At 42.5% G+C, this 144,179-nt stretch overlaps 1 protein-coding gene and 1 pseudogene across 9 annotated transcripts in view; both read left to right on the top strand.

Moving 5' to 3' along the window:
• The first annotated feature begins 3,103 nt into the window (after window positions 1–3,103).
• Window positions 3,104–66,254, top strand: LOC135545002 (glycine receptor subunit beta-like; annotated as a pseudogene).
• A 19,689-nt stretch (window positions 66,255–85,943) lies between these two features.
• LOC135545981 (glutamate receptor 2-like) overlaps window positions 85,944–144,179 on the top strand; it is a 71,461-nt gene continuing 13,225 nt past the window's right edge. For 7 of the 9 annotated variants that reach the window (XM_064974011.1, XM_064974007.1, XM_064974004.1 and 4 more), the window contains exons 1-11: window positions 85,944–86,336; window positions 86,532–86,672; window positions 112,309–112,548; window positions 134,160–134,356; window positions 135,189–135,242; window positions 135,505–135,663; window positions 135,956–136,123; window positions 136,414–136,518; window positions 140,697–140,804; window positions 141,119–141,325; window positions 141,497–141,864. In XM_064974011.1, coding sequence (XP_064830083.1) covers window positions 86,204–86,336; window positions 86,532–86,672; window positions 112,309–112,548; window positions 134,160–134,356; window positions 135,189–135,242; window positions 135,505–135,663; window positions 135,956–136,123; window positions 136,414–136,518; window positions 140,697–140,804; window positions 141,119–141,325; window positions 141,497–141,864 — 1,880 coding nt within the window. In that variant the 5' untranslated portion in view covers window positions 85,944–86,203. Of the gene's footprint in view, window positions 86,348–86,531; window positions 86,673–112,308; window positions 112,549–134,159; window positions 134,357–135,188; window positions 135,243–135,504; window positions 135,664–135,955; window positions 136,124–136,413; window positions 136,519–140,696; window positions 140,805–141,118; window positions 141,326–141,496; window positions 141,865–144,179 lie in introns of all 9 variants that reach the window. The other 2 variants (XM_064974013.1, XM_064974012.1) reach the window with 1 other exon arrangement.

Below are 144,179 nucleotides of genomic sequence, written 5' to 3' on the forward strand. Positions count from 1 at the left end.
CAGGCACACACATGTTTCATGCACATGCACACAAACACACACGCATATACACACCTACCTTAGAATTTCAACTGAACAAGCTGTGAATCACCTATTGAAAACCAAATCCTTAGGGCTAAATGAAGGCCTCTCAAACCAGCAAAGTGGTATACTTCTACCTCTGTCAAGGGCTTGATTTTCATTATTTCACAGAACGTGTCCACACAAAGTCCTTACTTACTGAGAGCAGAGTATGGCCTGCATGCCAGATATCATACCACAAAAGATTTGCTAAACCCTACTGACAATTTTTGGAATGGCACGCCGTTGAACATTGAACACTTTCTCAAACACAAAAGTAGCTTTGTACTCAAGTAATTTCATTGATCATAACATTAGAACCATGCAATCGGATATTAATCATAATTCAGCTAATGTGAATTATTTTCTATATGCAAATGACATGGCCTGTCAATCCCAGTCAATCCCACCAATATTACAGGGACTAAAGTGGGGAACCTGTCCAATCCGCCCCAGAATCATTGAATAAAAAAGTAACTGCAGCCCTCCCAGCAAACCAAAATTGATTCTGTGAAAGTTCCCAGAACATTTGTTATGTCGTGGCAAATGTTCTCATACCATAAAACTGTTTGGTCACGCTGATGATTACAGACTGTTTGTATAAAATATCTATCTGATGTTGCAAGAATGTTCCTAGAACACAATTAATCAGTTCTTTCAAGGTTCCCAGAATGTTTCATTAGGTTGTGCGAACAGTCTGGACATCACAAAAGATATTTTCCCAAAACACAAAACGTCCAGTTGTGAAGATGACTCTACAATATTTCATTTAGAGTGCAAACATTCACCTGATGTTACAAGGATGTTTGCAGAAGACAGTTTGTCTGTTCTTTTAAAGGTTTGCAGAATGTTTATTTAGGTTTTGCTAACATTGTGGGAATATGACATCAGATACAGTAGGTTCCCAATACACTAAAACTGTCCAGTTGTGCTGACATTCAGATAATGTTAGTTTCAGGGTGCACAAACATTTCTTTGATGTTGCAAGAATGATGACAGAATGGCCTTCCTGAGTTCTTTAAAGGTTCCCAGAACATTTAATTAGGGTTGTGGGAACAGTATCGGTACATTACAAGAAATAAGTTCCCAAAACACAAAATATTCTCAGTTGTGATGACATTCATACAATGTTTAAGTTAGGTTGCACAGGACAATCCTATAATGTAAGATTGTTGACAAAACACCTGGTCTAAATTATTTAAAGGTTCCCAGAACATTTCAAGTTGCAAGAGTATTCTTGTGATATTCACATAGTTGCCCAGAACATTCCCATAAATGTAAATTTTTATGACGTTCATAGCAGATATTGTTTTTAAAGATTTGACATAATATTCCATTCATATTCACAAAATATACAATTAACCTTGTCTTGCAGGTCCTCAGAACATTTCAATAATATTTAGAAAATGTTAGATATAAGTTTTATCTAGCATTACCACAACATTCTCAGCATGCACATTTGTAGCTCATTAAAGAAAAAGAAAGTAGATGGTAAAACATCCCCATTATGTTTCTCTCCAGATTTAATGTCAATTAGCATTTGAGGACTGTATTGCTGGCCCACTACAGGGTGATCTACGCACATGGTTTAATTTAACTAATTGGACAAAGAAAATAATTATCTGGACAGTTTTTTGTTTTGTTTTGGGAAGTATCACGTTTCAGGAGAAGACCCAGATGCAGACAGTGTCGAAGTAAGAACTTTATTAGTAGAACAGGGGACAGGAAAAAGTACAAGTCAATGGCAGGCACAGGTCAGTAAATCCAGATCAGAGTCCAAAAAGTACAGAACGGCAGGCAGTCTCGGGGTCAGGCCAGGCAGAGGTTAATAATCCAGGGTGGTGTGAGAAGAAACAGAATGGCAGGCAGTCTCAAGGCAGGCAGAATGGTCAAAACCGGGAAAACTAGAAAAAGACAGGCGCAAGGGGAAAACCACAGGTAGACTTGACAAACAAACTGGCAACAGACAAACAGCGAAATACATTGGGGGTAATGGGGAAGATGGGCGACACCTGAAGGGGGGTGGAGACAAGCACAACGACAGGTGAAACAGGTCATGGTGTGACAGAAACATATTTTGTGACGTCCTCAAAATATTCCAACTAGACTGTTTCTACAACCTAATGAAACATTCTGGCAACGTTTAATGGACAGATGAAATGTGTTCTCGGAGCGTTCTTGTAATATCATGTGAATGGTTTATAAAAACTTGGTATATTCACCAGCACAACTGGACAGTTTTTGTGTTTTGAGACCATTTGCTGTAACCTAACAAATTTTATGTTAACTTTCACAGAACCAATTTTGGTTTGCTTGGAAAACATTACTGATACATTGTGTTATTACTTTACCTTGAAACCTAATAATAACTTTTAGGGAATGTTCTGTGGTGGTTTTCAGATGTTGTGCACAACATTTTAGCGATTGTTAGGAGAGCATTTCAAATACATTTAATTATAAAAAGGTTTAATTGTCAAAAACATTATTTGAATGTTTTTGGGATGTTACCATCCTAATAATAGATAATGCCAGAACTTAATGGGAATCTTAGCTAATGTTCTGGGAATGTTCCCGGTTGGCTGGGCTGGGTTATATCTAAAATGGGATTTGGAATAGAGTCCAGTTTTCACAGCCTGATCTGTTTCACCTGTCTTTGTGATTGTCTCCACTACCTTGAGGTGTCACCCATCTTCCCCATTATCCCCTGTGTATTTATACCGGTGTTCTCTGTTTGTCTGTTGCCAGTTCCTTTTGTTCGTAGAACCGACCAGCGTTTTGTGTCCCTGTTTTCTAGTTTCCAGGTTCTGACCGTTCTGCCTGCCCTGAGCCTACCTGTCGTCCTGTACCTTTGCCCCACTACGCTGGATCATCAACCTCTGCCTGACCTGAGCCTGCCTGCTGTCCTGTACCTTTACACCCTCTCTGGATTATTGACCCCTGCATGCCTTGGCCTGTCATTTGCATGCCTCTGTTGTGAAAAACTTTTACTTCGACACAGTCTGCATCTGGGTCTTACCTTAAAATGTGATAGTATGAACTGGCCATGACTGACCCAGCAGACTCGGACCAGATCCACAACTCCCTCGCCTTCCAAGAAGCCATCATTGGAAGGCACAAGGTGTTGTTTCGTGGTCTGATAGAAAGGTTCCAGGCCGTGGCCGAACCTCATGACCAAGTATTGGACACATTGAGGGAGCAATTCCGTGGGTTGTCTACTAGGCAGCCAACCACGACGTTAACCTCCCAGCCCCTCAGTAACCCAGCTGGTAACAGCGCCGTCACCACGGTTTCCCAGGAACCCAGCCCTCCCTCCCCTCAGACTGCTCTAAGATAGCGTACCTCATCACGCTGATGTCCAGGAGGGCCCTCGCCTGGGTTCCAATTCACCTCTTCTCGAGCCGATGCAGCTCGGCATGGCTGGGCTGTCTCCAGCCGAACACGTACGCAGACTTGACACCCAGTGATGTCTGTATTGGAGGTACTGCCGGTCATTGTGTGTCTACCTGTCCCTTCAAGAGACCTAAGCTCATTCTTTGGAGTAAGTACTCTGGTGGGTCAAAAAATATAATTTTTATTGTCCCATTACTCGCCACACTCTCCATGCCATCTTGCTGTGGGGCGATCAGTCCAAGTCTCTCCAGAGGTACTCATCGACTCTGGTGGCCGATGTGAGTCTTATAGACATTACCCTGGCATCCGAGCTGGGAATCCCCACTCAACCCCTCTCCATTCCCATGGATGTTAGAGCACTGGACAGGTGCTCTATAGGCTGGGTCACCCACCATGCCACCCCCATCAACCTACGAGTGTCAGGGAACAAGACAATCCAATTCCTGCCAGTTGAGTCTCCGCAGGTTCCCGTGGTATTGGGAGTCTCTTGGCTCCAGCGACACAATCTCTATATTGACTGGGCTACTGGTGCCATCGTGGGCTGGAGCCTGCCTTGCCACACTCATGGCCTGAAGTCAGCTCTGCCTGCCCTGGGACATCTTCTTGGAAATTGCACCGGACCTCTCTGCCAGCCCCGCAGAGTACCAGGACCTCCGGGAGGGGTTCAGCCACTTCCCTTCTGCAGCACCGACTGGTATCCAAGAAGGTCAAGCCAGATGCGCTGGCACACCACTATAGCCCCGCGGCTACACCCCCAGAAGCACAGACCTTTCTCCCCCACTCCAAGATCATTAGCCCCTTTGCTGTTCGTCCTCTGTTGCCCCATACCCTTTGTATACATCCTGCCTTTCATGTGTCCAGATTTAAACCCATGTCTCACAGCCCTTTCTCTCCTGGTTCCTGGCCCACCCCTCTCCCCCGGATCACCAAACTATGCCTGACCTGACCCCTGCCTGACCTGTCGTTTGCCTGCCCCTGTTGTAATACATTTTGTTACTTCGACACAATCTGCATCTGGGTCTTACCTTAAAACGTGATACCAGTAATACCTCTTGGCTAGACATACAAAGGCACGGATCAGAAACCACATACTGTAGTTTGCTTTTCTTGATATCAGACCGTGTGTGAAAGAAAGGAGTGGCTCCACATCAAAGGTCAGCTTTGATTCTCTGTTGGTGTGGCTATAATAATGTGGAAGTACAGTATACACACACACCATAGATGGTAGAGAACCTCCACTCCCAATTTCCTGATGGGCTTAAGAGGCTAGAATGCAGTCCTGCACACACACAAACACAAACACTGACACTGTGTTGTTGGCAGACAATAGTGATGCATGGGTTGACTCATAACCTGCCGTTCCTGCGGATATCCGCAGGTGGGGTCAGATTTAGGGTCATTAATATTGTGTGGATAAAGGGCGGGTGAGTGGCGGGCTGGTTAAATAACGAGAAAACATTACCTTTATAATATAATTCTTGTGCGATTTATATCTATCTATATGCTCCATTTAGGTTTTTCTTTCATTATTTTAGGCATATGCATTGGTGCATAAGTATGGTTGGGGAGTAACAGATTACAATGTACATGTAAGGGTTTACATAAAACGTTAACTGTAATCCATTACGTTAACAACAACATATGGTAATAACATTACAGATACTTTTGAAAAACTAGATGATTAGTTCAAGGATTACTTTTAAATTCAGAAAGGATAATTGCGAGGGAAAAAAATATTTGACACTTCTCTGTTTTCTCAATGACATTCAAATCAGCATTGAAAAAAGGCGCAAGCTTAAGTTTGTTCCACCTGAGCGAGTCTGATTACAAGTCAGAGACCACTGTGAAGACAGTGGTCATCTGGTGTTTTGTGGGTACTATTTAATGAAGCTGCCAGTTGAGGCAGCTCTTGCTAAGTTGTGCACGGGGGCATCGCACTCCTCTTTCTATTCTGGGTAGAGAATGTCTGCGCTGTTCTGTGAAGGGAGTAGTACACAGCATTGTACAAGATTGGCATTTTCTCGCAAGGAATAGCCTTCATTTCTCAGAACAAGAATATACTGACGTTGTTCAGAATAAAGTTATTTGTTTCTAGCCATTTGGAGCCTGTAATCGAACCCACAAATGCTGATGCTCCAGATACTCAACTAGTCTAAGGAAGGCCAGTTGTATTGCTTCTTTAATTAGGCACAACAGTTTTCAGCTGTGCTAACATAATTGCAAAAGTGTTTTCTAATGATCAATTAGCCTTTTAAATGATAAACTTGGAGTAGCAAACACAATGTGCTATTGGAACACAAGAGTGATGGTTGCTGATAATGGGCCTCTGTATGTCTATGTAGATATTCCATTACAAATCAGCCATTTCCATCTACAATATTAATTTACAACATTAACAGTCTATCTGATCAATTTTATGTTATTTTAATGGACAAAAAAGGGCTTTACTTTAAAAAACAAGGACATTTCTAAGTGACCCCAAACGTTTGAACGGTAGTGTATACGTGTATATACTGTATATATATATATATATATATATATATATATATATATTGTGTGGCAAACCTCTTCAAGGTTAGGAGCGTTTGTTACAAACTAAGTGGTAAACTGTCACCAAATCACCCAAGAATGAGAGTTCTTTCGAACAGGACAGTACCTGTGTGTTTGTTTCTTCGTCCTGGTCCACCCAGGCCGTAGGCGAGGACAAGGATAGCAGGGTTCGGTACACGAATCGGGTTCTCGGGAGGTCCAGGTCCAAACGCCAACAGGTAAGTCCAAAACAGTCCAGCTCATACACGGTAAATCCAGCCAATCTCTATTGTCTCTTTCTCTATTGTTCATAGATCCTTCCAGCACTCTCTTCTTCTCTTCCTGGTTTTTCTTGACCCTTTATCTGTGGGTTGGCTCCACCTTCTGAGGGTTCCCCTTGCTTCTGGGACTTGTAGTTTTGGTGGTCGGCCATTTTGTGATCTGTAGTTCTGACAGGGGTAGCCATTTTAGTGATCGGGCAGAGCCCGTTTATTAGTTCTGCTCTCACATATCTGCCATTTACCACTCGACCCCCTTCTTTGCCACAATATATATATATATATATATATATATATATATATATATATATATATATAACTCAGCAAAAAAAGAAATGTCCCTTTTTCAAGGCCCTGTCTTTCAATGATTATTCGTAAAAATAACTTCATTGTAAAGGGATTAATAGACTGTTTCCCATGCTTGTTCAATGAACCATAAACAGTTAATGAACATGCACCTGTGGAACGGTCGTTAAGACACTAATAGCTTACAGACGGTAGGCAATTAAAGTCACAGTTATGAAAAACTTAGGACACTAAAGAGGCCTTTCTGCTGTCTATGAAAAACACCAAAAGAAAGATGCCCAGGGTCCCTGCTCATCTGCGTGAACATGCCTTAGGCATGCTGTAAGGAGGAATGAGTACTGCAGATATGGCCAGGCCAATAAATAGCAATGTCCGTACTGTGAGATGCCTAAGACAAACCCACTGTCGCTGGACCAGACAGGACTGGCAAAAAAATGCTCTTAATCATCGAAGGAATGAGCATTACACAAAGGCCTGTATTCTGCAGCGGGATCGATTTGGAGGTGGCGGTTCCGTCATCGTCTGGGGCGGTGTGTCACAGCATCATCGTACTGAGCTTGTTGTCATTGAAGGCAATCTCAACGCTGTGCGTTACAGGGAAGACATCATCCTCCCTCATGTGTGACCCTTCCTGCAGTCTCATCCTGACATAACCCTCCAGCATGACAATGCCACCAGCCATACTGCTCTTTCTGTGCGAAATTTCCTGCAAGACAGGAATGTCAGTGTTCTGCCATGGCCAGCGAAGAGCCTGGATCTCAATCCCATTGAGCACATCTGGGACCTGTTGGATCAGAGGTTGAGGGCTAGGGCCATTTCCCCCAGAAATATCTGGGAATTTGCAGGTGCCTTGGTGGAAGAGTGGGGTAATATCTCACAGCAAGAACTGGCAAATCTGGTGCAGTCCATGATGAGATGCATTGCAGTACTTAACTTCTTGAAACTCCCCATCCCGGATCCGGGTTTATGACTAAAGCCTCAGGCTCATTAGCATAACGCAACGTTAACGATTTCTGAAAATCGCAAATAAAATGAAAATAATGCGTCTGCTCTCAAGCTTAGCCTTTTCTTAACAACACTGTCATCTCAGATTTTCAAAATATGCTTTTGAACCATAGAAATTGACTAATTTGTGTAAGAGTATGCAAAGCTAGCATAGCATTTTGAGTAGCATTTAGCACGCAACATTTTCACAAAAACCAGATAACCAAATAAATAAAATCATTTACCTTTGAAGAGCTTCTGATGTTTTCAATGAGGAGACTCTCAGTTACATACCAAATGCGCAGTTTTTCCTGAAAGCGTCTGTGTGTAGGAGAAATCGTTCCGTTTTCTACATTGCGTCTGGCTACCGAAACGAACCGAAAATTCAGTCACCTCCAACGTAAAACTTTTTCTGGATTAACTACATAATATCGACCGAAACATGGCAAACGTTGTTTGGAATCAATCCTCAAGGTGTTTTTTCACATATCTCTTCATTGATATGCAGTTCGTGGAAGCTTGCTTTCCTCTCTGTATCGCATGTAAAAATACTGGCAGGTGACTTTTGCGCACCTATTTTGGCGCAGGACACCGGGCGGACACCTGGTAAATGTGGTCTCTTATGGTCAATCTTCCAATGATCTGCCTACAAATACGTCACAATGCTGCAGACACCTTGGGGAAACGACAGAAAGGGCAGGCTCATTCCTCTCGCATTCACAGCCATATAAGGAGACAATGGAAAACAGAGCCTCAAAAATCCTTGTCATTTCCTGGATGCCATCTCATCTTGGTTTTGCCTGAAGCTCACGTTCTAGGGCACGCACAGAGAATATCTTGGTATTTCTGGACACGTCAGAGTGTTTTCTTTCGAATGCTATCAATTATATGCATAGTCGAGCATCTTTTTGTGACAAAATATCTTGTTTAAAACGGGAACGTTTTTCATCCAAAAATGAAATAGCGCCCCCATAGATGTAAGAGGTTAATGCAGCTGGTGGGCACACCAGATACTGACTGTTACTTTTGATTTTGACCCCTACTTTGTTCATACAAGTATTTACACATGTTAAGTTTGCTGAAAATAAATGCAGTTGACAGTGAGAGGATGTTTATTTTTTTGCTGAGTATATATTCATTTATTCTTGAAGAATATAACTTAGAAATGCCTCAGGAGCTTAGTTCAACTGTCACACTCCATGAGAACTCACAGTATAAGCTTGTTTTTCTCCAATGTCTGTAAATATTGTAAATGGTAACACACACTGTATAGCCTCATAACATGGTTAAAACAATCATTTTGATAGCATGGTCCTTGCATTTATAGCTCTGTCTATTAATCTGAGAGTGATTACGTTTCTCCAGACACATCCCTTAGCAGAGGCAGGGCGACCATTTTGTTATTGTTTCATTTGTGGATTTGCCCTTTAAACTGCTGCATATTATCAAGATATCAAAGTGTCACTAACAAAAAGGTAAACAATAGGCCTATAGCAAATGCAACATATGGCATTCATTTTTTATATGTAAATAGCAATTTTCAGTAGTGCTCAAAGCATGACATTCCATGAGCGCCTCATTTATTTTTCAACTGGAATCAATGAGCCCAATCAGTCCTCCATGACATCGAAATCATAAACAACAGAGTAGTGCTGGCTAATAAGTCCTTAGTTTTGGGGTTATGCTCAGGTAAAACAATATGGCTTATCTATACTTCCATATTTCTAAGTCCTATTCTTGAAGATCAAGGGGTGAAAACATTTATTGGAATGACTGGAATTCTAATAGACTGGTTTTTAATGTAAAGATATAATTTAATCGTATTGTTATATGTAGTAGAAAGTGATGGGTTAGAAGAAACCTACATAACCAACCCATAAAGTAAAATTTAACATCCACATATGGTCAGCTATGTAAACTTTAAGATTGATTTATCCTGCAGTAGATGTCGTTCAATTGGTAACATATATTTTTGTCTTCTTCTAATGCCTCTTAAGGGGAAAGTAATCTAAAAGTAACTGGATGTAATCAAATTACGTTACTGAGTTTGGGTAATACATACATTACGTTACTGATTACAATTTTGGACAGTAACTGTGACGGATTACATTTAGGAAGTAATCTACCCAACCCTATGCATAAGCATTAACTTTTGGGCCCAACTGAATAATTTCCAATAGCCGATATGCCAATCACCAAATGCATTTGGGAACAAGCAGGAAAAGTTCAAATCAATATGCCGGGGCAAAAAGAACAATTTGAAGTTCATCCAATAAGAGAAAAGCTGTGAAATGGAGAGTTGAAAATAAAGAGAAGGGAGGACCAGAAAAGTCATGTTTGGGAAAGAGTTGGTGAAGTGGTAAAAGAGGATGAAACAGTACGGAGGAGATTGGTGGCATCTTAATGGCCAGGAGGGAATGCAAACTTGTCTGCTAGTGGTGCCTGGGTCAGTGTTTGTTCACACGCACCCGCCCGCAATTGCTAATAAGCCATCCGCAACCACCTGACTATATATGATAAAGTGAAAATCTGAGACCCGCACCTGACCCTAAATCACTAATATAGAAAATTATATGTAGGCTACAGTCAGAGACCTCGGAATTACTTTTTGACAGCAGTTGCAGGATTTTTTTGTTGTTTCCTGATTTAGATATGTTTCTGCTTATAATTTCTGACATTTTGGCAGGCTTTTGTATCGTCAACCTGTCTATAATTAGATACAGTACATGCAGCTTTATTCTGTCATTGTGCTGTATGTTGTCCTAGAAGACTAAATAAACACTTGCTCACCAGAATAATAATGTCTAGATGACATCGGTAAAGTTCTCTGTCACGTCTGCTTCTTTCGCGGAGGAAATATGCTTAGGGATCTGGGTGAAAATGTAATAACACATTTTTGTGTTAAATGTCATATGACATCAGTTTGACCTGCTGTAAGGAAATAGAAAGCTATGAAAACGACCCAACATGTTTCTGATAAGATTTGAGTTCGGCTTGGATGCATAGCCCTAATTTACCTGGTTGAAATGCTATCATCTTTTTATGATGCTGATAAAGATAGCACCTCTACCGAAGTTATCTAACTGCGCATTCGCGTTCTCTCAAGATGCCTCAAGAAATTGTAAAAAATTCTCCACCCCTTTTCCCAAGTAAAATTTTGCCTGCATTTGGTGTATGATTTTACTGCAAAAAAAGTATTCATTCTACAGGAGTTAATATTACTGCTATGTGAAAGGTTATAGACCTACAGTTAGTGTCCAGATTTCAGTTTCCATTTAAATCAAATCAAATGTATTTATATAGCCCTTCGTACATCAGCTGATATCTCAAAGTGCTGTACAGAAACCCAGCCTGAAACCCCAAACAGCAAGCAATGCAGGTGTAGAAACACGGTGGCTAGGAAAAACTCCCTAGAATGGCCAAAACCTAGGAAGAAACATAGAGAGGAACCAGGCTATGTGGGGTGGCCAGTCCTCTTCTGGCTGTGCCGGGTGGAGATTATAACAGAACATGGCCAAGATGTTCAAATGTTCATAAATGACCACCATGGTCAAATAATAATAATCACAGGCAGAATAGTTGAAACTGGAGCAGCAGCACGGCCCGGTGGACTGGGGAGAGCAAGGAGTAATCATGTCAGGTAGTCCTGAGGCATGGTCCTAGGGCTCAGGTCCTCCGAGAGAGAGAAAGAAAGAGAGAAAGAGAGAATTAGAGAGAGCATACTTAAATTCACACAGGACACCGGATAGGACAGGAGAAGTACTCAAGATATAACAAACTGACCCTAGCCCCCGACACATAAACTACTGCAGCATAAATACTGGAGGCTGAGACAGGAGGGGTCAGGAGACACCGTGGCCCCATCCGATGACACCCCCGGACAGGGCCAAACAGGAAGGTCTGAACAGTAGGCTACAGTTACCTTGACATGCCTCATAGGCCTAAGTCCCCTTCTTGTGAATGTCGAATAGCGCTTCACAACCATTACACATGACATAGCCAGCACTGCTACTGTATCACTGGAGGCTTCTAAGGGGAGGACCACAAATAATAATGGCTGGAACGGAGCAAATGGAATGCCTCCTTGAGTGGAATAAGTTGAATGGTATCAAACACATGGTCCATGTGTGTTATACCATTCAACTTATTCCACTCGAGGAGGCATTTCCACGAGCCTGTCCTCCCAATGTAAGGTCAGCAAACAGTACTGAAACCTTTGTCAACAAAAAGGTGAGCAAGTAAGTTTTTTGCTATTATCGGTGGATCAGGCCTTAGTGTACAAACACGGATATAGACATTTGAGAAATGGAGAGAAAATAAATAGATAATATTTGCCAGGTATGTTGTGTTATAGATGTTACAGTATGTTAGGTTATGGATAGGCTGTGAGTTGACAAAAAATGATACAATAAATATTTTCTCATTTTAATGTAGATTGTTACATACCAGCCTACTTTATTGTCAATGTTGGGTGTATTTTTTTTAATATATATTTTTTATCATGCCCGACTAGCATCACTACTCTGGACGGTTCTGACCTAGAATATGTGGACAACTACAAATAGCTAGGTGTCAGGTTAGACTTTAAACTCTCCTTCCATACTCATTAAGCATTAAGAATCTCCATTCCAAATTTAAATATAGAATCGGCTACCTATTTTGCAACAAAGGTCCTTCACTCATGTCGCCAAACATACCCTCGTAAAACTGACTATTCTACTGATCAGTGTCTTCAGCGATTTAATTTACAAAATAGCCCCCAACACTCGACTCAGCAAACTGGATGTAGTCTATCACAGTGCCATCTGTTTTATTCCAAAGCCCCATATACAGTACTACCCACCACTGCGACCTGTATGCTCTTGTTGGCTGGCACTCACTACATATTCTTCACCAAACCCACTGGCTCCAGGTCATCTATAAGTCTTTGCTAGGTATACACCCGCCTTATCTCAGCTCACTGGTCACCATAGCAACGCCCAACCGTAGCACACGCTCCAGCAGCTATATTTCACTGGTCATCCCCAAAGCCAACACTTCCTTTGGCTGCCTTTCCTGCCAGTTCTCTGCTGCCAATGACTGGAACGAATTGCAAAAATCTCTGAAGCTGGTGCCTTATATCTCCCTCACTAACATTAAGCATCAGCTGTCAGAGCAGCTTACTGATCACTGTACCTGTACACAGCCAATCTGTAAACAGCACACCCAACAACCACATCCCCATATTATTACTTACCCTCTTGCTCTTTTGCACTCCAGTATCTCTACTTGCACATCATCATTTGCATATCCATCACTCCAGTATTAATGCTAAACTGTAATTATTTTCTATTTATTGCCTACCTCCCTACTCTTCTACATTTGCACATAGATTTTTCTATTTTTATTTTCTTTTGTGTTATTGTGTTATTGACAGTACGTTTGTTATTGTGTTTATGTGTAACTCTGTGTTGTTTTTGTCGCACTGCTTTGCTTTATCATGGCCAGGCCTCAGTTGTAAATGAGAACTTGTTCTCAACTGGCCTTCCTGGTTAAATAAAGGTGAAAAAAATTAAATAAATCATCCCATAAACCCTTGGCAGGAGCTAATGGGGATCTTAATAAAATACTAAATGCATTCAGCAATGGTGGAAAAAGTACCTAATTGTCATATTTGAGTAAAAATAAAGATACCTCATTAGAAAATTACTCAAGTAAAAGTGAGTCATCCAGTAAATTACCACTTAAGTAAAAGGCTAAAAGTATTTGGGTTTAAATATCCCATACTTAAGTATCAAAAGTACACGTAATTGCTAAAAATATACTTATGTATCAAAAGTAAAGGTATAAATAATTGAGCAAACCAGACTGCATCATTTTCTTGATTTCTATTCATTTACAGGCAGCCGGGGCACTCTCCAACAATCAGACATAATATACAAACGATCCATTTGTGTTTAGTGAATCTGCCAGATCAGAGACACAGTGAGAAGTGTGTGAATTGGACCATTTCAAATCAAATCAAAGTTTATTTGTCACATGCGCCGAATACAACAGGTGTCGACCTTACAGTGAAATGCTTACATACAAGCTCTAACCAAAAGTGCAAAAAATGTGTTAGGTGAACAATAGGTAATGTGGAAGGACCACCAGAGGGCAGGCTGGGCTCATGGATAGTAGCCCAACAAGGCATGGGAGACAAGGTAACCAGAGGCAATTAAGCACAGCTGACGGTACGAATGACATACTCTCCTTCCCCTATAAGAGAGAGAATGGAACCAGCAGAGAGAGGGGGGAAAACTATCTCTGGAAGATGGCCACCGAGAGAGAGGAGCTATCCAGGAAGAACCACTAAGACGGTGACAATCCCGTGACTTTTGTTGTAGTTTAAAGATAAGCCTATTGTGTCCCTGTTTCATCTGGAGAAGAAGATGTATGTTTTTCCTTGGAAGATTTTCCTTGATTATGTTGGAGTGTTTTTGTTGACTAAATGCCCTCAATAGAGAACTGTGTTCAATCAAGAAAACCTACTCCTGACTCGTTTATTCCACCTTCCCACTTTAGAGTGACGCCCAATTACTTGGTCCACTCACAGTAAGTAAAGAAAGAAAACAGCAGTAAAAAGACAGGCTATATAATTTTTTTTAAATTGTTTTATTTCAGGCAAGTTGAGAACAAGTTCTCATTTACAATTGCGACCTGGCCAAGATAAAGCAAAGCATTTTGACACATACAACAACACAGAGTTACACATGGAGTAAAACAAACATACAGTCAATAATACAGTAGAAAAATAAGTCTATATACAATGTGAGCAAATGAGGTGGGATAAGGGAGGTAAAGGCAAAAAAAGGCCATGGTGGCGAAGTAAATACAATACAGCAAGTAAAACACTGGCATGGTAGATTTGCAGTAGAAAAGTAGAAATAGAAATAATGGGGTGCAAAGGAGCAAAAATAAATAAATACAGTATGGGAAGAGGTAGTTGTTTGGGCTAAATTACAGATGGGCTATGTACAGGTGCAGTAATCTGTGAGCTGCTCTGACAGCTGGTGCTTAAAGCTAGTGAGGGAGGAAAGTGTTTCCAGTTTCAGAGGTGTTTGTAGTTTGTTCCAGGCATTGGTAGCCGAGAACTGGAAGGTCAGGCGGCAGAAGAAGGAATTGGCTTTGGGGGGGACCAGAGAGATATACCTGCTGGAGCGCCTGCTACAGGTGGGTGCTGCTATGGTGACCAGCGAGCTGAGATAAGGGGGTACTTTACTTAGCAGGGTCTTGTAGATGACCTCGAGCCAGTGGGTTTGGTGACGAGTATGAAGCGAAGGTCAGCCAACGAGATCGTACAGGTCGCAGTGGTGGGTAGTATATGGGGCTTTGGTGATAGACTGCCTCCAATTTATTGAGTATGGTATTGGAGATTATAATGTAAAGTCGAGGATCGTTATGATGGTCAGTTTTACGAGGGTATGTTTGGCAGCATGTGTGAAGGATGCTTTGTTGCGAAATAGAAAGCCAATTCTAGATTTAACTTTGGATTGGAGATTATTGATGTGAGTCTGGAAGGAGAGTTTACAGTCTAACCAGACACCTAGGTATTTGTAGTTGTCCAAATATTCTAAGTCAGAACCGTCCAGAGTAGTGATGCTGGACGGGGGGGGCAGGTGCAGGCAGCAATCGGTTGAAGAGCCTGCATTTAGTTTTACTTGTATTTAAGAGCAGTTGGAGGCCACGGAAGGAGAGTTGTATGGCATTGAAGCTCGTCTGGAGGGTTGTTAACACAGTGTCCAGAAGTATACAGAATGGTGTCGTCTGCGTAGAGGTGGATCAGAGACTCACCAGCAGCAAGAGCAACATCATTGATGTATACAGAGAAGAGAGTCAGCCTAAGAATTGAACCCTGTGGCATTCCCATTCCCACAGAGTCGAAAGCCTTGGCCAGGTCAATGAATACGGCTGCACAGTATTGTGCAGTAGCAAGGCCATAAAAGTAGTAGTACATACAGACACCGGTTAGTCAGGTTGATTTGAGGTAGTATGTACATGAATGTATAGTTAAAGTGACTATGCATGTATGATAAACAGAGAGTAGCAGCAGCATAAAAAGAGGGGTTGGGGGGGGGGGGGGTTGACGACGACGACACAATGCAAATAGTCCAGGTAGCCATTTGATTACCTGTTCAGGAGTCTTATGACTTGGGGGTAAAAACTGTTGTGAAGCCTTTTTGTCCTAGACTTGGCACTCTGGTACCACTTGCCATGCGGTAGTAGAGAGAACAGTCTATGACTGGGGTGGCTGGGGTCTTTGACAATTTTCAGGGCCTTCCTCTGACACTGCTTGGTGTAGATGTCCTGGATGGCAGGTAGCTTAGCCCCAGTAATGTACTGGGCCATACGCACTACCCTCTGTAGTGCCTTGCGGTCAGAGGCCGAGCAATTGCCGTACCAGAGAGTGATGCAACCAGTCAGGATGCTCTCGATGTTGCAGCTGTAGAACCTTTTGAGGACCTCAGGACCCATGCCAAATCTTTTTAGTTTCCTGAGGGGGAATAGGCTTCGTCGTGCCCTCTTCATGATTTTCTTGGTGTGTTTGGACCATTCTAGTTTGTTGTTGATACTGGACCCCGAGGAACTTGAAGCTCTCAACCTGCTCCACTACAGCCCCGTCGATGAGAATGGGGGCGTGCTCGATCCTCATTTTCCTGTCATCCACAATTATCTCCGTAGTCTTGGCTACGTTGAGGGATAGGTTGTTATTCTGGCACCACACGGCCAGGTCTCTGACCTCCTCCCTATAGGCTGTCTCGTCATTGTCTGTGATCAGACCTACCACTGTTGTGTCGTCTGCAAACTTAATGATGGTGTTGGAGTCGTGCCTGTCCATGCAGTCGTGTGTGAACAGGGAGTACATGAGGGGACTTGTTGAAAGTGCAATTTGTCTATTTTAAAAGGAATTGCATCACTTGATTTAACGACCCAAATTTGTAGGTGCACAATAATAGGCACGACAGACACAATGATGAAAATTAAAGGAAATGTAGTCATGCTAAATGTTTCTCCTCATTTGTATCTATACTAACAATGTCATTTATTTATTTGTATTCTTTGTAAACTAGCACCCCCCCCATTTTGCCCTCAGAACAGCCTCCATTCGTCAGGGGAATGGACTCCACAACAAAAGCCTTCCACAGGGATGCTGGCCCATGTTGACTCCAATACTTCACCCAGTTGTGTCAAGTTGGCTGGATGTCCTTTGGGTTGTGGACCATTCTTGATACACATGTGAAACTGTTGACCGTGAAAAACCCAGCAGTGTTGCTTGGCACCTACTACCATACCCCATTTAAAGGCACCTAAATATTTTGTCTTGCCCGTTAACAATCTGAATAGCACACATACACAATCCATGTCCCAAAGCTTAAACATCCGTCTTTATTAACCTGTCTCCTCTCCTCCATCTACAATGATTGATGTGGATTTAACAAGTGACATCAATAAGGTATCATATCTTTCACCTGGTCAGTTTATATCATGGAAAGAGCAGGTGTTCTTAATGTTTTTTTTATACTCAACGTATGTAACAAGCAATAAGATCCAATTAATATGCCTCCATGGTCAGAAATCCAATAGTGCAATTAAAGGACTATTGGAGGAGATTGTGTTGGTTGAACAGAATTCCTATTGACCTTACTGACACACCTTATAAGCATTCTATGTGGGTGCTTGTGCCACTGCCTTTACACTTGAATTAAACTCTTCATGAAAAGACAGACTCTTACACTAAAAATGTATCAGTAAAAATGGAGTAACAGCGGTGAACTCTTACAACAGGGCTTTATGAGGTTACTTGCAATGTTTTCCCAAACATTACATTTATATTAGTTACAGTATATTAGGAGAGCAGAAATGATTGTCTCCTCAGTCCTCTCTTAGTGAGAAGGGAAATTACACAAGCCTGGGTGTCATGCATAGGTGTAATAGGTGGCAGGGAAGTCAGGCGCAGGAGAGTCAAACTGAGTGTAAAATGGAGTCTTTTAATAAAGTTCCAAGAGTATGCTCCATAACACTAAATGTACAAACAAACCAAACATGGGTACAAAGACCCGACGCGCACCTAATACAACAATCACACTATATAGACAATAAAACAATCTCTGACAAAGACATGAGGGGAAACAGAGGGTTAAATACACAACAGGCAATGAATGGGATTGAAAACAGGTGTGTGGGAAGACAAGACAAAACCAATGGAAAATGAAAAAAGGATCAATGATGGCTAGAAGACCGGTGACGTCGAACGCCGAGCACCGCCCGAACAAGGAAAGGCAACGACTTCGGCAGAAGTCGTGACACTGGGATGGCATATGTTTCTGCTCTGACATGCACTGTCAACTGTGGAACCTTATATAGAGATGTTTGCCTTTCCAAATCATGTCCAATCAATTGAATTTACCACAGGTGGACGCCAATCACGCACTAGAAACATCTCAAGTGCAATCAATGAAAACCAGATGCACCTGAGGTCAATTTCGAGTTTGAATACTTATGTGAATAAGGTATTTCTGGTTTTTGTTTTTACTACATTTGCAAATATGTTTTTGCTTTGTCATTATGGTGTATTGTGTGTAGATTGATGAGTAAATAAAAAACAACAACATATATTTTAGAATAAGGCTGTAATGTAACAAAGTGGAAAAAGTCAAGGGGTCTGAATACTTTCCGAAGGCAGGAGAGATGATTCCAAAGCGGCGAGGGCAGGTGTTCGGCAGATGGGAGCGATGGACACCCTATGTTAGCTTAGCCTGCTAGTCTTAAGGTGGACTCCGGTACACAGCAGGAGGGGGCTACACTGTACTCTACCTACCTACCTAGCAAGCTAGCTAGCATACTGCATCACCCTAGCCTCCCATGCTAGCGGAATGTGGGGATCACCGGTAGACAATTTCCTTCGCCTCTGTCTGTTGGGCACTGTTTTCTCCGGTACACAGCATGCCGGAGGCGGAGGCGACAACGTGTGCTAGCTAGCTAACTAGCAAGCTAGCACATGGTAACGCTAACTAGCAAACCAACTAGTTAGCTAGTACACGTGTGACCCTAGCCTCCCATCTGCTGTGCTAGTGGGAGGTGAAGACGACCGGTAGACAGTGTCCTTTGCCCGCGCCTGTCGGGCACTGTTTCCTCGCAGTTCTGTTAATGACAGTGAGTGCAGGTGTTCGGCAGGTGATAGCGAAGGACACTATCTACTCAGGTAATACTGTTATTTCCCTTTTGACCCACATTATAAAGTGTCACACAAACATTAGGATGTCATGCTGGAGGAGGGCATTCATGCAGGAATCAATGGAGATGGATACTGGAGGGTAGGGCATTCCTGCAGATGCCTCGAATTGTGGGCTGGTGTTGCACATTATTGGCTGGTGTTTAGGCAATTATATGTCTGTGTGCAGCCTACTCTGTGCATGTTGTATGACATAGGCACAAGTAATCCTCCATTTTGGGAATCCCGAACGGAGGCAAGAGGGCATCAACCATATACATTACATCTAAATAAAAACAGACCGTGCAAAACTAAAAATCGCCGATATGTAAATTATAGAGAAAAAAAATCCAACTGCTCCTTCGGATGAATGACAGACGAGACAAACCATAATAAAAAATATGGACTGCATAAGGGGCGGCAGGGTAGCCTTGTGGTTAGAGCGTTGGACTTGTAGCCGGAAGGTTGCAAGTTCAATCCCCCGAGCTGACAAGGTACAAATTTGTAGTTCTGCGCCTGAACAGGCAGTTAACCCACTGTTCCTAGGCCATCATTGAAAATAAGAATTTGTTCTTAACTGACTTGCCTAGTTAAATAAAGGAAAAATAAAAAATAAATAAACATGGTCATGAATGAAGATGAAAACCTGCACTATCAGGTTTACCGAGTCTAGTAACAAATCACTCTTTGCGATTGGTACTGATGCGAGGTGCAGGTAGTGATTGTTGAAAGTGCAATTTGTCTATTTTAAAAGGAATTGCATCACTTGATTTAACGACCCAAATTTGTAGGTGCACAATAATAGGCACGACAGACACAATGATGAAAATTAAAGGAAATTTTTCTCCTCATTTGTATCTATACTAACAATGTCATTTATTTATTTGTATTCTTTGTAAACTAGCACCCCCCCATTTTGCCCTCAGAACAGCCTCCATTCTTCAGGGGAATGGACTCCACAACGAAAGCCTTCCACAGGGATGCTGGCCCATGTTGACTCCATTACTTCACCCAGTTGTGTCAAGTTGGCTGGATGTTCTTTGGGTTGTGGACCATTCTTGATACACATGTGAAACTGTTGACCGTGAAAAACCCAGCAGTGTTGCTTGGCACCTACTACCATACCCCATTTAAAGGCACCTAAATATTTTGTCTTGCCGGTTCACAATCTGAATAGCACACATACACAATCCATGTCCCAAAGCTTAAACATCCGTCTTTATTAACCTGTCTCCTCTCCTCCATCTACAATGATTGATGTGGATTTAACAAGTGACATCAATAAGGTATTATATCTTTCACCTGGTCAGTTTATATCATGGAAAGAGCAGGTGTTCTTAATGGTTTTTTTTATACTCAACGTATGTAACAAGCAATAAGATCCAATTAATATGCCTCCATGGTCAGAAATCCAATAGTGCAATTAAAGGACTATTGGAGGAGATTGTGTTGGTTGAACAGAATTCCTATTGACCTTACTGACACACCTTATAAGCATTCTATGTGGGTGCTTGTGCCACTGCCTTTACACTTGAATTAAACTCTATGAAAAGACAGACTCTTACACTAAAAATGTATCAGTAAAAATGGAGTAACAGCAGTGAACTCTTACAACAGGGCTTTATGAGGTAACTTGTAATGTTTTCCCAAACATTACATTTATATTAGTTACAGTATATTAGGAGAGCAGCAATGATTGTCTCCTCAGTCCTCTCTCAGTGAGAAGGGAAATTACACAAGCCTGGGTGTTATGCATAGGTGTAATAGGTGGCAGGGAAGTCAGGCGCAGGAGAGTCAAACTGAGTGTAAAATGGAGTCTTTTAATAAAGTTCCAAGAGTATGCTCCATAACACTAAATGTACAAACAAACCAAACATGGGTACAAAGACCCGACGCGCACCTAATACAACAATCACACTATATAGACAATAAAACAATCTCTGACAAAGACATGAGGGGAACCAGAGGGTTAAATACACAACAGGTAATGAATGGGATTGAAAACAGGTGTGTGGGAAGACAAGACAAAACCAATGGAAAATGAAAAAAGGATCAATGATGGCTAGAAGACCGGTGACGTCGAACGCCGAGCACCGCCCGAACAAGGAGAGGCAACGACTTCGGTAGAAGTCGTGACACTAGGAGGGCATATGTTTCTGCTCTGACATGCACTGTCAACTGTGGAACCTTATATAGAGATGTTTGCCTTTCCAAATCATGTCCAATCAATTGAATTTACCACAGGTGGACGCCAATCACGCACTAGAAACATCTCAAGTGCGATCAATGAAATGCACCGGATGCACCTGAGGTCAATTTCGAGTTTGAATACTTATGTGAATAAGGTATTTCTGGTTTTTGTTCTTAATACATTTGCAAATATGTTTTTGCTTTGTCATTATGGTGTATTGTGTGTAGATTGATGAGTAAATAAAAAACAACAACATATATTTTAGAATAAGGCTGTAATGTAACAAAGTGGAAAAAGTCAAGGGGTCTGAATACTTTCCGAAGGCAGGAGAGATGATTCCAAAGCAAAGTGACTAAAAGCTCAGGAAATATGCAGGGCATACTAGCTAAAGCACAATTTGGTCATAGCACAACTTTGAGAGCGAGAGAGTCAAGGTTATATGTCACTTGAAGATAATGATTAGGGGTAATTCAAGGGAATCAGACACATCAGACACAAATAAGTACATGGGATAGGTACTTACGTCCTTAGACAAACATTTTTTTTACATTTAAACTGACGCTCTGACGACGTGTTAAATTTAGGCCCAGCAGAAAGAACTCTATGGTTAAGTTTATGTGTAATTTCGGCTGGGTTAGGTTAAGGTACGGGATAGTGGGGAGATTTGCCCCTGTTGGCAGGTTTTGACAGCGTCTCCCAACGTTTGCAGTGATCCCTCTGGTGTGTGTGTGCGTGTAATATGTGTGCGTGCGTGCATGCATGGTGTGTGTAGGTGTAAACGTGCATATGTGTGTGGAATCAATGATCATGTGTGAGATAAGCTAGCAGAGTTTTTAGTTCTGAGGTACAGAGTGATCTGATGTCAGGCACAGTTCTGCTGGAACTGATGATGATGATCAATGTTGAGGCAAAGAGCAGACCGGGATTTCCTTGTGCAGCAGCAGCAGCAGGGAGCAGTGTCTAGACTAGAAAATGAACTGGAATACCTTCATTCTGGCAGAGGAACTGTCTGAAGATCGGGTTGCAATATCTTAAAGTAATAATGGGTCTAAATTGTGTCGGTGGCATCAATAAATACAATTGTAGATTTTCTTTTGACTAGTGCTTTAAATATAGTAAAAGTACTTTCAAACCAACAATTTCAGCAAGAGTAAGATGTTGATATTATACTATAAGAATGCTGTGATATGGGTATTTAGCAGAAACTCGTATATGAAATGACAGCATAACAAATTTGAATACATATGCAGTAGGTGGCCTATGTTGGAATCAAACACACAACTCTTCTCCAACCAACTGAGCCATAAGATTAATAATACACTCAAATGTATGAATCGAATCAGAATATATTGGTTACAGAGTCTGTCATATCCATGAGGTACCAGTCTGCTGACAGAAACATTTATTTATTTTCTACAGGAAAGGGATTTAAACCGGATCATGCAAATATGTGCCTACTGTGATTGCAATGGGTTAGGAGAATGGGCTTTAGTCTTATATAACTAACCAATGTGGTAGCCTTGCTCCATATGTGTGAATCATCTTCAAGGTTCATTGGATGGGGAAAAGACAACATTTGTAGAGCGATCACGAATGTCAATGCGTTAAGCATGAGTCCGTTGAAGAGATGTCATTTTTCTTTTCTCTCGACTCTTTTCAGGCTCAGGAGTTGACCAAGATGCGTGTCAAGAAGCTGGCCATCTTTCTCCTTGTCCTCTTTGTTTGGATAGATGGAGGTTCCACCAAAGAAAAAGGGACAAAGAAGGGGAAGAAAGTCTACTGTCCTTCGTAAGTGCAGAATTTCACCCCACCTCCGGAGATTCCCGGCAGCATTACCTATATTGGCCAAACTCAAATATACGAGTTACTCGGATCATTTGCAAATGCTCAGTCTTTGAGAATGTAGTCCAAGTAGAGACAAGTTTGGTGCATTAGAAATCAGGGAGTGGACAGCTGGCCTAAAAAAAATTAAGAGAGTGAGATTTGTCATCCATATCCCCGCTTTAGCTTCAAAGCCTAATTTGTCATGCAATGTTTGATGTCTTACTCTATTAATTCTTAAAATGGATCAGACATACAAAGATGATTGAATTTGAAGGGAAACGTTTAATTTCATTACAATATTCACTACATTCTGTACATTATATATGATGTTCTTGGAATAGGCCCCAGTGTGCTTTTGTGGACCCAGAGATCCAGTTGGTTCCAGTTTAGCTTTGGCCCTCTAGGTTGTCAGTGTACTTCAACACAATGGTGGAGCAGAGAGGATACATTTTGATCAAGGGAACTGCAAACACACGCACACAAATTCCTGCTGAGCACTTTTACTCATCCTTAGTGCCTGATAACCTTTACAGGATTGTATGTAAAGTGCTTTTCGAGTTGAATTCCTTGGTAGAGTTCAGTTGCCACCCACGTGGAGCAGATTATCCCTCTCCTCTGCCAAGTTCTGCTCGCTCCATCCATCTTTCCTCGGGTCATTGTTCTTTCAGCAAATCAGTCTCAGAAAGCAGAAGACATTCCTTGAACATTATAGGTGTTCCCTAGAAAATTCTTGAAAGGTCACAACTGATGTGGATCTTCCACAAATACACTAAGAACCTTTGCAATTTGACAGAAATGCAAATGCTTCTCACACTGTTCCAATAATGTCATGCAATGGAGGCAAGGAATGTTATGCAAATGTAATATTCAGCAACATTGGGGATGTTGCCATTTATTTTTTTATTTTTTTTACCTTTATTTAACCAGGCAAGTCAGTTAAGAACATATTCTTATGACGGCCTGGGAACAGTGGGTTAACTGCCTGTTCAGGGGCAGAACGACAGATTTGTACCTTGTCAGCTCGGGGGTTTGAACTCGCAACTTTCCAGTTACTAGCCCAACGCTCTAGCCACTAGGCTACCCTGCCGCCCCATTTAGTTGCTGACATTAGAGCAACCAAGCATTGTTTGCTGGAGAGGTCCTATTACCAAAGCTAATTAAATCCCCAATAGGTAGTTCTCAGGTTATGGTTCAATCAAACTGTACTGTTTCATAGAAACGCATACTTCCATCTGCTGTTTATCCAGGAGAATTTGATGTGCTACGTAATGTGGTTTAGTGTTTCCTTTTTTCTTCTTTGCAGACAGCTGACACCTGAGGATCTTGCACGAGTCCCTGAGAATACAACCAGTAACATCTTGAACAGATTACTGATCACCTATGATCCCCGAATCAGGCCCAACTTCAAAGGTTAGCCCTCTTTGTTTCCACTCCATGTTGAGGAAGCTACTTTAAAGGCGGTTAATGGATTAGACCTTTACAGTAATTCACATTTTGATTCAAAACAATCTATACACACTGTCGAAAAAAACAACCCCCGCTCCCCTCCCCCACGACTTTTAAGATGTTTTGTGCCCCAATAGAAAACCCACCTTATGATGTTATGGGTCCAGGTTGTTCGTCTTTAGATCATCGCAGGCTCATCCTCATCTCCCAGACTTGAATGTTCGATGTACAGAATGACCCATATGGATTTTTCTTTAGGGTTGATACAGATTTTTGCGGGTCAAGAAGGCCGATGGATGATATTTGATCATTACATTTGTTATTGACAACAGCCAAACAATGAATTTGACTTTGTTTTGACCAATCTAACCACATAACATAATGGTAATACTTTTATAAACTGGGTAAATTAAAATGGCATAGGCCTTATCACCTTATAGGTGAATGCATATTCAATAGGAGTGTGTGCATGCATTGAGTTATTGAGCTTGTTTTGACTGATCAGTGGAGTCTATGGTCCTACAGTTGGCCTTCCATTTGGGACTTATATTATCCTACTGATCAACAACATTTACATAGACGATTCACTCCAGCATGTCACGCCTGTATTGAAGGACATCATATCTGAACTATTGTTCGTTTGAGACTATAAAATAACATTATTTAATTCAAATGGACCCAACGTAATGTCATGATTTGTGATCACTGATCACAGATGTTTACGAAACTAGTATTTGTAGCAATTATTTGTGATGGATTTTTTATTTATTTCATTTTTTTTGTACCCCCTATTTCTCCCCAATTTCGATCTTGTCTTATCACTGCAACTCCCCAACGGGCTTGGGAGGCAAAGGTCAAGTCATGCGTCCTCCGAAACATGACCCGCAAAACCGCGCTTCTTAACATCCGCCCCCTTAACCCGGAAGCCAGCCGCACCAATATGTTGGACGAAAAAATGTTCAACTGACAACAAGGTCTGCCTGCAGGCGCCCAGCCCGCCACAGGGAGTTGCTCGAGCGCGATGAGTCATTTAAAGACCCTCCCATCCAAACCCTGCCCTAACCCTTGACGATGCTGGGCCAATTGTGCGCCACCCTATGGGACTCCCGTTCACAGCCGGTTATGACACAGCCTGGGATTGAACCTGGGTCTGTAGTGACACCTCTAGCACTGCATTGCAGTGCCTTAGATTGCTGCGTCACTCGGGAGGGCCCTGGGAAACTTTTTCATTTTCAGTCAGTATGTAAGGACGAAATTCTAAACATCTAAATTGTTGAACTAGCCAATCTGTCACAAAATGGGCGGATTGTAACTTGATCCTACTTCTACGATTGGATAGAGCAAAGCTTTCAAATTATCTCCCTTTCACATCTCCTCACATCTCTCTTCATCGTTCAAATCAATTGCTGCTGTTTACTGCTACTATGAGAACTAGCTCATTGGCGATGCTATTTGCTGCCAAGTCATAAATGTGCATGATATCTAACAAAGAGAGTGACTGTAGAACCTGCATTGTTGTTTCATTTTTTTTGTCTCAATATCTCAAACATGCCCATTGTTTGAGAAGTGAGGGTGCACACACATGCACGCTGATCTACAGCTTTCTTGGTCTGTACACATGCAGGAAGATTCTTAGGTAGCTAAACCTATTGCCAACCTTTCTATTTAGGCATTTTAAAACACTTCCTCCTTTCCCTATTACGACAATCATCTAATCCGACAATCAACATTCAATTTACTGATACGATTGCGGCTGGTCAGGTCAACACACCAGTAAATTGAAAACGTTACAATACAAGTCAGATGGCCTGTTGCCGAAAATGGTGCATGTTTAAGATGATAAACAGCAAACGTTAGCTAGCTACGTTGGCTATTCGCTTCTATCTATCTGATATCTTAGCACGTTTATCTAGCCAGCTTGCTAGCAGAGTAGCTAATATAGCTAGCCAGCTAACACCACAGAGTTCGATTTGGGTCACTGTGTCATCCATTTCTTAACATCGAACCTTTCTGTTGCAGAATGAGCTAGCTTGCTGCTGCTGCTGATTTTGCCAGCTAGACATTCTCGGCATTATACCATGCTCGTGGCTCAGGTGGTGACTAGTAGCTGGCTTAGCAGCAGTTTTGCAATGTAGAGGGACTATTGGCAAAGCCGATGGAGAAGGACCGATAGACTCAAAGGCCAATATCGTTCTCTAGTTTGATGTGGTTCGTGCCATGTGAACTCTCTCTATGACTGCTTGCTTATTCCTCCCACTTATCCTATATCTGGATTTCATATCAAAGTGAGATGAAAGCAAGATCTTATATTAAAGTCAGCGTTTTAATCTCAGAAATTTGATTTGAAGCTGTTTCTTTGGCATCCCTTCGCCCAGGTCCATGAAATAACGACCAGTTTTATATTATATTTATATTTTATCGTGACACGTTAAGGTTTTCTGAATATCAGCTTAGTTGGCTACAGTCACAGCTGTAGGCTGAAATTCTGGAATCTCTGTATACATAATTCCATGAATAGATACGTATCCTGTCGAATGCCATAGTTGCCCTTAGTTGGAATGCCATGGTTGCCCATCTCCTTAGCTATTATACTCAAATTCCACTGATTTCAAAACTTGGTCTTCCAGAAAGTGGAGAGCAACACTTATGCAGTTTTACTTACACAAAACAAAAAAAGCAGAGTTATATTGGATTACCTAGACATACTGACCAGCTCAAATAGACAGAAGCGTGCTATATGGCAGACCAATCCAAACTCATCTTTTGGCATGTCCAGCCCACTCATTATCTCAGCCAATCATGGCTAGCGGGAAGGCTGCTGACTTTTTATGTGTCTTAACCAACTAGGTTCATAATTTAACAATTTAATTTGTATTTACAGATGGCATACAAGTTTGTTTTTAAGGCACATGAAAGTTCACATGTTAGAGAAGGCATTTCTGCCAAAAGTGCAATTTGGAAAAACATTGTTTACTTTCAAACAGCTCTCCTGGAAAGCAGTGACCTGCGACATGCGCCTCGTTTCCTGAAATGGAAACAATTGGAGCGAAATACATATGGTGAACTGGCGATACTTAATGTTTGAATTGATTATTGTGTGATGGAGAGGATGGCTGCCATTTTATTGGCTCTTAACCAACCGTGCATTTTTGTTTATATTTTGTTCCAGATTTTTTGTAACTAATTTTATACATAATGTTGCTGCTAACATTTCTTATAACCTGAAAGAGCTTCTGGACATCAGAACAGACAAACAATTGTTCCTTAATGAGTTGGACGGGAGGGATTTACTCTAAACACCTGAACAGACCCTCATCCCAGTCATTCACAGGAGAAAGAAACTGGGATTTTGCGGAAGGAGATCGGGGTGCCTTGTGAGGATCATGCGACGAATGGCTAATCAGCCTTTGCCATCCGTACTGTTAGCCAACATTCAATTCCTGGAAAATAAATGGGATGATCTAAGAGCATGTATATCCTACCAACGGGACATTAAAAACTGTAATATCTTATGTTTTACTGAGTTGTGGCTGAATGAAGACATTAACATACAACTGGCGGGTTATACACTCTATCGGCAGGATAGAACAGCAGCCTCTGGTAAGAGACGGGGTGGCGGCCTATGTATATTTGTAAACAACAGCTGGTGCATGATATCTAAGGAAGTCTTGAGGTTTTGCTCGCCTGAGGTATAATATCTCATGATAAGCTGTAGACCACACTATCAACCTAGAGAGTTTTCATCTGTATTTTCCGTAGCTGTCTACATACCACCACAGACCAAAGTTGGCACTAGGACCGCACTCAATGAGCTGTAAACCACCATAAGCAAACAGGAAAACGCTCATCCAGAAGCGGTGCTCCTAGTGGCCAGGGACTGTAATGCAGGCAAACTTAAATCAGTTTTACCTCATTTCTATCAGAATGTTAAATATGCAACCAGAGGGGGAAAAAACTCTAGACCACCTTTACTCTACACACAGAGACGTGTACAAAGCTCTCCCGCGCCTTGCATTTGGCAAATCTGACCATAATTATATCCTCCTGATTCCTGCTTACAAGCTCAAATTTAAGCTGGAAGCACCAGTGACTCGGCCTATTAAAAAAAGTGGTCAGATGAAGCAGATGCTAAACTACAGGACTGTTTTGCTAGCACAGACTGGAATATGTTCTGGGATTCCTCCAATGACATTGAGGAGTACACTACATCAGTCATTTGCTTCATCAATAAGTGCATCGAGGATGTCGTCTCCACAGTGACTGTACGTACATACCCCCACGATAAACCATGGATTACAGGCAACATTCTCACTGAGCTAAAAGGTAGAGCTGCCGCTTTCAAGGAGCGTGACTCTAACACGGAAGCTTATAAGGAATCCCGCTATGCCCTCCGACGAACTATCAAACAGGAAAAGGGTCCATACAGGACAAAGATCGAATCGTACTACACCGGCTCAAACGCTCGTTGGATGTGGCAGAGCTTCCAAACTATTACACATGACAAAGGGACGCACAGCCGAGAGCTGCCCAGTGACACGAGCCTACCAGATGAGCTAATTCACTTCTATGCTCGCTTCTAGGCAAGTAACACTGAAACATTCATGAGAACTTCAGCTTTTCCGGATGTGATCACGCTCTCCGCAGCCAATGTGAGTAAGACCTTTAAACAGGTCAACATTCACAAGGGACAGACGGATTACCAGGATGTGTTCTCCGAGTATGCGCTGACCAACTGGCAAGTGACTTCACTGACATTTTCAACCTCTCCCTGACTGAGTCTATAATACCAAAATGTTTCAAGCAGACCACCACAGTCCCTGTGCCCAAGAACACTAAGGTAAACTGCCTAAATGACTACCGACCTGTAGTACTCACGTCCGTAGCCATGAAGTGCTTAGAAAGGCTGGTCATGGCTCACATCAACAGTATTTATCCCTGAAACCCTAAACCCACCCAAATTTGCACACTGCACAAACAGATCCACAGATGATGCAATCTCTATTGCACTCCGTACTGCCCTTTCACACCTGGACAAAAGGAACCCCTATGTGAGAATGCTATTCATAGACTATAGCTGAGCTTTCAACACCATAGTGCCCTCAAAGCTCATCACTAAGCTAAGGACCCTGGGACTAAACACCTTTGCATCAGGGGTGCGTGCCCAGCCCCCTCTTGTACTCTCTGTTCACTCATGACTGCACAGCCAGGCATGACTCCAACACCATCATTAAGTTTGCCAATGACACAACAGTGGTAGGCATGATCACTGACAACGATGAGACAGCCTATAGGGAGGTCAGTGTACTGATTGTATGGTGCAAGGACAAAAACCTCTCCCTCAACATGATCAAGACAAAATTAGATGATTGTGGACTACAGGAAAAGGAGGACCGAGCTATCCCTCATTCTCATCGATGAGGCTGTAGTGGATTACGTTGAGAGCTTCATGCTCCTTGGCGTCTACATCCCCAACAACTGACATGGTCCAAGCACACCAAGACAGTCGTGAAGAGGGCACGACAAAACCTATTCCCCCTCAGGGGGAAAAGATTTGACATGGGTTCTCAGATCCTCAAAAGATTTTACATCTGCACCATCAAGAGCATCCTGATGGGTTGCATCACTGCCTGGTATGGCAACTTCTCGGCCTTCGACCGCAAGGCACTACAAAGGGTAGTGCGTACGGACCGGATAGTATATAGGTCCTGGATGTCAGGAAGCTTGGCCCCAGTGATGTACTGGGCTGTACGCATTGCCCTCTGTAGGGCCTTACTGTCAGATGCCGAGCAGTTGCCATACCAGGCGGTGATGCAACCGGTCACGATGCTCTCGATGGTGCAGCTGTATAACTTTTTGAGGATCCTGGGACCCATGCCATATCTTTTCATTCTCCTGAGGGGAACAAGTTGTTGTCGTGCCCTCTTCACAACTGTCTTGGTGTTTTTGGACCACGATAGTAAATTGGTGACACCAAGGAACTTGAACCTCTCGACCCACTCCACTTCAGTCCCGTCAATGTTAATTAATAAATGACCTAGACTAAGCTGTACCCCTGGACATTTGACTCAGTACTTCTTGGATATAGCCTCATTATTGTCATGTACATTCTTTTTCTTAAAAAAACTTGTTGAGATAATAAAATATTTTACTAACTATTTCTTGAACTGCATTGTTGGTTAAGGGCTTGTAACTAAACATTTCACGGTAAGGTCTACACTTGTTGTTTTCAGCGCATGTGAGAAGTATGATTTGATTTAATGGGGGCCCATTCGGCCCGCTTTTTCCTATAGTCCATGATGAGCTCCTTTGTGTTGCTCACATTGAGGGGGAGGTTGTTGTTACACTAGACTGCCAGGTCTCTGACCTCCCTATAGGCTGCCTCGTCGTTGTCTGTGATCAGTGATTGTGTTGGAGTCGTGCTTGGCCACACAGTCGTGGGTGAACATGGAGTACAGGAGGGGACTAAGCACGCACCCCTGAGGGGCCCCAGTATTGAGGATCAGCGTGGCAACTGTGTTGTTGCCTACCCTTACAACCTGGGGGTGGCCCGTCAGGAAGTCCAGGCTCCAGGTGCAGAGAGAATTGTTTAGTCCCAGAGTCCTTAGCTTGGTGATGAGCTTTGAGGGCACTATGATGTTGAACACTGAGCTGTAGTCAATGAACAGCATTCTCACATAGCTGTTCCTTTTGTCCAGGTGGGAAAGGGCAGTGTATGATTGAGATTGTGTCATCTGTTGGGGTCGTATACGAATTGGAGTGGGTCTTGGGTTTCTGGCATGATGGTGTTGTGAGCCATGATCAGCCTTTCAAAGCACTTCATGACTACAGACTACAGACGACAGACTACAGATGCGAGTGCTACGGGGCAGGAATAATTTAGGCAGGATTATCTTTGCTATCAACCCAACGAGCGATGGAGAGGAACCACTATCACTGCCTGGCCATCATGAGTTCATCGGGCCAGTCAGTTTCGCATTTCTACAGGATTTTTGAGCATGTCAAATTCGTGATGGTAAATGCCCATTGAAACATATTGGAAATGGACAGCCGTGCTCCTGGTGATCGGAACAGGTTACCAGAAGCCCATTTAAAACATTTTTTTTATGCCTTTAGGGGGATTAAAGGGGTCCCCCCCCCCCACCTGTGCACATCCAGTAGGGCCCCTGTGTAACGGTTCTCGTCTGGTGAAGGAGAAGCGGACCCAAATGCAGGTATTTTTGAGACGTGTTTAATGACAATGAAAAAAACACAATACAATACAGTTCTTATACATTATTATTGACAAAAAAATCTAAATAAAAAAAGCACTTTTTTAAAGGGTGATACATTTTCAAAATTTGACACTTGGGTGTTGACTTGATGTCCATTTTCAATATGAAAATTTACGGTGGAGCGCGCTCGCCCTCTTTGGGATTTTTGCTGTATGACACTTGGCATTTGCCATATGCCAGTTGCCATAAGCTTTGGATGAATTGCCATCCAATTGAGTGGTATCTGCCATCGTGCATATGTTTTGCCCAATGGCAATACGCTCCCATTCATTTTTGTCCAATTAAGGAAGGTATTCCCTTACCAATGTCTTTGCACTTCATGGGGAGTGACACCCATAACAAAGCCTTAGATTTTGTATTCTGGAATGTTTTATCCAATGATCAGTGTTGTGTGTCTGCGGTATCCCAGTGCACTTAATGCTAACAGTGGTTTTTGCCTTTTTCTTCTCCAGAGTTAGTGGTGAGAGTGAGAAAAACAGACAGAGGCAACGTCATAAAGACAGAAGACACAGACAGGTGCTCATCTTTTTATTTTCTTTCATATTTCCACTTAGCTATATCCAAGCATGGAAAGAGAGCGGGGTGAAGAGAGACAGATGGTTCTTCATTTATCACTCAACGGTGCTTCTGATCTTTTTAAATATTCGTCGGTCATTTACACCTCAGCTGAATACTCCTCTCTGCTGCACGCCCACCATAGTTAATACATCCATTTTCACTTTGAGGCACAGTTGCCTGGAGAGGATGACTAATTTGATGTTGTAGTGGACAATAAATCCCCACAATGTTTTATAAGGCATCTCCGACTCTAGTTTTCCTCTTTGATAACACTTGGTTGATGTGTTAAATCTTTGTCAAATTCATAGTGGCAGACGCGTGGTTGATACCCGGCCGTGGAGAATACATTTCATCTTTAGAGATATACAAAAATCAGGTGTGAAATTTGGAATGCAACAGATTTTGTTTGAGTTAATGTCAGGGTATAGTTAAAGATAGGCCTGTTAAACATACTATTATGGTAAGTTGTTAAAGGCCCAGTGCAGTCAAAATTGTTATTTGCCTTTATTTTATATGCTGTATATTTCCACACTATCTCGTTGGAATAAAACTGTTAAATGAGGATAATGCCCATTATTGTAAGAGCTTTTTGGAGAAAAAAACACCTGAAAGTTCAGCCTGTTTTGGTGGGATGGAGTTTTAGCCTGCCTCGACTTCACCAGGCTGGCTCTGCCAATGACAGCTAGTTATCAGTTTTCCCCTCCCCTTTCCGACCACAAATTATATGTGACTGACCGGCTCGATTCACCATTTTGAAATGGTGTTTTTTACAATTGATAAAAGTAGAGAATCAGAGCTAGAAAATGGTATATCATACGTTAAAGTTGAGGAACAATGGGAAAGTAATTCCTCTTTGAAAGTTGATAACACTTTTGCAGTATTACTATGTGATATCTTTTCTAAAAAGCCTCGTTCGAAAGGATTACCTACACATACTATCCAGCTCATGTTATAGACGACAGCATGCTACATGGCAGACCAATCTGAACTCATCTCTCGGCATGTTCAGCCCATCCATTATCTCAGCCAATCATGGCTAGCGGGAAGGTTCTTGACTTTTTCCATGTCTAAACTTACTAGGCTCGTAATCTCTCTTGAATCTCCCCATCCCGGATCCGGGATCGTGACTAAAGCCTCAGGCTCATTAGCATAACGCAACGTTAACGATTTCTGAAAATCGCAAATAAAATGAAAATAATGCGCCTGCTCTCAAGCTTAGCCTTTTCTTAACAACACTGTCATCTCAGATTTTCAAAATATGCTTTTGAACCATAGCAATTGACTAATTTGTGTAAGAGTATGCTAAGCTAGCTTAGCATTTTGAGTAGCATTTAGCACGCAACATTTTCACAAAAACCAGATAACCAAATAAATAAAATCATTTACCTTTGAAGAGCTTCTGATGTTTTCAATGAGGAGACTCTCAGTTACATACCAAATGCGCAGTTTTTCCTGAAAGCGTCTGTGTATAGGAGAAATCGCTCTGTTTTGTACATCACATTTGGCTACCGAAACGAACCGAAAATTCAGTCACCTACAACGTAAAACTTTTTCCGAATTAACTCCATAATATCGACCGAAAAATGGCAAACGTTGTTTGGAATCAATCCTCAAGGTGTTTTTTCACATATCTCTTCATTGATATATCGTTCATGGAAGCCTGCATTCTTCTCTAAATTCCATGGAAAAATACTTGCAGCTGACTTTTGCGCACCAATTTCGGCGCAGGACACCGGGCGGACACCTGGTAAATGTGGTCTCTTATGGTCAATCTTCCAATGATATGCCTACAAATACGTCACAATGCTGCAGACACCTTGGGGAAACGACAGAAAGGGCAGACTTACTCCTCTCCCATTCACAGCCATATAAGGAGACAATGGAAAACAGAGCCTCAAAAATCCTGCTCATTTCCTGGATGCCGTCTCATCTTGGTTTTGCCTGAAGCTCACGTTCTAGGGCACGCACAGAAAACATCTTTGCAGTTCTGGACACGTCAGAGTGTTTTCTTTCGAAAGCTATCAATTATATGCATAGTCGAGCATCTTTTTGTGACAAAATATCTTGTTTAAAACGGGAACGTTTTTCATCCAGAAATGAAATTGCGCCCCTAGAGTTTCAACAGGTTAACAATTATATTAATATTTACAGATGGCATATATTATCCTGTTGAGGCTAGGGGGCAGCATTTTCACTTTTGGATGAAAGGCGTGCCCAGAGAAAACGGCCTCCTACTCTTTCCCAGATGGGAATATGTGCATATTATTATTAGTGGTGGATAGAAAACACTCAGAAGTTTCTAAAACTGTTTGAATTATGTCTATGAGTATAACAGAATTCATATGGCAGACAATAACCTGAGAAGAAATCCAAACAGGAAGTGAGAACTCAATTTAGAAAACAGTGCCATTGGATGTCCACCTTAGATATGGATGAGCATGCACTTCCTACGGCTTCCACGAGATGTCACCGTCTTTAGATTCTGGTTGTATGATTCTACTATAAAGGTGGGGCTCATAATAGCTCTTTGAGTGGGTGGTCTGGCAGAAAGCCTCTGTCTCATTACGCGCGGTCACGAGAGAGTGTCCTCCCGTTCCTATGCTTTTCTTCAGACAATGAAATTCTCCGGTTGGAACCATATTGCTGATTAATGTTTAAAACATCCTAAATATGGATTGCATACATCATTTGACTTGTTTCTACGACCTGTAACGGAACTTTTTGAGTTTTTGTCTGGAGGAATTGCTCATGCTTTTTGAGGATTGAATGCTGGGCTGAACAAGCTAACAACAAGTGGCTAAATTATGGGCTTTTTGGAACTTTATGGAACCAATCAGTCATTTATTGTCGAACTGGGATTCCTGGAACTGCCTTCTGATGAAGATATTCAAAGGTAAGTGAATATTTAGAGTGTTTTTTTGTAGCTTCTGTTGATGCCAAAATGGCGGCTATTTCTTTGGGTTCTGAGCGCCGTTCTCAGATTATTCTTTTTCCGTAAGGTTTAAAAAAAAATCTGACACAGCGGTTGCATAGAGGATACATTTATCTTTAATTCTGTGAATAACACTTGCATCTTTTATCAATGTTTATTGTGAGTATTTCTGCATTTGAGTGAGTATTCGGAATCAAAACATTACTGCACGTAACGCGCCAATGTAAACTGAGATTTTTATATATGCACATTATCAAACAAAACACAAAATACATGTATAACATGATGTCCTATGAGTGTCATCTGATGGAGATAGTGATTCATTTTATCTATATTTATGCTTTTGTGACTGTGAAATATCGCTGTGTGTGTTTTTGAATTTGGTGGTCATCTAACATAAATATATGTTGTGTTTTCGCTGTAAAACATTTTAAAAATTGGACATGATGGGTAGATAAACATTTTGTTAATCTTTCATTTGCTGTATTGGACTTGTTAATGTGTGAAAGTTAAATATTTCTAAATAATGTTTCTAATAATTTCTAAACAAAAATTCAGCTGAATGGGAGGGGGTGTTCCCTTTAGGGAACTCCTTGTGCCCCCCTAGCCCCAACATTAAGGTACTTGAAAGTTCACATGTTCCAGGAGGCATTTCTGCCCAAATGTGTTTATTTTTTTATTAAAATATGCTTTATGTTCGAATGGCTCACATATGATATTGAGATAAAAACGGCTGCATTGGACCTTTAAGGCCATAATGTATTGCAGGGGTGTCAAACAAACTTTGCCCCAGGCGCCGCATTCGGTCTTCAACAAGGGCCACACTGAAAATTGTTTATACTTTTGTATATATAGTGTATGTGGACACCCCTTCAAATGATTGGATTTGCAATTTCAGCCACAACTATTGCTGACTGGTTTATACAACTGTGCACACAGCCATGCCGTCTCCATAGACAAACATAGACAGTAGATTGGCCTTACTGAAGAGCTCTGTGACTTTCAATGTACCACCGTCATAGAATGCCACATTTCCAACAAGTCATTTCGTCAAATTTCTGCCCTGCTAGAGCTGCCCCGGTCAACTGTAAGTGCAGTTATTGTGTAGTGGAAATGTCTAGGAGCAACAATGGCTCAGCCATGAAGTGGTAGGCCACACCAGCTCACAGAATGGTACCGGTGAGTGCTGAAACGAGTAGCGTGTAAAAATCGGGGGTCCTAGATTGCAACACACACTACCGAGTCTCTGGAAGCAATGTCAGCACAATAACTGTTTGTCGGGAAATTTGTTTCCAAGGCCGAGCAGCCGCACACAAGCCTAAGATCACAAATTTGCTTTGCCAAGCGTCGGCCAGAGGGGTGTAAAGCTCAGTGCCATCGGACTTTGTAGCACTGGAAGCGCGCTCTCTAAAGTGATAAATCACGCTTCACCATCTGGCAGTCCGACAGACTAATCTGGGTTTGGTGGATGCCAGGAGAACGCTACCTGCCCCCAGTGGATAGTGCCAACTGTAAAGTTTGGAGGAGTTTTCATGGTTTGGGCTAGGCCCCTTAGTTCCAATGAAGGGAAATCTTAACGCTACATCATACAATCACATTCTAGATGATTCTGTGCTTCCAACTTTGTGGCAACAGTTTGGAGAAGGCCCTTTTCTGTTTCAGCATGACAATGCTTCCATTCACAAATTGAGGTCCATACGGTGTGAAAGAACTTGACTGGCCTGCACAGAGCCCTGACCTCAACCCCATCAAACACCTTTGGGTTGAATTGAAATGCTGATTGCGATCAACGCCGAATCGCCCAACATCAGTGCCCGACCTCACCGTGGCTGAATGGAAGTAAGTCCCCACAGCAATGTTCCAACATCTAGTGGAGTCTGTTGTAGCAGCAAAGGAGGAACCAGCTCCATATTAATGCCCATGATTTTGGAATGTGACGTTGAGCGAGCAGGTGTTCACATACTTTTGGTCATGTGTATTTCCTCTCTGTCAGTTTGATACTCCCTGACTGTCTAGCTCTAATTTAGGTGATTATTAGTGAGCTGGACACAGTCAAACAATATAAGTGTAGGTCCATTATCCTTTCTACACAGTTTCAAATTTGTTTTAGTCATTTTAAAGTATATCGAGTGAGCTCCCCCTCAAAAGAAAAAATCATAATAAATCAAACCACCCGCTTGCCGCATTGAATACCGTACAGCTGAAGAACTATTGGACATTTTGTTTATGAATTTATACTGTTAATGAAGATGGTTAAAAAAACTGTTAATTAAACTGATAAAAAAATTAACAAGGCACACACACAGACACAGCTAGTGTGTTTGAAGATTATTTGACAGGTCATCCGTCTCCATGTTTTGCACTAATAGCCCCTCCCTACACCTGCTCTTCAACAGAATTTGGCATACACCACAACAGAATGTTACATAAACCGTCACTGAGTGAAATGTTCTCGTAAACATTTATGGTCTGAGCTCTTAATTAGGCTTTTGCATCATCCCTTGTTGCTGTATTGATAACCCTTTGAACCATTGCAACACCCCTACCTAAACAGTTAATTTCATGTTACCATTGTATTGATTGCTCTAAATAGAAATACAATCAGCCTTTCTCTGCATCTGTAGAACCTAAGAATATCATGTTGAAGTAACTTGGGCTGTTTACACTGGCAGCCCAATTCAGATTTTTTTATTCTCCCATTAATTGGTCTTTTGACCAATCACATCAGATCTTTTCATATCCGATATTTGTCAGAAGACCAGTTAGTAAATAAAATATCAGAATTGTGTAAATAAATGATGAATAGTAATCACACTTGTTTGACATTTCACTCCAGAAAGTCAGGTTTGCTTGTCAAATATTAATCAGAGCAAGTCTGACTACTTGTTGCTGCAGATTCTGGTTCAACAATCCGTGCTGACCTCGACTGGGAGATCCATGAGATGACTGTAGGTTTTTATAAAACAGAAATAAATAATTCAAAATAACAAACTGGCTTTATTTAGAAGTTAGTAACACCTCACCCCATGTTCTTGAATGGCCTTTTTTCTCGCTCATTTTATGTTATTTGAAAACTAAATCTGTAACGGTTTTCATGCAGTGAAAGAGAGTCGGACCAAAATGCAGCGTGTAGATTGCGATCCATGTTTAATGAACAAAACACGAATCTAAATACAAACACTACAAAACTAAGAACGTAACGAAAACCGAAACAGCCTATACTAGTGTAAACTAACACAGATATAGGAACAAGGACACTAAGGACAATCACCCACGAAACACAAAGAATATGGCTGACTAAATATGGTTCCCAATCAGAGACAACGATAAACACCTGCCTCTGATTGAGAACCACTTCAGACAGCCATAGACTTAACTAGAACACCCCACTAAGCTACAAACCCAATACCAACACACCACATACAAAAAACCCCATGCCACACCCTGGCCTGACCAAATAAATGAAGATAAACACAAAATACCTCGACCAGGGCGTGACAGAAATCTCCAAAATCTTGTTATTTTTTAACTAAGTGGCTATTGTTAATTTAGAATTATATAAAAGCCCATTGGATATTCTCACACATATATATATATATATATAATTAACTCCGTTATTAGCAGGACAACAAATTCAACAAAAAAAGAAACGTCCCTTTTTCAGGACCCTGTCTTTCAAAGATAATTAGTAAAAATCCAAAAAACTTCACAGATCTTCATTGTAAAGGATTTAAACACTGTTTCCCATGCTTGTTCAATGAACCATAAACAATGAATGAACATGCATCTGTGGAATGGTTGTTAAGACACTAACAGCTTACAGATGGTATGCAATTAAGGTCACAGTTATGAAAACACCAAAGTGTCCTTTCTACTGACTCCGAAAAGCACCAAAAGAAAGATGCCCAGGGTCCCTGCTCATATGCGTGAACATGCCTTATGTATGCTGCAAGGAGGAATGAGGACTGCAGATGTGGCCAGGGCAATAAATTGCAACATCTGTACTGTGAGACGCCTAAGAGAGCACTACAGGGAGACAGGACGGACAGCTGATCGTCCTCGTAGTGGCAGACCACATGGATTGGTACATACAAACATAACATCTGCGGTACAGGTTCAGGATGGCAACAACAACTGCCCGAGATACACCAGGAACACACAATCCCTCCATCAGTGCTCAGACTGTCCGCAATAGGCTGAGAGAGGCTGGACTGAGGGCTTGTAGGCCTGTTGTAAGGCAGGTCCTCACCAGACATCACCGGCAACAATATCGCCTATGGGCATAAACTCATCGTTGCTGGACCAGACAATACTGGCAAAAAGTGCTCTTCACTGACAAGTTGCGGTTTTGTCTCAACAGGGGTGATGGTTGGATTTGCGTTTATCGTCAAAGAAATGAGCGTTATATCGAGGCCTGTACTCTGGAGTGGGATCGTTTTGGAGGTGTCATGGTCTGGGGCGGTGTGTCACAGCATCATCGGACAGAGCTTGTTGTCATTGCAGGCAATCTCAACGCTGTGCGTTACACGGAAGACATCCTCCTCCCTCATGTGGTACCCTTCCTGCAGTCTTATCCTGACATGACCCTGCAGCATGACAATGCCACCAGCCATACTGCTCATTCTGTGTGTGTTTTCCTGACAGGAATGTCAGTGTTCTGCCATGGCCAGCGAAGAGCCTGGATCTCAATTCCATTGAGCACGTCGGGACCTGTTGGATCAGAGAGTGAGGGCTAGGGACATCCCTCCCAGAAATGTCAGGGAACTTGCAGGTGGAAGAGTAGGAAAACATCGCACAGCAAGAACTGGCAAGTCTGGTGCAGTCCATGAGGAGGAGATGCACTGCAGTACTTAATGCAGCTGGTGGCCACACCAGATACTAACTGTTACTTTTGATTTTGACCCCCCACCTTGTACAGGGACACATTAATCCATTTCTGTTAGTCACATTTCTGTGGAACTTGTTCAGTTTATGTCTCAGTTGTTGAATCTCGTTATGTTCACACAAATATTTACACATGCTTAGTTTACTGAAAATAAACGCAGTTGACAGTTATTGAGGTTAATATATGAACTTTACATTGAACCATAACATTAGCTCAGCTATTGGTTAGCATAGCTGTGGGCCAGGTGTTTTGTGTCCTGGATTTCTCTGTTGTCTTTTTGCCTGGATTTAGCTTAAATTTTTTGAAACTTGCAAACATACAAGGACAAATTTCTCCATTACTGACAATAACCACAAGACTAAGGTGTTCCCAACTGTTAACATAACAGGATTACAGAGTGAACATCTTCCTGAGGTCGCGATGAAACGATCCCAGACTCAAGCTACCTCGGGACTTTAAGTCTGACTCGCTCACCGTGGATCCAAAGATGTTCAAATGCCTGTGTAAACCTGATCTGTTCTTCGCTAACGAGAAGAGTGCCAACTTTCACAACGTCACCCAGGAGAACATTCTCCTCTTCATCTTCCGCAATGGTGACATACTCATCAGTATGAGGTGAATGTTATATTTATGTATTTTAGAAGAGAAACTTGTTTAGAAGCATACATGTGTATTGCTAATCGTCCTATGGGAGAGATGGGGATGAAACATTTAATTTGGCATTTACTGCTATTATTCAATAAACGCATTAAATAACAGATTCATTATATGGAACAACAGATAGTCAAAACAATTATCTGAAGGAAGTGTGTTTCTGAAGTGTCTCTCCTATATCTGAGAGAAATAAGAAAGATCAGGAAACATTTTTGTATTTTATTTACATGTATTTATCCCCTTTATTTTCTGCACTAAACTATCTCCATATACAATTCCATTCATTTTTTAAACTGGTACCGGGGACATTCAGACGAGTCTTGTGAGGCTTGCGTCTCCCACGAACACAATGGGGAGGGGGGGGGGGGTGGTGTGTATTTCAGATTTTTCTTCTATACGACCTGTAACTCAGTAAAATCTTTGAAATTGTTGTTTATTTTTGTTCAGTATAAAAGCTGATAGTATTTCAACCACATAAATAGGCCTATTAATCACAGCTGAACTGACAATCTTATCAGAAATGTGCTGGGATGTTTTCATAGCTTTCTATTTTCCTTAAAACTGGTCAAACAGATGATATATGGAAATTTGGACAATTCTTTCCATTTTTTTTAAACAAATTTTAATTTTCGATTTTTTTTTTAAAGCAATTGCATTTTGACCATGGTCTGTAAGTGTTTTTGCTCCACGAAAGAAGCAGAGAAGACAAAACGAACGTCAACTATATTGAAACATTCATTCAATCATTTATTACATTCTGGTGAGCAAGGGATTATTTTGCTTTCTACGGCAACATACTGTATATTGGCAGAAGATAAGCTGTATGTATCTAGTTATAGACATGTTGACTAAACACAAAGCCTACCAAATGTCGGAAATTAGAATCAGAAACCTCTTAATCTTTCAAATTGTTCTGCTGTCTCTGACTGTAACCTACAGCGCATTTACTCTATTAAGGGAAGGGAAAGGAAAGGGGATACCTAGTCAGTTGTATTAGTGGGATAAGGTTTGGTACGGGCCTCATTTTCCCTTCATCACATAGTACATAGTCGGGTGGTTGTGGATGGGTTATTAGCAATTGTGGGCAGGTGTGGATGAGCAAACGGCTGACCCGCGCACCACTAACACACACACAGACACGCATTATTGCAAGCATGCCCCCCCCTTCAGATCCCCACCATTTCCACTCTACCAGCTGGTTACAACTATTCTACTAGCTGGGTGGTCTTCCCTCCCTCACCCACTCTCTTTTTCTTCTCTCACTGCTAGTTTGTATTTTCCCACAGTACTCCAATCCGCTTCACCCAGCCCAAAGATTAGCACATAAAAAATTATTTCCCCCACTAATACAGTCCAATGTTCATCTCCCCAGTCAGTTCTCCCTCTACTTGCTTCCCATCTGTCAAGACTTAGCCTCTGCTGAGTCCCCAACAACCGGATGTTCTGGTTTTTGGGGGAAATGTAATGGGAGCCTGTGACACGACTACTTTTGGACGTTAACAAGGCGACACTCCATCTTAACAACAAATTTACTAGATTTGGTTGAACAGTGCAGAAGCGAACCTCCTCCATTTGTCTTCTTGTCAAGACCAGTATGTTGGGGATCTAGTTTCAGTCGCTTCTTTTACGCCTGCTATGTTAGGTTAGTCTTGACATGACATTAGTATTTTCCTTATAAGTCACCTGACAAGGTGGCACTAGCTGTTGTAACTACAGTATCTGGATAGGATGATGTTTAGTTTTGAACCTCACACTCTAAAGCTTAAATCCGATCCCATATTGGATGCCCCACACATGTATTTTCATGTCACTCCCTAAGCTTACTGTGTTTGTGATGATCTACTGTAATGTGTGTACTGTGTATAAACAGGATTGGATGGAGAAAGCTGTAAAAATACTAAAGTAACACCACCCTTTTCAGTGGTGTTGCATACCTCTAGAGTCTGGAGCACCCAAAAACAAAGCTTTCATGTGCAAATGGAAGGCTGGGAAATAAATATGCAACTCCGTCTCTGCTCATGCACAATAAAGGCGTCGCTTGCATTAAGAATTTATTTCCGGAGCCGACAAAAAAGCTTTTAAGAGCGGGAGGAACAGTCATTTTCAATCATTCAGCACTCTCCATTGTCTCTGAAATGATGAAATAGAGGCTCTAATTCTGCTGAATAATGTAGCTTGCGGTATTCATGAACAAGATTTTGGGGGAAAGAGTTTTAGAAGTCTGAATCCCCAGCAGCTCTATCTGTCATGTCTTGTTATGTCTGTTCCTGTCCTTTCTCTTCACTCTGTCTCTCTCTGCTGGTCTTTTTAGGTTACCTTCTCTGTCTCTCATTCTTCAGCTGTTCTACATCTCCCCTAACTAGCTCATTCACTCTTTCACACCTGTTCTCTCTTCCCCCTCTGATTAGGTCTCTATTTCTCTCTCTGTTCCTGCTACTTTCAGTGTCTGATTCTTGTTTGTGTTTTTGATGCCAGAAGCAAGCTGTCGTCTCGTTTGCTTCCACCTTGTCCTATCCTGTCGGAGTCTGCCTGGCAGGTGCATCCTGCACTATACTACGTTATTTTTGTTCCATTGTCAACGTTGGAAGAGGATTTATGCCATTCCTGTTTTTCATTAAAGAACTCTGTTTTCTGTTAAAACCGCTTTTGGGTCTTCACTCAAGTACATAACACTATCTCCATCTAGCTCATACTTAAATTCAAGGACACGGACATTTTCTATAAATTATTCACGTCAGTTTGACCAGTCAATACCATTTACGAAACAATTGCAAGTAACAGACGATAATTACATTTATTTTAATAATTGTGGTTCTGCATTTTCTGTTCCCAGGTTGTCTGTCACTCTATCCTGTCCCCTGGACCTGACCCTGTTTCCCATGGATAGGCAGCGCTGTAAGATGCAGCTGGAGAGCTGTGAGTAACTGATAATGACTCAGTTTTACATTACCATATATGGTATCCGTTAGAGAAAAAGCTCGCTATAGTTATTCCTGAATTCAGGTGAAAGGAATTTTTCAGTTAGAGACAAGGGTATTTTACAAATGTTCCATCCTGAGAATAAATCACTTTCCCCCCGGTTGAACCGGTATTTCCCGCCAAAACCGTAAGTGTCATGAAAAAGCATTATAAAGCATATAAATAGGCCTGTGTCTGGATTTGATTAGAGCTTTGATTGAAAATTCAAGCCTGATGCTAGCGGAGTCTTAAATGAGCCATACATTAAATATCTTTAATGAGCCCAAGCCCAAAAAAGCCCAAATGATTGTGCCGTTATCCATTAAATACTGTATATGTTGTAGGTTACTGTACACAGTCTATCGGTAAATAGCCCACCCAATTTTACCTACCTCATCCCCATACTGTTAAGATTTATTTACTTTTCTGCTCTTTTGCACACCAGTATCTCTACCTGTACATGACCATCGGATCAAATCAAATCAAATGTTATTTGTCACATACACATGGTTAGCAGATGTTAATGCGAGTGTAGCAAAATGCTTGTGCTTCTAGTTCCGACAATGCAGTAATAACCAACGAGTAATCTAGCTAACAATTCCAAAACTACTACTAGTGTAAAGGGATAAAGAATATGTACATAATGATATATGAATGAGTGATGGTACAGAGCGGCATAGGCAAGATGCAGTAGATGGTATCGAGTACAGTATATACATATGAGATGAGTATGCAAACAAAGTGGCATAGTTTAAAGTGGCTAGTGATACATGTATTACATAAAGATGCAGTAGATGATATAGAGTACAGTATATATGTATACATATGAGATAAATAATGCAGGGTATGTAAACAAGTAGCATTGTTTAAAGTAGCTAGTGATATATTTTAGATCAATTCCTATCAATTCCCATTATTAAAGTGGCTGGAGTTGAGTCTGTGTGTTAGCAGCAGCCACTCAATGTTAGTGGTGGCTGTTTAACAGTCTGATGGCCTTGAGATAGAAGCTGTTTTTCAGTCTCTCGGTCCCAGCTTTGATGCATCTGTACTGACCTCACCTTCTGAATGATAGCGGGTGAACAGGCAGTGGCTCGGGTGGTTGTTGTCCTTGATCATCTTTATGGCCTTCCTGTGACATCAGGTGGTGTAGGTGTCCTGGAGGGCAGGTAGTTAGCCCCCGGTGATGCGTTGTGCAGACCTTACTACCCTCTGGAGAGCCTTACGGTTGTGGGCGGAGCAGTTGCCGTACCAGGCGGTGATACAGCACGACAGGATGCTCTTGATTGTACATCTGTAGAAGTTTGAGTGCTTTTGGTGACCAGCCGAATTTCTTCAGCCTCCTGAGGTTGAAGAGGCGCTGCTGCGCCTTCTTCACGATGCTGTCTGTGTGGGTACCTACCCTCACTACCTGGGGGCGGCCCATCAGGAAGTCCAGTACCCAGTTGCACAGGGCGGGGTCGAGACCCAGGGTCTCGAGCTTGATGATGAGTTTGGAGGGTACTATGGTGTTAAATGCTGAGCTGTAGTCGATGAACAGCATTCTCACATAGGTATTCCTCTTGTCCAGATGTGTTAGGGCAGTGTGGTTGAGATTGCATCGTCTGTGGACCTATTTGGGTGGTAAGCAAATTGGAGTGGGTCTAGGGTGTCAGGTAGGATGGAGGTGATATGGTCCTTGACGAGTCTCTCAAAGCATTTCATGATGACAGAAGTGAGTGCTACGGGGCGGTAGTCGTTTAGCTCAGTTTACCTTAGCTTTCTTGGGAACAGGAACAATGGTGGCCCTCTTGAAGCATGAAGGAACAGCAGACTGGGATAGGGATTGATTGAATATGTCCGTAAACACACCAGCCAGCTGGTCTGCGCATGCTCTGAGGGCGCGGCTGGGGATGCCGTCTGGGCCTGCAGCCTTGCGAGGGTTAACATGTTTAAATGTTTTACTCACCTCGGCTGCATTGAAGGAGAGTCCGCAAGTTTTGGTTGCGGGCCGTGTCAGTGGCACTGTATTGTCCTCAATGTGGGCAAAAAAGTTATTTAGTCTGTCTGGTAGCAAGACATCCTGGTCCGTGACTGGGCTGGTTTTCTTTTTGTAATCCATGATTGACTGTAGACCCTGCCACATACCTCTTGTGTCTGAGCCGTTGAATTGCGATTCTACTTTGTCTCTATACTGACGCTTAGCTTGTTTGATTGCCTTGCGGAGGGAATAGCTACACTGTTTGTATTCAGTCATGTTTCCGGTCACCTTGCCCTGATTAAAAGCAGCGGTTCGCGCTTTCAGTTTCACGCGAATGCTGCCATCAATCCACGGTTTCTGGTTTGGGAATGTTTTAACCGTTGCCATGGGAACGACATCTTCAACGCACGTTCTAATGGACTCGCTCACCGAATCAGCGTATTCGTCAATGTTGTTGTTCGACACAATACGAAACATATCCCAGTCCACGTGATGGAAGCAGTCTTGGAGCGTGGAATCAGATTGATCGGACCAGCGTTGAACAGACCTCAGCATGGGAGCTTCTTGTTTCAGCTTCTGTCTGTAGGCAGGGAGCAACAAAATGGAGTCGTGGTCAGCTTTTCCGAAGGGAGGGCGGGGGAGGGCCTTATATGCATCGCGGAAGTTAGAATAGCAATGATCCAAGTTTTTACCAGCCCTGGTTGCGCAATCGATATGCTGATACAATTTAGGGAGTCTTGTTTTCAGATTAGCCTTGTTAAAATCCCCAGCTGCAATGAATGCAGCATCTGGATATGTGGATTCCAGTTTGCAAAGAGTCAAATAAAGTTAGTTCAGAGCCATCGATGTGGCTGCTTGGGGGGAATATATATGGCTGTGATTATAATCGAAGAGAATTCCCTTGGTAGATAATACGGTCGACATTTGATTGTGAGGAATTCTAAATCAGGTGAACAGAAGGACTTGAGTTCCTGTATGTTGTTGTGACCACACCACGTCTCGTTAACCATAAAGCATACGCCCCCGCCCCTCTTCTTACTAGAAAGATGTTTGTTTCTGTCGGCGCGATGCGTGGAGAACCCAGATGGCTACCGACTCTGATAGCATCTTTCGAGTGAGCCATGTTTCCGTGAAGCAAAGAACATTACAGTCCCTGATGTCCCTCTGGAATGCTACCCTTGCTCGGATTTCATCAACCTTGTTGTCAAGAGACTGGACATTCCGAGAAATATGCTAAGGAGTGGTGCTCGATATGCCCGTCTCCGGAGTCTGACCAGAAGACCGCTTCGTTTCCCTCTTTTATGAAGTCGCGTTTTTGGGTCACCAGCTGGGATCCATTCCGTTGTCCTGGGTGAAAGGCAGAACACAGGATCCGCTTCGCGAAAGTCATATTCTTGGTCGTACTGATGGTGAGTTGACGCTGCTCTTATATTCATTAGTTCTTCTCGACTGTATGTAATGAAACCTAAGATGACCTGGGGTACCAATGTAAGAAATAACACGTAAAAAAAAACTGCATAGTTTCCTAGGAACGCGAAGCGAGGCGGCCATCTCTGTCGGCGCCGGAAGTATATCATTTATCACTCCAGTGTTAATCTGCAAAATTGTAGTTATTCGCCTACCTCCTCATGCCTTTTGCACACAATGTATATAGACTCTCTTTTTTTCCACTGTGTTATTGACTTGTTAATTGTGTACTCCATGTGTAACTCTGTGTTGTCTGTTCACACTGCTATGCTTTATCTTGGCCAGGTCGCAGTTGTAAATGAGAACTTGTTCTCAACTAGCCTACCTGGTTAAATAAAGGTGAAATAAAAAAAATAAAAAATTACGCACAACAGAAAAACATGAAAGCCCATAGATGTAGCTGGGTATATGCTCTTTTGTGTAAATAAATTAAACTACTGTAGCTCCAGTAGGCTAATCCTTTTCAGTGTGAACTGTATTACTGTACTATATTGTATTATATGAACTGGAATTATGCACTGTTCAAACCATTATAAAGCACGGAGAGAAAGAACATGGGATTCTGGTGCAGCACATGTGGCCTACAAAGTTACAAGTATAGGCTAGCAAATTTTATTTTCATTTTGAAATATAATAGGGCCTATATGTATAATTAGTAGGCTGACGCATGTTTACCTTTCATAATATTTCACTTAATGTTATTAGTCTAGTAGGCTCTTTCACTCTTTATTATTGCTTCATTCCATCCTTGCTTTCAACAGTTAAATGAAATCAGGTCTGTTGTCATTATCTCCATCATTCAAACGACATCCTTGACTATTATAGGACTCGAATTAGATGGAGAAGGCTTTAACTTCTCTTCACGATTCAATAGTTATGGGTCTGAATAAATAACTGCTATAGCCTAAAGCCATCGCATGTTCGCTGTTCTTTCAAAGTACCTGTGATTTTCTATTGGCTGCTGTTTTTAACATTCAGCAAACAATCATCTTTTGGTGTAAGAAATGCTAAAAATGTCCTGCACACTATTCTAGTCTAGCTTTTCCTGCATGTGACTCCAAGAGGAGCATATTTTGAAAATCTAAGATGGCAGTGTTGTTAAGAAAAGGCTAAGCTTGAGAGCAGGCGCATTATTTTCATTTTATTTGCGATTTTCAGAAATCGTTAACGTTGCGTTATGCTAATGAGCTTGAGGCTATAACTGGATACAGGTTTTTTTCATAGCCAAACGTGAACAAAACGGAGCGATTTGTCCTACACAAATAATATTTTTTTGAAAAACTGAACATTTGCTATCTAACTGAGAGTCTCCTCATTGAAAACAACTGAAGTTCTTCAAAGGTAAATGATTTTATTTGAATGATTTTCTTGTTTTTGTGAAAATGTTGCTGGCTGAATTCTAGGTTTATAGCTATGTTAGCTATCAATACTCTTACACAAATGCTTGTTTAGCTATGGTTGAAAAACATATTTTGAAAATCTGAGATGACAGTGTTGTTAACCAAAGTCTAAGCTTGAGAGCAAATATATTTCATTTCATTTGCGATTTTCATGAATAGTTAACGTTGCGTTATGCTAATGAGGCTATAAATAGAATCCCGGATCCGGGATTGCGCGACGCAAGAAGTTAAATAAATATGGGTGGAACAGACAATATGGCACTGTACAACGTGACGGTCGGGAGTATGCTATAGTACTGGGCTATTCAGCTAAAGAATCCCCGTGTTGTGTGGGCACGCGGGAGACCGGGGTTCTTCCCCTGATTTGGAGGAAAGAGTAGGCTGTCCTTGTAAATAAGAATTTGTTCTTCACTGACTTGCCTAGTTAAATAAAGGTTACACTAAGAGCATAACATTTCAACACTATAATTGTAGTCTAACCAATAGCCAAACGGAGATTCAGTAAAAATAAAAATCTCATTGATTTATCAAGACCAGTGCTAAAATAAAATAGTTGTAGGCTATTGCTTTAAATCATATTACTTCTAATTTCAACATGCTCTTTAAATAAATAAGACCTACACCACTTTTAATATTATAAGATAATTTATAACGATACTTGAGGTTATTTCGTTGTTGTTTTTTTTTAACTTCTTGAAACTCCCCATCCCGGATCCGGGTTTGTGACTAAAGCCTCAGGCTCATTAGCATAACGCAACGTTAACGATTTCTGAAAATCGCAAATAAAATGAAAATAATGCGTCTGCTCTCAAGCTTAGCCTTTTCTTAACAACACTGTCATCTCAGATTTTCAAAATATGCTTTTGAACCATAGAAATTGACTAATTTGTGTAAGAGTATGCAAAGCTAGCATAGCATTTTGAGTAGCATTTAGCGCGCAACATTTTCACAAAAACCAGATAACCAAATAAATAAAATCATTTACCTTTGAAGAGCTTCTGATGTTTTCAATGAGGAGACTCTCAGTTACATACCAAATGCGCAGTTTTTCCTGAAAGCGTCTGTGTGTAGGAGAAATCGTTCCGTTTTCTACATTGCGTCTGGCTACCGAAACGAACCGAAAATTCAGTCACCTACAACGTAAAACTTTTTCCGGATTAACTACATAATATCGACCGAAACATGGCAAACGTTGTTTGGAATCAATCCTCAAGATGTTTTTTCACATATCTCTTCATTGATATGCAGTTCGTGGAAGCTTGCTTTCCTCTCTGTATCCCATGGAAAAATACTGGCAGGTGACTTTTGCGCACCAATTTCGGCGCAGGACACCGGGCGGACACCTGGTAAATGTGGTCTCTTATGGTCAGTCTTCCAATGATCTGCCTACAAATACGTCACAATGCTGCAGACACCTTGGGGAAACGACAGAAAGGGCAGGCTCATTCCTCTCGCATTCACAGCCATATAAGGAGACAATGGAAAACAGAGCCTCAAAAATCCTTGTCATTTCCTGGATGCCATCTCATCTTGGTTTTGCCTGAAGCTCACGTTCTAGGGCACGCACAGAGAATATCTTGGTATTTCTGGACACGTCAGAGTGTTTTCTTTCGAATGCTATCAATTATATGCATAGTCGGGCATCTTTTTGTGACAAAATATCTTGTTTAAAACAGGAACGTTTTTCATCCAAAAATGAAATAGCGCCCCCATAGATGTAAGAGGTTAATGAAAGTGAGCGATTGTAATATGAATAAAGGGTCAAATAATATTTGTTAGGGCCAAAACATTTATTTCTGTTTTTATTTAACCCTAACCCAATGGGACTCCCAATCACGGTCGGATGTGATACATAATAATAATTATTATATTTTTGGTTTTTGTTTTGTTTTGTCTTTTCTGTTGGATTAAACTGAAATGTCCACCAATCATTGCCAGTTGTGATACAGCCAACCTAACTAAGAAATACATTCTCTCTCTACCTTTCTTCTATGCAGGGCTACCTGCTAATATCCATAATGGCGCTGTACAACGTGACCGTGTGTGTTTTGAAAGAGTATTTTCCAGTAAGCAACCTTTTGTTTACCTTCATTAGACAACTTTGTTCCAATATTTGTGTAATTCATTGGTATTTATTACCTTAATAATTCGTTATGGATCCATAACTGAATAAACATTGGCATTTTGAAAGAGTATTTTTTATTATTTTTTTATTAACGAAAGCATAAAGATGCTGATGAAGAAATACAGTACTGTACAGTATATGCTTTTACTTTTGGATAATAAAGCATTTAAAGCATTTTTAAGATATAAGCCACCTGCATTTGTTTATTAGCCTATAGCAGAACAGCATAACAGTCCGGACGGCTCTTGATGTTCCTGGTGAGCAGTTGTTCAACAAGTGTTTGAAATACCTGTTTTCAAAATGCCACCAGCTGTCCATCACTACTGTAAATAAAAACACAGCATCTTGTTTAAGTTCTTTGTAACCACAATGTCACAAATAATTTGTATCTACGTTTCCAATCACTTTCAGAGTTTGGATTTAAGTATAATGTGACGCATTTAGTGAGAGGTCTAATGATTTAAAAAAATATATATATTATTTGCTCTCCGAATTCATATCTAAAGGGCATTTTTCACATTTTTCACACCATTATTAGTTACATTGTTTTAGTTTGAAAATGAAGACTGGCACTAAGAACAGCGGGTACATTTCCCAAGTCAGCGCCATTATTAGTGCAATGCCCCCTTAAAGTGTTGCTCTGTGCTACCCAGTGGGGCAGGGTGGGGGTCCACCTCCGCCTGCTCTGTGATGCAGTGTCTTAGACTGCTGCGCCACCGAAGGCGCAGTACAACGTGACTGGCCGGGATTAGGCTACAATACTACAGAGACACCGTAGTGCCTTGGGACCCAATAGCATAATCAGTGCTCTAACTCCCCCTTGCGCTGGTCTGGAGCAATGAAGCAGTGACGCAGGGTAATGTACTAAACCACAAATTACCTCTCAGTCCCGCAGCATAATCACAAAACTTTTATTGGAGCAACCACTGTACCTCCAAAAAAGCTGGTTGAGGGAATGTCAAGAGTGTGCAAAACTGTCATCTAGGCAAAGGGTGGTTATTTGAAGAATCTCATTTATAAAATATATTTTGATTTGTTTTAGACTTTTTTGGTTACTACATGATTCCATATGTGTTATTTCATAGTTTTGATGTCTTCACTATTATTCTACAATGTAGAAAATAGTAAAAATACAGAAAAACGTTGAATGAGTAGCTGTTCTTAAATCTTTGACCGGTAGTGTTTATTACTCCTCGCCTCTCCACCTGATGGCTGATGTGTGGTGAGTGTTCTGGCACAAAATTTGTGGTGGATGAGGTGAGTTTCCCTCACCTATGTAAAGCACTTTGAGTACCTCAGTTGATAGAAAAGCTCTATATAAATCTAATATTTAATTATTATTATTTCTATACGGTCACATATTTCTGTATTATGCTTGGGAATACTTGGGAACAGAGTTTCCTAAACTAAAATCACTTGGAGCTGAAATCCTGGTGTTTTTATAGTATTTTATGTACAACAATGAAAATACGGGCCAAATTCAGCCTGCGGGCCACCAGTTGGGTAATCCTGTTATAGAATATGCTGCAGCAAATGTAAGCTTACCTGTCACAAGAATTGTTTTTACCATGGTGATAGATATACACGCATTGTGAACTGCGCTCCAATCTGAGATGGGCTGTCTGTCCCCCCCTGATGATTCATCATGCAGATGCCGTAGATAAGCCAGATTTAGACATTGCATATAATTTAACAGTTCCATTTCACGCCCATGCTCTTCATTTAAATAATTGATTATCATGCCCCGTTATCTCGCTGTTATTTATCCCAGGGAAAGGGAGTGGTTTTGGGTGGTAAGTCTCGGTAACCGGGTTCCCGCCATTCAACCCGATTTTAGAGACCAAATTGTTTAATTTATAACCAGTTTGTCACTGTTTTAGTATGCATTGTTGTTACTGTCTGTACTGTCTTATGTCTTGTGATGTCTTTCCTGTTGTCTCTTTCCTGTCTTGTTTTATTTATTTAGAGCTGCACTTGCCCTTCACCACTTTTCAGGCCGTAATCGTAAATAAGATTTTTTTTCTTAACTTACTAGCCTGGTTAAAAAACACTAGTAAAATCTATAGGACATGTACATCTGCCTATATTTCATGTTTGTAAGTAATTGAAAATGACTACTGGAAAAAGCATCTTCTTAGCAGAGTGTGATTACTATTATTTGAAAAATGTACTTCAAACAACATTGAGATATAGTGGAATCATGCCTGGATGGAGATTTATATATATAGTATTAATTGTTGTTGATTATGACGATGTGTGTGGGTGAGTTTACACGTGCGTGCGTGCATTTGCCTGTGTACGCGTGCCTATGGATGCTTCTCTGTGTGTGAATTTGTCTGTCTGTGTCTACAGTTGGCTATACAACAGATGACCTGCAGTTTATGTGGCAGTCAGGGGACCCTGTCCAGATGGAGGAGATCGCCCTGCCCCAGTTTGATGTCAAACAGGAGGATATAGAGTATGGCAACTGCACCAAATTCTACGCAGGGGCAGGTATGCTCCTCATATGCATGCATATGTGAAACTGTGCTAACTACAGGTATACGTCATGATTACTTGTCATATGCATGTATGTATAAATGCCTTTATTTTTAAGGAATATGCGAATGAAACCATATTGGTCTAATTGATTTTACTTATGCCAGACTCTCCCTTGCATTTGGTTGCACAGTGAGAAATCCTTTGAACCAATGAACTTCAAGTCTCCTGATTAAGCTTTGCCATAAATTGGAGTGTCAGAGACCTACATGTGCTTGGCTTAAGAATGTAAAGGCTCTGGATTTCCCCTGTTCATCTATTCATTAATTATTCCCTGTGAGTTCAAATTTTTTACGTGGCTCAATACTAACGCTAATAATAATAATTTATTCAACTTTTATAGCGCTATTCATTAAATAAATCTTAAACTGCTTTAATGAAACACAAAAGACAAGCAATATAGAAAAACAACGATATCCTACATGAGATAGAAGGTCATTTTGAGGGTCGGGATAGTGCATGCTTGTGTGGTCAAAGGCGGGAGGTGTTCAAAGGGGGAGAGCAACCAAAGATGGTCTCTGTAGCAAGGGGCGGGCAGGCAGCATGGTGTCATTAAGGTGTCTCGCCGCCCTGTGTGGCTTCTCCATAGTAGGACTCAGATGAAGTTTGAGCACAGCCACTGCAATTCATGAAATCCGTAGCTTGTGAAGAGGGCACGAAAAACCTATTCCCCCTCAGGAGACTGAAAAGACTTGTTATGGGTCCTCAGATCCTCAGAAGTTTGCATCACTGCCTGGTGTGGCAACGGTTCGGCCTCTGACCGCAAGGCACTACAGAGGGTAGTGCGAACGGCCCAGTACATCACAGGGCCAAGCTACCTGCCATCCAGGACCTCTATACCAGGAGGTAGCAGAGGAATGCCCTAAAAATTGTCAAAGACTCCAGCCACCCTAGTCAGACTTTTCTCTCTGCTATCGCATGGCAAGCAGTTCCAGAACACCAAGTCTAGGTCCAAGGGGCTTCTAAACAGCTTCTACCCCCAAGCCATAAGACTGCTGAACATATAATCAAATACTCCTTCACTTTTACCAAACTAAAGAACCTACTTAGTTGAAGCCACGGCAGTCACTTGGCACCAAAACACAAACCACATTTCAATAATAATTCAAGAGTAGCCTTGTAACGTACTATTCCATACGATCCTCATCACTGCATCACTGTATGTAACTAACTAGCTTTGGCCAAAGCTTTATTGGTGTTTTTTTACACTTGTCCTGCACTTGCACATGGAAGAAATATATAGTTGCCCTCATGCTCAATGCCTGGAGATATTAAAACCTTGATAGGTCACACTTCGCTAAAGCACTTTAAAAACCCAGGCAATTTTTTCACTTGTCAGTGTGAGAACCAAAATGCTAACACTAAAAACAAAGCAGCGATTGTCACTGGAGACTAGCATAGCGCCAATAGCGAAAGGCCTACACAGTTAGCACTCAGTTTGAACACAACCCCAGCACACTCACACAAGGGAGCAACGCAGCTGGCAGTGAGGCTGACCTTTTTAATGGGATTGTTGTGACGAACCAATGAGACACAAAGATCACCGTTGTCTGTGACCAGTGGGAGCCTGTTCTATGGCAGCCCCCCCTTAACATGGCATGAAGATCACACAGTGAGACTGGAGGTGGGTGAACAACCTCAGTCTGTCCTCCCGAAACCCCTACAGGGTCTCAAAGCCTGGTTTAAGTAGGATTCCTTCTCTTTCAAATACTTTGTTTGATTGAGCCTGTTTGAGTGCCAGAAGAGCAGGGGTTTGCACTTCTATGACTATTCCATTGGTTCCATTTCTCCAGGCAAGCTACATTCCAGGCAAGCTGTTTGGACCCCATGAATAATAGCTTCTGCCTTGGCAAAAGCTAATGGAGATCCTAATAAAATACTAAACACAAGCTCTATTTAAGGGAAAGGTAGAGCGAGTAGCCAGGAAACAGGGTGTGAAAACAAATAGTTATGAATATAGCCAGCCTAGTCGCAGACTAGATATATTGTAGTAAATGTACATACGCGTCACTTAAATTAGTATTTTTTATATTACCTTTATTTAACTAGGCAAGTCAGTTAAGAACAAATTCTTATTTTCAATGACGGCCTAGGAACAGTGGGTTAACTGCCTGTTCAGGGGCAGAATGATAGATTTGTACCTTGTCAGCTTGGGGATATGAACCTGCAACCTTTCAGTTACTAGTACAACTCTCTAACCACTAGGCTACCCTGCCGCCCCAAGTATGATGTGTTAAGTTTGGTATGGTTACATAAGACAAATGGTTACTTAAGCAAAGAGTGGATGGGTGGGCGTATAACGCAAACGTCAAGAAACCCAAAAGTTGCGAGTTCGAATCTCCTCACGGATAACTTTAGCATTTTAGCTAATCAGCAACTTTAACTACTTAATACTTTTTAGTTACTAAGCAACTAGTTAGCATGTTAGCTAACCCTTCCCATAACCTTAACCCTTTAACCTCATTCCTAAACTTAACCCTAACATTAACCCCTAACCCAGCTAGCTAATGTTAGCGACCTAGCTGACCTAGCTAGAATTCGTAACACACTCATACGTTTAGCAACATATCATACAAAATGGGTGATGGACATCCACAAATTATTGCATGACATACAAACCTAACATATCATACTAAATTAAGTCTTCAATTTACGTACAGAATAATACTAAATGCCTTGAGACCAGGTTGATATATATCAACTGTGGGGCCTTATAGACAGGTGTGTGCCTTTCCAAATCATGTCCAATCAATTTAATTTACCACAGGTGGAATCCCATCAAGTTGTAGAAACATCTGAAGGATGATCACAGGATTTACCTGGGCTCAATTTCGAATCTCATATTAAAGGGTCTGAATACTAATGTAATATTGTGGGAGGTCTTTTGTTAGACTTCAGTACGGCTTTTGACATTATCAATCATAGTCTGTTGATGGAAAAACTTGTGTTATGGCTTTACACCCCCTGCTATATTGTGGTTAAAGAGTTACCTTTCTAACAGAACACAGAGGGTGTTCTTTAATGGAAGCCTCTGCAACATAAACCAGGTAGAATCAGGAATTCCCCAGGGCAGCTGTCTAGGCCCATTACTTTTTTCAATATTTCTAATGACATGCCAGTGTCTCTATGTATGTGTATGACTCAACACTATACACTTCAGCTATTACAGTGACTGAAATGACTGCAATGCTTAACAAAGAGCTGCAGTTAGTTTCTGAATGGGTGGCAAGGAATACATTTGTCCTAAATACTTCAGAAACTAAAATCATTGTATTTGAGACAAATCATTCACTAAACCCTAAACCTCAACAAAATCTTGTGATAAATAATTAGGAAATTGATCAAGTTGAGGCAACTGTCATGGTCAAAACATGTTAATACAACAGGAGCTAAGATGGGGATAAGTCTGTTCATAATAAAGCATTGTTTTGCCTTTTTAACAACGCTGTCAATAAGGCAGGTCACACAGGCTCTAGTTTTGTTGCACCTGAACTACTGTTTAGTCGTGTGGTCCGGTACCACAAAGAGAAACCTCAGAAAGTTACAATTGGCTCAACACAAGGCAGCATAGCTAGTCCTTAAATGCACATGCATGTCAAGGTGGAGGAGAGATTGACTTCATCACTACTTGTTTTTGTAAGAAATGTTGACATACTGAATGCACTGAGGTGTCTGTTTTTAAACTATTGGCACCTAGCTCGGACACCCATGCACACCCCACAAGACATTGGCGTAACTGGCTCATCCAAATACATCCGCCTGTCCCTCCTCTGGAATCCGGGACAACGTAAATCAGGGGTGGCACTGAGCCACTACCGTCACCCCCATACTTTTCCACAGCCAGGATAATACAGCGGGAAAGATGCAGCACTAAATCAGCCATAGCACGGATTGTGTCGGGTAGCTGTGTATCTGGCTTCTCCATCTCCACAGTCCTATTCAGCTACTGCAGCAAATCAATATGATAAATCTGCAGCATTGTAACCACATTCAACGACCTGGCCACCAACGCTCATCCTGATACACTTTGTCCAGCTGATCTGCCTAGATCCGACACTGTTTATTTGGAAGCACCATGCTAGGATTAGCCCCCTTCTTAACCTATGGATTTAAATAAATTGCTTTCCATCCATCGGCTGTATGTAAACCAGTCCCGCCACCTCCATACCCTCTATATTCTTGAAGTCTAAATAACCTGGTAGCACCAACATGGCTGAATGAAGGGAATCCCAGGTTGACTTGAGCTCATCAGGCTAAAACTTTAAAAAGGGGTAAGCTACGCTTCACCACTGCAGTCAATAGGTAAATACCTTCCCCCAAACCTGGAGGAACTTCACTGTGGGGGAGAAGATGGCCAATCTGCCCCCAGGTGATCTGCTGCCCTATGACACAGCTCCATCAAAGGGGCGTTAACCACCAATGGTTCACTCTCCCCCGTCAAATCCGAAGCCAGAGCTTTAGGCTGCCCCGAACTGATGTCATCCAATTCAGACTCTGAAAACTCTCTAGAGCCAACCAGGGATAGTATTTTATCACCAGAATCCAGACTCTGAACAGTGCCAGAGAAACTGGAATGAGCCTCGGCTGGGATGACACCCCTATCAACTCCGACAACCACTGCTGATCCCTCCTGGCCTCACTCCTGAGTGTGTTTTCACCCCAGGCAAACAGGACCGCACCTTCGAGTATCTAAAATTGTCATTCTGAATTAATGGGCTTTTAGCAAACACAAATCCTACCCAATTAAGGAAGCTCTAGGTACACAAGCAGAGCAGAAAGTTGTTGCTTTTTTTAGCAAAAACCAATACACAACACTCACAACATCTAGGGCAGGGGTCTTCAACATTTTCAAGCATGAGAGCTACTTTTTAAAAATGATGCAAGCTACAATTTTTTTTTCGAGCCGTTTAAATTGGCACATTCTTCTCTTCTATTCTCCCCTGCAGCTCTTCCCCAGGTTCTTAGTGTACAAGAGAAAGTAGTGCATTGTTTTCTGCCAATATATCTGGTAAAATAATGGTTAATTAATGACTCTAAGGGGGGCCCTATAAAATCTGTGGATTTTCTTCTCCCCAATTGTTATATATTCCTAAATAGTTTTCTCAGTTTTATTTTTCCTGGTTTGTTGTTTTTCACTCTCAAAATTACAATTGTTCATAGAGAGAAAACACAATTGGAAGTACTGAGTCCATGTCAATGCTGAAATGCTGAACATTTTTTTTTATAGGTCTGGAAGAAACAAACTTATTTTGAGTGTAATTTCCCTTGTAATTCTGCATCTAGCAAGTGAGGAAGATGCCATCTAATGGGCAAGTCTAATGATGAGTCTGAACTGCTAATGCTCATTTCATGGCATACTTTGCCAATAACAAATAATAGATACAAATGATGTACTTACTCATAATATATTTCTGCCAAGTAAACCTTCTTTGCAGTTCACATGTAATTGCGAAGGTTTGGGGGAAAGTATTTCTGTCAATCCACAAGACCCTTATTTTTTTTATTTTTTTATTTCCCCTTTATTTAACCAGGTAGGCTAGTTGAGAACAAGTTCTCATTTGCAACTGCGACCTGGCCAAGATTAAGCATAGCAGTGTGAGCAGACAACACAGAGTTACACATGGAGTAAACAATTAACAAGTCAATAACACAGTAGGAGAGAGAAAAAAAGGGGAGTCTATATACATTGTGTGCAAAAGGCATGAGGTAGGCGCATAATTACAATTTTGCAGATTAACACTGGAGTGATAAATGATCAGATGGTCATGTACAGGTAGAGATATTGGTGTGCAAAAGAGCAGAAAAGTAAATAAATAAAAACAGTATGGGGATGAGGTAGGTAAAAATGGGTGGGCTATTTGCCGATAGACTATGTACAGCTGCAGCGATCGGTTAGCTGCTCAGATAGCAGATGTTTGAAGTTGGTGAGGGAGATAAAAGTCTCCAACTTCAGCGATTTTTGCAATTCGTTCCAGTCACAGGCAGCAGAGAGCTGGAACGAAAGGCGGCCAAATGAGGTGTTGGCTTTAGGGATGATCAGTGAGACACCTGCTGGAGCGCGTGCTACAGATGGATGTTGCCATCGCGACCAGTGAACTGAGATAAGGCGGAGCTTTACCTAGTATGGACTTGTAGATGACCTAGAGCCAGTGGGTCTGGCGACAAATATGTAGCGAGGGCCAGCCGACTAGCGTACAAGTCGCAGTGGTGGGTGGTATAAGGTGCTTTAGTGACAAAACGGATGGCACTGTGATAAACTGCATCCAGTTTGCTGAGTAGAGTGTTGGAAGCAATTTTGTAGATGACATCGCCGAAGTCGAGGATCGGTAGGATAGTCAGTTTTACTAGGGTAAGTTTGGCGGCGTGAGTGAAGGAGGCTTTGTTGCGGAATAGAAAGCCGACTCTTGATGTGATTTTCGATTGGAGATGTTTGATATGAGTCTGGAAGGAGAGTTTACAGTCTAGCCAGACACCTAGGTACTTATAGATGTCCACATATTCCAGGTCCAAACCATCCAGGGTGGTGATGCTGGTCAGGCGTGCGGGTGCAGGCAGCGAACGGTTGAAAAGCATGCATTTGGTTTTACTAGCGTTTAAGAGCAGTTGGAGGCCACGTAAGGAGTGTTGTATGGCATTGAAGCTCGTTTGGAGGTTAGATAGCACAGTGTCCAAGGACGGGCCGGAAGTATATAGAATGGTGTCGTCTGCGTAGAGGTGGATCAGGGACCGGACAGCATGCCCTCCGATTTGACACACTGAACTCTGTCTGCAAAGTAATTGGTGAACCAGGCAAGGCAGTCTTCCGGAAAACCGAGGCTACTGAGTCTGTCGATAAGAATATGGTGATTGACCGAGTCGAAAGCCTTGGCAAGGTCGATGAAGACCGCTGCACAGTACTCTCTTTTATCGATGGCGGTTATGATATCGTTTAGTACCTTGAGCGTGGCTGAGGTGCACCCGTAACCGGCTCGGAAACCAGATTGCACAGCGGAGAAGGTACGGTGGGTTTCGAGATGGTCAGTGACCTGTTTGTTGACTTGGCTTTCGAAGACCTTAGATAGGCAGGGCAGGATGGATATAGGTCTGTAACAGTTTGGGTCCAGGGTGTCTCCCCCTTTGAAGAGGGGGATGACTGCGGCAGCTTTCCACTCCTTGGGGATCTCAGACGATATGAAAGAGAGGTTGAACAGGCTGGTAATAGGGGTTGCGACAATGGCGGCGGATAGTTTCAGAAATAGAGGGTCCAGATTGTCAAGCCCAGCTGATTTGTACGGGTCCAGGTTTTGCAGCTCTTTCAGAACATCTGCTATCTGGATTTGGGTAAAGGAGAACCTGGAGAGGCTTGGGCGAGTAGCTGCGGGGGGGCGGAGCTGTTGGCCGAGGTTGGAGTAGCCAGGCGGAAGGCATGGCCAGCCGTTGAGAAACGCTTGTTGAAGTTTTTGATAATCATGGATTTATCGGTGGTGACCGTGTTACCTAGCCTCAGTGCAGTGGGCAGCTGGGAGGAGGTGCTCTTGTTCTCCATGGACTACACAGTGTCCCAGAACTTTTTGGAGTTGGAGCTACAGGATGCAAATTTCTGCCTGAAGAAGCTGGCCTTAGCTTTAATGACTGGCTGCGTGTATTAGTTCATGACTTCCCTGAACAGTTGCATATCGCAGGGACTGTTCGATGCTACTGCAGTCCGCCACAGGATGTTTTTGTGCTGGTCGAGGGCAGTCAGGTCTGGAGTGAACCAAGGGCTATATCTGTTCTTAGTTCTGCATTTTTTGAACGGAGCATGCTTATCTAAAATGGTGAGGAAGTTACTTTTAAAGAATGACCAGGCATCCTCAACTGACGGGATGAGGTCAATATCCTTCCAGGATACCCGGGCCAGGTCGATTAGAAAGGCCTGCTCACAGAAGTGTTTTAGGGAGCGTTATTACATCAACACACGGAGTGAAAGACAAACGCGCGCACCACACAGACCGACAGGGGCAATATTGCTGGAAATGTATTTGCAGGTATTGTGTTAGGTTTGGCTTTTTAATCAAATAGTGGCTAACTAGGGCTGGGATGATATCAATGTTGCATTGTTTAGATAGTAGCTGGGAGATTGCAGTGTCTGATACTTTTGAGATTTGTTAACAAAAGTTTGCGACACGTGAAATTTGGATGTACTTTCAGAATTGTTTGGGGAGCTACTCATGGGTGGGCTGCAAGCTACTTGGTAGTTCACAATCGACATGTTGGAGTCCCCTGATCTAGGGGGAGGAGTACGCACTGTTCATACTAACAGACAACTAAGTCGGAGCCGAATCTCGTGGTCTTCGTGTGCTTGAAAAGTTTGGAAAATTGCGTGTCAGGAGCTGAAGAGCGAAGAAATTAGGAAATGAGTGTGAGCCCTGATTTATTATAGCCATGAAGGGGGTGGGCTCGGCATCCATTGGGCGTGATTTCAGTTTTCTTAAGGTGAATACGATTGGTCGTTGACTCCCCTAGTGTGTTATACCGAGTGCCCGACTGAAGGGGAACATGAGAGAGACGTGTTTCAATGGCGTTACTCCAAAGCAGATAACAAGGGAAAGAAATGGTGAAAGAGCAGTCTGTCTAGGAAGTGAGATACCATGGTTATTCACAAATGCAATTAAACAGCAGAGCTTTAGCAGATAGTGGGAAAGAGAGCGGAATCTGACAAAATGGAACACGCCAGGGGCTGCCCCTCCTGTTCTGCTTCTGAAAAAAGATCCAAGAGGAAATAGCCTCCGGTATTAGACGAGTGTGAGAACATACACATTTAGCCTGGTATATAGGGTATCTCGATGATGATGAGTTCTCTCCCTCTGCTTGTCCTTAGTCAAACTCTTGGAAAAGACGTGCACTTCATTATTATGATTTCATTCATAGACCGATGTAATGCAATGGTATTTAGCAAGTATAGTTAGTTATCACAACATTTAGTAGTCATATTATTGTATACCCAAATACATTTTTAGATTACTTCGTTATGAATGTGTGTTACCCTAACAGTAGCTTGAAAACTTGGTACACTTTAGTTTGTGAATGTACGTACTTATACAAGGGATTGCCGACATTAATCTGGTTGTGCAGGCTTTTCACACTCCTCTGGAAAGAGCTGTGTGGATAAGAGGACCATTCACCTCCAGCTGTTTGTCACTTTCATCCCATCCCGCCGGTTCCTCTGGAGGGCCACCTAATGACACCTCAGTAAATGGAATCAGCAAAGGTCAGTCATCTCCCGCGTGTGACCATTTGACATATGTCATTCATTCATCTCTGTGAGTGTGTGTATATGTTAGCGTACATGTTATTAAATGTATGGAATACTTCCGTACATGCTTCCTACTATGTGTGTCGGTTTCAGACTCATTTGTTTCCCACAATAAAGCGCCCCATCGGGGGCCAAGCGTCGGCAAACATAGCATTATGCTGTTTCAACAGAGCCAACATCTTCCTTGTCTTATGTAAAAATAGGCCATCCTACATGCTGTGATGAAAATGATTTCGGAGCAACGGTGAACTCGAATGGGGTTAGATAATCATCCGATATAAGGACCCCGCTTTTATATGAAGATTTTTATGCATACAACAACCTAGATTAATTGTTCATTTGGAGAAAAATAAATAAAAAATATCCCTCCGTTATCAGTGGCTATTTGAACCATCTTCATCACTAGAATGAGAAAGGTAAAGGAGGTTTATAATTGGGCTCTTTGTACTGTAAATCCTGGGATATGGGCTTGTGAGTGTTTCATTACCGCTGCCTAGTTTAGGTGATTCATATGTCCATTATTATGTACTGTACACCAGGGGTATTCAATTCCAACTCTCAAGGGCTGCTGTGTCTTCTCCCTGCTATTTACCACTCACCTGGTTTAGATCAAAGTCTAGACCTCTGATTTAAAGGCAAGGATGAAAACGAATAAAATACTGCGATCCTCATGGTCTGAAGTTGAATCTCCTTGTCTGCTGTGCATTTTATGTTGCGCATTAGAGAGTCCAGGGGTCAGAATGCTAATTTTAGATCCTAAGACAAAGGTAGAAGTATCCTCAACGCTATGCTCTCCTTTCTTGGATGTTTAATTGACAAGGCCACATATTCACTCCCATCCTGTTAACCTCCCAGGGATCCTCTCGGTGATCTCCCCGTCTTCTGAGTGCACGTCCCTGGCTTCAGAGCTGCCCAAGGTGTCCTATGTGAAGGCCATCGACGTCTGGCTCATCGCATGTCTGCTGTTTGGCTTCGCCTCGCTGGTGGAGTACGCCGTGGTGCAGGTGATGCTCAACAGCCCCAAGCGCATTGAGGCAGAGAAGGCCAAGATGGCGTCCAAGGCAAAGGGGAAGGAGAAGGCGGCGGGCAGGATCAACACGGTCAACAGCACCAGCGGGACGCCCTGTCATGTCAGCACGCTGCAGGTGGGTGAGGGGTGGTTGTGTCTGGCGGGTGAGGGAAATGTGGGGAAGGGGATGGGCTTGTTTCTGGTGAGTGGGGGGAGGTTTGTGTGATTTTAGAAATAAGTTGCCCCCAGACACTGATCTAAGTTCAAGATGAAGTTGTCCCTAACCACTTCCCTCACAGTTGAATGAGGAATGGTTATTTAAACTTGCATATATCCATAGGCATGATGAGAGGGAAGTTAGAGATACCAATAGATGGCATTTATGAGTGATTGAATTGTCCTAACATCTCCTGCACTCTGGCCTTACATGGATAAAGATTGACACAGGTACAGATTTAGTTTGTGAAATGTTATTTTCCATCATACACTTCATAGAAATTAATTTACATCGTCATGTATGTTAGTCAAGACTTGTGCGATTTGCGAGAAGATGACTAGTGGAATGTGGGTAGCCTAGAGGTTAGAGCGTTGGACTAGTAACCGGAAGGTTGCAAGTTCAAACCCCCAAGCTGACAAGGTACAAATCTGTCATTCTGCCCCTGAACAGGCAGATAACAGTAAGTTAACCTGCTGTTCCTAGGACATCATTGAAAATAAGAATTTGTTCTTAACTGACTTGCCTAGTTAAATAAAGGTCAAATTAAAAAAATAAAATGTAAATCAAATTAACGCCAATTAAGCTTAATGGTTGAGCAAAAAACTAGCAACTGTATGATTAGTATCTCATTTCCTATGTAGCCAATGAGAAAGATTGAAATGTGTGTTTTCAGAAGTTAGTTCCCACTGATTCTGTTGTAACATAACAGCATGTTGATTCACCAAAGAAAAAAATAGGAAATCCAGATTACAGCTCCAAAACATCAACATTAGGGGCATTCTGCCATGCATGACACCAGATACACAATTACCTCATCTCTTCCTGAAAGAAATGGACAGTTAGCATTAAAGTAATACGGTGGTTTGACAACAAAACTACTGCAAAACACCACTACACTGTCAAAATATTGCACTCTTTGTATACGTTGAGATTTATACATTAGAGGTCGACTGATTATGATTTTTTTCAACGCTGATAGCGACTATTGGAGGAAGAATCAACAACAAGTGGGACACAATCATGAAGTGGAACGACATTTATTGGATATTTCAAACTTTTTTAACAAATCAAAAACTGAAAAATTGGGCGTGCAAAATTATTCAGCCCCCTTAAGTTAATACTTTGTAGCGCCACCTTTTGCTGCGATTACAGCTGTAAGTCGCTTGGGGTATGTCTCTATCAGTTTTGCACATCGAGAGACTGAAATGTTTTCCCATTCCTCCTTGCAAAACAGCTCGGGCTCAGTGAGGTTGGATGGAGAGCATTTGTGAACAGCAGTTTTCAGTTCTTTCCACAGATTCTCGATTGGATTCAGGTCTGGACTTTGACTTAGCCATTCTAACACCTGGATATGTTTATTTTTGACAAAAAAATACAGTTTTATATCTTTATGTTTGAAGCCTGAAATGTGGCAAAAGGTCGCAAAGTTCAAGGGGGCCGAATACTTTCGCAAGGCACTGTATATGGACGTGCAAGAGTGATCATCTCCATATGTCTCCATCCTACCCTACAACCACCATAAAAAAAACAGAACAGATCTGATCGAAACCACACCAAAGAGTCCTGACAGGGTTGGCAAAGCACCGCAGTCATAAATCAGCTCATGTCAGAATGTCACACGAATGAAGGCCTAATTCAATCGAGGTGCTCGGAAGGACAGGCTTTGAGATGTACAAAGGGTATGGGAAGCATCATCACCATTCCTTTCCAAAGTCGAGTCAGGCAAGTCCTCAATTCTTCCATTGTCTCCCCTTTCCCCTGGTAATAAGGGCCAGGTGATCTGTGGCACCCATTTGCGTTCCTCCTGCACAAATGGGTGCCACAGATCACCGGGCCCTTATTACCATTATTATTATTATTATTTTATTTTTTATTTTTTTATTTTTTTTCTCACGTTGAGTCAGGCTCCTCTCAGGTTGGCTTAACACTACTGTCGACGTCTCTCTGGCTCTGGCCGCAATGGCTCAGCGTTGGCGGTAGATGCCATCTGTGGCAAGGGAGGAGGAAATGGGATGTGATTGGAGCTCTAGCTGACTCCTGTTGCATTGCCTGCCGAGATGTATGTTGCCGTTAACTGAAAGAAAGTCAGAGAGCTGGAGAGTGACTGGACAGGAGTGTTTGGAGTAGTGGGACTAATGCAATGTTTTCAATTGTTCCCCATCACCACCTCACCACCCACTGCCATTGTGCACTTGAGCACAGCACTTAAACAGTTAAGGGGTTAAGGGGCACTGCTCTTTGGCTGACCCTCTGCTCCTCCAATGATTGTGCAGTTGTTACTCTATCCACTTTTCCAGGTGGGAGAGACCCGGTGCAAAAAGGTTTGCACCTCCAAGTCGGACCTACACACCAATGACTTCAGCATTGTTGACTCACTGCCGCAGGACTTTGACCTCTCCAATATCGACTGCTACGGGGAGCCCATCACCTCACGGCCTTAGCAAAAGCCAGGCCAAGGCCAAGAAACCGCCACCGCCCAAACCCATCATCCCCTCAGCCGCCAAGCGGGTCGACCTCTACGCCCAAGCCCTCTTCCTACTCTCCGTCATCTATTGATCTGCGTACTTGTGATCATGGAAGAACAGCTGTGCTTGTAGACCTCCCAAGGTTTTTAACCTTATTTTGAAAGTCTCAGAGAATAAGATTGACCTCTGCTGTGCCCGCTAGAGGATGTTTCTATTGCTGCTTCTAATTCAAATGGTTGGAGGAGATTCATTCACTCACATGGAAAAGAAAATAAACAAGTGATTCTGGGGGAATATGTAGTCAAATACCACACCAACAAATAAACCAGAAGCCAGTTGATTAAATAGCAATTTTGATCACCTTTTGTGTATGATTCTTTTGTCTTATTTCTTCACTACAAATCAACATGCAATCTAGGTTATTTTGGGTCAGTCAGATGCCTTGTTCCCATAGAAACAGCATTAAGAGACAAGAACTTGTCTCGTTTAACACTATTCTTAAAAACAATGTTATTGTAGTATATGGCATTTGAGATTAAGGAAAGTATTTATGCTACAGTACTCATGGCTCGTCTCCGTTTCACATCCTCTTTCATCACTGACGTAACCGTGATAACTCTTGAGTCTCCACCGCCCCCCACCCTCCTCCACCCCCCCTGCTGCTAACACATCTCTGTATCTGCACAAACCCCACCCACCTTCAGCCTCCATGCCACTAATACAGCTCTGTATCCTATAAGTCACAGACTGTCTTCTAATCCAACCTGACCTTTCACAGATGGACAACCTCCCCATGGGACACACAGGTAACCAGCAGACCTGAGTGACAGTTGGAGCTGATGAGCTAAAATAGGAGCTATTCCCACACTGGATCTTATCTTAGAATTGACATGTGGTCAATTACCTCCCCCACATAACCCTATGAGTGTCAGGTTCACAAGATGGTACAAAGTTAATTGTGAGGAACCAGGATGATAGTTATAGCTGATTAGCTCAAAACGGAGTGATTGCTGAGTTGTCTCTTAAATGTACTGTACACTATGTTCAATTATTCCTTCCACTTCACTCTATAGATTGCAGGTTATGGAACGTAGGGTTAATTGTGCTTAAGCTTTCCTGGAGCTCCCGAGAGGCGCAGCGGTCTAAGGCACTGCATCTCGTCCGGGTTAAGGGAGGGTTTGACTGGGGTAGGCCTTCATTCTAAATAAGAATTTGTGCTTAACTGACTTGCCTATTTAAATAAAGGTAAAGTAAAAAAATAAAAAGAGGTGTTAATTTTGAGGCATTAGATCATCTTCAACTGAAGTTATTATTACACTTTGTCTGTAGCTCATCCTCTGAAATGATAGAGATTAAACCACAGATAATACTAATGATTGATGCACAGTGCATTTGTAAAGTATTCAGATCCCAATACTTTTTTCAATTTATGGTTACGTTATAGCCTTATCCTATAATGGATTAAAACATTTTTCTTCTCATCAATCTACACACAATACCCCATATTTACAAAGCTATTTTTTTATTAAACATTGTTTCATCCAATGGAATTGAGGAATACACCACCTCAGTCATCGGCTTCATCAATAAGTGCATCGATGACGAGCTAAAGGCTAGAGCTGCCGCTTTCAAGGAGCAGGAGACTAATCCGGATGCTTATAAGAAATCCCACTATGCCCTCAGATGAACCATCAAACAAGCAAAGCGTCAATACAGGATTAAGATTGAATCCTACTACACCAGCTCTGACACTTGACGGATGTGGCAGGCCTTGACAACTATTATGGAATACAAAGGTAAACCCAGATGCGAGCAGCCCAGTGACACGAGCCTACCAGACGAGCTAAATGCCTTTTATGCCTGCTTCGAGGCAAGCAACATTGAAGCATGCACGAGTGCACCAGCAGTTCTAGATGACTGTGTGATAACACTCTCGGTAGTCGTGTGAACAAAAACTTTAAACAGGTCAACATTCACAAAGCCGCTGGGCCAGACAGATTACCAGGACGTGTACTCAAACCATGAGTGGACCAACTGTCAAGTGTCAGTTTAGACATTTTCAAACTCTCCCTGCCCGAGTCTGTAATAACTACTTGTTTCAAGCAGACCACCATAGTCCCTGTGCCCAAGGAAGCGAAGGTAACCTGCCTAAATTATTACCGCCCTGTGGCACTCACGTCGTTAGCCATGAAGTGCTTTGAAAGTCTGGTCATGGCTCACATCAACAGCATCCTCCCGGACACGCTAGACCCACTCCAATTCGCCTATCGCCTATCGCCCCAACAGATTCACAGATGACACACTCAATCGCACTCCACACTGCCCTTTCTCATCTGGACAAAAGGAACTATGTGAGAATGCTGTTCATTGACAGCTCAGCATTCAACACCATAGTGTCCATGAAGCTCATCACTAAGCCAAGGACTCTGGGACTAAACACCTCACTCTGCAACTGGATCCTGGACTTCCTGACGGGCCGCCACCAGGTGGTAAGAGTAGGCAAGGGTGTGTACTTAATCCCCTTCTGTATTCCTGTTTCACCCACAACTGCGTGGCCAAACACGACTCCAACACCATCATTGTTTGCTGACGACACAACAGTGGTAGGCCTGATCATCGACAACGATGAGACGGCCTATAGGGAGGAGGTCAGAGAACTGGCAGTGTGGTGCCAGGACAACAACCTCTCCCTCAATGTGAGCAAGACAAAGGAGCTGATCGTGGACTACAGGAAAAGGTTGGCCACGTTAAATTGACGGGGCTGTAGTCGTGTGCGTCGAGAGTTTGGAGAGGCATGGATCCCCAGATCCCCAAAAGGTGCTACAGCTGCACCATCGAGAGCATCGTGACCAGGTGTATCACCGCCTAGCATGGTAACTGCTCGGCATCTGACAGTAAGGCGCTACAGAGGGTAGTGCGAACAGCCCAGGACATTACTGGGGCCAAGCTTCCTGCCATCCAGGACCTACATAATAGGCGGTGTAAGAGGAAAGCCCATAAAATTGTCAGAGGCTCCAGTCATCCAAGTTATAGACTGTATTCTCTGCTACCGCATGGAAAGTTGTACCAGAGCAACAAGTCTAGGACCGAGAGGCTCTTCAACAGCTTCTACCACCAAGCCATTTGACTGCTGAACAATTCATAAAAATCGCCACCGGACAATTTACATTGAGAAGCACCCCTCTTATACACTGCTGCTACTCACTGTTTGTTTGTTACCTATGCATAGTCACTTTGCCCCCACCTACATCTACAAATTACCTCAACTAGCCCGTAACCCTGCACACTAACTTGGTACCGGTGCCCCCTGTATATAGCCCTGTTATTCATATTATGTTACTTTTTTTTAATTTTTTATTTTAGTCTACTTGGTAAATATTTTCTTCTTGGAATGCACTGTTGGTTAAGGGCTTGTAATTAAGCATTTCAAGGTAAAGTCTAGACTTGTTGTATTCGGCACGTGGCAAATACATTTTGAAAAACATCTCCACAGCATGATTTTGCCACCACCATCCTTCACCGTAGGGACAGTGCCAGGTTTCCTCCAGACATTACGCTTGGCATTCAGGCAAAAGAGTTCAATCTTGGTTTCATCAGGCCAGCATCCCAGAGTCTCCTCTTTTCTGTTCATGTTGAGTCGAGCATTTTGTGGGTACTATTTAATGAATCTGCCAGTTGAGGAATTGTGGGGTGTCTGTTTCTCAAACTAGACACTCTAATGTACTTGTCCTCATGCTCAGTTGTGCACCGGGGCCTCCCACTCCTCTTTCTATTCTGGTTTGAGCCAGTTTGCGCTGTTCTGTGAAGGGAGTAGTACAAAGCGTTGTACCAGATCTTCAGTTTCTTGGCAATTTCTTGCATAGAATAGCCTTCATTTCTCAGAACAAGAATAGACTGACGAGTTTCAGAAGAAAGGTCTTTGTTTCTCGCCATTTTGAGCCTGTAATCGAACCCACAAATGCTGATGCTCCAGATACTCAACTAGTCTAAGGAAGGCCAGTTGTATTGCTTCTTTAATTAGGCACTACAGTTTTCAGCTGTGCTAATATAATTGCAAAAGCGTTTTCTAATGATCAATTAGCCTTTTGAATGATAAACTTGGAGTAGCAAACACAATGTGCTATTGGAACACAAGAGTGATGGTTGCAGTTTCCAGCTACAATTGTTATTTACAACATTATCAATTTCTACACTATATTTCTGATCAATTTGATGTTATTTTAATGGATGAAAAATTAGCTTTTCTTTCAAAAACAAGGACAATTCTAAGATTTTTTTTTATTTTACTAGGCAAGTCAGTTAAATGTAGCATATAGATAGATCTAAATCGCACAAGAATTATATTATAAAGGTAATGTTTTCTTGTTATTTAACCAGCCCGCCACTCACCCGCCCTTTATCCACACAATATTAATGACCCTAAATCTGACCCCACCTGTGGATATCTGTGGGATGGCAGGTTAAGAACAAATTGTTATTTTCAATGATGGCCCAGGAACAGTGGGTTAATTGCCTGTTCAGGGGCAGAATGACAGATTTGTACCTTGTCAGCTCAGGGATATGAACTTGCAACCTTTTGGTTACTATTCCAATGCTCTAACCACTAGGCTACCCTGCCGCCCCGCTGTTTAATGGTAGTTTATGCAAAAAATGTTTTTTCTTTTTTTACCTTTATTTTACTAGGCAAGTCAGTTAAGAACAAATTCTTAAGGTATTTCTGTTTTGTATTTTTAACACATTTGCAAAAATGTCTAAACCTGTTTTTGCTTCATTATGGGGTATTGTGTGTTGATTGAGGATTTGTTTTTATTTAATCCATTTAAGAATAAGGCTGTAATGTAACAATTTGGAAAAAGTCAAGGGGTCTGAATACTTTCCGAATGCACTCTCTTTGGATTTAACAACCTCAATTGCTGTATTCAAAAAGGTTAACTCACCAATTACTATACCTTAGTCTGAATTTGAGCAAGGTTTACTTATTAATTAGATGCAGATCAAATTAAGGTGTCTAGATTATTTTCATTGCAAGACTCAAGGAACTGTGGCCACTATGACTTTCTGTCAAAGAATGGGGCGTCTCAACACCGGGATTGAGCTGAGCTGACTGAAGCAATTGCCAAGGTGTCCATGACTCCTGGCTCGGTTGCCATGAGTGAACCAGTTAGTTCTGCTCAGACCTGAGAGTGAAGAAAGGGAAGGATGAATGGAGTTTGAAGGAAAGAGTGTTTGGGTGTATGTGAGAGAGAGCAAGTTAGAGAGGAAGTGTGACAGTGTGCAAGAAGGAAAGAGAACACAAATCATCATGGAAAATATTACTGGAGTCACACAGAACGAGAGAGACAGAAGAAAAATTGAAGAGAAGAACCATCTAGAAACCTGGAAGTGTTGTTTAAACATGTTATTAATAAACCGTCTTAACCATCTCCAACCTCAGCCATTTACGCCCCCTCAACTCCCTGAAATAGTCTCAGGGCTCTTCTAGATAAGGCCATTACAAACATCTCAAGCACTATTTTACTGTGAACAAATGATAGGATAATTATAATATCTTAGGCATATGTACACTGAGTGTACAAAACATTAAGAACACTGTCCTAATATTGAGTTGCACCCCCCCTTTTGGCCTCGGACCAGCCTCAATTAATTGGGGCATGGGCCAATCTTCATGTACATGGGAAAATGTTGAGCGTGAAAAAACCCAGCAGTGTTGCAGTTAGTGACACAAACCAGTGCGCCTGTCACTTACTACCATACCCCATTCAAAAGCCCACATACACAATCCATGCCTCAAGACTTAAAAATCCTTCTTAAACCGGTCTCCTCCCCTTCTGTGTAGATGAAGTGGATTTAAGTGACATCAATAAGAGATCAGTGTATATATTCTGAGTGTGTTATAGTTCAACTATCTCTAATGTACATATTTGAGAACCATTACAATTCCAAGCACAGGCAACTTACATTAGAAAGAGTACAGTATTACACAATCTCTAATGCGTGATTCTTGTGATCCACAGCCCAGAGACCATGGGTGTTAAAGGGTGGCTAAACTTCCTAATTTGGCCTCATTTTAGATTTGGTTCATTAATAACAAATGCAAGCAGCTATGATTGTAGTGAAATGTGAATTGTGTGTGTTCGCAGGTGGGAAGAGTTCAAAAAACGATTTAGCCCATTTGCTGCAGCCGGTTGGGTGTGCGATCATGACAACGTTGGTTTCTCCGGGGCTAGTTAATAAATGACACAATGTAAATAAGACCATTTTTATGTTGCACACCTTTCGGTTCTCATTAAATGGTTTCACTATTTGTTAATGAATTTTTACAATGTGTAGTTGGTTTTGAGGTTAAGTCAATTGAAAATTGGAGCTATTGGAATTGTAACATATTGTCCCAAGTACATTGTGTAATTTACCGGCAGTCCCTAACTAGCCTCATAGGGATTTCCAAAGCCAACCTAAACTTACCACAGACATTACAATTGGTTCGCATGCAGCTGTACTCCGAATTGATGATTACTTGTTTACTGCCAGCTGTGGGCAGGATTGAAACTAACCCTACCTACATTTACGTTGTGATGTAGTCACGACCACACAAAATTCTGTTTTGGATGAGACTGACTTTATGACCAAAATTATTCTACTTACACTTTCTAGTCAATTTTGACAGTAGAATAAATGTTGGACTCATATCGATGCCACATGATATCCATGATAGGTTGGGTCATGGGAATTGTCGCTGTTTGTAATATGCTTGGCCTAACACATTTTTCGCCTCATGACTATTTATGGATTCATGCCGCCACCTTGTTGTATACAGTATATGCTCAAGGAGCAATTTCGGTCACTGAGGCATCAGCGACTGCCATTAGAAGACAGTGGCAGATGCAGTGTCCTCAGGTCCCTCATAAATTGACAAGGTTGCTGTGAACTAAATTCTCCAAGAAGCTCAATTTGAAAGGAAATTTCCTCAAAAGTGGGCCAGGAATCATTATCTTGTCGTCATCCATGGTTGTCAGTGACAACCTTTAATATTTGCATATTTCTGTTTATTCTTCTATGAAATTATTACTCAGGGTTACAGATGTTCTCACTGGATTTCAGGTTGGCTGTTTGGGGTTTGTTATAAGCCTTGGTTTTTCTGTTTATATTTAGAGGTTGATGTTAGTGTGTTGGGCACACTAATTGGTGTCACTTCATTGTCAGTATGTGTTACACCTGTGGTGACTTGTCATCTCGCTGGCACAGGTGATATTTAAGAGCGGATGGCCCAGTGCTCCAGTTGGCTTGAGAGATGGGGAGGGTTAACACCTTTAGTTGGCTCTCCCTATTTGCTAAAAAACAAAAAATCCTTCTTCACTGTTTTTGTTCCACCTTTTGATTTGCTTCCTGTCTTTAAGAATGGTATGGGTTTTCATTTTGTTTGCATCTTCTTGGGCAAATTTAGTGGGAGCTCATGGTGGGTGTATTTTCGGTCTCAGTTGTTGTTGCTCGTCAACTTTCAGTGGACACCCCCATGAATGTCTTTGAGGACTTCTCCTAGACCCCCACCTGTTTTGTTTCGGTTATTAATGACTCTTTGTTGGTTCCCCCTACTGTTTGAGCAACAATTTACGGTTTCTTGCTAGGGAACCTAACAAAATAGGTGCTCGTCCAGGATTTTGTTTCCCTGCAATATGGTAGTTGCTCTAATCAGATATTTGAGTGTTGTAAAGACACTTGTGGTAGTTTGTCACAGACATCCAACCAGAGTGGTTATATGATTGGTGGAATTATTTTGAAACTTCATAAACAAAAAAGCTGTGGACTTTAAGTTGGAAGCATTTGTGGAAACCCCTACATGGGAGATGCTAGTTAAGACAAAAACAGGAACATGAGCATGCCATTTGATTAAAAGAGATGGTGCTGGTAGCACGACAAATAGAGATCTAGAAGCACTCTGAATCAAGTCAGGCCATCCTGCTACCAGCAAAGTTTGATCTTTGTCGGAACAGCCCGCATATATCACCTTTCAACGAAAAGGAGGTGGATGTACATTTTACTCTGTTTAAACGGATTGCCACATCCCTAAAATAGCTCCTTGAGTTTTCTTGTGGGAGAAGCTCAAAGTGTATGCTGCTTTACCTCTTGATCAGAGCTCAGATTGACACTGTTAAAACTGCTATTGTTCAGTTTACGAGTTGGTCCCAGAGGCATACAGACAGTCCCGTAAATTGTGAAAGACCAAATCATAAAGCCATGTTGAATTCGCAAGGGAACTAGCATGTATTTCATTGTGGTGTGGTTCTCAAGAGGTCAAGGACCTTCAGGATTCAAAGACATTCCTACTTCTCGAGCACTATTGCCTTCACAAAAGGGTTGCTCCCTACATTTTATGAGCACAAGAATCTTACTCTTGAGAAAGCTACAGTCCTTGCAGATGAGGTTACGTTGACACATGGAACTACCTTCACAAACAAAGCACTCAGTAGTTATCCCTAAACAAAAAGCAATCCAGAGAAGTCTCCTCCAACTGCAAATTTCAGTCTGTTCCCCCAGTGACCAAAGACAAGGATTGTCAGAGAAGTTTTTTTTTTTTGACCCCCCAAGTATCTTTTCTCACGGCAGTAATGACGCACATCGTCTCTGTGTCCTAAGTTGAAACAGAAAAATAAATGTATTCTTGTTGAAGCCCTTCAGCCCATCAAGTGTGTGGATAGGACTGGTGTATCTCCTAAACAAGATGTTGAATCAGATCCTTTGTTTCAGTGTCTGAAGAGTGGCGATGCAGTTAAGCAGCCAGTGAAGACACTGGGGCAGCCAGCCACTTCTTCCTTAATTTTGGAGGGTGTTCGTTCAGCTTTTGTTCTGACACTTCAGAAACTGGTTACAGTGTATTAGTACAAGGTTTGGAGATGGGTTGCATGTATAATGTGGAATTCAAGTCTGATCTTGTTTCTGGTTCCATTGTCATTGGGGTGAGGCCTAGCCTACCAGTGGAAGGGGTCTCATTCATTTTGGGAAACGATTTGGCTGGAGGGAAGGTTGTGCCATATCCTGTTGTTTGTAAGCAACCCAGAGTGGAGTAACCTAATGGATTATCAGAAACGTACCCTAGAGTGTTCTCAGCATGTGCCATTACACATGATATGTCTAAGAAAGTTGTTGGGGCAAGTCTAGTGTTGAGGAGGATGTCAGAGGTCCTACTATGTTCGATCTGTCCGAGACATTTATGTGTGATCCTGATATCGGTTAAACCTCCTGAGCAAGTTTGTAGAACCACTGAAGGAAGAGCGGATCGCTACAATTGACACTTCAATGACGAGGAAGCAGATGATTGCTGAACAGATTAAAGAGGTCTCCCTTTCTCCTCTTTTTGCTGAGATGCATCCAGAGGATGATTTTGATGAAGTTTGTGTGGGTTATTTTGTAAATAGGAAATGGCATTCCTACACCACTTCTGGAAAGACTATTGTCCTAGTGTATCTCAAATTGGTGTTCCAGTTACCCTTCAACAAGAGATACTGAGGTTGGCTCACAATGGTAGGATGTCAGGCCATCTTGGGGTCAACAAGACAAATGACCGTAGCTTGCATAACTTCTTCCAGCCTGGTCTGAAACAGGATGTTGTGATTTACTGTAAATCCCGTCTCATTTGCCAGAGGACGGGTAAACCGACTCAAGCTGCACCGGTTGCACTTTTTGCAGCCTCGTCCTGCTTTTGATTAACGTTTCAGCAGGGTTCTGGTGGACTGTGTTGGTCCTTTGTCCAAAGAAAATACTGCTAACTAGTTTCTCTTAACTTCTTCGATATAGGGGGGCACTCTTTTAATTTTTGGATGAAAAACGTTTCCGTTTTAAACAAGATATTTTGTCACAAAAAGATGCTCGACTATGCATATAATTGACAGCTTTGGAAAGAAAACACTCTGACGTTTCCAAAACTGCAAAGATATTGTCTGTGTGTGCCACAGAACTGATGTTACAGAAAAAAAACAGATAAAAATACAATCAGGAAGTGCCGCATTTTTTTAAACCGCCTCATGGCAATGACTCCTTATATGGCTGTGGAGGAGCTAGGAGTCAGCTTACCTTTTACCTTCCACATTTTCCCCAAGGTGTCTGCAGCATTGTGATGTATTTGTAGGCATATCATTGGAAGATTGACCATAGGAGACTACATTTACCAGGTGGTCGCTTGGTGTTCTCCATCGCAATTATTGTGTAATCTCCAGCTGCAGTATTTTTCCGTTCGGCTCTGATGAGAAACCGACTGCAAGGAATGATTTTTCATCAAATAGAATTGTGAAAAACACCTTGAGGATTGATTCTAAACAACGTTTGCATGTTTCTGTCGATATTATGGAGCTAATTTGGAAAAAAAATTAAATAAATCTTAACCAAACGTGATGAACAAAACGGAGCTATTTCTCTTACACAAATAATCTTTTTGGAAATAATGAACATTTGCTATCTAACTGACAGTCTTGTCATTGAAAACATCAGAAGTTCTTCAAAGGTAAATTATTTTATTTGAATGCTTTTCTTGTTTTTGTGAAAATGTTGCCTGCTGAATGCTAGGCGTAATGCTATGCTAGGCTATCAATACTCTTACACAAATGCTTTTGTAGCTTTGATTAAAGCATATTTTGAAAATCTGAGATGACAGTGTTGTTAACAAAAGGCTAAGCTTGTGTTTCAATATATTTATTTCATTTCATTTGCGATTTTCATGAATAGGAAACGTTGCGTTATGGTAATGAGCTTGAGGCTATGATTACGCTCCCGGATACGGGATTGCTCGACGCTAGAGGTTAACCATCATGTGCGCTGCCACTTGTTTCCCTGAGGCCATTCCACTGAGGAAAATTACGGCTCCCAGTATTCTTAAGGCCTAGGTGACATTCTTTTCAATGTTTGTACATCCACAGGTAGTGCAATCGGACCAAGGTTTGAATATCATGTCAAAGGTCCATTCCAGCAAGTGTTACAGCAGTTGGGTGTTACCCGTTGCTCCTCAAGTGCCTACCACACAGTCTTAAGTTGTTCTGAAGTCTATGTTGAGAGCTTACCGCATTGAGTTAGAGAAAGACTAGGATGAAGGGGACCCTCTTGTGCATTTTGCAGTGCGGAGGTTGTTCGGGAGTCTCTTGGTTTCAGTCAGTCAGAATTAGCTTGTGTTTGTACATCATGTCAGAGACCCATTGAGCTTGCTGAGAGAGGGGTTGTTTCAGGACAACGGCCAACAAAAACAAATCTGTTGGAGCGTGTTAGCGCTTTTCAATGTAAATCGCACCGTGCCCGTGAGTTTGCCAGTGGGTTTCTGGAGAAGGCACAAACAGAAATAAAAATTTAGTACGATAAAAAAGCCCAAGCTGCACGTTTGATGTGGCTGACCAAGTCCTGGTTTTGTTGCAGGTTCTGGAGTCACTGTTGCAAGAAGGATTTCCAAACCGTTACACCAGAGTGAAAAAAAATCAGTAATGTGGATTGCGTCATCGCCACTCCAGAGCTCAGGGGAAAAAAACCTGACTGTGTCACGTCAACATGTTGAAACCATACTTCTCCCACTACGATCGGGCCGAAACCGGTAGTAATCTTCTACCTGTGGCCACTGCTGTCACTGCTGTCACCGACTATAGTCTTTCTCAAGAGCACAAAGAAATGCCAATATATTGTGGCAAAGAAGGGGGTCGAGTGGTAAATGGCAGATATGGGAGAGCAGAACTAATAAATGGGCTCTGACCGATCACTAAAATGGCCACCCCTGTCAGAACTACAGATCACAAAATGGCTGACCACCAAAACTACAAGTCCCAGAAGCAAGGGGAAACCTCAGAAGGTGGAGCCAACCCACAGATAAAGGGTCAAGAAAAACCAGGAAGAGAAGAGAAGAGAGTGCTGGAAGGATCTATGAACAATAGAGAAAGAGACAATAGAGATTGGCTGGATTTACCGTGTATGAGCTGGACTGTTTTGGACTTACCTGTTGGCGTTTGGACTTGGACCTACCGAGAACCCGATTCGTGTACCGAACCCTGCTATCCTTGACCTCGCCTACGGCCTGGGTGGACCAGGACGGAGAAAGAAACACACAGGTACTGTCCTGTTCGAAAGAACTCTCATTCTTGGGTGATTTGGTGACAGTTTACCACTTAGTTTGTGACAAACGCTCCTAACCTTGAAGAGGTTTGCCACACGTGGTGGAGGATGCGGGTATGGACTAACCATACCACTGGTTAGGTAGAAGAAAAAGACAAATGTTCAGTTAGCACTCCAAAGGGGAGTCAGGTTTTTTTTGTGGCTTTGTTTGGTTAGGACAGTTTCTCAGGAAAATGAGTATGGAGGGAGCCATACAGGCCCTGTTACAAGCGGCGGCCGCCCAACAAGAGGCAACTAGAGCTCAACAAATAGCTCATCAGGATGCAATGCGAATGTATCAGGACACGTTACAGGTCCAGCACCGCACCAACCAGCTGCTCAGAGAAGAGCAAGAGAGAAACACCCGGGAGTTAAGAGAAGGCCTAAAGGGTCTAGCGGACCAAATTGGGGCTCAATTACCAGCTGCAAATACCCAGAGGAGGGCCAATCATTTTCTTCAAAAAATGACAGCGCAGGATGATGTGGAACCATATCTTACCACCTTCGAAAGGACGGCAGAGAGGGAGAAGTGGCCGAAAGAAGAATGGGCAGGGCTTCTGGCACCATACCTGGCAGGGGATGCTCAAAAAGCGTATTTCGATCTGGAGTTGAAAGATGCACAGGATTACGATAAACTAAAGGGAGAGATCCTGACTAGACTGGGAGTGACCAATACCGTGAGGGCACACCGCTTCCACCAATGGTCCTACCGACCGGGACAACCCCCACGAACACAGATGTTCAACTTGATTCACCTGGCACGGAAATGGTTGCGACCAGAGACCCGGTCATCCGCCGAGATCGTCGAGACCATCGTACTCAACCAGTTTCAGCGAGGTCTACCCCAAGAAGTGAGACGATGGGTTGGCCAGAACGAGGTACTTTCCGCCGACCATCTCGTGGGCCTGGTTGAACGGTATTGTATGGCAGGAACAGCTGAGCAGGCACAGGAGGAAAGATTCCCGTTCCCCAGGCATGGGCAAACCAGCGGACAGGGTAAGGCTGTCCCAGCATATAGAGGTGGAAGAGAGCAGCATGGGGCCATGAGGAAAGAATCAGAATCAGGCCGAGACACTAAGGGAAAAAACGGAAACCGGGACTGGGTGTCGAGGGGGTCTCCCCCCCGAACCCCTATTATCTGTTACAATTGTAATCATCAAGACACAAACATATGTGCAGGGTGAAGGTTGAAGGGAAAGAGGTTGAAGCACTGCTGGATTCCGGCAGTATGCTAACCCTGGTCGTTGCAAGCCTAGTGCCGAATCATAAACTGGATACAAGACAGGATATCAGTGTTACATGCATTCATGGGGATACCCGTCTGTACCCCACGGCCTTAGTGAGCATACAAACAGAGGACGGTCTTCTGGATTATAAGGTCGGTGTGGTCCCAAAGATGCCATATGATGTAATATTGGGTAGAGACTTTCCTAACTTTGCAAAGTTAGGCCACAATAATGGCATATTTGAGAAGCCAACACCCCTGACCAAGGAGGAAGAAGCATGGGGCCTTCAACCAAAGCCAGGAAAAGAGGTCTCCCAGGGGACAACATCACAAGTGCTAGTAGGGGAGGAGGAGGATGAAGTGGCAAACCTCGCTGATAACGAACAGCCCGGTACTAGTGGGGCTGGGGTCGGTCTGAATCCAGAGGACGACGATCTAGAACCCGCAGACCTGGCAGGTTCCTTGACTAATTTTGGGACGGCCCAAAACCAGGATCCAACCCTGCAGCAAGCCAGAGCAGATGTGCAGGTCGTAGATGGTACTCCCATAAATGTTGGTATGATGCCTAATAGTTTTCCCCACTTCATCATGAAAAAGGGTTTGGTGTACAGAGTCTCGAAAATAGGGGTTGATGTGGTGGAACAGTTGTTGGTTCCCACTCGGTAGCGGAGGACAGTACTGGATCTAGCTCATGGGCACATTCTGGGTGGACACCTTGGTATCGATAAAACCCGAGACCGGATTGTAAGGAGGTTTTACTGGCCAGGAATTCAATCTGAAGTGGCTCGGCATTGTGGAGAGTGCCCGGAGTGCCAGTTAGGCAATGAGGCTAACCCAAAAACGAGAATGTTTAGCTTAAATGTTGTGCAGCAATGCACACATGACAGTAGGATACGCGCAAATGTTCCAAAATGCCATTAGCAGAAACACACCTTCCTAATAAACATCACACCACACATGCAAGCAGTGTATTGTGAGAGAGATGAAGTCATCTTTTCAAAATGTAAAAAGAGGGGAGATCTAAAGATGCACCGACTAGCATGGGTTGCTTATATGACTAGGATCGTGTCTTTGGCTGCTGGACAATGAAAGAAAGTTGATTTGAAAACCAATAGAACATGAGATAAATGCTGGTTTCAATGGCATAAGGAAGTGTTATTTCTATGGTCTGTTTTTGACTAGGCTACTTAGAAACGAGATAAGACGTGCCTCCAGGTTTTAAACGTTATGGTCAAGCAGTTTCAAAATGCTGACTGCCCCCCCCTTATACACTGCATGTACAAAACATTAATGACACCTGCTCTTTCCATGGCATAGACTGACCGGGTGAATCCAGGTGAAAGCTATGATCCCTTATCGATATCACTTGTTGAACCCACTTCAATAAGTGTAGTTGAAGGGGAGGAGACAGGTTAAAGAAGGATTTTATCACCCAAATTGTCTTTTAAGGCACAGATTGTGTGTGTGCCATTCAGAGGGTGAATGGGCAAGACAAAATATTTAAGTGCCTTTGAACCAGGTATGGTAGTAGGAGCCAGGCGTACTGGTTTGTGTCAAGAAGTGCAATGCTGCTGGGTTTGTCATGCCCAACCGTTTCACATGTGTATAAGGAATGGTCCACCACCCAAAGAGCATGGGCCAGCATCCCTGTGGAAAACTCCCGTTACCTTGTAGAATCCACGCCCCGTTGAATTGAGGCTGTTCTGACGCCAAAAGAGGGTGCAACTCAATATCATGAAGGAGTTCTAAATGTTTTGTACACTCAGTATATGAGTCAAGCATACCTGGCATTTTTCCGGTGTTTATGTAATTAAAAGTCTCATTAAGGACAATTTTGGGACAGTGATGAAAAAAAGTTTGTGCCGACCACTGGCGTAGCTATATTCACTAGCGCTCCAATGTACAAATGTTTCGAAAGATTAAAAAAATGAATACAGGTTCATTAAAATTTAATAAATTCATTCCTGTGTTGTGTAACTAGCAAACTATTGGTGATAAGATAATCATAACCACCACTGACAATGTCATCAGTGCTCTGTTTGTGTGTGACTGACCAGTAACATTTGAGGGTCCAGGAGCTGATCTATGCTGCTATGCACATCAATGGGGCTCTGACAAAGATCTCACCTCTTGCCTGCTCACCAACTGTCGTCAAATTAGATAGGTATAGTCTGACTTGTTCAAACGTCAACATAGTATATGTTTTGTGTGTCAGATATTACCTATCATAATTGCCATTGGTAATATAACAGTGACTATGTGTTCAGAGAAACATGGATCTAACACATGACGACTGGCAAGATGATGTGGTGATGTCTAGACGGACAGACAGGCTTGATACTGATGTATCTGAATAGAGAGACCTGGCACTCATTTTCAACATTTTACCAGACTATTTTTGCTTGTATTGTTTTTTAATTATTTTTGAAAAGATTTAGTATTAGTTAATATGGGGATGGAGAAACCCTGCACATTCTGCACCAAGATCAGGGAAATATTGTTGTAGACAGGGGCACCACACAGGAAGGTATGTTTGCAAAGGTAGTTCCATTGAAACTAGACAAAATGCAGATAGGTACAGTATCTGTATCAGCAGGGAATGAGAATGAAAGGTGCACATTGTTAACTTGACACTGGTACTATGGTATTATATAAAGGGTTGTTTATTTTACATGGATCTGTTACTACATTTGACAGTTATCAATACCCTAGTTTAGAATATCTGCATAAATTAAGCAATTATATTTTTCTCATATCTGCCTTTAGTTATTGTAATCAACCTGCAATAGGTTTGTTTGTTGTGATTGATTGAGGGGAACCAGCTGTGGGCAAGGTTCTGAAAGATGGTTGTGTCATGGTGGTGGCAAGGACACGCTCAAATCAAATGTTATTTGTCACATGCACCGATAACAACAGGTGTAGACCTTAGTGTAATGCTTACTTACAAGCCCTTAACCAACAATGCAGTTTTAAGAAAATAAGTGTTAAGTAAAAAATGTAAATAACAAATAATTAAAGAGCAGCAGTAAAATAACAGTAGCAAAGCTATATACAGTACATGGGATACCGGTACAGAGTCAATGTGCGGGGGCACAGGCTCGTCAAGGTAATTGATGTCAGTTATACAGCGCCATATTTTCCTAATGAAACCCCGAGGGTTCGTTTTTCTTGGAATAGAAACACCATCATTTTAATGAAATTAATAAAGCTACATTTCTTAAAATCAATCCCATATGCTATGTTCTTACGAAAAAAGGTTTGAAATTCTCTACTACAGCCAATATTAAATACTGTCAAATGCTTCTCAAAGAAGGGTGTGCTGCTATATGACACAACTTTTACAGGAAGAACCACTATACATGTAGGTAGAGTTAAAGTGACTATGCATAGATAATAAACAAAGAGTAGCAGTAGTGTAAAAGAGGAGGGGGGGTGAACAATCCAAATTGTCTGGGTAGCCATTTGATTAGCTGTTCAGGAGTCTTATGGCTTGGGGTAGAGATTTGAGATTTTTGTTGTTTTGAATTTGGCGCCCTGCACTTTCACTGGTTGTTGGCGAGGTGGGACGCCACATATCCCAGAAGCCTTTTGGACCTAGACTTGGCGCTCCGGTTCCGCTTGCCGCTTGCCGCACGGTAGCAGAGAGAGCAGTCTGTAGCTGTGTTCGAATACTCATACTAACTGCACTAACCATACTATTTGTGACATAAATTGAGTATGTGGTATGCTTATTGGTCATAGCATGGATAGAGTTGGTATGCCAAAAGTTCCTGGATGTCATACTACATTTGCCAAAATACGAAGTATGCACGCAGTAGACACTATTTCTGTACTTTTAGGGCCCATAATGCAATTCTTCAGGAAATGGGCGTGGCTTTAGAACGTTTTCAGATTTTGAAGAAAATTGTAGAAAATATGCAGCCAAAGTCCGAGAGCAGATACAAATTAATTAATTTAACTAATTATGACAAATGTGAAAAATTGAGCAATGTAATAAAGTAATGACTTTTCAAATGATTTACACTACACGTTATGTTGGTTGGCAAGGCTAACTTTATGAACCGCATAGCATATCATTACAGCACTAGGTACTTCCGGTATGTTAGCTAGCTAACTCGTTAGACTCCCTCCATCTACCCAAGGACGTTGGAGTACAAACATCGGTTAACCACCAAACTGAGGATCTAAATGTAACCTTGCGTAATAGCCTAGATGCAGTCCCACCCCTAAAAACAAACAACATCTGTCACAAGAAATTAGCTCCCTGGTGTACAGAAAACACGAGAGCCCTGAAGCAAGCTTTTCAGAATTCATCGTTGATGAAGTGAAGCACATCCTTGAGGAATGCTGCTTTTTAGTTAGCTTTGCGACAGTATCAAAAATACATTATGTTTTTTGTAAATTGAAATTTACAAAGCTACAAAGCGAAGCAGATGATAAAATGTGTCCTAAGGTCAATGTCTTACTTGATATTTACTTGACAGTAACACTTGGGCATAAACCATACATGGGTGGCTGTGTAATAATGGGTCTTTTGTATAAAAATGAAACGTTCGGATTTGGCTTTTATCACAACACAGTGTACAGAGTAAAACCTCACCTGACATTTCTGGTTTATAGATTTTCATAAACACTGACTGGACTATACACTTATTTGCATCTCTAATTAGATCATGTTTTATGCAAAAACATAGTACAACCTCATATCTATTGCTACAGTGTATGTGTGAACCAAACAATCCCTTATTTAGTTATGTGGAAGGGATTCAGAGCCCCAGCTGTTGGTGACAAAATATATGTAATGTAGTCAAGGAGGAACATGACTTAACACTATAAACACAGAAGTGCACCCATACACACAGAAGTGCACCCATTCACATCATAGACACCCATAGATACATCAACCCCAGCAAGGTCAAGTAGTTAGCGAGTCAACCACTATCCATGTTGCTGAAAGCTATGAGAGAATATAATTTCACCTCTGTCCATGGTGCTGAACGATATGAGCCCGTTTAATTTCCCCTCCCACTGTACTGCCTACAACATCCCACCACTGCCAACATCCTAACCTCCTGTACTCTCAATCTTATTAGCTTTTTACAACTAACATCTTGCAGCTCCCATTGATTAATATGTACATCTCTCTGAAAGCTGAGGTGTCAGCCAGGTCACCCGTGATACAATATTCGACATTTGAGGACGTCAGGAGATGACATGGAAACTGGCCACTAGGGGCAACAGTGAGAGCCGTTACCTTCAAGTAGGTTTCGGTTTTGATGGGGGGGGTCATTGTGGACAGGGATGGTGGATGGGCGTAAGCATCTGCCTCTGATTACAAAGGTTGCAAATTCAAATCCAGTGATAGAAAGTTGGATTTGTGATTTTTGTTTAAAAACCTATCCCAAACCTTAACCATTCGGAGTCCATGCCTAGTCTTTACGTTAAACACTTGGAAATTTGACATTTGCAACTTCGATATTTGAGACGTGGATGAACGTCTAATTCTGATGTAAGACTGTGAGAAAAAGTTGCAGCTATAGCCTGTATATCATAAACCGGGGAACAGGGATGACATTTATTTTTATTGACAGGAGGGGAGCTCCTGTTCCATTTTACCCCGTGTAAAATGGCAATAACAAGCGCCACACAGATTCGGCTCCAATTAGTATGCATGGAATAGTGGAAAACAAGCAATAGATCAAAGGTAAAGAGTGCATTCATTTGGTAGTTAATCCTAGCGAGATGGGAGTGGAAGGAGACACGTGTTCATGCACACACACGGGGCCGTTGAGCACACATGGACACACGCACACACGCAAATACATGCACACAAATATACGCACGTATGTACACACACATACCTGCACACCCACTCGCATATACACACACACCTTGACAAGATTCACTACAATTGAAATGCATCTAAATGTCAGCCTGTACAAACCGTTATTGACTGGAGGGGAGCTCCTGTTTGATTCAACCTTGAATACCTTCAGTTTGTTGTTCGTTCCTTATATTTTGGTTGGAAGGTATGCAACAGTATTGTGTTTTTTTTTTGGACAAGCAAGATAAATTGAATCTTGTTTAGTTCATCAAGTGCAATTTAAATGTCTCCGAGACATAGACACGACAATGCATCAGTGTTTCAGGCCTAAGAAACAGGCGTTGGTCAATAGCTGGCACAGCTACCTGCTTTTGAGGATGGCACACACTACCTATGGAATAAGTAAGTTGCCACTCAAACTGGCATGGCTATTATTAGCTTAACTGCATGATTTTTTGATTTTTTTTTGTGACTGAGTCTGATTATCAGCAGGGCACACACATGTTAATTAATACAAGATGTATTGATGCAATACTTTTCCATGTTAGTACAGAGTGATACAGTGAGGGCTGAACCGTTAAATAATAATTTGTACAACACGAAGCAAACCCCTGAGATAATGAGATTGTCTCATGGTTTGCCATGACTCGTAGCAGGTTCAAAAATGTAAAGTCAAGGGCACATATTTAATCTATTATATACATGCTGAACAAACATGTACACACACACACACTAATGAGTCGCGAGGCACTGAAGTGGAGCGCACGCTCTGCTCCTCTCGTGTCTTTACGCTTCTCATTAACATTCGTCACTTGTCCATGATGCTGAAAGGATATCCAGCGCACGGAGCGAAGACGAGCATTGTTCCAGTGCTTAAAGGAGGTAGCTACGACTCGCAGGCGGACAGCGCAATGAGGAGGACCGGAAGAGACGGTTAATTTACATTATAGCATTCCTTCACTGCTGGACCTGGAGCAGGATCCCTCGTTTTCTATTAAAAAAACACCTGCAGAAAATACTCACCAGTGCATTTTTCCTGACATCAAGTCGCCGATATGTGTCGGATCTAACATAGACTATTGTTGAGAAACAATGAATATCTCCATTCTTGGGTGGATGTGGGCACTTTTTTTCATGGAAATGCCTAAGTTTATGAATTTATCGGTTTTCGTTCTACCTGTTTTATGGGGTTTGGTGCTTGGTGGCTCTCAAAGTGTACAAATTGGTATGTATCAAGCACATTCGTTCATTTGAAGGATAGCCTATATTTTTGGGGCATAGATCCCGCAAGTAGGCTAGTGATTTTGCCAATGCATGATGACAGCTGGTCATGCAAATTAAATCAAATAAATCAACAATATAACATTTTGGAAAATGCTATACACAAGTATATTGAGATGTCCAATTGTTTCTATTACAGGTGGACTCTTTCCAAGGGGTGCTGATCAGGAATACAGTGCATTTCGGATAGGAATGGGTCTATTCGGCACACCCGAATTCAGATTGACGCCCCATATTGACAATCTGGAAGTAGCAAACAGTTTTGCCGTCACCAATTGTTGTAAGTAACAAATGTAGCCTATGTCAGGTCTCTTCACAAAGTTAACAATGAAATCAATTGTTATCCCCTTCAAATATACCAATAGAAAACACAGCAAAACTATCAATTGATGGATTCAATTAGGCTACTTAGAAACGGTGCATGGAACCACTCAATTAAGCGCGTAATTTGTGAGCTTATTTAAATCGGTGAAACCACATCTGTTGTGGATAGACATGGACAAGCAGGCTGTTTGTAAAATAATATCTTATGTGGATTAGTGTTCATCTTCTCTGTGTGAGAAATGACAAGGTAAAGTTGGTTTCCACAGTAACAAGTCGCAGTGATGCTCCATTGACACAGATGCGCGTAATGTCTTGCATGACAAGTAGGAACTGGGAGTATCCATTGTAATTACGTATTTTAATCAAATTCAAGACAGTTCTATTATCTTTTGTCAAATATGGTCTCCATTTGCAATAGCTTTTCATCTCTATGATAGACATGACCTAGGTTAAAATACATTCACGCCCGTTAATTGAACATGAGTTTATTGTTCCACATATTTAATAGGCATTTATTAACCGTATTTAGCAAAGGAACTAATCTATATCAGGTAGCCTATGCATTACACGTAGTTCTGTGTATGAGAAAAATAGGCCAAGTGTAATAATTCAATCATTAAGTTTCTTCCCTCTGGGTATTGAGAGGAGGTTATAGCCTTCTGGACCAGCCTATTGCCTACCACTTCTTGGCCCACATTCGTTATGTTATTAGGTTCTTCAACACAATTTCTTTATATATATATATATATATATATATATATATTGAGAACAATCAACTGAAACAAAAAAAAAAAAATATATATATATATAAAAACTGACAATATGTAATAGTAAAAAAAAATAGGTTCGATTTGATCTGTTCACTGAGCTATTAATGAGCGCAGCTCTAAAATGGATGGGCTCCCCATTTCATCTAGCTGTTGCCAAGCCACAGTTCGTTTGGAAAAACGTCTCTGAGGTATTTTATATCAAAACTCGAGGATACTTTTATACCATGTGCATCGATTATATTCACCGTTTCCACACTTTCCATATAAAAGCTTGTTGTGTTGAAGAACCTCAAACCGTCAGATGCCTGATGATGCTGGATCAAGAGAACAGCGACATGTCAGTCACCGCTTGGGTTCTATGCAACAACATCAATCCCCATAACTGTTATGTCAGAGGTTGTTCTTATGCAGTAGTGTTACATATGGCTTCATTCAGTAAGTAGTCTACTGTAAATGAGAAGCAGATGGAATCATTGTAACTTACACATTTGCCTCACTTATTATGCACATATGCACTTTACAAAATAGTAACTTTTAGGATAATTATTTCTAAACTAAACTAAAAAAAATATATATATATTTGTGTGTGTGTTTCCTGTATGCAAACATATAGAGTGAGAGGCTCTTAGAGAGTGAGAGGCTCTTCTCAAGCATTTGACTATATAGGCTACTCTTTTAATCCAATAGATGACACGATACATTAGAAGGCATTACAGTAATTCCCCTTCATATTGAAAACATACATTTTTAGATGAGAAAGCAACATTAAAACTGGGCACAGAGACATTTATAGAAGCCATATTAAACATTAGATGGACCATTTTGCTTGTACATTAGCTGAAACAATGGAGCCAGTCAATGGGACATTTTTTCATGAATAGAACAAATGACATCCCTGGGATGAAATACACTCTGATTAGCTAAATCACCAAGCTGTATCGTAGCGCAAAGTACAGTAGAATCCAGGTCAAATTGAAGGCATAAGCTTCCCTTACACGTCTGCCTTGTGGGGATAAGCTAATTCATAAGGAAGTCGATTGACATGCTCTCAAACAATTCTGTACAGGTTTATGCAATGATTCAGATAATAATTCCTTTACTCTGATATTGTTGGATATGCTTTTATAGTGACCATAAGAAAAGACAAGAGCTTGTACATTTTTATTCAAGCAAGTCTTGTTGGGCCAGAGTGGTACGTCTACGATGTATGAAAGCAATGCCAGGAGAACCTACTCCTGCCGTAGCTACATTGCGCCATCATCGAGCGCATCAGCTGCCAACTCCAGGAGAGCGGATCGAGGCGGCCACTGTGTGTGACCTCTTTCAAAAGAATCCATACTCCCTCTCTGGGTACTCCAAGAAGAGATACAATGTTGTATGTGAGAAATGTTGATTTAACCCATCAAAAGTCCCTTATTTGACTCATTGTATTGTAATTTCCTACATTTACCTGCATCTGACCTCGTTATGATGTACAGGTAACTGCCAAAATAATATACTGAACAAAAATATAAACGCAAAGTGTAACAATTTCAAAGATTTTACTGAGTTACAGTTCATATAAGAAAATCAATCAATTGAAATAAATGCATTATCCCCTAATTTATGGATTTCACATGACTGGGAATAGAAATGGCCTTCAGGATCTCGTCACAGTATCTCCATACATAAAAATTGCCATTGATAAAATTACATTGTATTCATTGTCCGTAGCTTATGCATGCCCATACCATAACCCCATCGCCACCATGGGGTACTCTGTTCACAATGTTGACATCAGCAAACCCCTTGCCCACACGACACGTGGTCTGTGGTTGTGAGTCCGGTTGGACGTACTTCCAAATTCTCTAAAACGACGTTGGTAGAGAAATGAACATTCAACTCTGGCAACAGCTCTGGTGGACATTCCTGAAGTCAGCATGCCAATTGCATGCTCCCTTAAAACTTGAAACATCTGTGGTATTGTATTGTGTGACAGAACTGCACATTTTAGAGAGGCCTTTTATTGTCCCCAGCACCAGGTGCACCTGTGTAATGATCATGCTTTTTAATCAGCTTCTTGATAAGCCACACTTGTCAGGTGGATGGATTGTCTTGGAAAATTTGAAATGCTCACTAAAAGGGATGTAAACAAATTTGTGCACAAAACTAAAGAGAAATACACTTTTTGTGCGTATGGATCATTTATTGGAACTATTGTTTTAGTTCATGAAACATGGGACCAACACTTTACATGTTGCGTTTAGATTTTTGTTCAGTGTAGAAACACTTGAGTAAATGATGGCTACAAAGTATATTGAAAGCAGGTGCTTCCACACAGGTGTGGTTTCTGAGTTAATTAAGTAATTAACATCCCATCATGCTTAGGGTCATGTATTAGAAATGCTGGTCAGGTCATTATTTTGGCTACCATGGCTTCCAATTGGCTCATTCATCCCCTCTTCTCTCCTCTGTAACTATTCCCCAGGTCATTTCTGTATGTGAGAATGTGTTCTCAGTCCACTTACCAGGTAAAATAATAGTGACACAAAAATACCGCCATAGGATGACAATGCCCCCATCCACAAGCCACGAGTGGTCATTGAATGGTTTGATGAGCATGAAAACGATGTAAACCATATGGCATGGTCGGCTCAGTCTCCAGATCTCGAACCAATTGAACAAATTCTGGAGCTGCGCCTGCAACAGCGTTTTCCACCACCATCAACAAAACACCAAATGACGGAATTTCTTTGGGAAGAATGGGGTTGCATCCCTCCAATAGAGTTCCAGACTCTTGTAGAATCTATGCCATGGTGTATTGATGCTGTTCTGGGTTGTGGTGGCCCAATGACCTATTAAGACACTTTATGTTGGTGTTTCCTTCATTTTGGAAGTTACCTTGTTGCAATCATGTCATTTTAAATGTTAATTTATGATCAAATGCAAAAATCTGAATCATGCAGAAAGCATATTCCATGGTCAGTTTATTTTACAATCTTAATTAAATACATTTAAATGCCCTTTTATAGAAGACACTGTAAATAAATTAAGTAGGCTAGGACATTGGGCCTTTCATAAATTGAGGATAGACAGCCCTCTGTGGACCTTAGCCTGCCCTGAATACTCTCCTTAACCTAGAGTGCATTCGAAATTTCACCCTATTCCCAATGTAGTGCACTAGAACCCTATGGGCCCTGGCCAAAAGTAGTGCACTACATAGGGATAAGGGTGCCATTTGGCACACACATCTCCTTTTAATAATCCTCCATCCACACATACTGTAAGTGGGATGTCTTTTTAAAAACTACACAGAGCTGAAATATCAATTACACACTTGTTCAAAGACTTCACGTCTAGTCTAAGTCGTCTCCTCTTGTCTCATATCACATTGCTTAGCCCGCTCACTGCTTCCGAGGCAGCAAGGTCAAGTCTATTCACGTTGATGTGCTCTATTTGGAGTCACTTGTCACTATGTCACTTGTCCGTCAAAGAAAGTTAGATTAGCGAAACAATAATGAGCTTGATGTTATTGCTTTCTTGCATTTGTATGCTGCTACTATATGTTCAAATAGTGAGAGGACTCAGCCATGTTACGTAATAACCTGTAGCTCAAGTTAAAGTCGCAGATCTCAAATCATCATCCCCTTCCCCATTCCTAACCTTAACTAGTATAGGTGGAAACAGAAAACGGGCCATACTGTCGATCAGCGTCAACTTCACCCTCTTCCTCGTTCAGCACCACGTCAACATGTCACCCTTATCCCACAGGATGCGATCTTGATGAGTTCATTCAAATAAAGATGATCTTTAATCTGATCTAGGACCTGATTAAAAAAAACACGCCTGGCTCCTACGCACGTCCAGTATCGCTCATCCTTTATCAAACTGTAGCTAGGCTTTACGGTACACCAAGGGCACTGTAGCGACACCTATTTACTGTTCCACCCGAGACTCTGTAGGCAGAAGATGGAGCACAATTATGATTGTGTACCAGCCGTCCTTGACATCTGAGACTTATCACCATTATAATAAATAGCTACACTTCAGAACAGCATCTATGACACAAGATAAAAACAATGCTGGACTTATTGTCCTGCCTGGACCCAGTCGGCAAGACGGTACCAAACAAATCTAGTACCAGGTTAATATTGCCCACTTCACCTGATCAAATTCTGTCACATTTGGGCACAGAGGTACAAGTGTGGTGGACAGATCATAGCCCTATATTTATTTGAGTCCATTGGTAGGTGTTTGTGTTCAGAGCCACTTACGGTGAGTGATATGTAATACAAATGCATGCCTTAAGTGGGTTCAGTCATAGAAATATATTCTATAGCTACGGGTTCAGCAACAGCATATTCATTATATGCATCATAATTCTCTGTCTGGTTTTACCCCTTGATATGCACTGGTCACCATTTAGCTCAGAATTTAGAAGATGCAGTGAAATCCTTAGTACTCCAGGTGTGGAAATGAAGGTCATAAATCAACATCCAGAGGGTGTATTGTTATTTTTTAAATGTCATCTTTAGTTAACTAAGCAAGTCAGTTAAGAATTAATTATTATTTATAATGACAGCCAAGCCCGGCCAAACCTGGGCCAATTACGCACCGCCCTATGGGACTCCCAACAATGGCCTGATGTGATGCAGCCTTGATTTGAACCAGGGACTGCAGTGAGGCCTCTTGCACTGAGACGCAATGCCTTAGACCGCTGCGCCACTCGGGAGCCCCAGTAACACAATATTTGTATAGTCGATTTGATGCTGGATCAATTTGGAAAACGCATATGATTTATTCTGTTTGTTCTAATCGGGATATTTGCTGTAGGGGTTCATAAATTAGCAACACTAGATGCCGAGCTCACTTACCCCTCTGATGGAGAGGAATTTTTAGTTTTGATTACGATTTGAATCGGGCTGCTGTTGTAGGTTTATTTCTTATTAGTGGAGAGTGGGGTAAGTGGAGCCAAAGGGGTGTGTTAAGCCACCCTTGTTGCTAGGAAACCATACACAAAATGTATGATTTCAACAAATATTTTGGAAGATGTCCTCGTTTCACGGAGTCTGTGAAGGAAGAAACCACATGGAAAAAGTGGTAAGCAAGTTGGGTCCAAAAAACTGATTTTCACCAAGTCAAATTCATTTTTTTGTGTTAGAGGTTTCATGATGCTTGTGTCTAAACCAAAGTTGGGGTCTCTGTAATCTTCAATATGAGGCCCTAAACTTAGCATGAAAGTGCCTATTCGTAGCTGTGTGGGCTCAATATAGTCAAAATGTTTGCCTTGGGGTAAGTTGAGACGATGGCAAGTTGATCAAATAGAAATGTTTTCTTCCCAGGCATAATGCAAGCCATTGTTGCTGGGATATGAGGTAACAACAGGGCCTGGCCTATGTTAAAAGTGTAAAAAAAACTAAAAAACAGGTACAATGTTGTTAGGTGTTAAGCCTGTGTTAAAATATGCTTAAAATTATTAAAAGACAAAAGCGATTGTGTTTGGTAAGTAACGATAGACAAAAGGTAGTGGTAATATTTAATTCAGGGAAGAAATTTGTAGGCGTAAGATCTGCCAAGGGACCACTTTTTGGACAAGCTATGTTTTAAAAACATCAAAACTTACATGAATTCTGATTATACACAACATCCTGAAATACTGTATATTTAAATATCTTTGTTAGAAATAATAATATATTTCCCTTGGCGGAGTGATGATGAATGTAAAAAATGTCTCAACGTAGCCCACTCTCCCCTACCTGTTCTCATCAAAAATCCTGACATATTTGTGTGTGTGCATGCATAAGAGGGAGAGGAGAGTGAAAGATCATGATGGGCAGAGAAAGTGGGCAATGGAGGATGGACAGAGCAAGAGGCAGTGAGATAGAAACCCAACCAGACATAGAAAATAATTGTGAGAATTGTGTTATTCTCTATTCAAGCAACATATTAAACAGGCTTACGTAATGCCACATATGAGATAGACAAGGAATCTGTGTGCAGCCGAGCAACCAAGGTCCATTAAAGGAGACAGGATGATTCATACCTATCCAAAACCACCATAAGAGGTCTAATCGATAGGGGGGGGGGGGTCTCCTCTGTCACGATATGTTTATCTAACCAGCACTCTGCTCCCCTCCCCTTGTACTTACTTGACAGTGAAATTCAAGCCTATTCAATTAAAGAGACCTTTGGTGTTCTTTTTCCTGTGGAACCCTGCAATGCCGTAGGTAGGTGGTAACTCTGTTGCATCTGTCACTCTAGTTGCGGGGAAAGATTTCTGATTGCACCTGCTGCGAGGGGAAGAAAGGGTGGCTGGCTGTGTGTGTGTGTGTGTGTGAGAGAGCGACAGAGAGCGAAAGAGTGTGTGTGTGTTCTGTTCTTGAAGAGGTACTGTAGATTTCCTCCATTTGAGACTTCAGAAACATGTAGAAGCTATATGGAAGATATGTCACACAGACCAGTACAATGAGCTAGAGTGCATACATACAGTACTTTCATTCTCAGAGTTGACCGCCCCCACCCCCGTCTATTTATTATAAGACATACTTATTATCCTTCTGTGGCTAAGCAGCGACTGGAGAGCGTGGGAGTTGGAGAGAGGGGGGGGGGGGTGATGCATAAATTATCTGACAGTTCGATTTCCGCTCGCCTCTAAAAGTAATTGTGCTCCAGCCAATAAAAGGCTTCTAGTACGACTTGACCACAGTTGCGGTGGCAGACAGGGCATGCATGTAAAGGCTTGGTTGGAGGGGGTAGAGGACAGCCCTCTAAGCATGCTTCTTCTCACCCTTCATTTCCCATTGATGTTTATGTTGTTTATCAATGTCTGTCAATTGTTTATCAATGCAGTGGGACCCTTCGTCAGGGTTGTTTTCATTTGGTCCTTGAAACGTTAGAGTCAAAACTATATCTGCCTGTACTAAACCAAAACGACCGATGCATGTATGGTTTGCTGTAACTTAAAGTTGATGGGTGGTACAGTATTTGTACTGTAGGAAAGGGAGTCAACAAAAATCTGATGTCAGAGACATATAGGACCCATTTCACAGTGTTTTAGTAGCTCGACGCAGCCAAGTCTGCGCCACTGTTACCATAGCAACGTGTTGCCAGGCTAGCTCTCCATTGATATTCGTCTTTCTGTAAGGCTTATGCGCCTGAACGTTCCCTGACATCGGTGGTGTTGTTCTTCAAATTACCCAAAGCATAGCAAGTGGAATGACTGATGCACGATGGTGCAATCATCTTTCAGTAATGATCCAACATCATAATAACTTGATTAGTATATCTCTATGGTGACAAAGGGAAAATTAGCCTTTGGAATGAACATATGATTTAATTTGTATCTAGCCATGTGCTGTGATCTATTCTGAACATTACTGCATGAAAATAATATATTGTATATGTGTTAAATGGTTTGACCAATTATATGTGGTTGGTGTCTTTACAGCACCATAGCAATGAAATGAGAATGCTACATCACGCATGCATGATAAACCAATTTGAGCAGGTATAATTGAGACAATGTGCCCTGAATGTAACTGCAATCATATCCAATAAGGCTTGGGGTTATTTTTGTAGAATCGACAGAAAGAAGTGTAACACAGGACATATAGGTTTTAACAATGGGATACCGTTTCTTATTCTTACCAACCAATGTACTGTTCTAATCAACACTGCCAAATCATTGGACAACAGATATTGTCTCAAACCCAGAATGCAAGTGTCACGTTGTCCACAGTATGCCTTTCTATAAATTAAATGGAATGTCTCCCCATTTGTCCATACATTATCCCTTTTCTTTGTGTTTGTAATGTTGTTGTTCCATCCTTTTATATGCACATATTAACAGACAACGCTGAAGGAGTAAGCTTTCACACACATTACTTACAGTATTCTGACATTCAGCGCAAGCAAACAGGGAAAGTGTTTGGTTTCCCTGGCAACCTGGCTATCTGGCTCATTGGATGAATCAGTCTTTCTATAAACGCAGTAGTGCAGTAGTAGCTAACATACCAACAAGCCAAGACATCATTAAAGAGAGTGCTGCTTGGTATATGAATGAAAGGTAATTTTATATATAGTAGCAGTCAAAAGTTGGTATATGAATGAAAGGTAATTTTATATATTTTATATATAGTAGCAATCAAAAGTTTGGACACACTTACTTATTCCAGAGTGTTTCTACATTGTAGAATAATAGTGTTTAAAAATAATAAAAAAAATAATCTTGTTTAAAACGGAAACCTTTTTCATCCAAAAATGTAAATAGCGCCCCCTATATCCAAGAAGTTAAGACATGAAGGTCAGTCAATCCGTAAAATTTGTGCAGTTGCAAAAACTATCAAGCGCTATGATGAAACTGGCTCTCATGAGGACCGACACAGGAAAGGAAGATACTTTATTAGAGTTACCAGCCTCAGAAATTGCAACCCAAATAAATGCTTCACCGAGTTCAAGTAACAGACACATCTCAACATCAACTGTTCAGAGGAGACTGATGAATCAGGTCTTCATGGTTGAATTGCTGTAAAGAAAACACTACTAAATGATACCAATAAGGAGGAGAGACTTGCTTGGGCCAAGAAACATGAGCAATGGTGAAAATCTGTCCATTGGTCTGATGAGTCCAAATTTGAGGTTTTTGTTTCCAAACACTGTGTCTTTGTGAGACGCAGAGTAGGTGAACGGATTATCTCTGTATGTGTGGTACCCACCGTGAAGCATGAAGGAGGAGAGGTAATGGTTTTGGGGTGCTTTGCTTGTGACACAGTCAGTGATTTATTTAGAATTCAAGGAACACTTAACCAGCATTGCTACCATAGCATTCTGCAGCGATACGCCATCCCATATGGTTTGCGCTTAGTGGGACTATTATTTGATTTTCAACAGGGCAATGACCCAACACACCTGAAGGCTGTTTAAGGGCTATTTGTCCAAGAAGGAGAGTGATGGAGTGCGGCATCAGATGACCTGGCCTCCACAATCACCGACCTCAACCCAAATGAGATGGTTGGGATGAGTTGGACGGCAGAGTATAGGAAAAGCATCCAACAAGTGCTCAGCATATGTGGGAACTCCTTGAAGACTGTTGGAAAAGCATTCCTCATGAAGCTGGTTGAGAGAATGCCAAGAGTGTGCAAAGCTGTTATCAAGGCAAAGGGTGGCTACTTTGACTAATCTAAAATCTCAAAGCCACCCCCAACTTCATTTTAGAGAATTTGGCAGTACATCCAACTGAGCTCACAACTGCAGACCACTTGTAACTATGGCAGCCCAGGATCTTCACCTCAGGCTTCTTCACCTGCGGGATCGTCTGAGACCAGCCACCCGCGCAGCTGATAAAACTGAGGAGTATTTCTGTCTGTAATAAAAACAAAAACAAATTATAATTAGCTGGGCCTAGCTCCCCCTGGCTGCACCCCTGCCCAGTCATGTGAAATCCATAGATTAGGGCCGAATGAATTTATTTCAATTGACTGATTTCCTTACATGAACTGTAACTCAGTAAAATCGTTGAAATTGTCACATGTTGCATTTATATTTTTGTGACACATACTCAGGGCAGCGCAGGGAACGTGTGCAGCTTGCAAACAGTGACAACCCCACTTTTCATAAAAGCCTTGTAGCAGTCATAAGGACAAAGATTCAGAAGGAGGGATGCAGGATTAGATACAAAGGGTGGTTGGTTTTCATTGCACAGTGCTGGTGATGGGACACATTTACAATAAAAACGGCTGACTTTAAAATGCCAGTAAACAAAATGTAGTCTTCAAAAGCAAAAACCCTATAAGCATGCAAAACCTGTCTTTACCAACGAGATGAGTCTACCAGGCTCCAATACAACCTCCCCTGACAATTACCACAACCCAAATGAGGATAGCATACCCAAATGGGCACGTAAATACATTTGGCCACACCTATTCTGGCACACAGGCCAGGAGCACGCTGAATCAAATCACACATATTCACAGTGACAAGACAGAGACTGAGAAGCTCCCAGGACTAAACAGCAAACAAATACATCTTATCAAAAAACAATTATCTTAACTTCCACCTTGTGAGTGTTGCTCATGTGCACTATAAACATCGCGTCCACTCAGTATGGTAAGAAAAGGTCAATTAAAACGTAACAATGTAGCCTGTATAAAACATAAATCAGAAATGTCTTAAATGTTGCAATAAACGGTAAGGGAATGGTGAAACCCTAGCAACCATTGTAGTGTAGTATGGCATATGGATATAACACATATCCTTTAACTTGTGAACGCAACCGCAAATATTTTCATTGTGAAAACAAACTCTCTCAACTAGTATGAGTTTGGAGAGCACACAAGTGAAAAGACGTGTCAGTGCATCTTCAACCGAAATTTAAGTCCTCAGGCTTTCTCTACACAAGTCAGAGCCTGGTTTCCCAAAAGCATCTTAAGGCTAAGTTCATTGTTAGAACCTTGGCACTGTGATAAACTGCATCCAGTTTGCCGAGTAGAGTATTGGAAGCAATTTTGTAGATGACATCACTGAAGTCAAGGATCGGTAGGATAGTCAGTTTTACTAGGGTAAGTTTGGCGGGGTGAGTGAAGGAGGCTTTGTTGCGGAATAGAAAGCCGACTCTAGATTTGATTTTAGATTGGAGATGTTTGATATGAGTCTGGAAGGAGAGTTTACAGTCTAGCCAGACACCTAGGTACTTATAGATGTCCACATATTCTAGGTCCGAACCATCCAGGGTGGTGATGCTAGTCGGGCATGCGGGTGCAGGCAGCGAATGGTTGAAAAACATGCATTTGGTTTTACTAGCGTTTAAGAGCAGTTGGAGGCCACGGAAGGAGTGTTGTATGGCATTGAAGCTCATTTGGAGGTTAGATAGTACAGTGTCCAAGGACGGGCCGGAAGTATACAGAATGGTTTCGTCTGCGTAGAGGTGGATCAGGGAATCGCCCGCAGCAAGAGCAACATCATTGATATATACAGAGAAAAGAGTCGGCCCGAGACATTGAACCCTGTGGCACCCCCATAGAGACTGCCAAAGGACCGGACAGCATGCCCTCGGATTTGACACACTGAACTCTGTCTGCAAAGTAGTTGGTGAACCAAGCAAGGCAGTCATTAGAAAAACTGAGGCTACTGAGTCTGCCGATAAGAATATGGTGATTGACAGAGTCGAAAGCCTTGGCAAGGTCGATGAAGACGGCTGCACAGTACTGTATTTTATCAATGGCGGTTATGATATCATTTAGTACCTTTAGCGGGGCTGAGGTGCACCCGTGACTGGCTCGGAAACCAGATTGCACAGCGGAGAAGGTACAGTGGGATTCGAGATGGTCAGTGACCTGTTTGTTGACTTGGCTTTTGAAGACCTTAGATAGGCAGGGCAGGATGGATATAGGTCTGTAAAAGTTTTGGTCCAGGATGACTGCTGCAGCTTTCCAATCCTTGGGGATCTCAAACGATATGAAAGAGAGGTTGAACAGGCTGGTAATAGGGGTTGCGACAATGGCGGCGGATAGTTTCAGAAATAGAGGGTCCAGATTGTCAAGCCCAGCTGATTTGTACGGGTCCAGGTTTTGCAGCTCTTTCAGAACATCTAATATCTGGATTTGGGTAAAGGAGAACCTGGAGAGGCTTGGGCGAGTAGCTGTTGGGGGGGGCGGAGCTGTTGGCCGAGGTTGGAGTAGCCAGGAGGAAGGCATGGCCAGCCGTTGAGAAATGCTTGTTGAAGTTTTCGATAATCATGGATTTATCGGTGGTGACCGTGTTACCTAGCCTCAGTGCAGTGGGCAGCTGGGAGGAGGTGCTCTTGTTCTCCATGGACTTCACAGTGTCCCAGAACATTTTGGAGTTAGAGCTACAGGATGCAAATTTCTGCCTGAAGTAGCTGGCCTTTGCTTTCCTGACTGACTGCGTGTATTGGTTCCTGACTTCCCTGAACAGTTGCATATCGCGGGGACTACTCGATGCTATTGCAGTCAGCCACAGGATGTTTTTGTGCTGGTTGAGGGCTGTCAGGTCTGGAGTGAACCAAGGGCTATATCTGTTCTTAGTTCTGCATTTTTTGAACGGAGCATGTTTATCTAAAATGGTGAGGAAGTTACTTTTAAAGAATGACCAGGCATCCTCAACTGACGGGATGAGGTCAATATCCTTCCAGGATGCCTGGGCCAGGTCGATTAGAAAGGCCTGTTCGCAGAAGTGTTTTAGGGAGCGTTTGACAGTGATGAGGGTTGGTCGTTTGACTGCGTATCCGTAGCGGATACAGGCAATGAGGCAGTGATCGCTGAGATCCTGGTTGAAGACAGCGGAGGTGTATTTGGAGGGTCAGTTGGTCAGGATGACGTCTATGAGGGTGCCCTTGTTTACAGATTTAGGGTTGTACCTAGTGTGTTCCTTGATTATTTGTGTGAGATTGAGGGCATCTAGCTTAGATTGTAGGACTGCCGGGGTGTTAAGCATATCCCAGTTTAGGTCACCTAACAGAACAAACTCTGAAGCTAGATGGGGAGCGATCAATTCACAAATGGGGTCCAGGGCACAGCTGGGAGCTGAGGGGGGTCGGTAGCAGGCGGCAACAGTGAGAGACTTATTTCTGGAGAGAGTCCTTTTTAAAATTAGTAGTTTGAACTGTTTGGGTATGGACCTGGAAAGTATGACATTACTTTGCAGGCTATCTCTGCAGTAGACTCAACTCCTCCCCCTTTGGCAGTTCTATCTTGACGGAAAATGTTATAATTGGGTATGGAAATCTCAGAATTTTTGGTGGCCTTCCTGAGCCAGCATTCAGACACAGCAAGGACATCAGGGTTAGCAGAGTGTGCTAAAGCAGTGAGTAAAACAAACTTAAGGAGGAGGCTTCTGATGTTGACATGCATGAAACCAAGGCTTTTTCGATCACAGAAGTCAACAAATGAGGGTGCTTGGGGACATGCAGGGCCTGGGTTTACCTCCACATCACCCGCGGAACAGAGGAGGAGTAGTATGAGGGTGCGGCTAAAGGCTATCAAAACTGGTCGCCTAGAGCGTTGGGGACAAAATAAAAGGAGCAGATTTCTGGGCATGGTAGAATATATAGGAATCCAATACATGAATACAATAGAATCCCAATCCCATCAGATTCTGTTACCAGTACTATAGGATTGTTTGGATTTTTTGACTAGGGGCGCATTGTATTAGGGTAGGCTACGCATTAGAATAAGACTCCTCAATATTTTCAGCCATAGTTGATAATATCTCTCTAGAATCTGATTCATCGTCAGTATAATGGAGTTATTCTAATTATAAAGTAAGATTTGAAAGGGAGAAAGCTGATCCGACAGCATCGCTGCCTGCCTTTCGATCCTTTAAATATCAACACATGCCTCAATGATGTACTTAGTGAACGTTTTCATTGTGTGGTGTTTTGCAAAATGAATATTATATCTACGTTCGTTGAAGGAAAGGTATACATCGTTAAAACACTCGTAAGCCCTAATGATGTGTTTAGATGGTATAAGGGAGACAGCAAACCGGATGTTACTGTTTAGAATGAGAGCACAACGATAAATGTAGTTGTGGCTGGCGGTGAATGCCGGCAGCCGCCATGGAAGACGTGAATTGCCGCCAGAGTTAAAATATTTTAACTTTTGCCGTATGGCGTAGTGTTTTTTTCTACCGGTGTTGTTCTGCACTTTTTGTTTACTGAAATCACCATAGCAACGCATACCGTCGTGCTGACTTGCTTTTGCCGTCACCGTCTTTCTTGCTTTCTTGTCCATCTATGCCGACTGGTATTGCGGCTTTTGCGTCCATCGTCTAAATGCAGGATAAGTTCCATCACTATCGGGAAATCGGCCCAGAGTGGTAGAGCAGAGTTATATCTAACAGCTATTCCGCTAGGACTGAACTGATGATAATGATGTGCGTGTGTGTGTGTGTGTGTGTGTGTGTGTGTGTGTGTGTGTGTGTGTGTGTGTGTGTGTGTGTGTGTGTGTAGCGTGTGTGTAGCGTGTGTGTAGCGTGTGCGATGATAATCATTTGTCTCGTCAGTGCTGCTTGTCTGGGGCTAATTCAATCTCAAACACTTGCAATTAAAGGGCAACATGAACATATTCAAACGACAGGTAGAGGATATTTAGAAAAGCAACAACACATTGGACAACAATGCAGATAACAAGTGTGATTCATTTCAAATATCAAAAGGAGCAATCGATTTGGGTTGGCCTTTTCATCACCACATAAAACAGAACAGGCCTAAATAAACAAATGTATTTCCCCATCAACTCAAAAAATTGTACTTCATTATATGCCTAGCTGCAGTCCATTTGAGCGAACTTCCATCTGTCAAGTATGATTGATCGTGATATTAACACTGTCCAACAGTCTGCTTCTCAAATCTAGTGGCTGAAAAGGGAAAAGCGACACTCTAAAAAGCCACACTCGTGGAGCAGGAAATGAGGCCAGTTAATTGGGACAGCTAAATATACTTCATAGGGTCTACCCTCTCCTAGTGTAACTGCTGAAGGTTATACAGTACAGATCGCAGGAGCCGGCATAGCACTGACATATTTTATGGTTCCTATCTATCATTAGTTATGAGGTGCGCATGATCCTGACCACGGCTGACCAGCTCAAAAACACAATGTACTGTGCTGTTTTGTTTCCTGGGTGCAGGTTCAGCCTACGCCTGCACTAAAAAGCATAAAAATGTGTAAACTATAATTCAAATACTGAAAATATGAAACGTGTGATTCTGTTGTTTGTTTTCAATGATTCACAGTGATTTGTCTTGCTGTGTTTTGAAATACTGGACATAAACGGGGTTTTTTCTAGTCCAGGCCAGTCAAGGTTCATTGGTTACCTTTAAAAAATGTTTGTAAGTAAATATACAGGTGTATACAATACTGTTAAAAAGTTTGAGGTCACTTAGAAATGTCCTTGTTTTTGAAAGAAAAACACATTTTTAGTCCATTAAAATAACTTCCCGACTCCGGGATGCTGGCCTTCTAGGCAGAGTTGCAAAGAAAAAGCCATATCTCAGACTGGCCAATAAAAATAAAAGATTAAGATGGGCAAAAGAACAGACACTGGACAGAGGAACTCTGCCTAAAAGGTCAGCATCCCGGAGTTGCCTCTTCACTGTTGACGTTGAGACTGGTGTTTTGTGGGTACTATTTAACGAAGCTGCCAGTTGAGGACTTGTGAGGTGTCTGTTTCTCAAACTAGACACTCTAATGTACTTGTCCTCTTGCTCAGTTGTGCATCGGGACCTCCCACTCCTCTTTCTATTCTGTTTAGAGCCAGTTTGCACTGATCTGTGAAGGGAGTAGTTTATTTTTATTCTTATTTTATTTCACCTTTATTTAACCAGATAGGCTAAATAAACTGTCACCTGGCCAAGATAAAGCAAAGCAGTGTGACACAGACAACAACACAGAGTTACACATGGAATAAACAATAAACAAGCCAATAAGACAATAAACAAGTCAATGACACAGTAGAAAAATATAAAGTCTATATACAGTGTGTGCAAAAGGCATGAGGAGGTAGGCAATAAATAGGCCATAGTAGCGAAATAGGCCATAGTAGCATAATTACAATTTAGCTGATTAACACTGAAGTGATAAATGAGCAGATGATAATGTGCAAGTATAGATACTGGTGTTGTCACATTCGTTATATGGATTGGGCCAAGGCGCAGCGTGGTATGCATACATTCTTTATTTAACTGAATGAACACAGAACAAACTAACAAAATAACAAAATGAATTAAGAAGCTATCCATACGAGTGCTCACTGGCAACTACACATAGACAAGAATGTACAAACACCAAAGGGAAATGGCTACCTAAATATGATCCCCAAACAGAGACAACGACAAACAGCTGCTTCTGATTGGGAACCAGATCAGGCCACCATAGACATACAAATCACCTAGACCTACAAAAAGCCTAGACATACAAAAACCCTAGACAATACAAAAACTAGCGTACCCACCCTAGTCACACCCTGACCTAACCAAAATATAAAGAAAACAGGTGCCCAAAGGTACGAACTCCCAGCCGCAAACCTGAACCTATAGGGGATGGTCCGGGTGGGCATCTACCCTCGGTGGCGGCTCCATTTCTGGAAACAGCCCCCTCTCTTTACGCTGATCCCTCCGCCTTTGTAGAACCGGACAGCGGATCATCGCCGGACGCTCCGGACTGGGAAACGTCGCTGAAGACCCCGGACTGGGGACCGTCGGTGGAGGTTCCGGACTGTGGACCGACGGTGGAGGTTCCGGACTGTGAAACGTCGCCGGAAGCTCTGGACAGGGAACTGTCGTCGGAAGCTCTGGACTGTGGAGGCGCACTGGAGACCTGATGCATGGTGCCGACACTGGTGGTACCGGGCTGGTGACACGCAACTCAGGGCGAGTGCGGAGAGGAGGCACAGGACGTACTGGACTGTGGAGGCGCACTGGAGGTCTGATGCGTGGTGCCGGGCTGGTGACACGCAACTCAGGGCGAGTGCGGAGAGGAGACACAGGACGTACTGGACTGTGGAGGCGCACTGGAGGTCTGGAGCATAGAGCTGGCACAACCCGTCCTGGCTGGATGTTTATTTACACCCTGAAAATGCAGGGTGCTGGCACAGGACGCACTGGGCTGTGCAGACGCACCGGGCTGTGCAGACGCACCGGAGACACAGTACGCAGAGCCGGCGCAGGATATCCTGGTCCAAGGAGGTGTACTGGAGACCAGGAGCACTAATCTGGCACCATCCGTCCTGGCTGGATGCCCATTCTAGCCCGGCAAATGAGAGGAGCTGGAATAGAGTGCACCGGGCTATGAATGCGACCTGGAGACACCATGCGCATCACTGTGTAACACGGTGTCTGACCAGTCACATGCTCCCCACGGTAAGCACGATGAGTTGGCTCAGGTTTCCAACCTGACTCAGCCATTCTCCCCTTGTGCCCCCCAAAACATTTTTTTTTGGAGCTGCCTCTCGGGCTTCCGTGCTAGCCGTGTCCCCTCGTATCGTCATCGTTCCTCCTGCACTATCTTCATCTGCTTCCATGGTAGGCGATCTTTTCCAGCCAGGATTTCCTCCCACGTCCAGGATCCTTTAACTCTCATTAAATCTCATCCCATGTCCATGATGTCTGCTCCTCCTGGCCAATCTGCTTGGTCCATTTGTGGTGGATCTTCTGTCACTTTTGTTATAAGGATCGGACCAAGGCGCAGCGTGGTATGCGTACATTCTTTATTTAACTGAATGAACACTGAACAAACTAACAAAACGAAATGTGACGCCATAGAAACGAGTGCTGACAGGCAACTACACATAGACGAGATCCCACAAACACCAAAGGGAAATGGCTACCAAAATATGATTCCCAATCAGAGACAACGATAAACAGCTGCCTCTGATTGGGAACCATATCAGGCCACTATAGACATACAAATCACCTAGACCTACAAAAACCCTAGACAATACAAAAACTAGCATACCCACCCTAGTCACACCCTGACCTAACCAAAATATAAAGAAAACAGAGATATCTCAGGTCAGGGCGTGACAGGTGTGCAAAACCGCAGAAAAGTAAATAAAACAGTATGGGGATGAGGTAGGTAGATTGGGTGGGCTATTTACAGATGGACTATGTACAGCTGCAGTGATCGTTTAGCTGCTCAGATAGCTGATCTTTAAAGTTGGCGAGGGAAATATAAGTAATAGTACACAGCATTGTACAAGATCTTCAGTTTCTTGGCAATTTCTCGCATGGAATAGCCTTCATTTCCCAGAACAAGAAAAGACTGACGAGTTTCAGAAGAAAGTGCTTTGTTTCTGGCCATTTTTGAGCCTGTAATTGAACCCACAAATACTGATGCTCCAGATACTCAACTAGTCTAAAGAAGGCCAGTTGTATTGCTTATTTAAGGCACAACAGTTTTCACAACAGTTTTCAGCTTTGCTAACGTAATTGCAAAATGTTTTTCTAATGATCAATTAGCCTTTTAAAATGATAAACTTGGATTAGCTAACACAACGTGCCATTGGAACACAGGAGTGATGGTTGCTGATAATGGGGCTCTCTGTACACTATGTAGATATTCCATTAAAAATCTGCCGTTTCCAGCTACAATAGTCATTTACAACATTAATCAGGTCTACACTATATTTCGGATCAATTTGATGTTATTTTAATGGACATTTTCAAAGACATATGTGTATATATATATATATATATATATATACACACACACACACACATCTTTTAAAATATATTTCCCCTTCTTATCTTCCGCTAACCCTACCACCCCTCCCCTAATTGGAGTAAACTAACAAACAACAATACTTAGGTTTTTACATCCAACTTATACATACTATATACATTTTACGGACACAATCTATTTTACAATAGTTATATTTTGTTTGTTTTTAACCTTGTCCTTCCTCTACCCTAAACCTCTCCCCTCTATTTCTGATGTCCATCCAGTTTGATTTCCATTTGTCATATATTTTTAACTGTGCTGTTTCACAAAATTTCTGAACCTATATAAATTTTACTTACACACTATATTTTACATTTGTTATCTTGATTGCTACGCATTGGTTTAATTGTGTAGGTGCTGGGCTGGACATAAGCCTGCGCTCCCTGTAGCTCTCCAGGACCTGAGTTTATAACCACTAACTGGTGTATCCGATCTGGAAAAATCTACAACAGCTTGGCTAAAGTCAACCTTTGAAAACATGCTTGCATGTGAATATCCTTTTAACTTCTATTGAGTCACACATCATTAACGTCATACTAACATCTTTGGCTGTTATGAAGTGAATATCTGTGGTGACCTCCAAACTCAATTTACCCATCATTACTATGAACGTCTAACAAGCTGAAATGAGATGACATTCTTGGGGTGTAGGGGAGTACTGGTCTGGACAGTCTTCACATGGAGATGCAGACAGCTAATCAATTAGGGCTGAACACACAACTCTCCCTCTGTAGTTAGGGTAATGACTCAATTTAATAGATTACTCCTTAGCACTCAATCTCAGAGAGCAAGTTTCCCTTCCACTGTCTGTGCCTACCTGCTCTGGGCACAGTTTACTGAGCTAGCAGATGTTGCATCAACACTCTAGAGTGTCCTCCTGTCCTGGGACCGGTTTTCTAAAGCATCTTCAAGCAAGGTTAATCGTGAAAGTTATGTAATGGCATCTTAAAATTTCCAAGCCGTTTCCCAAAACCGTCTTTATTAACGTTGCACTTGAAATCGCTCGTAATCTAGAATAGCTCAGTGCGTTGTTAGGTCACCATTTTCCAGCCCATGTCACTTTACACACAGACACTCTCTAAACATAGAAAGAAGATGTTTATATGTCTCTGTGATTTCTGAAAACTTGATCGTTGAATATGAATAGCCTAAAAAGTTAACAATGTTATAAACAAGCAAGGCAAGGATGAATTCGTTTTTTTTAAATGGCAAATTATATTATAGTTAGATTATTAGTCTAAATATTAACATCCCTTTCATGTATGTGCAATCAATAGACCTACCTAGTATTAAGCCTTTACGCTACATCTGAGCCTCTTCTATATTTGTATCTATTAGGCCTATAGGCTACTATTAACTAAAAGCTCACGCATTTTAGTGTAGCCTAAACAATAACTTAAAGGTCAACATATTAGGTCTATGGCAATGTAGCTTAACTTGCTACTTCATGTTTAATTATTTTAATTGTTTCATTATTTAATTGTAGAATATATGTAGGCCTACTTAAAGCGAGATTCCTGCCTGCCATTAGGCTATGATTTGCTGAGAAATTATGAAAAACATTGTCATCATATCCTATTTTTAGTTCACATGGATATTTTCTAAATAGTGAACGAGGGAACGAGCGACTTTGGAATTATTCAGTCTTGCTCACAGTTTGTACAAACTGAAGAAATGCAGAATTTACACAATCAAGCTTTGCATACAAAATAGCATGAGAATACACTCAGAATACATAAGGTTAATACACACAGTTGAATTCGGAAGTTTACATACACCTTAGCCAAATACATTTAAACTCAGTTTTTCACAATTCCTGACATTTAATCCTAGTAAAACATCCCTGTTTTAGGTTAGTTACGATCACCACTTTATTTTAAGAATGTCAAATGTCAGAACAATAGTAGAGAGAGTGATTGATTTCAGCTTGTATTTCTTTCATCACATTCCCAGTGGGTCAGAAGAAGTTTACATACACTGAATTATTATTTGGTAGCATTGCCTTTAAATTGTTTAACTTGGGTCAAAACTTTTGGGTAGCCTTCCACAAACTTCCAACAAGAAGTTCGGTGAATTTTGGCCCATTCCTCTTGACAGAACTGGTGTAACTGAGTCAGGTTTGTAGGCCTCCTTGCTTTTACATGCTTTTTCAGTTCTGCCCACAAGATGTCTTGAGATGTTGCTTCAATATATCCACATACTTTTCCTTTCTCATGATGCCATCTATTTTATGAAGTGCACCACTCCCTCCTGCAGCAAAACATCTCCACAACATGACAACTGCCACCCCCGTGCTTCACAGTTGTGATAGTGTTCTTTGGCTTGCAAGCCTCCCCCTTTTTCCTCCAAACATAATGATTGTCATTAATGCCAAACAGTTCTATTTTTGTTTCATCAGACCAGAGGATAGCTCTCCAAAAAGCATGATCTTCGTCCCCATGTGTAGTTGCAAACGGTAGTTTGGCTTTTTTAATCGCGGTTTTAGAGCAGTGGCTACTTCCTTGCTGAGCGGCCTTACAGGTTATGTCGATGTAGGACTCATTTTATTGTGAAAATAGATACTGTTGCACCTGTTTCCTCCAGCATCTTCACAAGGTCTTTTGCTGTTTTTCTGGGATTGATTTGCACTTTTCATACCACAGTACGTTCATCTCTAGGACACAGAATGCATCTCCTTTCTGAGCGGTATGACGGCTGCGTGTTCCCATGGTGTTTATACTTGCGTACTATTAAAACTTGTTTTTCAACCACTCCAAAAAATTATTGTAAACAAACTATAGTTTTGGTAAGTCGGTTAGGACATCTACTTTGTGCATAACACAAGTCATTTTTCCAACAATTGCTTACAGACAGATTATTTCACTTAAAAGTCACTGTATCCCAATTCCAGTGGGTCAGAAGTTTACATACAGTAAGTTGACTGTGCCTTTAAACAGCTTAGAAAATTCCCTAAAATGATGTCATGTCTTTAAAAGCTTCTTATAAGCTAATTGACATCATTTGAGTCAATTGGAGGTTTATCTGTGAATGTATTTCAAGGCCTACCTTCAAACTCAGTGTCTCTATATACAGTGTGTGCAAATAAGGTAAGATAAGGGAGAAAAGGCAATACATAGGCCATGGTGGTGAAGTAATTACAATATACCAATTAAACACTGGATTGATAGATGTGCAGAAGAATTTTTGGTTCCAACCGCCCTGTCTTTGTGAGACGCAGTGTAGGTGAACGGATGATCTCTGTGTGTGGTTCCCTCCATGAAGCATGGAGAAGGAGGTGTGATGGTGTTGGGGTGCTTTGCTGGTGACACTGTCAGTGATTTATTTAGAAATTTAAGCACACTTAAGCAGCATGGCTTCCGCAGCATTCTGCAGAGATACGCTATCCCATCAGGTTTGCGTTTAGTGGGACTATCATTTGTTTTTTAACAGGACAATGACCCAAAACACACCTCCAGACTGTGTAAGGGCTATTTGACCAAAGAGAGTGATGGAGTGCTGCATGATTCCACATGTGTTATTTCATAGTTTTGATGTCTTCAATATTATTCTACAATGTTGAAAACAGTAAAAAATGAATTTAAAAAAACCTTGAATGAGTAGGTGTGTCCAAACATTTGACTGGTACTGTGTGTGTGTATATATATATATATATATATATATATATATATATATATACACGAACTCAAACTGGCATCACACTGCACAATAGCAACTGCACTACATTGTTGGGATTACAGCATACAATTCTGCGAAATCTGTGTTACAGTTATCTTTCCTGAACTGATTACCCCTAAGTAAGTGTCCATTGAATGTTTCCCTCCAAAACAACAGAGATATGAAGTAGAAACTTGGTTGAAAAGCATAGCGAGTGGACACAGCACTGAAATAATAGTGTGATTTTCGTTTGTCTGAGCACAAACCTCTGTTTTTTGGGGCAAAAATCAAAACCATTTTATGCTAAACCAGAGCAGAGAGACTGCTTTTAAACTTATTCTGACTTCCAAAGCCCAACTGCTGTCAAGACCTGTCAGTTAACTGCCACAAGACTGACAATGGACATACCCTTGAGAGACTCTGGGAGGAATCTCCTCTGTTCGAAAATGCTGTTTGTGGGTAATGGTAGAGTAAAAAAACACTTAAGAAACGATGCATCAATATCAATGGAAAACTTTTACAGATCTCAAGTTAGAATATGTCCTTCAATGATTTAACATTTCATCACCAATACATACATTCTTAGCAAACAGCATTGGATATTTTTAATCTAGTTGTAGCAAAAGCGTGGGTGGGTTTTACAGTACAGCGCAGACACTTAGGGCAAGATTACCATAGTTAGTGTGTGATACAAATCGGATTTGATGAGTCAGGTTGCACCCTTGGAGGCCACATCAATGGCCGGCTGGCAGTGTCTTCAACTAAAATGATTAGGTTTGGTGCCACAAATCGACAGTGATCGGACTGCCTTAACGATGCTCTCCCATTGACCCCTGAAAAACCTTTAATTGCTGACTTGACAGATCAGTCAGGATTTGGTGGGATATGAATGTAGGGCTGTTAATTGGACGATTCAACTGAAGTGGCTTTCAAAGTGGTGTAAGAGATAAGTGAAAAACGGCAGTGTTAAAGGAAGTTGAATAATTCTGTGGCAAGATACTTGGTGGTGTCACTGTTTTGCCTTGGAAGCTCCATATTTTCGAAGTAGCTTGGATGTCCATCTTATCAAAGTAGCTTAATTATGAACGTCCTCATTTTCTCAAGGCTTCGCTTTTTGCCCACTTGCAAGACATGGTGGGAATTGTATCTGCCAATAGAGTATACATTAAACTGGGCCCAACAACGAATCACAAAGGCTTAACCTGATGCTATTCATGCCTGTCCAGCATGTTTAGATCAAAGATGGCAGTCACAGCCTATGTGGTCCCATGTGGCTCAGTTGGTAGAGCTTAGCGCTTCCAATGCCAGGGTTGTGGGTTTGATTTCCATGGGTGACCAGTATGGAATTGCATGCACTCACTACTGTAAGTCGCTCTGGATAAGAGCGTCTGCTAAATTACTAAAATGTAAAGCAGCAAGACGAGCAAGCTAATGTCTAATGTATAGACTCCAATCCTCCAGTTTCAGAGGGAAATTAGTCATTGGATGGATTACTTTGGAGAGACATTTATGTCCAAGTCAATAATCCTGATTAACCTACATTTGATCGAAAAGCATTTACAAGCGACACCTGATTTGGCTGACCTTTGTCGAAAAGACATAGAAATACCACTGAGCCATTCAATATTCATATTTACCTTTAATCAGCTACAGTCGCTGTGCTGTGCATTAGCATAGTACAGGACTTGGGTTGGTAATGCATGTGATGATAGATGGATTAAACTGTACCAATCGCTAACATAAGTGATTATACGAGCCAACTTACAAGTCGATCGATAGTTTTTAAAATATTAATAGAAACATGAGGGAAAATGAGACAGAAACTGCCACGAAACCAACAGAAACCCACCACAATAGAGAGTTAAGCAACTAAATCATAACTGTATATGAATAAAAGCCAGTCATTCAAGTTTTATGGTATCCCAGCACAAGATCTCAAAAGGACAATAGATATGTCACAGCAGAGCCATACAGGGTAATAGATAGGCCACAGCAGAGCCATACAGAAAAATAGATAGGCCACAGCAGAGCCATACAGGGTAATAGATAGGCCACAGCAGAGCCATACAGGGTAATAGATAGGCCACAGCAGAGCCATACAGGGTAATAGATAGGCCACAGCAGAGCCATACAGGGTAATAGATAGGCCACAGCAGAGCCATACAGAAAAATAGATAGGCCACAGCAGAGCCATATAGTGTGTATAGATCTCAGTGCCATAGTGTAGACTTGTATTGTACTGAATCTTTCAACTATCACACAGGAGATGTGTTTGACCCTCAAACGGTCTCCCTATTAACGTAACTCAAGCAGAGACTACAATGTCTCAGAGTCTAGGAATTACATAGAGTGGGTCATATACATGACCTTAGATATAACCCTATTAATGTAACTCAAGCAGAGACTACAATGTCTCAGAGTCTAGGACTTACATAGAGCGGGTCATATACATGACCTTAGATATCCAACATGAAGATCCAGCAATTGGTTGCACTGATACGGAACATTCTTCTCCATACATTCCCACTGTATTGAATTCTATAATAGAAGCCCATTAAAGTTTAACAAGTAGCTGGCAAATATTTTACTGTTGGAAGTAAAAACTCCCCAGGCAGTGCTTATGAACATCAATAATACATTCATCAGCTAAAACCAGCTGCTCCAGTGGCAAAGACTGCTTTAGATATTAATGTGTGATGCCAGACATTACAAGGTAGCAATAAAGTTCATGAACGTTCAAACGCTCATTTGTTACAGCACTTTTTGGAAGCCAAATGTTTCACAGTATCGGTCATTTCTAGTATCTTCCATTTTATGTCCGGGGATGTGCTTGTTTTAATGGCACAAAGAACATTTCTGTGAAAACAGAAAATAAATCTTATCTAAATGTCACACTGTCACCCAAGACATAAGCATACATAACCCCATGAGTGTTTTTCATCTTCTCTCGTTTCAGTCTGTTCCCAGTTCTCGAGAGGAGTTTACGCCATCTTCGGATTCTACGACAAGAAGTCGGTCAATACGATTACTTCGTTTTGCGGGACACTCCATGTGTCATTTATCACCCCGAGCTTCCCGCTGGACGGAACTCAGCAGTTCATCATCCAGATGAGGCCTGACATCAAAGGACCCCTACTCAGCCTTATCGAGTACTACAAGTGGGATAAGTTTGCCTATCTCTACGACAGTGATAGAGGTAAGAGGTACTACCTTAAAAAAACAGAATCTACCCCTATTTAAATGAAAATACCACAAGTATGGAAAGTTTTGTTCAAATCAAAAGGGGTGCGGTCATAGAGGTGATTGATTTCATGTGGAATGACCATCAGGACAACAGGTTTGACTCGTCAATAAATCAAACCCTTGATTGGTTGAGTCAGGTGTGGTAGTATTGGGTTGGAACAAGAGCTTTGACATTCTTTAGGATTTATGACCTAAACCTAGCCCTACAAAGCTCGCATCATATGTTGCAAATATATTAACTGGCAGCAGTAGGCTACATCTGTGTCAGTGTGTCTTTCTGTGTTCTTCCTACCTTGACTGCAATGTCCTCTGCAGCAGTAGCTGATCTGTCTGTGCTAAACACTAATCTCTTACAGACAGTCTGCACTCAGACCATCAGAGCCAGAACTTTTAGAAAATGTACTTTTAGAAAAGGAGTAGGTTAATTTCACAAATCTAGCAGTGTTGAGCTACTTTTTTGGCACCTCCTTTGTTAAAAAAAAAATCTTTTTTTATCCATAATCGTGGCATAATAATGACAGAGTCAGAGCGGGTCTGTTGCTGATGCGCATTTGAATGTGAATTCATTCCACCTCAGAAAACCACCATTGCCTACTGATCAGCCGAATGCTCATTAAATATTATTATGACAACAGAGAAATGGCACAAAAATCATAAAAATAATCTTTTTAAAAGGCCCATGAGCCGCCACCGTTCGGGTGTCCCTTTAATTTTAATTTTATATAGCAAAGTGTTGTTTTGGTTTTTCTGCCTCGTGATTTGTCAACTGGCGCAAAATTTCTCTGTCCTTCACATCGGAGTGCTGCTGCATTCCCTGTGCATGTCTTGACCAATCATGTTCATGGAAATCGCAGCTCGTGGGGGCAGGGCACAATGCACAAAGCTTAAAGCGCGCTCTCCACTTTCCTCTGATATTTACTTAGTGAACGTGATAACATATCACTCTTGACAGACACAAGCACAAGGTCTTAAAATAAATGTTGTAGCAGCCTACACCTAAACATTAGCGATCTGACATGTTGTATTGCACAAAAATGTGTGATTATTTAGTGTAGTCAACTGTAAGCTTCTAACAAATACAGTTGCATACAGTTTAATATGCTCTGGCCAGTAAACATAGCGGTAACGTTGTATATGTATAGCCCATTTGTTTGTGTCAGGAGACAATGTGAATGGGATCAAATTTCATTTATATTCAAACTTAGGCTGACTAAAAATTATTGACTGAAATTAATCAAACAATAGTTGACATCTGTAAATTCATTTTGAATTAGGCCTACAGTTGCAGAGGGCAAGTCTACACGATGCAAACCTGCATAAAGCAAGCTCAGCTTTAATAAAAGCAAGCTCAAAAATGACATTCAAATTACATTGTGTTGACCAGAGACCGCCCTCTGGTCAACACAACTACGGCCTAGATTCAATCAGATCAAGCGTTAACCGGCAATAACAGACACTTGCATAGCAGATGTTTTGGCGTGTCAGAGGTGAAACTGTGTTGGAGCTGTCAAATCCCTGAGCAGCTGCTCTTGCGACCATTGTCACGAAGCCACACCTGCCCCACTCATGTTAAAATTCATAATGAGAAATTGTAGGCTATATACTGTAGAAATAATTACGCTGAAATTGAATAAGCATTAAACAAAATAATGAGGATTTATATAATCTTATTCACATTCTAGAGTTCAAACTTGTAAACAAGGCTGCATGGGATATTTCTTAATGAGACTTTGTGCAGCCAATTGCAATGTCCGCTTTAGGTAGCCACTTGTGGATTCGACAGCTCTAACGCAGTTCCAACTCCGACACCGCCAAAACAACTGCTATGCGGATGTAATTACAAAGCACTCAAACATGCTGGAAAGGTTATGTTACTAGGCTGTTTGCCATGTGCTGGATGTGACATGTTACATGCACATAAACCACCATGTTTTCTAGACACAGAGGGCGTTCATATCAGTTCCAAACAGAGCAAGATACTGGAATGACATTTTGTACAGGTCATTGTGGTGATGACAAACAACTTGTCAGATATTATCAGCTTGGGCCATCGCACCTCCTGTGTAAGAGCTTACCATGGCTCGCAGCAAAGTAGGGGGGAAGTTACCTGACATTGAGGGATTTAGACAATTTGGCAGTGGCATCCACTGGTTCTGGGGAGCTGCTGGGTTGTGAAGAAAAAAATACTTTTAAACTTTTAGCTGTTCCCATTTGTTTTACCTGCACAGCTGCCCGTGATTATATCCGTTAACAAAGTCCTCAGCAGCCTATCAAAGAGTTTATATCCACCACCCATTATCATTTCTTAAAATAGGTCTTGGTCACCAGAGGGACAACCTCAAAATTCAAGGTTTACTTTTGTTCCCCTTGGTCTGTAAAGTGTTGTGTCCCAATATTAAATGATGCATACTTGACTTCAAAAGGCACATTTTCACATATATGAGAAAATCCCATCTGTTTCACACACCTTCATGTGCTTTCACAGCAATAAAGATGTAGGAGGATTACACAGCATGTACGTTTATATTTGTACATCATAAAAAAAAGTCTATGACACTGTACCTGTAATTCATCCCATTACTGCTTTCGTTAATTGGTGGTGTGCCCATAGATGACAAGATATGACAAGATATGACAGCAGCAAGTTCTAATCCCCTTTAGGGCAAGGTTTGTATTTGAAGAAGAAATGCCCCACTGTTGGTCCTCGAGTCAAATAACACATATGTGACAAAGTAGATGATTGTGAAAAAAAAAAATGAATATAAAACATTGCATGCCTACATTTAGATGTACACATCCATGTAGCCTATGCAGCATGCCTAATAGGCCACAGCAGTGTGTTTATCTGAAAGGCTGAAGAAATAAGTAGCTTCTTATTAAATGCATTGTAATCTTCATGTTCAAGCTGTTGGCTTTGCTTCCCTTCTCAACACACTATCAATAAATGTAATTCTACATTTCTAAGAAGAGAATACTCATGTGGGATTCAAACCCTTGCAACAATTACACTGTGAGCCAGACACTTGTTCTACACTGTGAGCCAGACGCTCACTCTACACTGTGAGCCAGACAAATGCTCTACACTGTGTGCTATATGACCAGTCAGTCAAATGCATGTGATCTAATTGTTTTGATTATCAGATCGTGCTGTTGCACTTCTGTGAAGTATGCTTTCACTATTTTAATTGGCTGATATGAAATATGTTACCGGATAAATCACAGCCAGCAATACAGGTTAGCATACAGTATACAGGGCTAAATTTGGCAGGTTATCTAATGGGAACAGCTAAGGTGTAGCATGTTATCACATGTAACTACGTCAGCCATTTTGGCAGATGCACATTTTGAGACAAAGAAAAAGTTATATATTTTTAACTTTTTCTAATGTTGGTTTCTGTTGTGTAGAACTCCTCATTAGAACACTAATTTTTAAATATCTTGCTAGAGAATGACCTTGCATTTGAATTGTCTAAAATTTGGGAATAGGTCTATTCACTCCAGAAATATTCAGGTGAAGTGATTGTTATATCCCCAGCTATTTTTGTCTATCTGCATGGAGGCTTTCAGCCTTGTTGATGTTTTTCAGTATTCCTATTTTCTGTTTCATGTAGCAGACTGAGTGTGATACATTAAGTTGCTACTCTGGAGGATATTGCAATGTCAGACAGTATTTACCCATTGTGATGACACCACTTCGTATGACACTACTTTGAAAAGGACACGTCTACACTCTTGGAAATAAAGGTGCTATCTAGAACCAAAAAGGGTTATTTGGCTGTCTCCAGAGGAGAACCCTTTGAAGAACCCCTTTTGGTTCCAGGTAATACCCTTTCCACAAAATAGTTCTACCTGGAACCAAAAAGGGTTCTACATGGATTCCAAAAGGTTTAGCCGCAGAACCCTTTTGGTGTGTAGATTTCCCCAAAAGGAATTACATTTCATGTGACTGTCCTGATAGCAAGGTTACAAGGTCTAGAACAAAGAGTTCCATAGTCTCATTTTAGTACCAGGGGCAAAAGTAATTTGCCTCGCAGTGTTTTCCGGTTCCGGGTTGGAGCGAGCGGTCGCATCTACACTTCGGTCCGCAGGTAGTATAACTTTTCATTACATTTTCATTACATTTCATTATAGTACAATGGTTTGATTTGTCTAATCTTAGCAATTTCTTCTTAGCTAGCTACATAGCCGTCTTTGTATCAAAGATAATTGCGTAATTATCGTATTTCGTCGTCCTAACGTAGTCTACACTGCTATCTGCCCAGCAGCTAACGTCCACCGTCTACTAGCACTGTAGAAACTATTACACTCAACTGAACGACTTGATTAGTGTAGTGTTAGCTAGCTACATAGTTGTCTTTGCTGTCTTCGTATCCAAGATAATTGTGTAGTTTAGAGTGTGTAGACTTAGAGTGATTATCTTAATTTACCGAGGTTAGCTAGCCAGCTATTTGTCGTCCTTAACGTAGGAGATAATGCTAGCTAGCTAGCCAACAGCTAGACAACGTCTACCGAATTGAACTTCAACTACCCGGTCAACATTCCGCTTCGCTCCACAGGTAGTATCACATTTTCATTTCACTTCATTACAGTACAACGGTTTGATTTGTTTGATCGTAGCTAGCTAGCTACATAGCCGTCTTTGTATCTAAGACAATTGTGTAGTCTAGAGCGATTTTCTAGGTTAGCTAGCCAGCTATTGTCGTTCTTTTAACGTAACGTAACGTAATCAACACTGCTAGCTAGCCAGCTAGCCCCCGAATAGCAGCACTGTAGAAACTATTACACTCGACGGAACGACTTGATTAGTGTAGTGTCAACAACGCAGCCACTGCCAGCTAGCCTACAAAGTCAACAACGCAGCCACTGCCAGCTAGCCTACTCCAGCAGTACTGTATCATTTCAATCATTTTAGTCAATAGATTCTTGCTACGTAAGCTTAACTTTCTGAACATTCGAGACGTGTAGTCCACTTGTCATTCCAATCTCCTTTGCATTAGCGTAGCCTCTTCTGTAGCCTGTCAACTATGTGTCTATCTATCCCTGTTCTCTCCTCTCTGCACAGACCATACAAACACTCCACACCGCGTGGCCGCGGCCACCCTAATCTGGTGGTCCCAGCGCGCACGACCCACGTGGAGTTCCAGGTCTCCGGTAGCCTCTGGAACTGCCGATCTGCGGCCAACAAGGCAGAGTTCATCTCAGCCTATGCCTCCCTCCAGTCCCTCAACTTCTTGGCACTGACGGAAACATGGATCACCACAGATAACACTGCTACTCCTACTGCTCTCTCTTCGTCCGCCCACGTGTTCTCGCACACCCCGAGAGCTTCTGGTCATCGGGGTGGTGGCACCGGGATCCTCATCTTTCCCAAGTGGTCATTCTCTCTTTCTCCCCTTACCCATCTGTCTATCGCCTCCTTTGAATTCCATGCTGTCACAGTTACCAGCCCTTTCAAGCTTAACATCCTTATCATTTATCGCCCTCCAGGTTCCCTCGGAGAGTTCATCAATGAGCTTGATGCCTTGATAAGCTCCTTTCCTGAGGACGGCTCACCTCTCACAGTCCTGGGCGACTTTAACCTCCCCACGTCTACCTTTGACTCATTCCTCTCTGCCTCCTTCTTTCCACTCCTCTCCTTTTTGACCTCACCCTCTCACCTTCCCCCTACACACAAGGCAGGCAATACGCTCGACCTCATCTTTACTAGATGCTGTTCTTCCACTAACCTCATTGCAACTCCCCTCCAAGTCTCCGACCACTACCTTGTATCCTTTTCCCTCTCGCTCTCACCCAACACTTCCCACACTGCCCCTACTCGGATGGTATCGCGCCGTCCCAACCTTCGCTCTCTCTCCCCGCTACTCTCTCCTCTTCCATCCTATCATCTCTTCCCTCTGCTCATACCTTCTCCAACCTATCTCCTGATTCTGCCTCCTCAACCCTCCTCTCTTCCCTTTCTGCATCCTTTGACTCTCTATGTCCCCTATCCTCCAGGCCGGCTCGGTCCTCCCCTCCCGCTCCGTGGCTCGACGACTCATTGCGAGCTCACAGAACAGTGCTCCGGGCAGCCGAGCGGAAATGGAGGAAAACTCACCTCCCTGCGGACCTGGCATCCTTTCACTCCCTCCTCTCTACATTTTCCTCCTCTGTCTCTGCTCCTAAAGCCACTTTCTTCCACTCTAAATTCCAAGCATCTGCCTCTAACCCTAGGAAGCTCTTTGCCACCTTCTCCTCCCTGCTGAATCCTCCTCCCCCTCCCCCCCCTCCTCCCTCTCTGCAGATGACTTCGTCAACCATTTTGAAAAGAAGGTCGACGACATCCGATCCTCGTTTGCTAAGTCAAACGACACCGCTGGTTCTGCTAACACTGCCCTACCCTGTGCTCTGACCTCTTTCTTCCCTCTCTCTCCAGATGAAATCTCACTTCTTGTGACGGCCGGCCGCCCAACAACCTGCCCGCTTGACCCTATCCCCTCCTCTCTTCTCCAGACCATTTCCGGAGACCTTCTCCCTTACCTCACCTCGCTCATCAACTCATCCCTGACCGCTGGCTACGTCCCTTCCGTCTTCAAGAGAGCGAGAGTTGCACCCCTTCTGAAAAAACCTACACTCGATCCCTCCGATGTCAACAACTACAGACCAGTATCCCTTCTTTCTTTTCTCTCCAAAACTCTTGAACGTGCCGTCCTTGGCCAGCTCTCCCGCTATCTCTCTCAGAATGACCTTCTTGATCCAAATCAGTCAGGTTTCAAGACTAGTCATTCAACTGAGACTGCTCTTCTCTGTATCACGGAGGCGCTCCGCACTGCTAAAGCTAACTCTCTCTCCTCTGCTCTCATCCTTCTAGACCTATCGGCTGCCTTCGATACTGTGAACCATCAGATCCTCCTCTCCACCCTCTCCGAGTTGGGCATCTCCGGCGCGGCCCACGCTTGGATTGCGTCCTACCTGACAGGTCGCTCCTACCAGGTGGCATGGCGAGAATCTGTCTCCTCGCCACGCGCTCTCACCACTGGTGTCCCCCAGGGCTCTGTTCTAGGCCCTCTCCTATTCTCGCTATACACCAAGTCACTTGGCTCTGTCATAACCTCACATGGTCTCTCCTATCATTGCTATGCAGACGACACACAATTAATCTTCTCCTTTCCCCCTTCTGATGACCAGGTGGCGAATCGCATCTCTGCATGTCTGGCAGACATATCAGTGTGGATGACGGATCACCACCTCAAGCTGAACCTCGGCAAGACGGAGCTGCTCTTCCTCCCGGGGAAGGACAACTCCATTGTGTCCTCCTCCCAGAGCGCTAAGAACCTTGGCGTGATCCTGGACAACACCCTGTCATTCTCAACTAACATCAAGGCGGTGGCCCGTTCCTGTAGGTTCATGCTCTACAACATCCGCAGAGTACGACCCTGCCTCACACAGGAAGCGGCGCAGGTCCTAATCCAGGCACTTGTCATCTCCCGTCTGGATTACTGCAACTCGCTGTTGGCTGGGCTCCCTGCCTGTGCCATTAAACCCCTACAACTCATCCAGAATGCCGCAGCCCGTCTGGTGTTCAACCTTCCCAAGTTCTCTCACGTCACCCCGCTCCTCCGCTCTCTCCACTGGCTTCCAGTTGAAGCTCGCATCCGCTACAAGACCATGGTGCTTGCCTACGGAGCTGTGAGGGGAACGGCACCGCAGTACCTCCAGGCTCTGATCAGGCCCTACACCCAAACAGGGGCACTGCGTTCATCCACCTCTGGCCTGCTCGCCTCCCTACCACTGAGGAAGTACAGTTCCCGCTCAGCCCAGTCAAAACTGTTCGCTGCTCTGGCCCCCAATGGTGGAACAAACTCCCTCACGACGCCAGGACAGCGGAGTCAATCACCACCTTCCGGAGACACCTGAAACCCCACCTCTTCAAGGAATACCTAGGATAGGATAAAGTAATCCTTCTCACCCCCCCTTAAATGATTTAGATGCACTATTGTAAAGTTGCTGTTCCACTGGATGTCAGAAGGTGAATTCACCAATTTGTAAGTCGCTCTGGATAAGAGCGTCTGCTAAATGACTTAAATGTAATGTAATGTAAATCGCAAGCCACTCTGATCTTGCAAGCTTACATGGATTGTCCCTGCACAGGTTGTGAGATCAAGGTGGCTTGCGAGGCCAAATAGTAATATGCATAATATTATTGGGGTTGCATAAGGATAGTTGAAAGGCAAAATAAGATAAACGTTTCATTACATCATGTTATTAGTCTTCATTTCCAATATGTCTAAATGAGAGTGAATTAGATTGGCAGTACCGGTAGGTGATAATACCTGATGAATTTGATTTTCACAATGGTAAGCTAGGACTCATGGTTTGATTAGCTAAACTAGCAAGCTACTTCAGTGGATGTTGAACACATTTCTATGGCAAATGTGTTAAATTATAGCCATGGTATAAAAGGGATAGTCAATTCGGGGCTCTATGCCTGCTCTGGAAAATAATGCAACTCCATGGAAGGTCAGTTCACACCTTCCATGTTGTTCATTATTTTCCATAGAACCCATAGCCCCTTGTTGATTATCCCTTGCGTCGTGCCAATGGCTAATACAGGATTTACTCTATTTCTACGTTTATTTCATTCACCGCCCCCTCTCCCTATACTATGTTTCATCCCCCTTCATTTCATGATCTTATGTTCTCTTTCGCTCTTTCTCACATTGATCCTCACATTGATCCTCTTAAGGTGTCCACATACATAGATTTGGTTTGCTCTTAGCAGAACTCTTCTAGGCGAAGTGAACATCTGTGCTCGCATACTCCCATAAAACATAAGAAAAAAAGCAATATTACTGTTTGTCCCTCTGAAGACGTCATAAACCAGTACACTTCTTCAAAATAGTCAGAAATGTCAGTGAAATGCTTAATGTACTTACAAGCCCTTAACCAACAATGCAGTTTTAAGAAAAATAATTGTTAAGTAAAAAAGACAGATGTAAAAAATAAGCGTAACATAATTAAAGAGAAGCTGTAAAATAACGGTAGTGAGGCTATATACAGGGGGTACAGGTACAGAGTCAATGTGTGGTGGCACCGGTTAGTCGAGGTAATACCTGTCACGTTCTAACCTTAGTTCCTTTATTATGTCTTTGTGTTAGTTTGGTCAGGGCTTGAGTTGGGGTGGGTAGTCCATGTTCTTTTTTCTATGTTGTATTTATGTGTTTGGCCTGGTATGGTTCTCAATCATAGGCAGGTGTCGTTGGTTGTCTCTGATTGAGAATCATACTTGGGTAGCCTGTTTTCCCCATTTTGGTTGTGGGTGTTTACTTTTCTGTTTAGTGTTTTCTGCACCTTACAGGACTGTTTCAATTCTTTCGTTTATTCGCGTTGTTTTGTATTTCAGTGTTCAGTGAATAAAATCATGAACACGTACCACGCTGCGCTTTGGTCCACACCTTTGTCCATCTACGAAAACTGTTAGAATATCTACATAAAGGTAGAGTTAAAGTGACTATGCACAGATAATAAACAAAGAGTAGCAGCAGCGTAAGAGTGAGCAATGGAAATAGTAGTGGTGGCCATTTAATTAGCTGTTCAGGAGTCTTATGGCTTGGGGGTAGAAGCTGTTTAGAAGCCACTTGGACCTTGACTTGGCGCTCTGGTACCGCTTGCCGTGTCGTAGCACAGGGAAAAGTCTATGGCTAGGGTGGATGACAATTTTTAGCGCCTTCCTCAGACACCGCCTGGTATAGAGGTCCTGGATGGCAGGAAGCTTGGCCCCAGTGATGTACTGGGCCGTACACACTACACTCTATAGTACCTTGCTGTGGGATGCCAGGCATTTGCCATACCAGGCAGTGATGAAACCAGTCAGGATGCTCTCGATGGTGCAGCTGTAGAATTTTTTGAGGATCTGAGGACCCATGCCAAATATTTTCAGTCTCCTGAGGGGGAATATGCTTTGTCGTGCCCTCTTCACGACTGTCATGGTGTGTTTGGACCATGATAGATTGTTGGTGATGTGGACACCAAGGAACTTGAAGCTCTCAACCTGTTCCACTACAAGGTAAAACATCTGTCGTTCTGCACCTGAACAAGGCAGTTAACCCACTGTACCCCAGGCGCTGATGAAGTGGATGTCAATTAAGGCATCCCCCCCGCAGATTCTGAGAAGTTGGGTTAAATGTGGAAGACACATTTCAGTTGAATGCCTTCAGTTGTACAACTGACTAGGTATTCCATTTTAGTTGGAGTGTAATGTGTGTCAGCATTGACTTCATTGAATAGAGCTAATGAAATTCATGCCCACAGAAGGTCCGATGTTATGAAGAAAGTTATGCTAATGCTACAATGCTAGCTGTAGTGGAATGTGTGCCAGCTGTGACTGCATTGAATAGGGCTCAAGAGAATCTCCATAGCCATAGACGTTCCGGTAGAATATGCTATGATGAATGAGGATGCTATTGCTACAATGCTAGTTACAGTGGAGTGTGTGCTAGCATTTACTACATTGAATAGGTTTTACCATAACCATGGTCTCAGAAGGTCCAATTAGCACCTGGGAATGCAGATGCTAATGCTACAATGTTAGTTGGAGTGGAATGTGTGCTAGAATTGACTACATTATATGAATCAAGAGAAACTCAATGGTCTCAGAAGGTCCAATTAGCACATGTTATATGTGGGAATCAAGATGCTGATTCTACAGTGCTAGTTGAAGTAAAATGTTGTGCTAGTGTTCGCTACAGAAAACATGTTTAACATCATGTTTTATGGAAAATGCTAATGCTATAATGCTTCAGTCCCTGGTTGAAGAGCCCTCTCTGGCTCTCTTTGCATATTTCATCATCACATTGCTATTTCTAATTAGGTCAAAGATGCACACATACAGTACCCATAGCAACCGATTGTGTAGTGCGTTAACTGGAGTGTGTGGTGGCTCGTTGGTGTGTGTGAATTGGCGTGTGTGTGTTTAAGGAAGAGCCATGGTCTCCATGGCCGGGCACACAAGGCTAAGATCACCATAAGCAATGCCAAGCCCAGGCTGGAGTGATGTAAAGCTCGCCACCATTGGTCTCTGGAACAGTGGAAACACATTCTCTGGAGTGATGAATCACGCTTCACCATCTTGCAGTCCGACGGACTAATCTGAGTTTGGCAGATGCCAGGAGAACGCTACCTGCCCCTATTATGCATAGTGCCAACTGTAAGGTTTGGTGGAGGTGGAAAAATGGTCTGGGGCTGTTTTTCATGGTTAAACAACACAATGTAACTCCAAGTCAATCACACTTCTGTGAAATCAAACTAGCCACTTAGGAAGCAACACTGATTGACAATACATTTCACATGCTGTTGTGCAAATGGAATAGACAACAGGTGGAAATTCTAAGCAATTAGCAAGACACACCCAATAAAGGAGTGGTTCTGCAGGTGGGGACCACAGACCACTTCTCAGTTCCTATGCTTCCTGGCTGATGTTTTGGTCACTTTGAATGCTGGCGGTGCTTTCACTCTAGTGGTAGCATGAGATGGAGTCTACAACCCACACAAGTGGTTCAGGTAGTGCAGCTCATCCAGGATGGTACATCTATGTGAACTGTAGCAAGAAGGTTTGCTGTGTCTGTCAGCGTAGTTTCCAGAGCATGGAGGCACTACCAGGAGACAGGCCAGTACATCTGGAGACATGGAGGAGGCTGTAGGAGGGCAACAACCCAGCAGCAGGACCGCTACCTCCGCCTTTGTGCAAGGAGGAGCAGGAGGAGCACTGCCAGAGCCCTGCAAAATGACCTCCAGCAGGCCACAAATGTGCATGTGTCTGCTCAAACGGTCAGAAACAGACTCCATGAGGGTGGTATGAGGGCCCGACGTCCACAGGTGGGGGTTGTGCTTACAGCCCAACACCGTGCTGGACGTTTTTCATTTGCCAGAGAACACCAAGTTTGGCAAATTCACCACTGGCGCCCTGTACTCTTCACAGATGAAAGGAGGTTCACACTGAGCACATGTGACAGACGTGATAGTCTGGAGACGCTGTGGAGAACGTTCTGCTGCCTGCAACATCCTCCAGCATGACCGGTTTGGCGGTGGGTCAGTCATGGTGCTGGGTGGCATTTCTTTGGGGGGCCGCACAGCCCTCCATGTGCTCGCCAGAGGTAGCCTGACTACCATTAGGTACCGAGATGAGATCCTCAGACCCTTTGTGAGACCATATGCTGGTGCGGTTGGCCCTGGGTTCCTCCTAATGCAAGACAATGCTAGACCTCATGTGGCTGGAGTGTGTCAGCAGTTCCTGCAAGAGGAAGGCATTGATGCTATGGACTGGCCCACCCGTTCCCCAGACCTGAATCCAATTGAGCACATCTGGGACATCATGTCTCGCTCCATCCACCAACGCCACGTTGCACCACTGACTGTCCAGGAGTTGGTCCAAAGTTAGTCCAGGTCTGGGAGGAGATCCCTCAGGAGAACATCCGCCACCTCATCAGGAGCATGCCCAGGCATTGTAGGGAGGTCATACAGGCACGTGGAGGCCACACACACTACTGAGCCTCATTTTGACTTGTTTTAAGGACATTACATCAAAGTTGGATCAGCCTGTTGTGTGGTTTTCCACTTTAATTTTGAGTGTGACTCCAAATCCAGACCTCCAGTGGTTGATAAATTTGATTTCCATTGATTTGATTTTGTTTTCAGCACATTCACCTATCTAAAGAAAAAAGTATTTAATAAGAATATTTAATTCATTCAGATCTAGGATGTGTTATTTTAGTGTTACCTTTATTTTTTTGAACAGTGTATATATTTTTTCACATTTACTTAACCAGTTAGGCCAGTTCAGAACACGTTCTCATTTAGAACTGCGACCTGGCCAAGATAAAGCAAAGCAGCATGACAGAAACAACAACACAGAGTTACACATGGAATAACAAACGTGCAGTCAATAACACAATAGAAAAAAATATATATACAGTGTGTGCAAATGAGGTAGGATTCCGGAGGTAAGGCAATAAATAGGCCGTAGTGGCGAACTAATTGAGATTTAGAAATTAAACACTGGAGTGATAGATGAGCAGAAGATGAATGTGCAAGTAGAGATACAATGGTGCAAAGGATGAGGTAGTTGGATGGGCTATTTACAGATGAATATGTACAGGTGCAGTGATCTGTGAGTTTTTGACAGCTGATGCTTAAAGTTAGTGAGGGAGATATGAGTCTCCAGCTTCAGTAGTTTTTGCAATTTGTTCCAGTTATTGGCAGCAGAGAACTGGAAGGAAAGGCGGCCAAAGGAGAAATAGGCTTTGGGGGTGACCAGTGAAATATACCTGATGGAGTGCATGCCACGGGTGGGTGCTGCTATGGTGACCAGTGAGCTGAGATAATGTGGGGCTTTACCTAGCAAAGACTTATAGATGACCTGGAGCCAGTGGGTTTTGTCGACGAATATGAAGCGTGGGACAGCCAACGAGAGCATACAAATCCCCCATGCAATGGCATACAATGCCCCCATGCACAAAGCAAGGTCCATACAGAAATGGTTTGTCGAGATTGGTATGGAAGAACTTGACTGGCCTGCACAGAGCCCTGACCTCAAGCCAGTCGAACACCTTAGGGATGAATTCGAACACCAACTGCAAGCCAGGCCTAATTGCCTCACTAATGGTGTTCGGGCTGAATGGAAGCAAGGCCCCCGCAGCAATGTTCCAACATCTAGATTTACATTACATTACATTTAAGTCATTTAGCAGACGCTCTTATCCAGAGCGACTTACAAATTGGTGAATTCACCTTATGACATCCAGTGGAACAGCCACTTTACAATAGAGCATCTAAATCATTTAAGGGGGGGGTGAGAAGGATTACTTTATCCTATTCTAGGTATTCCATAAAGAGGTGGGGTTTCAGGTGTCTCCGGAAGGTGGTGATTGACTCCGCTGTCCTGGCGTCGTGAGGGAGTTTGTTCCACCATTGGGGGGCCAGAGCAGCGAACAGTTTTGACTGGGCTGAGCGGGAACTGTACTTCCTCAGTGGTAGGGAGGCGAGCAGGCCAGAGTTGGATGAACGCAGTGTCCTTGTTTGGGTGTAGGGCCTGATCAGAGCCTGGAGGTACTGCGGTGCCGTTCCCCTCACAGCTCCGTAGGCAAGCACCATGGTCTTGTAGCGGATGCGAGCTTCAACTGGAAGCCAGTGGAGAGAGCGGAGGAGCGGGGTGACATGAGAGAGCTTGGGAAGGTTGAACACCAGATGGGCTGCGGCGTTCTGGATGAGTTGTAGGGGTTTAATGGCACAGGGAGGGAGCCCAGCCAACAGCGAGTTGCAGTAATCCAGACGGGAGATGACAAGCGCCTGGATTAGGAACTGCGCCGCTCCCTGTGTGAGGCAGGGTCGTACTCTGCGGATGTTGTAGAGCATGAACCTACAGGAACGGGCCACCGCCTTGATGTTAGTTGAGAACGACAGGGTGTTGTCCAGGATCACGCCAAGGTTCTTAGCGCTCTGGAAGGAGGACACAATGGAGTTGTCAACCGTGATGGCGAGATCATGGAACGGGCAGTCCTTCCCCGGGAGGAAGAGCAGCTCCGTCTTGCCGAGGTTCAGCTTGAGGTGGTGATCCGTCATCCACACTGATATGTCTGCCAGACATGCAGAGATGCGATTCGCCACCTGGTCATCAGAAGTGGGAAAGGAGAAGATTAATTGTGTGTCGTCTGCATAGCAATGATAGGAGAGACCTTGTGAGGTTATGACAGAGCCAAGTGACTTGGTGTATAGCGAGAATAGGAGAGGGCCTAGAACAGAGCCCTGGGGGACACCAGTGGTGAGAGCGCGTGGTGAGGAGACAGATTCTCGCCACGCCACCTGGTAGGAGCGACCTGTCAGGTAGGACGCAATCCAAGCGTGGGCCGCGCCGGAGATGCCCAACTCGGAGACGGTGGAGAGGAGGATCTGATGGTTCACAGTATCGAAGGCAGCCGATAGGTCTAGAAGGATGAGAGCAGAGGAGAGAGAGTTAGCTTTAGCAGTGCGGAGCGCCTCCGTGATACAGAGAAGAGCAGTCTCCGTTGAATGACTAGTCTTGAAACCTGACTGATTTGGATCAAGAAGGTCATTCTGAGAGAGATAGCAGGAGAGCTGGCCAAGGACGGCACGTTCAAGAGTTTTGGAGAGAAAAGAAAGAAGGGATACTGGTCTGTAGTTGTTGACATCGGAGGGATCGAGTGTAGGTTTTTTCAGAAGGGGTGCAACTCTCGCTCTCTTGAAGACGGAAGGGACGTAGCCAGCGGTCAGGGATGAGTTGATGAGCGAGGTGAGGTAAGGGAGAAGGTCTCCGGAAATGGTCTGGAGAAGAGAGGAGGGGATAGGGTCAAGCGGGCAGGTTGTTGGGCGGCCGGCCGTCACAAGAAGCGAGATTTCATCTGGAGAGAGAGGGGAGAAAGAGGTCAGAGCACAGGGTAGGGCAGTGTGAGCAGAACCAGCGGTGTCGTTTGACTTAGCAAATGAGGATCGGATGTCGTCGACCTTCTTTTCAAAATGGTTGACGAAGTCATCTGCAGAGAGGGAGGAGGGGGGGGAGGGGGAGGAGGATTCAGGAGGGAGGAGAAGGTGGCAAAGAGCTTCCTAGGGTTAGAGGCACATGCTTGGAATTTAGAGTGGTAGAAAGTGGCTTTAGCAGCAGAGACAGAGGAGGAAAATGTAGAGAGGAGGGAGTGAAAGGATGCCAGGTCCGCAGGGAGGCGAGTTTTCCTCCATTTCCGCTCGGCTGCCCGGAGCCCTGTTCTGTGAGCTCGCAATGAGTCGTCGAGCCACGGAGCGGGGAGGGGAGGACCGAGCCGGCCTGGAGGATAGGGGACATAGAGAGTCAAAGGATGCAGAAAGGGAAGAGAGGAGGGTTGAGGAGGCAGAATCAGGAGATAGGTTGGAGAAGGTTTGAGCAGAGGGAAGAGATGATAGGATGGAAGAGGAGAGAGTAGCGGGGGAGAGAGAGCGAAGGTTGGGACGGCGCGATACCATCCGAGTAGGGGCAGTGTGGGAAGTGTTGGATGAGAGCGAGAGGGAAAAGGATACAAGGTAGTGGTCGGAGACTTGGAGGGGAGTTGCAATGAGGTTAGTGGAAGAACAGCATCTAGTAAAGATGAGGTCGAGCGAATTGCCTGCCTTGTGAGTAGGGGGGAAGGTGAGGGGGTGAGGTCAAAAGAGGAGAGGAGTGGAAAGAAGGAGGCAGAGAGATGTTCGACGAGTACATACACTCCATTGTGAAAAGTATCTTTAACTCTAGAAAAGGACCTGTAAGTATGCATTTCACTGTTAGTCGACACCCGTTGTCTACAAAGCATGTAACAAATAACAGTTGATTTAAATCCCTTTCAGATCTATTGAAGTGCATACTACTGCCTCGGAAGGAGGAGCTAAATAAGGGTGTATTTGGAACTCATACCAACCTAGATCTGTAGCAGATTGTACCACAAAGATGTAATACACCCCATTTCTATTTGGCTAAACCTCTCACTGACGTGTTTTGTGATGACATGGCTTTGTCATTGTAGATTTTGTTTCCCCATCTCCCTATGGTTGCCTGGAGGCATTAACCCACCCTTTATCATGCCGTTAGTTGTCTTGTTTTGTGAAACACGTTTTCACGTTTAAAAAAAACTGTAGAGAGTATGTCACCAAACCACGTTGATGAGAAACAATAAGGTCAACACCTCTGATACAGAATTACTTTAACATTCAAAATGATCCCGCAGTGCACTTTATCTTTATCTGCAATTGTTTGAATTTGAGCTTTAGTTGAGAGAAAGAGGTACTGCAAGTATAGGTGCACACCTTGAATACAGCATTTTATATTCTGACTGAACTCACAGCATGGTTGCCTCTATTTATACAATGGATTGAATATTGAATTAGTCTAGACTCTAGAGAGAGGTTCTGGATGTGTCTGTATGTTTTGTGGTTGAGAGCGCTTCTCTGACTGTCCTTCAGCCTCACCCCCTTCTCTCTGAGGGTGCTAGCTGTCTCCACAGCCCGCCTGTCAGCCACCAAATGACAGCTGACACACCATGATGGAAGGTGGCTCCATGGGACATCTGCTCAGCTAGACATGCCCAAACTGTTTGGGAAATGAAACATGAAGGAGAAACTCCATTGGTCTATTGCTTTTCTTAGTTGGTGATGGCATACAAGGCTGTGACGATTTGGAATGATGGGAACATTTTCACAGAAATGTTGAATACCAATGTGTATGGTGTTTCAACTTCACTTACAGTATGTTACATAGAGATATACTATTGGATGATCTGTGTCCATTACAGTGATCAATACAGGCCAGGGTTTGAGGAGAAAGAAGGAAATGGATACCCTAATGTGTAAAAACAGTGAAAGTGTGAAGACAGTAGAGCTGCAAACATGTAAAACAAAGGGGGAAATACCATCATTATTGACCCAATATTTGACTTACAGTACCAGTCAAAAGTTTGGACACCTACTCATTCAGGGGATTTTCTTTATTTAAAAAAAAACAATTTTCTACATTGTAGAATAATAGTGAAGACATCAAAACTATGAAATAACACATATGGAATCAAAGTAGTAACACAAGAAGTGTTAAACATGTCAAAATATATTTTAGATTCTAGCCACCCTTTGCCTTGATGACAGCTTTGTACACTCTTGGCATTCTCTCAACCAGCTTCACCTGGAATTATTTTCCAACAGTCTTGAAGGAGTTCCCACATATACTGAGCACTTGTTGGCTGCTTTTCCTTCACTCTGCGGTCCAACTCATCCCAAACCATCTCAATTGGGTTGAGGTCGGGTGATTGTGGAGGCCAGGTCCTCTGATGCAGCACTCCAGCCTGGATGTGTGTTGGGTCATTGTCCTGTTGAAAAACAAATGATAGTCCCACTAAGCGCCAACCAGATGGGATGGTGTATCGAATGCCAAGAGTGTGGTAGTGTATAAGTATGTGGTCAGTATAAGATTATATCATCCTGTCCATAATGATTTTTATGCTACATGAGTTCTGTCATGTTGTTTACGCTTTATACATTGTGCATTCAAAGATTAATCTCTGACATTTGCTATTGAAAATGTAATATTTGTTTGACTCCCAAGATTGCTTATGACTTCATACATTATGTTGGCTTTGAATTTCTCTCTCTTGATTGAAGTGTTCCGTTCCAACCAAAAGGGAATTCCAAGAGGGTTCTGTAGCATTCATTATAAATGGAGTGTGTCAATCCATTTGTTGAGTTTGTTTTGCTTTGAATGTTTCTAAATGAGCTAGGCAATGTGTGTTTAATATATATTTGACAGATTAATTTGTTCTAAGGGTGGTATCCTATGACGGTGCCACGTTGAAAGTCACTGGGCTTTTCAGTAAGACTATTCTACAGCCAATGTTTCCTATGGATATTGCATTGCTGTGTGCTTGATTTTATACACTTGTCAGCAATGGGTGTGGCTGAAATAGCCAAATCCACTAATTTTAAGGAGTGTCTACATCATTTTGTCTGTATATAGTGTATGTCTTTGATGGTAGAATGGTATCAATTTATGGTAAAGTTGGTGGTATGGTAGGGTGTGGTTATTCCTGACTATCCCAGGAAGATACAAGTCTTTTCTAAGATCATAATGCGTGAAAATGCTTCTCGCATGCAATGTTGAGTACCCTTCTTTGAGTCAGAACATGTAACACACATGCATCACGAAGGATAAACCAAATCCATTCCACTCTGTAAAGATGTTTTCTGAATACTGTATATTCCCATTCTACCCAACGCATCTGCCTAACAACTTGCCATATTGAGCAATAAACTATATTCTCTCATCGCCTCGCATCGCCCACAGCGCATGTTGAGCGGAGCTTAAATCAGAAAAAAATCAAATTATCTTATTTTAATGGGCATCAGAGAAACAGTCAACCTTAACTGAGTCATGACCCTACAGTAATCATGACTTACAGTGTGTTCTGAGGAAAAACGTTTGCTCGGTTTTCTATCTTCACAAAGCCCCCCCATCTGACCTTCATAAACACCAAAGAAGACTCGAGGCTGTAATCGCTTCCAAAGGTGCTTCAACAAAGTAATGAGTAAAGGGTCTGAATATTTATGTAAAATGTGATATTTCAGTTTATTTTTAATACATTTGCAAAACCTTCTAAAAACCTGTTTGCTTTTTTATTTTGAGGTATTGTGTGTAGATTGGTACGAAACAAAAAAAATGTTAATCAATTTTATAATCATGGTGGTAATGTAACTTATATATACAGTGCCTTCGGAAATTATTCAGACCCCTTGACCTTTTCCACATTTTATTAGGTTACAGCCTTTTTCTAAAGATGTTTTTTTTAATGTCCATCATTAATGGCCTGCAGCATACCACCCTGCATTCCACTGCTTGCTTGCTTCTGCAGCTAAAGCAGGGTTGGTCCTGGTCAGTCTCTGGATGGGAGACCAGGTTCTGCTGGAAGTGGTGTTGGAGGGCCAGTAGAAAGCACCCTTTCTTCTGGTCTAAAAAAATAAATATCCCAATTCCCCAGGGCAGTGATTGGGGACATTGTCCTGTGTAGGGTGCTGTCTTTTGGATGGGACGTTAAATGGGTTTCCTGATTCTTTGTGGTCACTAAAGATCCTATGGCACGTATTTTAAGACTAGGTGTGTTAATTAACCCTGGTGTCTTGGCTAAATTCCCAATCTGGACCTCATACCATCACGGTCACCTAATCATCCCCAGTTTACAATTCGTCCCCCCTCCTATTCCCCAGATCTTTGCTTTAAATGAGAATGTGTTCTCAGTCAACTTACCTGGTAAAATAAGGGTACAAAATATGAATAAAAATCTACCAAAAAAAATCTATAATGTCAAAGCAAAAACAGGATTTTATACATTTTTGTAAATGTATAAAAATAAATAAAGCTGAAGTAGCAAATTTACGTAACTATTCAGCGCCTTTACTGAGTACTTTGTTGAAGCACCTTTGGCAGCAATTACAGCCTCGAGTCTTCTTAGGTATGACACTACAAGCTTGGCACACCTGTATGTGGGGAGTTTCTCCCATTATTCTCTGCTGATCCTCTCAAGCTCTGTCAGGTTGGATGGGGAGCTTTGCTGCACCAGCTATTTTCAGGTCTCTCCAGAGATGTTAGATGTTAGATCGGGTTCAATTCCGGGCTCTCAAGGACACTCAAACTTGTCCCGTAGCCACTCCTGCATTGTCTTGGCTGTGTGCTTAGGGTCGTTGTCCTGTTGTGAGGTGAACCTTCACCCCAGTCTGAGGTCCTGGGAGCTCTGGAGCAGATTTTCATTAAAGATCTCTCTGTACTTTGCTCCATTCATCTTTCCCCCAATCCTGACTAGTCTCACAGTCCCTGCCGCTGAACAACTTCCCCACAGCATGATGCTGCCACCACCATGCTTCACCGTAGGGATGGTGCCAGGTTTCTTCCAGAAGTGGCGCTTGGTATTCAGGCCAAACAGTTCAATTTTGGTTTCATCAGACCAGAGAATCTTGTTTCTCATGGTCTGTGAGTCTTTATGTGCCTTTTGGCAAACTCCAAGCGGCTGTCATGTGCCTTTTACTAAGGAGTGGCTTCTGTCTGGCCACTCTACCACAAAGGCCTGATTGGTGGAGTGCTGCGGATATGGTTGTCCTTCTGGAAGGTTCTTCCATCTCCACAGAGGAACTCTAGAGCTTTGTCAGACTGACCATCGGGTTCTTGGTCACCTCCCTGACCAAGGCCCTTCTCCTCCGATTGCTCAGTTTGGCTGGGCGGCCAGCTCTGGGAAGAGTGTTGGTGGTTCCAAACTTCTTCCATTTAAGAATAACGGAGGCCACTGTGTTCTTGGGGACCTTCAATGCTGCAGAAATGTTTTCGTACCCTTCCCCAGATCTGTGCTTCGTCACAATCCTGTCTCAGGGCTCTATGGAAAATTCCTTTGACCTCATGGCTTGGTTTTTAATCTGACATGCACTGTCAACTGTGGGACCTTATATAGACAGATGTGTGTCATTCCTAATCATGTCCATTCAATTGAATTTACCACAGATGGTCTCCAATCAAGTTGTAAAAACATCAAGGATGATCAATGGAAACAGGATGCACCTGAGCTCAATTTTGAGTCTCATAGCAAAGGTTCTGAATACTTATGTAAATAAGGTATATCCGTTATTTAATTTTAATAAATGTGAAAAAATGTGTATTATCTTGTTTTATCTTTTTCATTATTGGGTATTGTGTGTCTATTTGCTGGAGATGTTTTTTTAATTTAATACATTAGAATAAGGCTGCAACGTATAGAAATGTGGAAAATGTCGAAGGGTCTAAATACTTTCCGAATGCACTGAATCTATTTGCATTAATTTAAAACCCTGTAAGGATCTGTATTCTCAGATGTACTATGGCAAATCCTAAGTGTGTCCTATCCTGGGTCAGCTTCGTTAGAATACACCATAGGAAAATGTTTTTGTGACAGAAAACAAAAACAATAATTTCTTATTGGAGATAAGTTCAGATTGTGTCCTCGTTTCACTCAGTTCAGAGCTGTTTTGTCAGTATCGTACCCAATGAACATGACCCTCTTGTCTGTCCAGGTCTGACCACACTGCAGGTGGTGCTGGACACGGCTGCAGAAAGGAAGTGGCAGGTGACCGCCATCAACGTGGGCAACCTGAAGGACGAGAGGAAAGACGAGGCCTACCGCTCCCTCTTCCAGGACCTGGAGAACAAGAAGGAGAGACGGGTCATCCTGGACTGTGAACAGGACAAAGTCAAAGACATTATGGAACAGGTAAACATAAAAGCTCAGTCCTCTGGTAGTTTGTGCTGGCTCTGATGTTAGAGCAGTGTTATATTGAACAGCTATTCTGCTATGACTGAACTTATGATGATTGCAATGATGAGTGTGTGTAATGCAGCAGTTGAGATCTTGTTGGTGTGTTTTTGCCTGTGTGGGTGAGTGTCATCCTTGCCTGCAAACATTTCACACCTACCCCCCAAGTGGACTGCCTTGCAACAATCCCCTTAATTGTTAAGTTAAACTGCAACAAAAGTGGAATTAAAGGCCACAGAGATTTACATAAACGGGTTATTTATAAATCATCTCAGGCCCGTGGGAGATTACATCGATTTGTTTTTAAGGCAAGCAGATGTGTGTTTCACAAAACACTGAAATCAATGTGTATTCCCCTCGCTGCTGCATGCTAAAGGTTTTATCTGAGAGAAACATAATCAAAACCGGTCACAGTTTTCTTCCTATAGGAAGTCACGTACAATGCATTTTTATTCAAATTATTATTTAAATCTCTTTATGTAACTGGCTTTCTAAGTGGAGGTGTCACTCATGTGGTGGGATTAGCTGCAGGTGTGTCATTTGAGGTAGTTAGTGAAATGGCCTTTGAGGTAATTACTGAAATGGGCTTCCTGTTTTGGTTCGTTACTGACAAGTGATAGCACTGGCAGGTGGCAGGTGTTCGTGACTGTAAATAAAGCCTATAAGAATAACACTTATGACTACTGTAGCATACGGAATATGATTACATGGAGACTGTCTTTTTTGATTTCCATGTCATTATGGTTTCATATATGATCTGTTCTGTTTACCTATCTGATCTTTTCTCCAGGTTATCACCATTGGCAGACATGTGAAAGGCTACCACTATATCATTGCAAATTTGGTGAGTTTTCACAACTCAGCTGTGGAATTGGAATCTCAGGGAGAACATAGTGACTAAAATTGATTTATTAAGCTAAAAGCATAGAGATGAGACATTGAGAAGCCAGAGTGATCGTCTTCCAATTGAATCTCTTCTGTATTGCCAAATAAGTTAGCTTTGGGTAATAATTCCATTCCCGTTTCTTTCTTTCAGCTGACATTTGTTTGACAGCAAACATTCCCATTTCATGTCTGTGCTTGGATTCTCTTGTTTTTCATTTCAGGGTTTTGTGGATGGGGACCTCTCCAAAATTCAATATGGAGGAGCCAATGTCTCAGGTTTCCAGATTGTGGATTTTGATGACCCGTTGGTTTCCAAATTTGACCAGATTTGGGAGGCTCTGGAGGAGAAAGAGTACCCTGGTGCCGACAGTAAGATTAGGGTGAGTAGACATCCACGTGGGTGCTGAGTTGAGAGGGACTCAGCTAGCACTTCTCCATCCCCGGGAGCTGTGATGTGGCTGTGGCTTCAAAATGTTTTGCCCCTATTCTCCCTCATACATACTGTGTGTGTGTGCAGACCCAGGCACACAGCCGCTTGCACACACACAGACAAGCACACTGACGTCCTCACAACCCCTCTCAGAAACACACTAACTCTTCCTTCCCCTCCCTTGTGTCCCCATTTCACCCCCCAACACACTTACACACCCTTCCCCTTCTGTTCTATTGCAGTACACGTCGGCGTTGACCTACGACGCGGTGCAGGTGATGACGGAGGCCTTCCGCTACCTGCACAAGCAGCGCATTGACATCGCCAGAAAGGGCAACAATGGCGACTGTCTGGCTAACCCCGCCGTGCCCTGGGCGCAGGGAGTGGAGATTGAACGAGCGCTCAAACAGGTGACAGCATGGGGTTGCCGTGGCAACGGCTGGCTGGCTCTACCACATACACGCACACACAGAGACAGAAGTATAAGAACACACAAAAACATACACACATTCTCCCCTGAGCTAGCATTGACAATAGTCTTCCCACACACTCTCAGGATTTCTACCCTGAGCATTGGCTTCAAAGCTTAGACGAGGCGATGTGAATCCAGATCTGTGTGGAAAAAGTAAATTGGTCTATGACTGAGGTATTTAATGGTGGCGTCTTGCCATTCTGCCACTGTGCTTTTGTGTTCTTCTAGGTCCGTGTGGACGGTCTCACAGGGAATATTCAGTTTGATCAACATGGAAAACGAGTAAACTACTCTGTTAATATCATGGAGCTGAAGAATAATGGTCCTGTGAAGGTATGTTAGTGTTTCTGCATATGGATATGGCTGGAACATGTCTCAATGTGATAGATGCTGAGCCCACCCTCGGAAGCCCCGCCTTACTGGCTACAATATCAGGGCTGTCATCCATTTTCAAAATTCTTCTCTCTTCAGCTCGCCTGAAGGAAGAACATTTCACGCAATTTACTAACTTTTCAATCACACGAAGGCTCCAAGATTCAGATCTGACTTAGGTGTCTGTCAGTGGGTCCCCCTAGATGTTGCTTTGCTCTCTTTACGTGACACATGTATGCATTGCATGCACATGACCAATAGGGCCTGAACTATAGAATATCATAATCACATAACTAAATTCATTTTAACAAACTCAGAACACGAACACATCTGACAGCAAAACGTATGCAGAGGACGTGACAAATAAACTTGAAACGGGGGAATTTTTACTGGTTGCTCAGGGGGTCAAGGAGAGGTCAGGTTGTGGAAAATACTGGAGATCAAGAAAAATAAAGTAAGGAGCAAGTGCTGTGTGCATATGTTTGCCAAACTGGTGCTGTTAGATTACAATCTAACGGTTCGGAACAATGTAAACAACACTAAATCAATTAAGTGTACTAGAGAGTCTGTAATTATTATTTAAAACATTTTGTAAAGCCTTTATTACAGCAAAGACCAAAACCAGTCGCATTCATTTGTGAATGCAATTTCCAAAATGGAACGGTTTATTTATTACTCAAGGGTCGCGTTATTTTATTTAAAAAAAAATATGCTTGATTGCATTTCAAATCAGGAATGACTCGTGTGATCACATGAATGAATGAATAATTGATTGATACAGTACTGTAGCTTATATATAAGTATTGGAATATAGGCATAAGTAAGTTATGTATTAAGACTAAACAGGATGTGCTCCAAGCCTACAGAATGATAGTGGTTATAGAAGGTTGCTATACTAAGCCAACTAATAATAATGATATTACATATTGTTATAATAATGATGATTACAACAATAAAAATAATAATAATATATAAGGAGATCAAGAAAAATGAGGGCTATTATTTTTACAAATATATTTTTTCTGGCCATTTGGAACAGTGTAAACCACACTAAATAAATTAGAAATAATACCAGAGAGGCCGTTCTAACGCAAAAAAAGTGTAAAGCCTTTATGACACCATAGCAAAGACTAACATTTTTTAAATTGTTTATCTGACTTGTGGTTGGTGGTCACAGAGGCTTGGTGCTCATGGAATCAGTAGGCTATTAAACAAACACTCAAAGGCAACAGAAGCAGGATCTGTTTTATTTCTGTCGATGTGTATGGATGATTTATAACGCCAGGCACATTTAACAGTTAGACTATTGATTATAGGCCTAATTAAGTTGGGGATTCCGCCCTCCTCACTTTTCTTAGACAATCTAGGCAATGACTGTTTTCTCATCTCCTAACTCCGTATAGTTGTAATCACGTTTGAGAGTAAACCCCTAGTCGTCAAATTCAACCTTTCAGGGGCCAAACCCACAGTTCCATATTTCTGTGTCAAATTGTCCTATGCGCCTGGCACAATAGACCCCGACGACGGCTGGGACTATGTGGTGGTCCTCATGAGAGCCAGTTTCATCATAGTGCTTGATGATCTATTTGGTAACAGAAGGACTATTTGGTAAAAGACCAAGTCCATATTATGGCAAGATCAGCTCAAATAAGCAAAGAGAAATGACAGTCCGTCATTACTTTAGGACATGAAAATTTCAAGAACTACGTTTTTTCAAGTGCAGTCGCAAAAAGCATCAAGCGCTATGATGAAACTGGCTCTCAAGTGGACCGACACAAGAAGGAAAGACCTAGAGTTACCTCTGCTGCAGAGTATAAGTTAATTAGAGGTCCCTGCATCAGAAGTACAGAGCAGTTGGTACAGCCGGTACTTCTTAGTTCCCAAGAGCGATGGAACTTTGTGTCCAATCCAGGATTTCAAGGTTTGTAAATTCAACATGCTCACACTTTGCCGTCTATTGCAGTGGATGCAACCCAGCAATATGTTTATGTCCATAGATCTGACGGATGCATATTGTCATGTGACTCGATGAGTTAGCTGAGTTGAGGGAACAGGTGGAGCTCCAGCTCCATGTTGGTTTCCCATATTCAGTCACTGGGGTGCACAGTGAATCACAAGAGAAGTTGTTACCTCCGGTTCAGCGCATTCAGTTTTCTGGGTCTTGTTCTGATTTGGTTCTGAATCTTAAGTTTTTGTCCCAACAAGAGTAGGGTCGCATTCCGGCTCTGTTTGGCACGGTTTCAACTGGGACACCCAGTGTTTTTTCACTTATGCCTGCGGTTGTTGGGTCTGATGGCATCTATGATAGCTGTGGTGCCTCTGGGACTTCTGTTGATGTGTCTGTTTCAGAGCTAGATGATTGCTACGTATCTGGATGCATCTTGCCACTGCCATCGTTTGCTCAGGGTTTCCCCGACGTTGCTAGCGCTGAGGCTTTCCGTCCGATGTTGGAGGGCAAGCATGAGTTGGTAAGGTCTCTCTTAAACCTGGCTTGTTATCTGCTTGTAAAAAGCAGTGAGAATTTGTCGCTCCGGGGGAAGTATCTTCATAGATCTCTCAACGTGGTTGCAGACCTACATTCCAGGGGAGGTTTATCTCTACGGAATGGAGACTGCACCCCTCTGTGGTGGCCCAAATATAGGACCTGTTCGGCAGGGCCGACGTAGATCTTAAGCATCGCAAGAAAACGGACGTCTGTTCTTCTCAGTGAGGGATCTGGGTGCTCCTTTGGGAAGGGATGCTTTGGTCTATCATTGGCCTTGGACCCTGCTCTATGTGTTCCTCTGGTATACTGGATTCAGGCCACCGTGGAGAGGGTCCATCAGGAGGGTCTGGTGGCTCCCCGTTGGACCAGACAACCCTGGTTCCCAGGGAGATCATCTGCCTGTTGGGGGACCCCTAGATGGTTCTGTGTCATCGGGGTCTATTGTCCCAGGCACATAGGACAATTTGACACAGAGATATGAAACTGTGGGTTTGGCCCCTGAAAGGTTGAATTTGAGGACTAAGGGTTTACTCTCAAACGTGATTACAACCATACAGTCAGCGAATGATGAATGGAACCTGAGTTTACAAATAATCAAATCAATAAAATAGGAATATATATGTTTGGTTAACAGTTATGCAACACCAAATTCCTGATTTTCTTATGGCTGGGTCTGGGAGCAGGTGTTAGGCAGTGCACATGTTACTCATTTATCCGCGTCACCACAGTTTCCCTGCGAGTTTGAGCCTTGGACTGCCATGGTTCATTGATAGGGAATGCGCATTATCAAGACACAACAGATGCCCTGTTGTTTTGGACTTGCGGTTCCTTGTGTGAGTTCTGGCTTTCCAGACACCTTGAGTCTCTGTGTGAGACTTTTTGGAACTGGTATGGACTGGGGTCGATGTTAGGCAGTTTCCTGTGGCTTTGAGACTTGGACTGCCGTGGCAGTGCGCCAGTACACAGTTTCCAGGTTACTGCAGGTTTTCCGTGGATTTGAGCTTCAGGCTGCTGTGGTTCATTTACTCTGGTCAATCCTATGCCGTGCGTATCTGCGCTTTACCAAGTCATGACAGGGGTTCTGTTACTTTGGACTTGCGATTCTTTGTACTAGTATGGACATTTCAGGCTCGCAAGGTAAGCATTGTTCTTGAGCTGGTGAAAGCTGTGTGTGCTTTGGCTGCCGTGGACCTAGTTTGGTACCCTCTGAGCCGGCTTGGGCCGTGATTGTATGTCCCCGTAGAATGTTACACAGAGTGACCGACTGAAAGGGAAGGTACAGTTAGAAATATAAATACTGTTTCCTGAAGGAGGGAACTAGGTACAACATATTTTGGCCCCACACCGTCAGGGGGTTTGAGCTCGCTGAAGAGCAGTACGGAATTGAGGAAATGTATGCGAGCCACAATATTATAGCCAGGAAGGCTTCCAAGGGTGGCCTCGGCCTCCATTGACCTGTTGGGCATGATTTCAGTTTGCTTTCAGATTGGCTTGATTTAAGACTCCCCATAGTATGTTAAACCTCGTTCGCTCCTTCAGGGAACAATAGTTATATTCATAACTGTATGTTTACAATAATCTGAAACAACAACGCTGTCTACCGTCTCATGACATTATGGAATTGCTCATTCACTATGCATTATTTTCTCCACAGATTGGATATTGGAACGAAGTTGACAAAATGGCTGTCACAAAATCAGACGTGTTTCCGAATGACACAACAGGAATGGAAAACAAAACGGTCATTGTGACCACAATCTTGGTAATGACTTAACATTGACTCTATTCATACCATCTCACTCGAATTCACAACAATTGAATTGAAAATCAAAACGGCAATTGTTCGTCCATAGAATCATGTTTTTATAGTATTACTGTGTCCATATTGATGCGGTTCTAATATGGACACTGTACATACACAAACAAACCCATAGTAGTCTACGTCTATTTATGAGCTGTTCATTCATTCAGTGAAAAGTCTCTACATGTATACAGCTAGCATGAACTATATACCATGATGTAAAGGCTAAAGGCACTCCTGCTGGACTGAACAGTATTTTTGGTTTTCTCCCTCAGGAAGCCCCATATGTAATGCTCAAGAAGAATGCTGACCTTTTTTTAGACAATGAAAGATACGAGGGCTATTGTGTAGATCTGGCTGCTGAGATAGCCAAGCACTGCGGCTTCAAATACCAGCTGAAAATTGTGGGGGATGGCAAATATGGAGCCCGAGACGCTGAGACCAAGATCTGGAACGGAATGGTGGGAGAGCTTGTCTATGGGGTAAGAAAAGAGATGCATGGGCCTTATAATATTGATCAAATCCAATAACTTGCTGTATACGAACATCCCCAGTAGTTCCCTTTAAACACTACTAATGCCCACCCGGTTTCCCTAGAACAACAACATCAGCTCTTTATAACATCAAGCTCTATCTCTCTCTCTCCTCCCCAGAAAGCTGATATAGCTGTGGCACCGCTGACCATCACCCTCGTCCGAGAAGAAGTAATAGACTTCTCCAAGCCCTTTATGTCACTGGGTATTTCCATTATGATCAAGAAGCCCCAAAAGTCAAAACCAGGGGTCTTCTCCTTCCTGGACCCTCTGGCCTACGAAATCTGGATGTGCATCGTGTTTGCCTACATCGGTGTGAGCGTGGTGCTCTTCCTGGTCAGTCGATTCAGCCCATATGAGTGGCACACAGAGGAGTACGAGGACGGCCAGATCCAGACTAATGAGTCTACCAACGAGTTTGGGATATTCAACAGTCTCTGGTTCTCCCTCGGCGCCTTCATGAGACAGGGCTGTGACATCTCGCCTAGGTGGGTTTCAAACTGCCTCCTGATTGTATGTTGCTCGGCTGGCTCAGTGTGACTTACTAGTATTCATACACTGATATTCTTGGTGAATTTTGCAACCTCGCAACTCATGCTACAATGAGGATCAAATCATCCCCAGCTTCCATTTGGCCCCCCTCCTCTCCCCTGTAACTATTCCCCAGGTTGTTTTTAAATGGCATAGTATTCTCAAGAATCTTACAGTATAATATAAGGAGATAAAGATATACAGTGCATTCGGAAAGTATACAGACACCTTTACTTTTTCCACATTTTGTTACATTACAGCCTTATTCTAAAATGGATTAAATAATTTCCCCCCTCATCAATCTATGCACAATACCCCATAACGACAAAGAAAATACAGGGTTTTAGACATTTTTGTTCATTTATTAAAATGAATATATCATAGTTACATATCACAGACCCTTTACTCAGTACTTTGTTGAAGCACCTTTGGCAGCGATTACAACCTTGAGTCTTATTGGGTATTATGTTACAACTTGGCACACCTGTATTTGGGGAGTTTCTCCCATCCTTCTCTGCATATCCTCTCAAGCTCTGTCAGGCGGCAGGGTAGCATAGCATAGTGGTTAGAGCGTTGGACTAGTAACCGGAAGGTTGCGAGTTCAAACCCCCGAGCTGACAAGGTACAAATCTGTCGTTCTGCCCCTGAACAGGCAGTTAACCCACTGTTCCCAGGCCGTCATTGAAAATAAGAATTTCTTCTTAACTGACTTGCCTGGTTAAATAAAGGTAAAAAAAAGGTTGGTTGGGGAGCGTTGCTGCACAGGTATGTTTAGCTCTCTCCAGAAATGTTAGATCGGGTTCTATTCCGGGTTCTGGCTGGGCCACTCAAGAACACTCAGAGACTTGTCCCGAAGCCACTCCTCAAATCAAATCAAATGTTTTATATAGCTCTTCGTACATCAGCTGATATCTCAAAGTGCTGTACAGAAGCCCAGCCTAAAACCCCAAACAGCAAGCAATGCAGGTGTAGAAGCACGGTGGCTAGGAAAAACTCCCTAGAAAGGCCAAAACCTAGGAAGAAACCTAGAGAGGAACCAGGCTATGTGGGGTGGCCAGTCTTCTTATGGCTGTGCCGGGTGGAGATTATAACAGAACATGGCCAAGATGTTCAAATGTTCATAAATGACCAGCATGGTCCAATAATAATAAGGCAGAACAGTTGAAACTGGAGCAGCAGCACGGCCAGGTGGACTGGGGACAGCAAGGAGTCATCATGTCAGGTAGTCCTGAGGCATGGTCCTAGGGCTCAGGTCCTCCAATAGAGAGAAAGAAAGAGAGAATTAAAGAGAGCACACTTAAATTCACACAGGACACCGAAAAGGACAGGAGAAGTACTCCAGATATAACAAACTGACCCTAGGCCCCCGACACACAAACTACTGAAGCATAAATACTGGAGGCTGAGACAGGAGGAGTCAGGAGACACTGTGGCCCCATCCAAGGACACCCCCGGACAGGGCCAAACAGGAAGGATATAACCCCACCCACTTTGCCAAAGCACAGCCCCCACACCACTAGAGGGATATCTTCAACCACCAACTTACCATCCTGAGACAAGGCTGAGTATAGCCCACAAAGATCTCTGCCATGGCACAACCCAAGGGGGTTGCGCCAACCCAGACAGGATGATCACATCAGTGACTCAACCCGCTCAGGTGACACACCCCTCCCAGGGACTGTATGAGAGAGCCCCAGTAAGCCAGTGACTCAGCCCCTGTAATAGGATTAGAGGCAGAGAATCCCAGTGGAAAGAGGGGAACCGGAGACAGCAAGGGCGGTTTGTTGCTCCAGAGCCTTTCCGTTCACTTCCCACTCCTGGGCCAGACTACACTCAATCATATGACCCACTGAAGAGATGAGTCTTCAGTAAAGACTTGTTTGCTTAGAAATTCTAGGGACAATTAGGAGGCCTGCGTCTTGTGACTGTAGCGTAAGTGTAGGTATGTATGGCAGGACCAAATCAGAGAGATAGGTAGGAGCAAGCCCATGTAATGCTTTGTAGGTTAGCAGTAAAACCTTGAAATCAGCCCTTGCTTTGACAGGAAGCCAATGTAGGGAGGCTAGCACTGGAGAAATATGATACATTTTGGTTCTAGTCAGGATTCTAGCAGCCGTATTTAGCACTAACTGAAGTTTATTTAGTGCTTTATCCGGGTAGCCGGAAAGTAAAGCATGGATTAATTTTTCTGCTTCATTTTTGGACATAAAGTTTCTGATTTTTGCAATGTTACATAGATGGAAAAAAGCTGTCCATGAAATAGTCTTGATAT

The sequence above is a fragment of the Oncorhynchus masou genome, chromosome 9 (genome assembly GCF_036934945.1).
Source record: "Oncorhynchus masou masou isolate Uvic2021 chromosome 9, UVic_Omas_1.1, whole genome shotgun sequence".
Classification (NCBI taxonomy): domain Eukaryota; kingdom Metazoa; phylum Chordata; class Actinopteri; order Salmoniformes; family Salmonidae; genus Oncorhynchus; species Oncorhynchus masou.